Below are 144179 nucleotides of genomic sequence, written 5' to 3'. Positions count from 1 at the left end.
TGGTTTTTTCAGTGAATTTTCAAGGTTTTGTAAATGCTAATTCCTAACTATATATGGTCTATAACCTATGGTTTTTTCAGTGAATTTCAATGGTTTTTTAATAGCAAATATCATAAGCTGTCGAATGTCAAGTACGTGGTAAGTGAAAACATTTTCGTGTTTATGCACACTGATCTGCTTTGAATGGTGCCCCCCCCCCCTCATTTCTATTAGGAGTACTCTCTCTTTGCAGATAGTGAAAGGTAGTTAACGCAGGTCTTTGCCCCCATTGTAATCCGTCGTGCCTGCTTCTCTCTCCATTTGATTGATTGTTATCCAAGTATTTACTGTTTTAGAATTAGTTCTCTTTGGTTCATTCTCTATTTACAAACAAACACAGAGTCGCAATACTCTGTTCAGTCTTTGCAGATAACGAAAAATCGTGTAAAAAAAAAAGAAAAGGAATCGAGCAAAATCAGTAGGCCACTAATGGGATCTCTTTTTGACCTCGCTAAAATAGAAACATTAGGAACAACCCCTCATGACAAATACAAAACTAGTGAGATGAACTGAACTCCACACAATGATGGCTGCAAAACAACTCGGCTCCGCCACCCACCCCGCCCAAAATAACGATAAAGAACGGCTGCCATGATTGGTTGCGGAATGACCACGACGGAGCTACGAAATGGTGCTGCTCTCATGCTAACCCCAGCTTTAGTCTGAAACATCCAGAAACACTGTAGACTACCAATTCGATCAGTTCCGGTAGCGCCCCAATGTAACCCGGTAGAGAAGAACTAGCTCTCCCCTCTTTGACTGATGGTTCTTGTTGCCTGTCCCTTCTGTTGTCATTTAACAGAACTATTTAGCCTGCTGAAAGGGGTTGTGTTCCGACCGCTGGTTGGTGGAGACATTTTGACTATATTCTGTACCTGCGTTGTCGCGTAATGCGTCATATGACGCGCCGCGTTAGCGCATCCGGAAGTCATCCGGGGCGCGCAGCGCGTAACGTAAGCATAACAAGTCATGTGACTTGTTAATAAAACTTTTCATTGGTTCATTTTACTTTTCTTATTGTAATGATGAAAGGCTTGGTCATATGACCTAAAAATTACGCTTTTCATTACTTCCGAACATTATTTTTTCTTAAATATATGTTATAATGTTCCAGGCTAATGTACTTTCCCGGAAATTTTACAACTGTCCTGCAAGTAAAATATATTCTTTTTTCGAGAAAAAGAGCGTTTCTTCGTCCCATGACGGAGCCGTTGAGCAAAAGAGGGTCGACCTGCTGTCTTAGTCGCCGATACGCCTGAATATGAGATTCTTATCGATCACTTTATGTTGCAGGAATAGAAAACACAACAGCCCTTGACCATTTATCTTTACTGCGTTCCTTCGTATTATACCTTTTACCCTTCATGTAATTGGTCTGCTTTATTTCACTTGCCTTTTAATGATTCTAAAACAGTCACTATTATTAAAAACTTTACCAATGTATATACTACTACCATGTTTTCTTTTAAAAACCTTTATTGAGAAAATTTCATTATACAAATACGAGCCTATAACCACGTGGGCCTGCCACAGAGCAAACTGTAATTGTATATGATGAATAGACATTTACACTGTAGAGGAACGTAACGGGCGGGCCATTAGGTTGCAAGAACTAAGGTGTCTAACAGTTACGGAATCGGTGGACGTACATTTTATAATTAAAATACGACAGGGCCAGTTACAATAAAATTATCTAGATATACATTTGCGGGCAAGTACCATGGGTGACGTTAATTCGAACTTTCAACAGTACAGTAATCAATAACACATCAGAACTTAATATCAATAGGGATGTCGAAATATTCAATCAATTCTCGTCCCCGCCCGCCATGTGCTTCAAAACTGCATACGTATCTCGTGATTTCAAGGTTCTGCAACCAGTACACAACAAGGAGTTACGAGTCCCATTTATTCTGGCGCCATTTTGGGCGAGGACGGGCAGGTCCAGGATATAGTCAAAATGTCTCTACCAACCATCGACTATGATGATCTTCATATGCTGTATTTATTAGAGTAACACTCATCTGTCCACATGAAATTAATTTGCCACAATCTAAACATGTCATTTTAATCTTTCCAAAGTTCTTCTAAATATTTGGGACCGTTTCCCTTGCCTCTGAAGCTCTCAGTGCCACTTCTTTGATGAATGTACTAGCAGGTCAGGGGTTCTCCTCCAAATCTCTCTTTTATGCAGCACTATAATTAATTGGTGCCACCTCTCCATATGACGATGCATGGTATAGTTACCACAACTATATTTTTTTTCGGTTCCTCTGGAGAGTTCATCGTGGCAGATGAAGCGTGTAACGTACCGGGCATTTACCTTTTTTTGCATGTACAGGAAAGGAAAAAAAAATCGAGCGTCCGAGTTCTAAGGTGTCCCAGGGCCATTTTGGTGGACCAGGCCCAAATCCAAAGAACAGCCATCTCACAGGCTAATGGGGCGACCCACGCCGAGTTTCAGCATTGTAGGATGACCACACAAGTACAGCAACTTGCTAGACATCACCTCGGTGCCATCCGGATCTCGGCGCCCCACTGCAGATGAAGTGCCTCTCAACTATGAAACCACCACGGTGACATCCGGATCTTGGCGCGTTGTGCTGCCTTCGGCCTATTCGCACATCGGTCCGCTACTGACGCCATCTCACAGGCTAATGGGGCGACCCACGCCGAGTTTCAGCATTGTAGGATGACCACACCAGTACAGCAACTTGCTAGACATCACCTCGGTGCCATCCGGATCTCGGCGCCCCACTGCAGATGAAGTGCCTCTCAACTATGAAACCACCACGGTGACATCCGGATCTTGGCGCGTTGTGCTGCCTTCGGCCTATTCGCACATCGGTCCGCTACTGACGCCATCTCACAGGCTAATGGGGCGACCCACGCCGAGTTTCAGCATTGTAGGATGACCACACCAGTACAGCAACTTGCTAGACATCACCTCAGTGCCATCCGAATCTTGGCATCTCAACGCCTAGTGGTATCTTCCATACAAAAAATATTGTTACGCTGCCTTTGGCCCCATTCGCACATCAGTCCGCAACTTAGACACCACCTCGGTGCCATCCGGATCTTGGAATGTCAGCACCTTTTGGTGTCTTCTCGTCAGAAAATATTGTTGCGCTGCCTTTGGCCCCATTCGCACATCAGTCCGCTACTGACGCCATCTCACAGGCTAATGGGGCGCCCCACGCCGACTTTCAGCATTGTAGAATAACCACACCAGTACAGCAACTTGCTAGACATCACCTCGGTGCCATCCGGATCTCGGCGCCCCACTGCAGATGAAGTGCCTCTCAACTATTAAACCACCACGGTGACATCCGGATCTTGGCGCGTTGTGCTGCCTTCGGCCTATTCGCACATCGGTCCGCTACTGACGCCATCTCACAGGCTAATGGGGCGACCCATGCCGAGTTTCAGCATTGTAGGATGACCACACCAACTTGCTAGACATCACCTCAGTGCCATCCGAATCTTGGCATCTCAACGCCTAGTGGTATCTTCCATACAAAAAATATTGTTACGCTGCCTTTGGCCCCATTCGCACATCAGTCCGCAACTTAGACATCACCTCGGTGCCATCCGGATCTTGGCATCTCAGCGCCTTGTGGTGTCAGTCAGAAAATATTGTTGTGCTGCCTTCGGCCTATTCGCACATCGGTCCGCTACTGACGCCATCTCACAGGCCAACGGGGCGCCCCACGCCGACTTTCAGCATTGTAGGATGGCCACACCAGTGCGGCAACTTGCTACACACCACCTCGGTGCCATCCGGATCTTGGCATCTCAGCGCCTTGTGGTGTCTTCTACTCCGGAAATATAGTAGAAAATATTGTTGCGCTGCCTTTGGCCCCATTCACACATCAGTCCGCTACTGACACCATCTCACAGGCCAACGGGGCGCCCCACGCCGACTTTCAACATTGTAGGATGGCCACAGAAGTGCGACAACTTACTAGACACCACCTCGGTGCCATCCGGATCTTGGCGCGTTGTGCTGCCTTCGGCCTATTCGCACATCGGTCCGCTACTGACGCAAACTCACAGGCCAACGGGGCGCCCCACGCCGACTTTCAGCATTGTAGGATGGCCACACCAGTGCGGCAACTTGCTACACACCACCTCGGTGCCATCCGGATCTTGGCGCGTAGTGAAGCTGCAGCAGCTGCAAATAAGCTTCAGACAGTGTTACAACCGCTGCTCAGAACTCTCAACTATGACACCACCTCGGTGCCATCCGGATCTTGGCGCGTTGTATTGCCTTCGGCCTATTCGCACATCGGTCCGCTACTGACGCCGCCTCACGTGCCAACGTATTTTCTCCGCATTTTATACCCTATGCCGCATAACAGGTCATGTGACTTGTTTATAAAACTTTTCATTGGTTCATTTTACTTTTGGTTTCCTAATGATGGAAGGCTTGATCATATGACCTAAAAACAACACTTTTCATTGGATGAAAACTTTTTTTTTCCCCCAAACGATGAAAGCCCCACCTTGTTTCTGGATGTTTCAGACTAAACTGGCGTCACCATGAGAGCACCACCATCTCGTAGCTCCGTCGTGGTCATTCCGCGAGCAATCATGGCAGCCGCTCCCCACCAGAAGCCTGCAGGAGTCGGGGCCCCCAAAACTTTTGATGAATTCTCAAGGCGGAGGGGACGCTTTCGAGAATGGGGTCCAAGACCTAGCAGACAAGCGTCCGATTTCCAAGGTGTCCCAGGGCCATTTCAGTGGACCACGCCCAAAAAGGAAAGAGCCTGCCGCCATTTTGAGAGTCCTGTGGCAGCCGCCTATCGCTGCACCGCAAGAGTGGGCGCAACTCAGCTGAATGGCGGATTTTGACACAGTGGACCAAAAGCGGACGGAATGGCAACTGAAACGGTAAAGGGGCGCCCCACTAAAACAGATGAGACTCCACCTGGAGAGGCCCGTTCACGCCGCCTCCCCCGGGGCGCTCCACGCCGTTATTCGGAGCAGCATTGTAGGATACCAAAACCAGTGCGGCAACTTACTGGACATCACCTTGGTGCCATCGTTCTGCTGCCTTGGAACTATTCGCACAACAGTTTGCTACTGATGACCCACCCCCCGCGACGCCCCACGCCGTTATTTGCTGGGTGGCAACTTACTAGACATCACTTTCGTGTCATCTAGATTTCGGCGCGTTCTGCTGCCTTGGAACTATTCGCACAACAGTTTGCTACTGATGACCCACCCCCCGCGACGCCCCACGCCGGAAATCTGGACGTTGTGCTGCGTTGGGACTATTCGCACAGCCGACCGCTACTTCGTTGTTTTTCTCTAAAAATGTTTATATGTTATTACTATTTTTGTTTTCTTGTATATATTTATAAATTATTAAAGTTTTATAATCTTACTACTTTGTCGGAGTGCTATATATTTTTAATGTGACACATAATTGTAAAAACTTTGATGTACAAAGAGTCATCCCTGGAATCTTCCGCTTCACGCTCGGTCCCCTCCCCAATCACAATACAGGATGGTTTTCAGATAATAGCAACGCTTCTGCTGTGACGGATCTCATCGAGTGTGGGCCTTGATCTACTATAACTCCTTTGAAGAGGGGTGATTCTTTACAGCTGTGGCCATAAACTACATCTGCAGGGCTAGCTGATAGCCTAGGACCGGCCTGGACAATCGGACACAGAGGAAAAGGAGTGTCAGAGGGTGCGGTAGTGAATAGGGCGAAAGGGAGGTGTCGGGCGGGCACAGGGTGTGATTCTCAGGGAAGAGCAGCGCAGATGGGGGGAGGTTTATTACCCATGCATAAGACAGAGAGCGGGGGTGACCACTGCCTGGGTGAGATGCTTGCGAGGGTGGGGAGCCATGCTAAGGATCGACAGCGTGCACAGAGTGGGTCTGGTCAAGGCATCTAAAATGGCTGCCGTGCACGACAAAAGTGTGGCATTTGAAAAAAGACAAGATGGCGCACACAATGTTTTTCAACAATTCCTGATTTCCTTCGAATCGAACGTTAACAGACGTTGGGGCATATTACCAAAGTTAAGCGATATTTATCCCTAACGATGCATTGCAAAGATTTTTTTACCGTCAGAAATTATCGCAGATAAACCTTGCTATTATCAAGGTTTATCGCAAATACGATAAAAAACGAGCGCAATGCATTAATATCGCTGAAAACTCCGCGATATTCATGCATTACCGAGCTAATGCTCTTAGCCATGTTATCCACCTCCCATTGGATAACATGGCTAAGAACTGCTCAGGGCAGCTGTTACTTTTTGGAGATATTCGCGCTTATCTCGAATATTTCCAAAAGTTGATAATAGGAGATAGCGATGTTAGCGACTGTTTCCAGTCGCTAACATCTTGGCATGCCCACTTTGCATGTCATTAGTGATAAATATCACTCACATGCAAAGTGGGACCCAAGATGGTCGCTATCTCCTACTAGCCGTCGCTAACTGGTGTTAGCAACACCTAGGTAATACAGATATAATTTTATCTCCGCGAAGCGGAGCGCTGTTACAGATATATATCTTGTTTTTGAACGTTAATTTCTCAAAATGCACTGAAGCACATATATTGAGACATAGCAAAGGCACATCGGGCTACCAGTCCCTAATATTTTACCAAGTTTCGTGCAAATCCATTCAGCCGTTCGATTATTATTATTATTTTTTTTTTTTGCCCCGCGGGGCCCTTTTAAAACCTCCACATCAAACCTAGGGGGTCAGCGAGGATCTACTATGCCCCCTTATGGTCATTTGCCCCTTCGCTTTGGCCTCCTCTTGTCTCTCGATCCTACCGAGAGACAAGATGGCGGCCGCTACGTACTGTTTGGAATGTTTACAGACACCGGAGAGCCAATCAGCTTCGCTTCGCAAAGCTCCGTAACGCGAAAAGTACGCGAAGCGGTGCGCTGTTACAGATATATATCTTTTTTTGAACGTTAATTTCTCAAAATCCACTGAAGCACATATATTGAGACCTAGCAAAGGCACATCGGGCTACCAGTCCCTACAATTTTGCCAAGTTTCGTGCAAATCCATTCAGCCGTTCGATTATTATTATTATTATTTTATTTTGCCCCGCGGGGCCCTTTTAAAACCTCCACATCAAACCTAGGGGGTCAGCGAGGATCTACTATGCCCCCTTATGGTCATTTGCCCCTTCGCTTTGGCCTCCTCTTGTCTCTCGATCCTACCGAGAGACAAGATGGCGGCTGCTACGGACTGTTTCGAATGTTGACAGACGCCGGAGAACCAATCAGCTTCGCTTCACAAAGCTCCGTTGCGCGAAAAGTCCGCGAACCAGACCGCTGCCTGGTCCGCGCTTACAGATATATATCTTTTTTTAAACGTTAATTTCTCAAAATCCACTGGAGCACATATATTGAGACCTACAAAAGGCACATCGGGCTACCAGTCCCTACAATTTTGCCAAGTTTCGTGCAAATCCATTCAGCCGTTCGGGCTAAAAGTGAGGCCAACCGCCCTATGGAAATTAACATGGGAAAAACGCGTTTTGGGACCCCCCTTTTTCTCGGCCCCCCCTTGACGAACCCCCCCCAAATTTTCAAAGGCTGCTCAGAAACAAAATGTGCCATTTTCCTGAAAATTTCAGCCAATTCCGTCCACAAACGCCAAAGTTATTAGACATAGAATTTTCAAAAATCCCATAGAGAAAAAATCCTAACTATATATACCTACTGGCGACCGCCAGTAGGTAATATATATATATATATATATTCACTGAAAAAACCATAGGTTTCACATTTGTTATAGTTAGGAATTAGCATTTAAAAAACCTTTGAAAATCACTGAAAAAAACATAGGTTTCACACCAGTTATAGTTAGCTGAACATTTTACTCATAAAAAACCATTGAAATTCCCACGTTATAGTTAGTTGGACTCACTATAACTCGCGCGCCCGCAATCCACTGCTGATGATGTCACATATTACATCATTCATGACATGGTCAGTGACATCACTGATGACATCACTGATGACATCTCAAATGACATCACTGATGACATCATTCATGTGACAATACGATGCACCTCCTCACACTCTAATCTAACCTTTGATACATCCAGTGTTAAATACAGACTACCATTCCAGAAACCATTGACACACCAATACCAGTTACTACATACGCACTCACAGATTCCTAAGTCTACACACATATCCACTCATTCACACATACAATCACTCATACATACAGTCAGTCATCAATACATTACTATTATATGGACTCATACACCTATACAGACACTCACACACTGTCACTCATTCATAGAGTTACTCACACACCTAGTCAGTCATGCAAAGAATCAATCACACTCCCATTTCCTCATCTATACAGTTATACACTCTAAACCTTACTTATTCAAACATAGATTAACACATACTTACTCTCTTTTACAATCACTGATAGAACTACACATTAATCCATACAGTCACTTACGCAATCACAGGCTTTCATGTAAAGTCATTTATATATGCCAACTCTCACATGCACTGTGTTTTATAGATGTACTTACTTGGACATGTAGCACTGAGAAATCCATTCACTCACCAACACACCCATGCACACAGTCAACCGCCCATACAGCTCTTTCCACATGCACTCTTGAACCCATATACCAAGTGAATCAACTGCTCACACATTTATGCACAGAGTCACACACCTCCCAGGCACCCACACACACACTCAGGCTCACATACAAATACTTGGGCAACCAATCAATAACCCATATAGCCACTCATATAGCTACTGATCAACACATGCAGCAGCTTACACAACAACAGACATAATGATAAACACATTCAGACAGTTTAGTGACTAACCCATGCATTCAGTAAGACACATTTAATCTCCCACTCATACAGTCAGTCACACACCTACTAAATCCATTATCCAGACACTCATACATACACTCATTCTTCAATATGTTAAACACATTTTAACTTTACAGCAACACACAGACACTGGATGATGTCATCAGTGATGTCATCAGTGATGTCATTTGAGATGTCATCAGTGATGTCATCAGTGATGTCACTGACCATGTCATGAATGATGTAATATGTGACATCATCAGCAGTGGATTGCGGGCGCGTGAGTTATAGTGAGTCCAACTAACTATAACGTGGGAATTTCAATGGTTTTGTATGAGTAAAATGTTCAGCTAACTATAACTGGTGTGAAACCTATGGTTTTTTCAGTGAATTTCAAAGGTTTTTTAAATGATAATTCCTAAGTATAACAAATGTGAAACTTCTGGTTTTTTCAGTGAATTTCAAAGGTTTTTTAAAAGCTAATTCCTTTGTATATCGAGTTTGTAACCTACGATTTTTTGTGTTTTTTTTTATTAGCTGTTTTGTATAAGTATTAATTATCATTAATTTATTTAAAAAAAATATTTTTTCAATGTATTTTTCTTTTTTTTGTATAATTTTTTCCTGGTGCGCTCAGGGTGCGCGCACCGGTAAGCTTACCCGTATCATTTTGACTTGGAGCACTCAGGGTGCGTGCACCGGTAAGCTCTACCGAGAGCGCAGCGAGAGCGCTATTTCTGCGTTCATAAAAAAAATATGTATGAAAAGTAAATAATAATGCAAGACATTCAGTGCCATGCTTATAAAAGTAGTATTTTTGATTTTCCGAATGAAAATGATTTTGGATTTCCGTAAAGCTACTAAAACGTCACTCAGGCGCGCCGCGTAAGCGCCCCCGGAAGCGCCTACGTTTGCGCCACGTAAGTTCCCCCGGAAGCGCTCCGGTGCGTGCAGCGTAAGCGCGTCAAGTCATGTGACCTTAAATTAACACTTTTCATTGGTTGTTAACAGTTTTTTTTACAAAGAATGAAAACCTCACCCATTTCCTTCACTTCTTCTTTCACTTTTGTGACTGAAAGACCTGTTTTTTGCTGCTCAACCTTTTTGAGAATATAAGGGCTGCTAGACCCACCAGTAGCAGTGAGGACTCAGATGGGTTCATAGAGAAAGAGGCTCCTCAGCCTAGAGTAAAGGCCCACTTCATTTGGAAGTTTTTCACAATACCAGCAGATAAAAAAAAGTGAATGCTCCAAAGGTGGAGTGCCGAATTTGTCATACTGTCCTTTCACAGGGTAACCCTACCAGGAAATACTCTTTTGGAAATTCGACCATGATTCGGCACGTTCAGAGGAGGCACCCCCAGAACTATGCCCGGGAGAATGTCAGAGCTCTGGCACGAGATGCTCCAAGGGATGGTGCTTCTACTTCGACTGGAGGAGCAACTGTATCATCTGTGAGGGGGCGACCAGAACAGCTGATTCCAAAAATTCAGCCTGTTTTTCATGGCATCACAAACAACTGTAAAGATTGTGGTGAACTACTTTGTTATGGTGAACAAAGTATTATGAACATTGTCCGAACCAGATAAAATCACGGCTGCCGCCCCCAGCCCTAATTTTGATTCTTTTTTTTTGCTCCTGTTGAGCAGTTTCACATTCCCTGTTTATGTTTTTGTTGAGAAAAAAAACGAAAAAAGAAGATAAAAAAAGTTCTTTTCAGAACTACCTCCAATTCTCAAAAAAGAGCTGTATTCTTAAAAAAATCAAAAAGAGTAACTGAAGTGGAGTGCAGTGAGAGAGGAGAGGAAAATGAGTGAGACATCAAAGAAAGGGACGAGAGGGGAAGGGAAGTGAAGTAGGGGGACTGAAATAAGGTGAGTGTGGGAGGTGAGTGAGGAGAAGGAGAGTGAACATGGGGAATGAGGATAAGTGAAGAAAATGTAGTAAAGGAACGGGGTTGTGGAAGGGTAAGAAAAGAGCAGTGATGTTGAGGAAAGAGTGGAGATACAGACTGGATAAAGGCAAGTGAGTGTGAGACAAGGTGAGTAAGGGAGTGAAGAGATAGAGAAAGTAAAAGAAAAAGTGAGAGTAGAAGACTGAGCGAGGGAGGAAAGAAACATAAGTGAGGGAGTGTGGCTGTGTTATAGGGAGTGAGCGTGATATAAAAAAGGAGTGAGAGACTAAGAGGACGGAGAGAATGTGGGTAACAGAGAGAGAGTGAGAAAAGGGTAGTGAGTAAGTTAGAGGACAGAGGGATTGAGAGAAGGAGTTACTGAAGTGGAGTAAGGGGAGTAAGGAAAGGGAAAAGAGTCAAGGAGCGAAGGATAGGAAGAGAGAAGAAGGGAAGTAAAGGTTAAGGTCTGAAAGAAGGTGAGTGTGGGAGTATGGCTGAGTTATAGGGAGTGAGCGTGACAGAAGAGGAGTGAGAGACTAAGAGGACGGAGAGAATGGGGGTAACAGAGAGAGAGTGGGAGAAGGGGAGTGAGTAAGTTAGAGGACAGAGGGATTGAGAGGAGTTACTGAAGTGGACTAAGGGGAGTAAGGGAAGGGAAAAGAGTGAAGGAGCGAAGGATGGGAAGAGAGAGGAAGGAAAGTAAAGGAGAAGGTCTGAAAGAACGTGAGTGTGGGAGTATGGTTTAGTTATAGGGAGTGTGCGTGTCAGAAGAGGCGTGAGAGACTAAGTGGATGGAGAGAGTGAGGCTAAGAGAGAGAGAGTAAGAGAAGGGGAGTGTAGAACTAAGAAGACAGAGGGAGTAAAACAAGGAGTTAGCAAAGTGGATTAAGAAGAGTAAGGGAAGGGAAAAAAGAGAAGGAGTGAAAGAAGGGAAGAGAGGGGAAGAAAAGTAAAGGAGAAAGTCTAAAAGAAGGTGAGTGTGGCAGTGTGGCTGAGTTATAGGGTGTGAGTGTGACAGAAGAGTAGTGAGAGACTAAGGGGACAGAGAGAATGAGGCTAACAGAAAGAGATTGAGGGAAGGGGAGTGTAGAAGTAAGAGGACAGAGGGAGTAAGAGAAGGAAGTAGTGAAGTAGAGTAAGGAGAGTAAGGGAAGGGAAAACAGTGAAGGAGTAAAGGAAGGGAAGTGAGAGGAAAGAAAGTAAAGGAGAAGGTCTGAAAGAAGGTGAGTGTGGGAGTATGGTTCAGTTATAGGGAGTGAGCGTGATAGAAGAGGAGTGAAAGACTAAGAGGACGGAGAGAATAGGGGTAACAGAGAGAGAGTGAGAGAAGGGGAGTGAGTAAGTTAGAGGACAGAGGGATTGAGAGAAGGAGTTACTGAAGTGGAGTAAGGGGAGTAAGGGAAGGTAAAAGAGTGAAGGAGCGAAGGATGGGAAGAGAGAGGAAGGAAACTAAAGGAGAAAGTCTAAAAGAAGGTGAGTGTGGCAGTGTGGCTGAGTTATAGCGTGTGAGTGTGACAGAAGAGGAGTGAGACACTGAGGGACAGAGAGAATGAGGCTAACAGAAAGAGATTGAGGGAAGGGGAGTGTAGAACTGAGAGGACAGAGGAAGAAAGAGAAGGAGTTAGTGAAGTGGAGTAAGGAGAGTAAGGGAAGAGAAAAGAGTAAAGCAATGAAGTAAGAGAAAAGAGAGGAAAGAAAGTAAAGAAGAAGGTCTGAAAGAAGGTGAGAGTAAGAGAGGAGTGTGGAAAAGGGGAGTAAACGTGGGGATTCAGAATAAGTAAGGTAATCGCAATACGGGAACAGAGGTGTGGGAGCATCAGAGAAGAGTAGTGAGGTTAAGGAAAAGAGTATAGGGAAAGTACATTTTGTACATCAAACTTACCTTATAAGTAATGTAAACTTAATTTCATATTTCCATTAAAATTTATATCTGTGAAAGACAAAAAAAGTTAGAATATTTATAATATATATTTTACAATACAAGACACAAAGTAGGACATTAAAAGTCATAAAAGATTAGTAAGAGATGAAGTAGAAGTGAAGGACTCAGAAAGAAAAACAAAGGAATGGTGAAAGTTAGAAAGAATTAAAAAGAAATAGAGAGAGCAAATTGCTAAAAGGATAATGACATAGATACATTCAGTGAAAGTGAACAAGAGCAGGAGAGAGAAATAAACTGAAGGTGAGTAAGATCCTAAAGGAATATAAATTACGAAAACTAAAGGCAGAAAAGGGAGTAAAGAAAGGGGAGTGAGTGACAGAGAAGCAGGAGTGAATAACAGTGGATTAATGACAATGAGGCATGGAATTTGAGTGAGGGTGAATGTAGGCTTGTAAGACAGTGAGGAGATAATGGGAGTGAAGGTAACAGAGAGGGAGTGAGGGAAGACAAGTGAGAATATGAGAGAATAGAGGGAGTAAGAGAAAGAGTGAGTAAAGGGCAGTAAGGTAATTAAGGGAAGGAGAATGACTGAGAGAGCAAAGGAAGGGAAGAAAGGGAAGAAAAGTGAAGCAAAGAGACTGGGAAAAGGTGAGTATGTGACAAAAGAAAGATGAAGGGTAGTTAAAGATGATGATTGTGGATAACTGAAGGAACTGAAGTAAGGGAACAAGGGTGAGGGAGGGGGAGTGAAGGAGAGTGAGGTTGATAAAAAAGGGAAAATAAAAAGAGGATAAAAGCAAATGAGCTTGAGACAAAGGAAGTGAAAGAGTGAGAACATAGAGGTAGTGAAGGAAAGAGTGGCAGAAAGAAACTGAGTAAGAGAGCAAAGAAAGATAAGTAAGGGAGTGTGGGTGAGTTTTAGGGAGTAAGCATGACAGAAGAGGAGTGAGAGAGTGAGAGGATCGAGAGACTGAAACTAAGAGACAGGGAGTGAGGATATGAGAGGACAGAGGAAGTGAGAGATGGAGTGAGTGAAGTGTAATACGGTGAGTGACAGAAGGGGAATTTTTGAGGGAACAAAGAAAGGAAACAAGGGGAAGGGAAGTGAAGTAGAGTGACTGGCAGCTGGAAAGTAGTGGATGGGAGAGAGGGAAAGGGCAGTGAAAGAGTGGTAAATGAGAATAAGTGAGGAAAGTAGAATAAGGGAAGGGAGGTGAGGGATAGTGAAAAAAGGCCAGTGAGGGTGAGTTAAGAGGAGTGATACAGGTTGCAAATAGGTAAGTGAGCATAAGACAATGGGAAAATATTATACATTTAATAATAGAAAATACAAAATAATTTCAACAACATATTATATGGTTTATTTTTGCTGTACTCAGAATATATTGAATTTCACTTAAAACAGTGACTTCAATAGTACTCATCATATAACAGCGGGCAAAAAAAAACACAATCAAAATTATTGTGTTTAAAAAACCCATAAAATCTTTTCTTAAATAATGTAAAATTTTGAAAAAAACATATCTAAACTCACTTTTGATCCATCCACTTTTCCACAAGGCCAAATAGTATATGGAAAGTCCTTTTCTTTGGAAATTAGTCCAGAGTATTCTTAATTTCTCATTTACCCAAATTTCTGAAAGAAAAGCTCCAACATCTTTTACATTATGAAACAAGAGTTTTATTTCCACCTCTAGATTACTTTTTATAAATAATTTGTATAATACTAACAGCACACACTATATGATATACATATACTATCTCTATGACAACTACATGTTTTTTATTATCTTCATCACTCTCATTCAGAAAGTAATTTTGAACAGCAAACTAAGTTATATAACTGCTGCAATCTTCATAGGCCAATTACCTTCCCTAAAATCTCGGTTGTAAGAACACTAGGTAAGAATTTAGTAAGTCAGAAGGCAAACGTTGTTTGAAAGTCAATTGAGTATCATTACAGTGTTTCCAGCCTTTTTGACATTTTAAATAAGCTGTGTAATGTCCTGATGTTGTTGAAGGACCATCATGGTAAATAATTGCTGCAGTTGTAAAGGTTCTTCCTGAAATTGATAATTGAAAAGCCACAAAAATTTTAATTAATGTTGTCAATTTAGTTCCATCAGGTCTACATCGTTGGAACATTACAATAACATACTCTCCATATCTTCGTAAAAATAAAGTTGATAGCATTGCAGATTTACATTGAGTACAGACCATGTTTTGATTTGCTTTTCTAACTAGATTATTAAAAGACACTGATTTGCAGTCTGGTAAAGTCATATATATAAATCTTTCAGTGTCTACTGTAGTACTACTTGAAAAGGAGCAATTGTCGCAGTCATGCTGCCATTTATAAGAAAGGCCAAAAAGATTTTCTACATCTACACCTTCATCTTGCAATACAACAAGCATATACATTAGAAATTCCTGACAATCTTGCTGAATATTCTGTGAAAATTGATTTAGACCACAACATATGTCTAAAACCTTTTGAATTTCAGAAACACTTTGTATTTTTGTTCTATCACTGCTACATTTCTCTAATACAGAATTTAATAAACAACAAAATGTTTGATCATGATTTTCAGCAATCTGTTCTTGTACAGTTTGGAGAAAGAAAACAACATTAACCACTTCATTACATAGCAGTTGACACCAGAACTATTTTCAAACTGAAATCCAACCACATCTTTAACTGAATCCATTTCGTTTCTGCTTACAATTACTGGTTCATCTACCTTTTTTCTTTTTGCTACAACTTCACTACAATTTTCACATTTCTTCTTTTTCGGCCTACCACACGCTTTTCAAATAGAGGATATTGAGGTAAATTTGGGGCATACTCTCTTCTTAACCTATTATATTATTTTACACAATTTAGATCTTCATTAATCTTTGTCTCATCAAATTCAATCAAGTACAATCCTGATAAAGTTCTGACTCGAGATAAAGCAACATATGCCATACCCTCCTTGAACACAGAATTTCCAATATTCAGCAAAGCACTATCAACACTTAAACCTTGAGATTTATGAATAGTTACTGCATATGCCAAAGAAACAGGAAACTGTTTTCTGCGGATATATAAATCTTTCACAAGCAAAAAACGGGCAGAACAACTACAGATTTGTTGTACTTCTTGAATACCATCAAATTTAATTTTTATAATTTAAATTCCATCTCTATTTCGGTAATTCACAAAATCCACAACATGACCCATTGCTGCATTTACTAAACCTCTTTCCACATCTAAATTACGTCGTAAAATTATACGACAATTTAAAGATACATACAGAGTCTTTTCCGTACCAGCAGTTTTAGATATTGTCTTCTCTAAAGAATCCAATTTTGATTTCAACTTTTCTGACAAAATAATAGTTGCTCCTTCATGTTCAATTTTATCAATAGCTTCCAGTTTCACAATCTCTTGATTTTCCAACTTTAACATTTTGTTGCTGAAGATTGAACATTCTTGCAGAGTTGGCATCAAGCATATGACAGATTTGTTTTCAGGAATTTTCTTAAAAATATTCTCTGGGAGAATATTTTCATTTGGAAACAAATTTGAAATTAATTGTCCATGTAAAGCTCCTTTGCCATGCTCAGTTAGTTTTCCAATTCTTACATCTTGTAGAATATTTTTATAATCTTCATCCTTTGCCTGTCGCATATTTTGAAGCAGTTCTTCATATTTGAAATTTAACCATATATTAACATTTTCAATGCTTCCGAAGCACTTCCTGGTATATTCATGCGTAAGCATTTTAAACACTGGATGTCCTTTCACTGGAGTTAGTTGCAGTAAATCTCCAAACACAATGATGTGTTTGCCTCCAAATAACACTTCATAGTCTGTTTTAAGAATTTCTTGCATTCTTAAATGCACAAAAGCAAGCATTATATTTGATACCATGCTTACTTCATCAATGATAAGAAGTTTCATTTTCTTTAGGACTCTTGAATATTCACAACAAGCTTCTCCAGATAGCTTGTGGTATTCTAACTTGTTATCATGCTCCACTGGCAGCATCAATAAGCGATGTAAAGTAATCCCTTTAATGTTGTGTGCTGCCAACCCAGTTGGAGCAGTGACAACACAAGAGAGCGATGACTCCGTTGTTTTTTGCAGATAAGTTGCAATTGCTTTAATCAGGAAACTTTTTCCTTCTCCACTCTCATATAGTCGGACAGGTACAAATGATGTACATGAGCACTCTTTTTTCTCATGAGATAAACCATGCTCATTGTGTTTTGTGACTTCGTCATATATTTGTCTCTGCTCAACGTTTAGTTCTTTTTCCAAATCTTCTAAGTGAACTCCATCCTCCTGAGCTTGTTCCATGGCTCTTTCAACTTCATCCATGGCAGTGGCAGCTTCATTTTGTATAATTGGTCCTCCTAGTGGATCCTGAATCAATGAAGCAGAACTCTGACTATCTTGAGAACTGTCTCTAGCAATCTCTGCTGCAATTGTAGCTTCTTGCTGTATTTCCTCGTTCAACATTTGCAGATAATTTGAAAAAACAGGACATTCTATCGTATCCTTGGTTGCATTGAACGAATCTTCATAAGTAAGAAAATCTCCAAGTAGTTCCTCTTCTGTAGGCCAAGGCTTAAAGAGTTGCAAAAGAGATAAGTAATGAAATTCCCTTTTGTCTGGAGAATCACAACTCAATTTTCGATGATTAATCAAATGGCCTTTTCTTTGTTTCACTAGACAGCCTTCACAACCAATTACCGCATATACACCTTTATTGATGTCTTCTGTGACGTTCTTTTTAAAAATATAGGTTTGTAGAACTTCATAAAGACAAACGTTCTAAAGATGAGTACTTCTATTCAGATAGTATGTATCCAACTTGTTTGTCTTCAGAATATCTGTACTGTCTGGTTCTTTCTCCGCCAAATACTCTATTTCGTGTACAGATTTCAAAACTCGGTTTCGTGTTGCAGCAAGACCTAGACTCATCCAAATGATGGTTCTAGATTTGGCATATAGACCTGCTGATGATAACCGATCAGAACATTCATATGCTCCAATTTCTCGATGCGACAACATCTTCAAACTGTAACTGTATAATTTCTTGCTTAGACTCTTTTCATGTGAAATTTCCTCCCACATTTCCTTCGGTTCTGTCTTTTCTGATTTTGTGATGTAAGACATCACATATCGAGCCACAGCAAAAGAGTTGTAAGCCACATATTGAATATCCATGTTAGCATTACACATGGACAAAATGACTGGGTTGTAGTCATTCATGAATTTGGATTCCTCATTTCTTCTTAGGTTGTTTGTATTTTTGGGTGATTTTCTTGTCACAGTATGTCGCAGAGAAGACATAACATTGTTGACTCTTCCTTTCAATGTTACTGGTCGTGGAAATGCAAAACGACATTTCGTGTAGAACTTTTCCTTGGATTTGTATTTTCCACGACAGTATTTCCCACAAGGATGGGTTTGAAAGCGTAAAACTTGATGTCTTAAATTGTTTTCTTCTGTACTTTTCGGAACAGCACATGTAGAATACTGTTCAATGAAACTCATCACTTTCTCATCTGAATCTGTTCCAAATGTTGGTGCATCTTTAATCCATAGCAGCATATGTATAAGAGGAGCACCTCTTGCTTGATACTCCTTTCTCCAAAAGAAATCCAACACCTCTCCAAGCGGAGGATTTTTTTTTTTGTAATAAAAGACATCATAGCTTCAAACCTATGATTGAAATACCTGCATACATTAACTGGATCCAAAGAGCACAGTTCTCCAGGTGTCTTGTATTCAATATTTTCAATGTTTTTATTTGCCTCTCGTAGAAATTCAAGTAAGTCTTCCCAAGCATGCTCAGCACAGCTAAGAGTGAGAAACCATGTAGGAGTTCCTAAGTTTCTTAGCATACAATTCAATTCCCCATGACAATGGTACCAATACTCGTTAGTACCACGCTGATATGCCATGAGATTAATTAGCTGAGATTCCAAAACACTGTCTTGCAGTTTCACTTTATCCATAAAATCCCTTGCCGAAACATTTTGTAGATGTGCTCCACTTTTCAGTATATGGTTTACTGCATAGGAAAGTCCAGACAAGTCACTCTCAAACAGTAGATGGAACAAATATGGAATGCATTGACGAAATCTTGGATCTTCTGCATATAATCTTGAAGTCCGGTATTCAGATGCAGGAATTTCAACAGGTCGGTCGTCATATCGTCCACCTTCACCTGTTGGAAATACCTGTGGAAAACAACGAGCTTCCAAACTTTCTTCCCATAAACTAATGGGACTTCCTTCGGCTTTTTTCATCTGAAACAAGTCAATAGCATTCCCCATTACTTCTTTGGAATGCAATGGATGAACACTATAATGTACATACATTTCTTCACTTCTAGAGACATCAACTTTTTCTATTTGCCCAGCAGAGACATCAGTGTCATCTTGTACAGTTGTTTCCTCTTCTTCCACATACACATTTTTATAGTACTGATTATTTTTTATCAGATACAACGTTGCCTTCTTGACTTTCCTAACATCCACTAATTCTTGCCAGATTTTCTTACTCTTTGTTGGAACACCATTAACTAGAATAACCAAAGGTTCCTCTTCTACTTTTTCAACACCAATTGTATCAATATTTTTCTTAAAATCCAGAGGCAAATAAACATCTCTTCCCTTTAATCTTCTCTGTAAATCTGAGGGAGGCAATTTCCCTGTCTTAGGCTCCATGCGAACAATAGCCTGAAAAGGATGTACACATTGAATCAGAATAGACTCATAGATATTTAAATCCATCAAATCAGAAGGAATGTCTACCAACTCCAGATTATTATGAACAGCTCTAGCAGGCATTCTGTTTTCATTTAATTTATTATAGCAATATTTACAAATACGTTGATCAGAGCCCAAATCAAAACAATTTTCAACCAACAAATAAGTTGCAAAATCCTTCCACTCATTATTATTTATCTTTTCGCTTTTTACATATAAATCAACTAATTTAGTCTGATGCTTATAATGAGTTCGCCGACAACAAACACAAGAAAAATTAGGCCTTGCACTTGAATTGACCTTAAACTTTGTAATTTCATTTTCAAAATGTTCTGTACTTAAAATCTCTACATTCTCTTCTACATTACCTTCTATTACTGTATCAATTTCTGCACTGACCTCTTTTTCACCAAAGTAACAAAACTCAATTTCATCACAAATGTTTTGACATCTAATTCAGTTCCATGCAAAAGAGCACTGTTTAACTGTTTTAGTTTAAGTGCTGGACTTTTTGCATAATACAACCTTCTCACTAATTTCCTCACTTTATTATGATGCACTGCTAACATCCTAAAATGGTCAAACACACTCTGACATACTTTTCCTGAAAGACAAGCCAGTGAATGCCCTTGCAAACCTGTTTTTTCTCTCACTCTACAAGGATCTAACTCTTGTAAAAATTTCATTTTTTGTTTCACACTTTTCTTAGTATATGCCCATAAGAAAGTGCGAAACAAATCAATTGATTCCTGTCGGACACTACAAATACTACTACAATTCCATGTATACACTGGAGCCTTAGGACATCTCCCTAAAACTTCATCAGCTAACACCTCTTCTGTATTACTTGGCACAATCTCTTCTTTTTCAACCGGACAACCGTCCTTCACCTCATGTGCTCGACCACTGGTGTCAACTGCATGCACCAAATCATTATCCTGAAAGTAACTTTCTACATTAAAAAATGGCTCACAACTTGAACTCTGCTTCCATTCTCCAGAAAAAACATCACAGAAATTAGTCTGATTAATTACTCTCCTCCACTTACATTTTGATTTGAACACATTGATTACCTTATCAAGTGTACGAATTCTATTGATTACTAAACTAAACAATTTATTTTTCACTTTAAATGCTTAATCCACAATCTTAATTATGTTTTTTTTCTTGTAAAAAGTGGTCTTTTTTTGATACCTCTTTACATTTTTTAATAAATTTGATACTATTCCGTTGTAAAACATTCGTCTACGAATTTCAGTAAATTGGTTGCTCCTTCTTTTGTTATACAAAATATCATCTCCTTGTACAGGTCTAACATTTTTAGAAGGACATCCTGTCTTCTTTCTAGTTACAGGTGTTTCATTCTTGTTTGCAAAAAAAGTTTTTTTCTTGACATTTCAATACGTTCCTGAGAAAATTTTTAGTTTACTTACCAGGAGCATTTTTTTTTTCTCTGAAGATTTTATTTTGCTTGGTTCTTGATTTTCTTTTTCCTTGGACCTTACTCTTCTTTTATAAACTTTTTCACGTCTTTCTTTCGAAGGCATTTTTTTCTTTAATCTGTGGTAAACAAAAAATAACATATTATAGACCACTACAAACATATTACATAGCAATTACAATAAGTAAACAATATAAACACTAGTATACAACAAAAGGCTGATTTACATTACATCTGCTTTGCTTTGTGTCAAAAACGATTTAGTAATTAATGTTATGTCTTGCTTATATATAGGAGGCCTGTTTTTGGCCTGTAGATACAGTGAAATAATATGAGCAGAGACACACATACTGCTTGCAGACACAGAGATGATAGATTACATGTAATATTGTGGACATGTGCCTAAGATCACACTGATGGGTGAATTAAGCTTCACTCACAGTGTGATCTTAGGCAGATTAGCAGGATGTTGCATGTAATGAGAAATTAATGTTATGTGTTGCCTATATATAGGTGGCCTGTTTTTGGTCTGTAGAGACAGTGAAATAATATGAGCAGAGACACACATACTGTTTGCAGAGACAGACATGGTACATTATATCTAACATTCTGATCATGTGCCTAAGATCACACTGTGACTGAAGCTTGATTCACCCATCACTGTGATCTTAGGCAGAGTCACACATACTGTTGGCAGAGACAGACATGGTACATTATATCTAACATTCTGATCATGTGCCTAAGATCACAGTGTGACTTAAGCTTGATTCACCCATCACTCTGATCTTAGACAGAGTCACACATACTGTTGGCAGAGACAGACATGGTACATTATATCTAACATTCTGATCATGTGCCTAAGATCACACTGTGACTGAAGCTTGATTCACCCATCACTCTGATCTTAGGCAGAGTCACACATACTGTTGGCAGAGACAGACATGATACATTATATCTAACATTCTGATCATGTGCCTAAGATCACACTGTGACTGAAGCTTGATTCACCCATCACTCTGATCTTAGGCAGAGACACACATACTGTTGGCAGAGACAGACATGGTACATTATATCTAACATTCTGATCGAGTGCCTAAGATCACACTGTGACTGAAGCTTGATTCACCCATCACTGTGATCTTAAGCAGAGTCACACATTATGTTGGCAGAGACAGACATGGTACATTATATCTAACATTGTGACCATGTGCCTAAGATCACACTGTGACTGAAGCTTGATTCACCCAACACTCTGATCTTAGGCAGAGTCACACATACTGTTGGCAGAGACAGACATGGTACATTATATCTAACATTGTGATCATGTGCCTAAGATCACACTGTGACTGAAGCTTGATTCACCCATCACTCTGATCTTAGGCAGAGTCACACATACTGTTGGCAGAGACAGACATGGTACATTTTATGTAACATTCTGATCATGTGCCTAAGATCACACTGTGACTGAAGCTTGATTCACCCATCACTGTGATCTTAGGCAGAGTCACACATACTGTTGGCAGAGACAGACATGGTACATTATATCTAACATTCTGATCATGTGCCTAAGATCACACTGTGACTGAAGCTTGATTCACCCATCAGTGTGATCTTAGGCAGAGTCACACATACTGTTGGCAGAGACAGACATGGTACATTATATGTAACATTCTGATATGTGCCTAAGATCACACTGTGACTGAAGCTTGATTCACCCATCAGTCTGATCTTAGGCAGAGTCACACATACTGTTGGCAGAGACAGACATGGTACATTATATCTAACATTCTGATCATGTGCCTAAGATCACACTGTGACTGAAGCTTGATTCACCCATCACTGTGATCTTACGCAGAGTCACACATACTGTTGGCAGAGACAGACATTGTACATTATATCTAACATTCTGATCATGTGCCTAAGATCACACTGTGACTGAAGCTTGATTCACCCATCACTGTGATCTTAGGCAGAGTCACACATACTGTTGGCAGAGACAGACATGGTACATTATATCTGACATTCTGATCATGTGCCTAATATCACACTGTGACTGAAGCTTGATTCACCCATCACTCTGATCTTAGGCAGAGTCACACATACTGTTGGCAGAGACAGACATGATCCATTATATGTAACATTCTGATCATGTGCCTAAGATCAAACTGTGACTGAAGCTTGATTCACCCATCACTGTGATCTTACGCAGAGTCACACATACTGTTGGCAGAGACAGACATGGTACATTATATCTAACATTCTGATCATGTGCCTAAGATCACACTGTGATTGAAGCTTGATTCACCCATCAGTGTGATCTTAGACAGAGTCACACATACATTGCACAAGGGGCTTGTAAATATGCCAATGAAACCATTACACTATCTGTATACCAGCATTAATGTCAAACATTGCGCAAGGGGCGTGTAAATATGCCAATGAAACCATTACACTATCTCTATACCAGCATTAATGTCAACTATTGCGCAAGGGGTTTGTAGATAAGCCAATGAAACCATTACACTATCTGTATACCAGCATTAATGTCAAACATTGTGCAAGGGGCTTGTAAATATGCCAATGAAACCATTACACTATCTCTATAGCAGCATTGATGTCAAACATTGCGCAAGGGGCTTGTAAATATGCCAATGAAACCATTACACTATCTCTATACCAGCATTAATGTCAAACATTGCGCAAGGGGCTTGTAAATATGCCAATGAAACCATTACACCATCTCTATAGCAGCCTTAATGTCAAACATTGCGCAAGGGGCCTGTAAATATGCCAATGAAACCATTACAGTATCTCAATACCAGCAATAATGTCAAACATTGTGCAAGGGGCTTGTAAATATGACAATGAAACTATTACACTATCTCTATACCAGCATTAATGTCAAACATTGCGCAAGGGGTTTGTAAATATGCCAATGAAACCTTTACACTATCTCTATACCAGCATTAATGTCATAATGTTGGCAGAGACAGACATGGTACATTATATCTAACATTCTGATCATGTGCCTAAGATCACACTGTGACTGAAGCTTGATTCACCCATCAGTGTGATCTTAGACAGAGTCACACATACATTGCACAAGGGGCTTGTAAATATGCCAATGAAACCATTACACTATCTCTATACCAGCATTAATGTCAAACATTGCGCAAGGGGCTTGTAAATATGCCAATGAAACCATTACATTATCGCTATACCAGCATTATTGTCAAACATTGCGCAAGGAGCTTGTAAATATGCCTCTCTTTTTTTGTATATTCTATCTCAATTCGTGCCATTAGAAAAACCCTTTAACCATCTCTCACGGCATTTCATATTCTTGTCTGGGTGCCAATTTTATTACTATGCATGCATTTTATGCTTGCACCCATGTCAAACATTGTGCAGGGGGCTTGTAAATATGCCCCTCTTTATCTTATATTCCATCTCAATTGATGCCATTACTGAAATACTTTATGCATCTCCCACACCATTTTATATGGTTTTCTATCTGCTATTCCTATCCCTCTCCATACATTCACTGCTTCCACCCATGTTAAAGGTTGTACAAGGCGCTTCTAAAAAAAGGGCATATTTACAAGTCCAATGAAACCATTACACTATCTCTATACCAGCATTGAATCCAAGCATAAAAAACAATTTAAAAAGAAGTCTACCTTATAAACTAAAAAATACAAACTGTAAGCACACACAGCTAACATTATGGAAAAAGGTAAAAATATAATTCCTTAATTCACACAGACACTCACTGTGATACTTGTCAAAAATCTTTAAGCTCTCTATCTTTTTTAAAAGAATCATTACTCACCTTTAAAAATGCTTTGGAAGATGTAAAACACTGTCAGTCACACTCAACAGATTTTGTTAAGCAGAATCTCTGAATAATGCTTCTTTCACTTGAGCCTCAGAATAATGGCACAGATTCTTTCCCATTTCAGACCCATATTCTTGTACCTAACCAATCAAATTTGTTCCCACACAAATTCAAAACCAAAATGCACATTTTAATTGGTTGTACATTTCAAGACTTTGAAACTCACATAACATTCACCCATCCCCCCAGTGCTCATTTACCCTGTAACCATGGTAACTCCCTCCTAACCCAGCACACAGTTCACAAGTTCATCATACTATATTGCAAAAGAATCCATCAAGGGTGTTAGACCTCTCAATCTACTAGCTAATCAACTGCAATGTTTGTTTAAATGACTTTTTCTCAACCATTGAAATGACTTTTTACAACAAAAAAAAACATGTACCCTAATTTTCAGTGGCGATTTTTAAAAAAGCACCAATCATTTCTGGTTTTTCAAATGCACTAATTCTCAACCCCTTTTTTTCATACTCAAACTGCCATTTCATTTCCACAACTCATCTGACTAGAAGCACATCTACCTTCAAAATGTCAAAAGTCTGGTTTGTCGGTCATAGCTATGTTCACTGGAGTTAACAATACGCAGCTAACAGAGGTATTTACAACCTTGATTTACCAAATGTGGATTGGACAAAGAGGATTGAGAAGTCACCAATTGATACCATTGGTAAAATCCGTTATGCATTTACCACACCCTGACCTTATAATTGTGCACTGTGGTGGCAATGACTTGGGCACGTTGACTGGGGTAGATCTGGAAATGCTTTTAAAGGACATCTTTGGGCAATTGATGTCACTTTTTCCAAAAACTGCCTTGGTATTTTCTAATATATGCCAAAGGCAAAAATGGAACTGGTCCAAACCAATTTGTCCACAGATTGAGAAAGCAAGGAAACATGTGAATAAATCTGTTTCTGCTTTCCTCGGAGACAATGGTATGGGTTCCATTTACCACAACAACTTGCATTACAACATGCAAGGCATGTATAGGAGAGATGGTGTGCATTTTACAGATGAGGGGAATAGAGTTTTCCTCTTGAATATAAGACTCTGCATTGGTACCTACTTGTAGGTACAAAAAACACCCACATAATACAACAGCTCTTTTCAGAGCTACCCTACCTCTAAGCACTTTAAATTATATGTTTACTCTATTTTCTTGCACTATTTTTCCCCGTGGTGCGCTCAGGGTGCGCGTACCGGAGAGCGTACCCGGGAACGCACCCAGTGCTTACCCCGCGAAAATTAAAAAAAAAAATAGCTTTTTGGCCCTTCAGGGTCCTTCTAAGCCTCCTTCTAGGATGGCGGACTGTTAAGAATGTTGACAGACATCATACAGCCAATCAGCTTTCCGCTCGCGCACTCCCGTAGCACGCCGGGTGCGTTCCCCGGTACGCTTACCGGTAAGCGCTCGAAGCGCGCCTATTGATATATATGTATTTTTTGAAGTTGCCTTTCATAAAAGCCACTGGAGCAATTTCAAAGAAATATAGAAAAGGCCCTACTACATACCAGTACCTATCATTTTGCCAGCTTTGGTGTAATTCCATTCATCCATTCAGGCTGTAGCCATGTCTAAATGTCCTATGGAAAATTGCATGGGGAAAACACATTTGAAAGTAATGAAATTTAGAACCAATCAAAATATTACTTTAGTTTGGTATTTGTGTGTGATGAAGTTTGATTGGTTATGTATATATTTTAAATGAGAGGAAAACACGGCCATTTTGTGATACCCCAGTCTGAGGTACTTTTGAGAGAACATTTAGGTGCACAATTGCTGGACTTAGAATAACACAGTACTAACTCTTCTACATTCAAAAAGGTGAGTTGTTAATTTGTAAGGGGAACTATGTTGTACACTTTATGATAATTTGGAAAATGTTTTCCATTAGTTATTTACAGTCCTTCTGTTATAATTATTGTTTAAGATTGGCTTCATCACATGCAGTGCTTTATATTTCTAGTTCCTGTCTGATACTATACACTGCCCAATTAATTTTAAAGAACTAAATACTTCATTAAACTACTTTTATGTTATGTATTACTAAAAACGATAATTGAAAGTGATTACTTTTTTCTGCAATTTACAGCAAGAAATTTGAAATTAAAATGGAGGACAGCAAGGAAATTTCTTTTGAAATTACAACAACATATCTTGAAAATGAAAATGTCATGGATATTGAAACCACCATTTCATCACAAAGAGAAGATGACTTAAAAGATGTTTTGAATCAATCTCTAGATGAAGAATTAATTGAATGTTTGGATGAAATAGAATGCCAACAAACATCAATGAACAATTTTCATGAGGAGATTAAATATATGAATGAAGATGAAATACCAGATGAGGACATGCTTCAAGTTTTATTAAATTATGAGAAATCTGAACAATAAATTATTATTTACAAATTAAAAATTAGTTGACATATTATTCATTTTTATTTCTAATTTATGAGGTAAAAGTGAAGTGATTGTAGTATAATGAAATACTTATACTATAGAGTGCAAAATGTTTATGTTACATAGTAAGTTTACTCATATTTACTGCCCTTTTCACACTGTATTTTTACCAATGTATATTTGACATCTCTTCTTCATCTCCTGCCTCCTTCCTCTCACTATCTGTCTCTGATACACCCTATCGCTGCCATTTTGCGTAGTTTCAGAAAAGAGTGAAATGTAATACTTCAAAACTTGAAAAGAGAGCAGGGTAGAGTGCCTCTCACCCCAATTCTTTTTTAAAACTATTTTCTTTCACTGTTTTACCCTGTGGTGCGCACAGGGTGCGCCTACCGGAGAGCGTACATGAGAACGCACCCAGCGCTTACCCCGCGAAATTTTTAAAAAAAAATAGTTTTTTTGCCCTTCAGGGTCCTTCTAGGGCCCCCTCAGAAAACCTAGGGGTCAGGGGGTGTCTACTCTGCCCCCTTTTAATGATTTCCTCCTTTCTTTTTCACCTCTTGTGTCTCGATTCTACCGAGACACAAGATGGCGGACTCTCCGGACTGTTTAGAATGTTGACAGATACCCGAGAGCCAATCAGCTTTCCAGCTCGCGCATCCCGTAGCGTGCCGGGTGCGCTTCCCGGTACGCGTACCGGTGAGCGCTCGGAGCGCGCCTATAGATATATATGTGTTTTTGAAGTTAATTTTCGAAAAAAACACTGGAGCAATTTTCACCAAATATAGCAAAGGCACATCTGCGTACCAGTCCCTACAATTTTGCCAAGTTTGGCGTAATTCCATTCAGCGGTTCGGACAGTAGACTTGTCAGACCGTCCTATGGAAATTAACATGGGGAAAACACGTTTTGGGACCCCCCTTTTTTCTCAGCCCCCACTTCACGAATCCCCCCGAAACTTACAGGGAAGGAGCGGAGCGGAGCTGGCCAAAATTCTGGAAAATTACACACAAATCCTCAACTGGCGTCAGAGTTATTCCCAATAGAATGTTGCGGATTTCCTATGGTAGCTAGGTCCTAACTATAACTACTAAGCATGGGCGTAAAATCCCTTCCGCTCGCGGAATTTGCAGATTTTTGGTAAATTCGCGATCACGAATTCTCGCGAATTTGCCGAAAATTTGTAAATTCGCACGCAGCGGATTTTTTTGCTTGGTCGCGCTTGACAAATACAATATTGCGGCGTGCGGCGTTCACTTACCGTCATTCAGCGTTTGAAGAGTTGCTTTTCTCCATGTTTGCGTGTGCTGCGCCATTTTGGATCTTGCTGCGTGATCCCGCGGGAGTTTGTCGACCGCGATTACATCATCGCGCCCGCCACCTTGCACAGCGAGAGTTTGTCAACGCGAGTATGTCATAAAGGCTCGCGATCACGCATCGCGGGAGTAAACAATTGCGAACACGTAGATGCGGCGGGCAGCAACAATCTCGCACTCGCGAAATTTGCAATTCTGCACAAGAAATCCACCGGCAAGCAGCATAAACCTTCTGAAAATGATGATTTTATCAGAATAACTCCTAAGGTTGACATTTGCCTGCACTTTTTTTTGCAAGGAGTCCATTTTGGGGGGGGGTGGGAGGAAGGAAGTGCCCCACAGTCTCCAACTTCCTGTTCCCGTCCAGCAGGCTCCTCCCAGTGCTTTCTTCATGTGCTGGTCACTTTCATTTGGATCTTGACCTGGAAGGATTACTTTTTGTGGATGCTGCTGGATATTTGGATTTGAGGCCTTTTTGACTTTCTGTGGATCACTTTTGGATTAGAAATCAACTTTCACAAGTAAGTTTGTTTGGGGCATTACAGTTGCTGCAACTACAATTTTGGAACTTTTTCAGAACATTAAATAAAATATATTGTGGGTAGCCACAGTATCCAGTAGGACCAGGGTTAGTTATGGGTGCATGATACAACTGTTTTGTTGAATTTAAACATCATTGAGGGCATGGATGGCATTGGATTGTGCTGAATTTTGTGTTTTTTTCTATTTTTTGGGCTGCTTTGAGCCTTTTGCCCAGGGGTAGTGAGTGGTGCATGGACTGAGTCTGCCTGTGGGGTCTCTTTAATGTAAACATCATGGATGGCATTGGATTGTGGTGATTTTTGTGTGTTTTTCGTTTTTGGGGGTGTACTGTTGATGGGGACTGGCCATATGGGTGGGGGCCATTTTGAGTACTGGTACAGGCAGGCCCTGGCCATGTGCCTGGGGTGCAAGGGGCCATTTTGAAGACAGGCAGTGTTCTGAGGCCTGCACCCATTTTGCCTAGCTTTCATCCATTATGCCCAGGGGTAGTGAGTGGTGCATGGGCCTAGTCTTTCTGTGGGGTGTCTTCTTGAATTTAAACATCATTGAGGGCATGGGATTGTGCTGAATTTTGTGGTTTTTATTTAGATTTTTTGGGCTGCTGTTGAAGCCTTTTGCCCAGGGGTAGTGAGTGGTGCATGGACTGAGTCTGTCTGTGGGGTCTCTTTAATGTAAACATCATGGATGGCATTGGATTGTGGTGATTTTTGTGTGTTTTTAGTTTTTTTGGGGTGTACTGTTGATGGGGACTGGCCATGTGGGTGGGGGCCATTTTGAGTGCTGGTACAGGCAGGCCCTGGCCATGTGCTTGGGGTGCAAGGGGCCATTTTGAAGACAAGCAGTGTTCTGAGGCCTGCACCCATTTTGCCTAGCTTTCATCCATTATGCCCAGGGGTAGTGAGTGGTGCATGGGCCTAGTCTTTCTCTGTGGTGTCTTCTTGAATTTAAACATCATTGAGGGCATGGATGGCATGGGATTGTGCTGATTTGTATGTGTTTTTCGACATTTTGGGGTGTATAACTGATGTTCCTCTGTCTTCCATTGCTTTTAGGTGCACAAGAGAACCACCAGTGCCAGGAAGAAGTCCTGCAGCGGTGTGTGTGCAGCATAACGTCACGCGACGTCACATGTGGCCACAGACAAGACAACTCTGCAACTCGTGCAACTGCGGCCTGCTGTTCTGACCTCTGAAGAAGATGGCCCCCAAAAAAGTTCCCCGTAGCTCCTCTAGCAAGAAAGTTGCCAGTAAGGAGCAGAAGAAGCAAGTGGCGCCACTTACCAAAGACACTGGTGTGCCGACCGCCACATTTTTTGGGAAAAAAATAAGTACGCCTGCAGCAGCAGCGGGGTCTACTGGGGACCAAGCTGCCGGGAGCAGCACCCCCGCTCCATTGGGCTCAGTGCCACCACTACCACGCCAACTTAGGTCCAAGCCCTTGAGTGCTTTAGAGGCCGCCAGTATAGTTGTTCAATCACCATCGACCAGTGATGTTGGCTCATTGCAAGAAAGTAGCAGCAATGTCCCTCAATCAACACAGGTTGTTGTAACTCATCTGACGAGTGTTCAACAACCACATCCGCAACAACAACCACATGTGCAAGTACAAGCCCAAGTACATGTGGAAGGAGAGGCGCAAGCAGAGGTGCATGGAGCGGCACAAGTGCCCACAATAGTTGTTCCTCCCGAAGTAGGGGCATATCAGGAAATCGACATTCAAGCCGAGGTATCACATGAGGAAGCCACTCCTCCTGATGATTCATTGTCTTCCAGATACCCAACAAGGAAAAGATCAAGGATGGTGTCTACTTCTTCTTCAAGCCCCCTTCTTTCTGATGATATGGATGAAAATTGGGAACCTTCAGTGCTGCCTGAGAGTGAGGCACACCATGATCTGACAAAGGTAGCTAAGCGTAAAAGAAAGGTCCCCGAAAGTCTCAGAGTTATGGAGTGTGATGATGACGCTGAAGAAGAAGTGGCGTATACTCCTGCTGATGAAGACTCTCACCACGACGACGCAGTCATCATACACGTCACTCCAGCCTCAGCGGGCATGCAGCAAACAGACATTTTGACCCTAGCCCGAAAAGCTGCTGAGCATCATGTTGTCGACGAGGAGGCAATGGGAGGAACACCATCATTGGAGTTAACTAGTACACCACCACCTACCGCTTCTATATTTTTTTCTCGCCAGAAGGGACCTCCATCCACCTCCACCTCAATTAGTGGTGGTGCAAGTGCACAACGTAGTAAAGTTAGGCAACACACATCCTCCACTTCATCTGCCAATAGCAGCATGACCAGCAGTATCGCCTCCTCCGCCCCCACAAAAATTTGAAGTCCGCAGTTTGGGACTTCTTTAGTGTTTGCCCAAAAAGGGAAAACATAGCCATTTGTAGCATTTGTAAGCTTGCAGTTAGTCGTGGTAAGCTTGGTACCAACTATGGTACCGGAGGCCAGAGAGGTCATCTCAAGAGACAGCACACTGTCCAATGGCTTGCGCACCTAAAGGAGATCAAGGAAGCCCGAATTGGAAATCAACAAACTGTTACCATTGATGTTTCATCTGATGATGACGAGGAGGAAGAAGCGTCAAACATTTCTTCACCTACACCCAGTACCCCTGTCAGCAGCACACCCCCTGTGCGCCACACTAAGAGTGTGGGAGAGAGTGAGACACCAATGCGAAAAACTTCATCACCGAGCGTAACTGGGTCGAAGGAGTCATCATCTGCCCGTAAAAAAATGGTCCAGCCCACCATTAGAAGCATGTTGTTTTCAGATGCGCCATTTGAACGCAACCACCCAATGGTGCGTCTGTATAACACTAAGCTGGCTAAAATGCTAGCGCTGGACCTTCTCCCTTTTTCTTTTGTGGAAGGGTTTGGTTTTCTTGAATTAGTGGCAACGCTCTGCCCTAAATGGAAGGTTCCTAGCCGGAACTATTTTGCCAGAGTTGCGGTTCCAGCACTACATGCAGATGTGCTGGAGGCGATTGGGGCAGCTTTGAAGAAGAGTGCTGTTCACACTATACATCTGACAACAGACATGTGGACCAGTGGCGCAGGCACTGATTACATGTGCATCACTGGACACTGGGTCTCTTTTTCAGGAGTTACAGCAAAGCTAAGGGCAGGTGTTGACACGGACAACGTTTTAAAGCTGCTCGGAAACATGCAACACTAGCCATGTTTGGCATGGAGACAAGTGATATAACACAAAACATTTTCCAGGAGTTTAACACAAAGGTCTTTAAATGGCTGTCCCCCAAAAAACACATGATTGGTTATGTTTCCATGGATAATGGCGCCAATGTAGTTAAGGCCATGGATAAGGGTAACTATTTTAGAGTGCCATGTTTGGCGCACTGTATAAACCTGGTTGTTAAAAAATTCTTGAGTGAAGAAAGTCCAGCGTGCGAGTTACTGACCACCTGCCGAAGAATGTGCACATATTTCAGCCATTCTTTTAAGGCCCGGAAGCTAAGGGGCCTGCTACATGAACGTCGACTGCCAGTGAAATCACTCATCCAGGAGGTGGCAACACGTTGGAACTCAACCTTCTACATGCTTGAGCGTCTGTATGAGCAGTTTACGGTACTCGATCAGTATTTCCTTACACTGGGTACAGCTGTGAAGGACCTGAGGTTACATGCGGAGCAATGGGAGCTATGGGAGCTAGTTAAAAGCCTGTATTTAAAACAGTTACACATGAAGACACCAGAAATTGCCTGGGAAGCATTGGAAATGTTAATGTTTGTTCATATTTAGAATTTTCAGAACTCATTACAAATATGCGACAGGCAAAGGACGCTGATTATAAAAGTATTCTTGAAGATATAAGAATTGGAAAAGTGAGTGAACACGGCAAAGAAGCTTTACAGGCACGATTACTTACAAATGTGTTTCCATACGAAAATATTCTCCCAGAGAATATATATAGAAAAATTGCAGAAAAGAAATCAGTGATATGCTTGATGCCAACTCTGCAAGAATGTTCAATATTCAATGAAAAAATGCAAAAGTTAGAAAATTAAGAAATTATAAAACTGGAAGCTATTGATAGAATAGAGCATAAGGATCTACTATTATTTTGTCAGAAAAGTTGAAGTCAAAATTGGATTCTTTAGAAAAATCAATATCTAAAACTGCTGGTTTAGAAAAGAATCTATATGCATGTATAAATTGTCGGATAATTTTACGACGTAATTTACATGTGGAAAGAGGTTTAGTAAATGGAGCAATGGGTAATGTTGTTGATTTTGCGAATTACCCAAATAGAGATGACATTGAATATTTGAAAATAAAATTTGATGAAATTGAGTCATTGTTCAGCTCGATTTTTGCTTGTAAAAGATTTATATGTCCGCCGAAAACAGTTTCCTGTTTGTTTGGCAAATGCGGTAACTATTCATAAATCTCAAGGTTTAAGTGTAGATAGTGCTTTGGTGAATATTGGAAGTACTGTGTTTAAAGAGGGTCTGGCATATGTTAGTTTATCTTGAGTCAGAACTTTACCTTGATTATACCTGATTGATTTTGATGACACAAAGATTAGTGCAGATGTAAATTGTGTAAGAGAGTATAATAGGTTAAGAAGAGAACATGCTCCCAATTTACCTCAATATCCAGTATTTGAAAAGCGTGTGGTAAGTCGAAAAAGAAGATATGAGAAAAATTGTAGCGAGGTTGCAGAGAAAAGACAAAAACTATATGAACCAGTGATAGTAAGCAAAAAGAAAAAGGATTCTATTGAAGAGGTTGTTGGTTTTCAGTTTGAAAACAGTTCTGGTGTCAACTGCTATGCTAATGTAGTGGTTAATGTTGTTTTTTTCTTGAAACTTTACTACAACAAATTGTTGAAAATCGGGACAAAAGATTTTGTTGTTTGTTGAATTCTGTGTTTGAGAAATGTAGTAGTGATAAAACTAAAATAGAAAGTGTTTCTGATATTCAAAATGTTTTAGACATATGTTCTGGTTTAAATCAATTTTCACAGAATATTCAGCAAGATTGTCAGGAATTTCTAATGTATATGCTTGTTGTATTGCAAGATGAAGGTATAGAAATTGAAAATCTTTTTGGCCTTTCTTATGAATGGCATCATGACTGTGACAATTGTTCGTTTTCAAGTAGTATGTGAAAAGACACTGAAAGATTTATATATTTGACTTTACCAGACTGCAAATCAGTGTCTTTTAATAATCTAGTTAGAGAAGCAAATCAAAACATGGTCTGTACCCAATGTAACTCTCAAATGTTATCAACATTATTTATACAAAGATATGGACAGAATGTAATTTTAATGCTGCAACGATGCAGACCTGATAGAAGAAAACTGACAAATTTAATAAAAAATGTTGTAGCTTCTCAGCTATCAATATCAGGAAAAACTTTTTTAACTGTAGCAATTATTTTCCATGATGGTCATCAGGACATTACATAGCTTATTTAAAATGTACGAAAGGCTAGACTCATTGTAATGATACTCAATTGATTTTTAAACAACGTTTGCCTTATGACTTACCAAATTCTTACTTAGTGTTTTTACAACCCAAATTTTAGGGAAAATAATTGGCCTGGGAAAATTACTGCTGTTAAGAAAGGGTAGTCTGGTGTTGAAATGTACTTTGAGAGTGAGGATGATGAGGTTCAAAAAATTCTTGTAGTTGACGTAGAGGTAGTGTAAGTGTATCAGTGTATCAGATAGTGGGTGATGTGGCTATCACAGGAGATGTTGATCATAAGTGAGGCAGAGGTGTTTTAGATTTGTTGTAGTTGTTGGAAATGTTGCTTACATTTTTCATTCCCTTGTAGAGGTTTCTTTTAATGGTATACAGCTCCTTGGTAAGATAAAGGATGAGCAGAGTATGATCGGTATACCAGATGATGTTGAGGTTCTGATAGCATGCTAGTTGTTTAAAGTTCTATGTACATGACAAATATCATCAGGTGGAGGTATAATCATTGTTAGATGGTCCAAAAGATGTTGGTTCTTTTTATTTCAGAAGGTTGGGAAACGGACGCTTACGAGTACTATTAAGTAACTTCCAAACTAAGGATTTCACACATACTATTTGGCCATGAGGAATGATATGTGAAACAAAAAATGACTATTTCGGGTAAATGTTGTTAGCATATGTTTGTACATTACTTTATTTAGAGTGTATAAGAAAGAAGTAATAATGTTTTGTTACTTTGTGATTGTTGGTAATATCCCTTACGTACGTAAAAAATTGCTGTTCGAAAAAGACATTTAAGATATGTTTTGTTCTAATTGTTACATTCTTAATGAAAATGTTGAATGGGTTTTTTAAAGATAATCTTATTGATTGTCTTTTTTTTTGCCCGCTGTTATATGATGAGTACTATTAAACTCAATTTATTCTGAGAACAGCAAAATAAAATACAAAACATATTGTACATAATATTTTGTATTGTGAAATATATATTATAACTCAATTTTTTCTTCTCTTCCACAGATACTATATTTATTAAAAATAGATTATTATATTTTCATTACTTATAAGGTGAGTATGAGAAACAGAAAATACTTTCTCATCACTCTCTTACTTCTCTTAACCTTTTTCAATTTCTGCACTTTGTCTCTTACTCCACTTCCTTTGCTCATGTTACTCTCTTTCCCTCACTCTCTTTACTCCCCTTAATTCACCATTACACTCCTTCTCTCACCATCAGTACCCTTTCCCTTACCCTCACTTACCTTCTCCTGCTCCCTCCTTCCTCTCTGTGACACTCACTTCTCTTTTCTTTCTTCCTCCTTCACTACCCTTCTTTTGCTTTATCCCTCACTCTTTTCTCTCTCCCCCTCACTCTCTTTCCTTCACACCATCCCTCACTCACTTTCAGTCACTCCCCTTATCGTATTCCCTCACTTCCTTTTGCTCACTCCCCTTCCTTTATTCCCTCCCTCACTCCCCTTTCCTCCATCCATCTCTAAGTCTCTTCCTTTGTCTCAGTCACTATAACTGCCTCATTCTCTCACAGTCCCTCACTCTCCCTCTCTTTCTCTCTCTCGCTGTCTCCCTCTCTCTCCACCAATCTTCCTTTTCTTTCCTCTCTCTTTCCATAAATCCTTCTCTCTCACTCACTACATTTTCCTCTATCTTAATATGCTTCTTTTTCCCTCCCTGTCACTACCCTTCACACAATCTCACTCATCTTCTCCTACTTCATATTTTCCTCTCTGTGCATCACACCTATTCTCTTTCACCTGCGTCCATTCTCTCACTCCCCCTTACTCTCTTTCCCTCACTCCATCCGTAAATCCTCTTCCCTTACTTCCCTTTCCTCATTCACTTTTGCTATCTCTTATTCATTTAGTCCCCCACTCCCCTTCACTCCATTTCTCTCTCCCTCTCTACCTCTGTCTCACTCAGTCTAACCGCCTCATTCCCTCTCACTCACTTGCTGTCCCTCTCTTTCTCTCTCACTCTCTCTCTCTCCCTCGCCTTTACTGTCTTTCTATTTCTGTTCCCTTCACTCCTACTTTATCCCTCAGTCCCCTTTCCTCTCTTTTAATCTCCTTCCTTCTCTCTCATTCCCCTTTCGTCACCCTCATATCCCTTCTCTCACTGTTACTGCCTTTCACTCACCCTCAGTACTTTTACCTCACTCACCTTCCCTCACTCCCCTTCTTTCACTTCTCTTTCCTCACTGCCTCACTCCATCTCACTTACTCCCCTTCGCATATTCCTTCCCTCACTTATTTTCATCCATTTTTCTCGCCCTGTCTCCCTCTGTGTCACTCACTCTCACTGGCTCACTCCTTCTCAGTTCCTTGCTGTCCCTCACTCTTACTCTGTCCCTCTCTCTCCATTACCCTTAAACTCCTTTTCTCTCTCTTTCTATCACTCCTCCTCTCTTCCTCACTCACTTTCCCTCTCTCTTGATTTTCTTCCTTCTCCCTCATTCATCTTCCTTCTTCCTCATACTCCTTCTTTAACTGTCACTGCCCTTCACTCACCGTCACTCCCTTTCCCCCTCTGCACTTCATCCTATCTGTATTTTTCACCCCTTCACTTTCCCGCTCCCTTTTCCTCACTCCCCCTCACTCTGCTTCTCTCACTCCCCTTCCCTCACTCTCCTTCCTTTACTCCTCTTTCATCACTCCCTCACTCCATCTCACTTACTCCCCTTCGTTCACTCCCTCACTCACTTTTTTATCCATGTTTCTCTCCCTGTCTCCCTCTGTCTCACTCACTCTAACTGTCTCACTCCTTCTTAGTTCTCCCTCTCTTTCCTTTACCCTTAATTTTCTCTCCTCTCTCTTTCTATCACTCCTCCTCTCTTCCTCACTCACTTTCCCTCTCTCTCACCCTCACCTTTACTGTCTTTCTATTTCTGTTCCCTTCACTCCCACGTTATTGTTAGGAATTAGCTTTTAAAAAACGTTGCAAATTCACTGAAAAAAACATAGGTTTCACAGATGTTATAGTTAGCTGGACATTTCACTCATACAAAACCTTTGAAATTCCCCTGTTATAGTTAGTTCAGCTAACTATAACTCGCGCGGCCGAAATGCACTGCTGATGATGTCACATATTACATCACTCATGACATGGTCAGTGACATTACTCATGACATCACTGATGACATGTCAAATGACATCACTGATAACATCATTTGCATTGAGAAAATAAAGCCTCTTTCCGATATGTTCTCCTCCGGGCTTCTGCTTCTTCTTTGGAGGGAGGTTCCTGTTGATATATATATATATATATTCACTGAAAAAACCATAGGTTATAGACCATATATAGTTAGGAATTAGCATTTACAAAACCTTGAAAATTCACTGAAAAAACCATAGGTTATAGACCATATATAGTTAGGAATTAGCATTTAAAAAACCTTATTTTACTCACACAAAACCATTGAAATTCCATATATAGTTAGTTGCACTAACTATATATCGCGCACCCGCAATCCACTGCTGATCATGTCACATATTACATCATTCATGACATGGTCAGTGACATCACTGATGACAACATCCAGTGATTATGTGTTTCTGTAAAGTTTAAATATGTTTTACATATTGAAGAATGAGTGGATGTATAAGTGTCTGAATAAAGGTTTTAGTAGGTGCGTGATTGACTGTATGAGTGAGTGATTAAATGCGTCTTACTGAATGCACGGGTTAGTGACTAAACTGTCTAAAAGTGTGCATCAGTATGTCTGTTGTTGTGCAAGCTGCTGCACGTGTTAATCAGTAGCTATATAACTAGCTATATGGGTTATTGATTGGTTGCACAAGTATTTGTATGGGAGACTGAGTGTGTGTATGGCTGGCTGGGAGGTGTGTGACTCTGTGCAGATCAATGTGTACTTGTATCAGTGATTCTATAAGAGAGTAACTATGTGTTAGTATATGTTTCAAAAATGTAAGGTGTTCTGTGTTTAACTGTATAGATGAGAAAATGGAAGTGTGATTGATTCTTTTCAGGACTGACTAGGTGTGTGAGTAACTCCATGGATGAGTGGCAGAGTGTGAGTGTCTGTATAGGTGTATGAGTGCATATGATAGTGTTGTAAAGATGAGTGATTGTATGTATGAATGATTGTATGAGTGAATGTGTGTGTAGACATAGGAATCAGTGAGTGCGTATGTAGTAACTAGTATTGGTGTGTCAATGGTTTCAAAAATGATACTCTCTATTTAACACTGGGTGTAACGGAGGTTATATTAGAGTGTGAGGAGATGCATTGTATTATCACATGAATGATATCATCAGTGATGTGATCATTGATGTCAAGTGAGATGTCATCAGTGATGTCATTTGAGATGTCATCAGTGATGTCACTGACCATGTCATGAATGATGTAATATGTGACATGATCAGCAGTGGATTGCGGGTGCGCGATATATAGTTAGTGCAACTAACTATATATGGAATTTCAATGGTTTTGTGTGAGTAAAATAAGGTTTTTTAAATGCTAATTCCTAACTATATATGGTCTATAACCTATGGTTTTTTCAGTGAATTTTCAAGGTTTTGTAAATGCTAATTCCTAACTATATATGGTCTATAACCTATGGTTTTTTCAGTGAATTTCAATGGTTTTTTAATAGCAAATATCATAAGCTGTCGAATGTCAAGTACGTGGTAAGTGAAAACATTTTCGTGTTTATGCACACTGATCTGCTTTGAATGGTGCCCCCCCCCCCTCATTTCTATTAGGAGTACTCTCTCTTTGCAGATAGTGAAAGGTAGTTAACGCAGGTCTTTGCCCCCATTGTAATCCGTCGTGCCTGCTTCTCTCTCCATTTGATTCATTGTTATCCAAGTATTTACTGTTTTAGAATTAGTTCTCTTTGGTTCATTCTCTATTTACAAACAAACACAGAGTCGCAATACTCTGTTTAGTCTTTGCAGATAACGAAAAATCGTGTAAAAAAAAAGAAAAGGAATCGAGCAAAATCAGTAGGCCACTAATGCGATCTCTTTTTGACCTCGCTAAAATAGAAACATTAGGAACAACCCCTCATGACAAATACAAAACTAGTGAGATGAACTGAACTCCACACAATGATGGCTGCAAAACAGCTCGGCTCCGCCACCCACCCCGCCCAAAATAACGATAAAGAACGGCTGCCATGATTGGTTGCGGAATGACCACGACGGAGCTACGAAATGGTGCTGCTCTCATGCTAACCCCAGCTTCAGTCTGAAACATCCAGAAACACTGTAGACTACCAATTCGATCAGTTCCGGTAGCGCCCCAATGTAACCCGGTAGAGAAGAACTAGCCCTCCCCTCTTTGACTGATGGTTCTTGTTGCCTGTCCCTTCTGTTGTCATTTAACAGAACTATTTAACCTGCTGAAAGGGGTTGTGTTCCGACCGCTGGTTGGTGGAGACATTTTGACTATATTCTGTACCTGCGTTGTCGCGTAATGCGTCATATGACGCGCCGCGTTAGCGCATCCGGAAGTCATCCGGGGCGCGCAGCGCGTAACGTAAGCATAACAAGTCATGTGACTTGTTAATAAAACTTTTCATTGGTTCATTTTACTTTTCTTATTGTAATGATGAAAGGCTTGGTCATATGACCTAAAAATTACGCTTTTCATTACTTCCGAACATTATTTTTTCTTAAATATATGTTATAATGTTCCAGGCTAATGTACTTTCCCGGAAATTTTACAACTGTCCTGCAAGTAAAATATATTCTTTTTTCGAGAAAAAGAGCGTTTCTTCGTCCCATGACGGAGCCGTTGAGCAAAAGAGGGTCGACCTGCTGTCTTAGTCGCCGATACGCCTGAATATGAGATTCTTATCGATCACTTTGTTGCAGGAATAGAAAACACAACAGCCCTTGACCATTTATCTTTACTGCGTTCCTTCGTATTATACCTTTTACCCTTCATGTAATTGGTCTGCTTTATTTCACTTGCCTTTTAATGATTCTAAAACAGTGACTATTATTAAAAACTTTACCAATGTATATACTACTACCATGTTTTCTTTTAAAAACCTTTATTGTGAAAATTTCATTATACAAATACGAGCCTATAACCACGTGGGCCGGCCACGGAGCAAACTGTAATCGTATATGATAAATAGACATTTACACTGTAGAGGAACGTAACGGGCGGGCCATTAGGTTGCAAGAACTAAGGTGTCTAACAGTTACGGAATCGGTGGACGTACATTTTATAATTAAAATACGACAGGGCCAGTTACAATAAAATTATCTAGATATACATTTGCGGGCAAGTACCATGGGTGACGTTAATTCGAACTTTCAACAGTACAGTAATCAATAACACATCAGAACTTAATATCAATAGGGATGTCGAAATATTCAATCAATTCTCGTCCCCGCCCGCCATGTGCTTCAAAACTGCATACGTATCTCGTGATTTCAAGGTTCTGCAACCAGTACACAACAAGGAGTTACGAGTCCCATTTATTCTGGCGCCATTTTGGGCGAGGACGGGCAGGTCCAGGATATAGTCAAAATGTCTCTACCAACCATCGACTATGATGATGTTCATATGCTGTATTTATTAGAGTAACACTCAGATGTCCACATGAAATAAATTTGCCACAATCTAAACATGTCATTTTAATCTTTCCAAAGTTCTTCTAAATATTTGGGACCGTTTCCCTTGCCTCTGAAGCTCTCAGTGCCACTTCTTTGATGAATGTACTAGCAGGTCAGGGGTTCTCCTCCAAATCTCTCTTTTATGCAGCACTATAATTAATTGGTGCCACCTCTCCATATGACAATGCATGGTATAGTTACCACAACTATATTTTTTTTCGGTTCCTCTAGAGAGTTCATCGTGGCAGATGAAGCGTGTAACGTACCGGGCATTTACCTTTTTTTGCATGTACAGGAAAGGAAAAAAAAATCGAGCGTCCGAGTTCTAAGGTGTCCCAGGCCCATTTTAGTGGACCAGGCCCAAATCCAAAGAACAGGCCGCCATTTTGAGAGTCCTGTTGCAGCCGCCTGTCGCTGTAGCATCAAGAGCAGCCGAAACTCAGCTGAATGGCAACTGAAACGGTAAAGGGGCGCCCCACTACAGCAGACGAGCCAGGCCCAAATCCAAAGAACTGCTATCTCACAGGCTAATGGGGCGACCCACGCCGAGTTTCAGCATTGTAGGATGACCACACAAGTACAGCAACTTGCTAGACATCACCTCGGTGCCATCCGGATCTCGGCGCCCCACTGCAGATGAAGTGCCTCTCAACTATGAAACCACCACGGTGACATCCGGATCTTGGCGCGTTGTGCTGCCTTCGGCCTATTCGCACATCGGTCCGCTACTGACGCCATCTCACAGGCTAATGGGGCGACCCACGCCGAGTTTCAGCATTGTAGGATGACCACACCAGTACAGCAACTTGCTAGACATCACCTCGGTGCCATCCGGATCTCGGCGCCCCACTGCAGATGAAGTGCCTCTCAACTATGAAACCACCACGGTGACATCCGGATCTTGGCGCGTTGTGCTGCCTTCGGCCTATTCGCACATCGGTCCGCTACTGACGCCATCTCACAGGCTAATGGGGCGACCCACGCCGAGTTTCAGCATTGTAGGATGACCACACCAGTACAGCAACTTGCTAGACATCACCTCGGTGCCATCCGGATCTCGGCGCCCCACTGCAGATGAAGTGCCTCTCAACTATGAAACCACCACGGTGACATCCGGATCTTGGCGCGTTGTGCTGCCTTCGGCCTATTCGCACATCGGTCCGCTACTGACGCCATCTCACAGGCTAATGGGGCGACCCACGCCGAGTTTCAGCATTGTAGGATGACCACACCAGTACAGCAACTTGCTAGACATCACCTCGGTGCCATCCGGATCTCGGCGCCCCACTGCAGATGAAGTGCCTCTCAACTATGAAACCACCACGGTGACATCCGGATCTTGGCGCGTTGTGCTGCCTTCGGCCTATTCGCACATCGGTCCGCTACTGACGCCATCTCACAGGCTAATGGGGTGACCCACGCCGAGTTTCAGCATTGTAGGATGACCACACCAACTTGCTAGACATCACCTCAGTGCCATCCGAATCTTGGCATCTCAACGCCTAGTGGTATCTTCCATACAAAAAATATTGTTACGCTGCCTTTGGCCCCATTCGCACATCAGTCCGCAACTTAGACATCACCTCGGTGCCATCCGGATCTTGGCATCTCAGCGCCTTGTGGTGTCTTCTATTCAGAAAATATTGTTGCGCTGCCTTTGGCCCCATTCGCACATCGGTCCGCTACTGACGCCATCTCACAGGCCAACGGGGCGCCCCACGCCGACTTTCAGCATTGTAGGATGGCCACACCAGTACCACAACTTGCAAGACACCACCTCGGTGCCATCCGGATCTTGGCATCTCAGCGCCTTGTGGTCTCTTCTACACCGGAAATATAGTAGAAAATATTGTTGCGCTGCCTTTGGCCCCATTCACACATCAGTCCGCTACTGACACCATCTCACAGGCCAACGGGGCGCCCCACGCCGACTTTCAACATTGTAGGATGGCCACAGAAGTGCGACAACTTACTAGACACCACCTCGGTGCCATCCGGATCTTGGCGCGTTGTGCTGCCTTCGGCCTATTCGCACATCGGTCCGCTACTGACGCAAACTCACAGGCCAACGGGGCGCCCCACGCCGACTTTCAGCATTGTAGGATGGCCACACCAGTGCGGCAACTTCCTACACACCACCTCGGTGCCATCCGGATCTTGGCGCGTAGTGAAGCTGCAGCAGCTGCAAATAAGCTTCAGACAGTGTTACAACCGCTGCTCAGAACTCTCAACTATGACACCACCTCGATGCCATCCGGATCTTGGCGCGTTGTATTGCCTTCGGCCTATTCGCACATCGGTCCGCTACTGACGACGCCTCACGTGCCAACGTATTTTCTCCGCATTTTATACCCTATGCCGCATAACAGGTCATGTGACTTGTTTATAAAACTTTTCATTGGTTCATTTTACTTTTGGTTTCCTAATGATGGAAGGCTTGATCATATGACCTAAAAACAACACTTTTCATTGGATGAAAACTTTTTTTTTCCCCCAAACGATGAAAGCCCCACCTTGTTTCTGGATGTTTCAGACTGAAGCTGGCGTCACCATGAGAGCACCACCATCTCGTAGCTCCGTCGTGGTCATTCCGCGAGCAATCATGGCAGCCGCTCCCCACCAGAAGCCTGCAGGAGTCGGGGCCCCCAAAACTTTTGATGAATTCTCAAGGCGGAGGGGACGCTTTCGAGAATGGGGTCCAAGACCTAGCAGACAAGCGTCCGATTTCCAAGGTGTCCCAGGGCCATTTCAGTGGACCAGGCCCAAAAAGGAAACAGCCTGCCGCCATTTTGAGAGTCCTGTGGCAGCCGCCTATCGCTGCACCGCAAGAGTGGGCGCAACTCAGCTGAATGGCGGATTTTGACACAGTGGACCAAAAGCGGACGGAATGGCAACTGAAACGGTAAAGGGGCGCCCCACTACAACAGACGAGACTCCACCTGGAGAGGCCCGTTCACGCCGCCTCCCCCGGGGCGCCCCACGCCGTTATTCGGAGCAGCATTGTAGGATACCAAAACCAGTGCGGCAACTTACTGGACATCACCTTGGTGCCATCGTTCTGCTGCCTTGGAACTATTCGCACAACAGTTTGCTACTGATGACCCACCCCCCGCGACGCCCCACGCCGTTATTTGCTGGGTGGCAACTTACTAGACATCACTTTTGTGTCATCTAGATTTCGGCGCGTTCTGCTGCCTTGGAACTATTCGCACAACAGTTTGCTACTGATCACCCACCCCCCGCGACGCCCCACGCCGGAAATCTGGACGTTGTGCTGCGTTGGGACTATTCGCACAGCCGACCGCTACTTCGTTGTTTTTCTCTAAAAATGTTTATATGTTATTACTATTTTTGTTTTCTTGTATATATTTATAAATTATTAAAGTTTTATAATCTTACTACTTTGTCGGAGTGCTATATATTTTTAATGTGACACATAATTGTAAAAACTTTGATGTACAAAGAGTCATCCCTGGAATCTTCCGCTTCACGCTCGGTCCCCTCCCCAATCACAATACAGAATGGTTTTCAGATAATAGCAACGCTTCTGCTGTGACGGATCTCATCGAGTGTGGGCCTTGATCTACTATAACTCCTTTGAAGACGGGTGATTCTTTACAGCTGTGGCCATAAACTACATCTGCAGGGCTAGCTGATAGCCTAGGACCGGCCTGGACAATCGGACACAGAGGAAAAGGAGTGTCAGAGGGTGCGGTAGTGAATAGGGCGAAAGGGAGGTGTCGGGCGGGCACAGGGTGTGATTCTCAGGGAAGAACAGCGCAGATGGGGGGAGGTTTATTACCCATGCATAAAACAGAGAGCGGGGGTGACCACTGCCTGGGGGAGATGCTTGCGAGGGTGGGGAGCCATGCTAAGGATCGACAGCGTTCACAGAGTGGATCTGGTCAAGGCATCTAAAATGGCTGCCGTGCACGACAAAAGTGTGGCATTTGAAAAAAGACAAGATGGCGCACACAATGTTTTTCAACAATTCCTGATTTCCTTCGAATCGAACGTTAACAGACGTTGGGGCATATTACCAAGGTTAAGCGATATTTATCCCTAACGATGCTTAGCAACGATTTTTTTACCGTCAGAAATTATCGCAGATAAACCTTGCTATTATCAAGGTTTATCGCAAATACGATAAAAAACGAGCGCAATGCATTAATGTCGCTGAAAACTCCGCGATATTCATGCATTACCGAGCTAATGCTCTTAGCCATGTTATCCACCTCCCATTGGATAACATGGCTAAGAACTGCTCAGGGCAGCTGTTACTTTTTGGAGATATTCGCGCTTATCTCGAATATTTCCAAAAGTTGATAATAGGAGATAGCGATGTTAGCGACTGTTTCCAGTCGCTAACATCTTGGCATGCCCACTTTGCATGTCATTAGTGATAAATATCACTCACATGCAAAGTGGGACCCAAGATGGTCGCTATCTCCTACTAGCCGTCGCTAACTGGTGTTAGCAACAGCTAGGTAATACACATATAATTTTATCTCCGCGAAGCGGAGCGCTGTTACAGATATATATCTTGTTTTTGAACGTTAATTTCTCAAAATGCACTGAAGCACATATATTGAGACATAGCAAAGGCACATCGGGCTACCAGTCCCTAATATTTTACCAAGTTTCGTGCAAATCCATTCAGCCGTTCGATTATTATTATTATTATTTTTTTTTGCCCCGCGGGGCCCTTTTAAAACCTCCACATCAAACCTAGGGGGTCAGCGAGGATCTACTATGCCCCCTTATGGTCATCAGCCGTTCGATTATTATTATTATTTTTTTTTTTGCCCCGCGGGGCCCTTTTAAAACCTCCACATCAAACCTAGGGGGTCAGCGAGGATCTACTATGCCCCCTTATGGTCATTTGCCCCTTCGCTTTGGCCTCCTCTTGTCTCTCAATCCTACCGAGAGACAAGATGGCGGCCGCTACGGACTGTTTGGAATGTTGACAGACGCCGGAGAACCAATCAGCTTCGCAAAGCTCCGTAACGCGAAAAGTACGCGAAGCGGAGCGCTGTTACAGATATATATCTTTTTTTGAACGTTAATTTCTCAAAATCCACTGGAGCACATATATTGAGACCTAGCAAAGGCACATCGGGCTACCAGTCCCTAATATTTTACCAAGTTTCGTGCAAATCCATTCAGCCGTTCGATTATTATTATTATTATTTTTTTTTGCCCCGCGGGGCCCTTTTAAAACCTCCACATCAAACCTAGGGGGTCAGCGAGGATCTACTATTCCCCCTTATGGTCATTTGCCCCTTCGCTTTCGCCTCCTCTTGTCTCTCGATCCTACCGAGAGACAAGATGGCGGCCGCTACGGACTGTTTGGAATGTTGACAGACGCCGGAGAACCAATCAACTTCGCTTCACAAAGCTCCGTTGCGCGAAAAGTACGCGTCCTAGGACGCTGCCCGGTCCGCTGTTACAGATATATATCTTTTTTTAAACGTTAATTTCTCAAAATCCACTGGAGCACATATATTGAGACCTACAAAAGGCACATCGGGCTACCAGTCCCTACAATTTTGCCAAGTTTCGTGCAAATCCATTCAGCCGTTCGGGCTAAAAGTGAGGCCAACCGCCCTATGGAAAACTCAATGTTAAAAACACGTTTTGGGACCCCCCTTTTTTCTCGGCCCCCACTGGACGAACCCCCCCCAAATTTTCAAGGGCTGCTCAGAAACAAAATGTGCCATTTTCCTGAAAATTTCAGCCGATTCCGTCCACAAACGCCAAAGTTATTAGACATAGAATTTTCAAAAAACCCATAGAGAAAAAATCCTAACTATATATACCTACTGGCGACCGCCAGTAGGTAATATTACCTACTGGCGGTCGCCAGTAGGTATATATAGTTAGGATTTTTTCCCTACGGGATTTTTGAAAATTCTATGTCTAATAACTTTGGCGTTTGTGGACGGAATTGGCTGAAATTTTCAGGAAAATGGAACATTTTGTTTCTGAGCAGCCCCTGAAAATTTGGGGGGGGTTTGTCAAGGGGGGGCCGAGAAAAAAGGGGGGTCCCAAAACGTGTTTTTACAATGTTAATTTCCATAGGGCGGTTGGCCTCACTTTTAGCCCGAACGGCTGAATGGATTTGCACGAAACTTGGCAAAATTGTAGGGACTGTTAGCCCGATGTGCCTTTGCTAGGTCTCAATATATGTGCTCCAGTGGATTTTGAGAAATTAACGTTCAAAAAAAGATATATATCTGTAAGCGCGCTCTGGGCAGCGCTCCGGTTCGCGTACTTTACGCGTAACGGAACTTCGCGAAGCGAAGCTGATTGGCTCTCCGGTGTCTGTCAACATTCTAAACAGTCCGGAGCGGCCGTGATCTTGTCTCTCGGTAGGATCGAGAGACAAGAGGAGGCCAAAACAAAGGGGGAAATGACCATAAGGGGGCATAGTAGATCCTCCCTGACCCCCTAGGTTTGATGTGGAGGCTTTAAAAGGGCCCCGCAGGGGAGCGCCCGGTTCGCGAACCGGGAAGCGTTCTGGGGAGCGTACTATAAGGAAAAAAGAATGATAGACTTTTCAAATACTGTATGTTAATTGATTGTTGGTTTTGTTGATTATTTTTTAAATTCTTTATTTTTTAAGCAATTATTTATTATTGTGATTGTGTTTCAAAATTTAATAAACATTCTAACATTTCACTGTCTGAAATGTCATTATTTTCATTGAACATAGTTTGTAATCTCTGAGGGTGTAAAATGTCCTCATTTTGAAGGAGGTCATCTACTGCTTGCACACATTGCAGTAGTTCTTGGTCCCAAGTTTCATCCATAAATTCTATATAATTTGGATCAATTATTTCTTGGCTGCTCTCTTGCAGGACAATTTGAAATGAAACTTTGTGTTCGCCTTCCATTTTGCCTGAAATTTGGATTAAAAAAATATATATTAGTAGAGATAGGGCACTGTTGGGATTAATTTTAGATAGGCAGTTTTTATCAGTGAATTTATCTTTGGGCAGTGTATAGTATCAGAGTGGAAGTAGGAATATAAAAAAGTGTATGTGATTTAACGTAAGTAATTTCATAATTAAACAAGAGAAACCTAACTCCATCCATAACTATAACAGAGAAGTCTATCTAAATCTATAACTACTACAGAGGGATAGTATATAACTATCAGAAAAAGTTTACCATATTAACTTATAGTGCACAATATACTTCAGTTTTAAAAATAACAACTTACCTTTACAAAGAAGTTGAAGTGATTAGTGAAAATCCAATTGAAATGTACAACAAGAAGTAGTAGTCAAAATGGCTGTGTTTCCTTCTCTTCCTTTATATATATTCAGGTATATAACCAATCAAATGTCAGGAAAAAAAAGTAGAAAATGAAAGTAACATTTTCATTGGTTGTCAATTCCAACACTTCAGATGTGTTTTGAGAAGTAATTTACGTCACGGTATTTAGAGAGGTCTACAGGCTAAATGGCTAAATGGAATTTCAATCAAATTAGTGAAAATGATAGGGATTGGTATGTAGTATGAGCTAATCTATATTTGGTGAGAGTGTCTCCAGTCGTTTTTTTGTAAATTACTTTCCCACCTTTTTTGATGGTGCGCTTCCCGGGGAGCGCCCCGGGACGCGAACTGGCGAGCGCCCCGGTACGTGAACCTGAAGCGTTACGGGAGTCCACCATTTTGTGTTTCGGTTGACTTAAGATACAAGATGGAGGGCAAATAATGTTCAGAATGGGTAGAAGGGGGCACGGTAGACTTATCTTGACCCCCTAGGTTTTCTGAGGGTGGCTGAGGAGGCTTATATGTGCGAAAAAAACCATTTTTTTTAAAAATTTCGCGAGGTTAGCTTCCGGGTTGCGTACCGGGTAGCGCCCCGGGGAGCGTACTTTGTTGAAAATTAGTGAAAAAAGTTAGAGAAAAATAATAATTGGGAGTGATCAGATGTAGGGTAGCTCTGAGAAGAGCTTTTGGGTTTATGGTACATTTAGGTACTTATAAGTAGGTGCCAATGCACAGTCTTGAATTCAGAATGAAAATTCTGTTGCCCTCATCTGAGAAGTGAACTCCATCTCCTCTGTAGATATCTTGCATGTAGTAACGCAAGTTATTGTTGTACATGGAGCCCATTCCATGGTCTCTCATGTAAGCTGAAACAGATTTGTTTACATGCTTCCTCGACTTCTCAATTTGTGGACAAAATTGGTTTGACCACCTCCATTTCTGTCTTTGGCATATATTTGAATATACCAAGGCAGTTTGAGGAAAAAGTGCCATCAATTGCTCAAAGGTGTCCTTTAAAAGCATTTCCAGACCTACCCCAGTCAAAGTGCCCAAATCATTACCTCCACAGTGCACAATTAACAGGTCAGGTTTTGGCAAATGCATAAAGGTTTTCACCAATGGTATCAATTGGTGACATTTTAATCCTCTGTGGCCAAACCACTTAATTTCCACATCTTGTAAATTGAGGTTAGGTAAATTTCTGTTCTCAGCATACCTCTGAGCCTAATAGATGTAACTATGTCCAACAATCCAGACAGAAAACATGGTGAGAGAAAGTTCTGCTGCAGTCAGATGAAGTGTGGCAATGAAATGGCAGTTGAAAAAATAAGAGTTTAAAATGAAAAAAACTGTGGAGTTTCTGTGTTAATGAAGCAGTAACAGTGATTGGTGGATTTTGATTGCTGAAAACAGAAAGTTAGGGTGCATGGATGAGTTCTTTGAAAGATGTATTTTGAGTGGTCAAGAAAAAATCATTAAATGAAAGAATGGACTGGATATGCAGGTGCACTGAGAGTTCAGAGTTCAATTGAAACATTGTTGTGTGAACTTGCAAACACCAGAGGTCTTCCAAGAGATGGTTGCTATGCAAAAAAGGCAGAGAGGGCAGAGGGGGGGAAGGGTTTTGATTTGAAAAAAGTGAGGGAAGAGTTTTGATTGGGTGACATGAGAGATATGTGTGAATAATTACAGCATTTCTGTGCTTTTGATAGCTGCAGACTCTGGAGTGCATACCTTTTGCTCTGCTGAAGACAAATTGGTGTGTTTTTGAGACTGTTTTGAAACTCATAAAGTATTTGCTAAGGTGAGAAAAGATTTCTTTAATTTAGATAGAGAATAGTGTGCTTTAAGGAGAAAATTATGAAGAAAGTTGTGTTTTTCAAATGTTGCTTTGTCTCAAGTGTTTTACAAATAGATTTTGTTTCTTTGAGAAATTGTAATTGGAGAAAATGTGAAGTATTAGTACTGACAGGGTGTTTTTGTGCATAGGAGCTGTGGAGTGTTTTCAAATTATGACTTGAAAATCGTTTTTGAGGAAAAGGAATGGTTTTAAAATTTATGACAAGGACATAATGGTGTATGCTTCTTTATAAGGCAATTGAGTGTCTCTGATGTTATTTTTCCCATTTTAATGTAAGACCTTTCCCTGTGGAGCAAATTGCTTGTAAATATGCTCCCACCTGTGCATGGCAAATTTAGATTTTGAATGTTTGCGTTACATAGCCATGTTAAAAGTGACCCAAACATGCTGCAAAGGCAATCAAAAAACGCTTTCATGTGTCTTAAGGACATTTTAAGTCATTTCCCCATGTGGAGTGTTTTCAAATTATGATTTGAAAATCGTTTTTGGGGAAAAGGAATGGTTTTATAATTTATGACAATGACATAATGGTGTATGCTTCTTTATAAGGTATTTCAGTGTCTCTGATGTTATTTTTCCCATATTAAATTAAAAGACCTTTCCCCGTGGAGCAAATTCCTTGTAAATATGCTCCCACCTGTGCATGGTAAATTTAGATTTTGACTGTTTGAGTTACATAGCCATGTTAAAAGTGACCCAAAAAAGTTGCAAAGGCTTTAAAAAAACACGTTCATGTGTCTTAAGGACATTTTAAGTCATTTCCCTGTGGGCAGTGTTTTCAAATTATGACTTGAAAATCGTTTTTGAGGTAAAGGAATGTTTTAAAAATTTATGTGCGCCATATGCCCCCAAATTTCTTTTTCAGGGGTGCAGCAGGGTGTTCTTGAGACACCCCTGCACCCTTGGAAAAATTCCTAATTTGCGATGAGCTAATTGCTAATCGCAAATTGCACCTTCATTCCTATGGGCCTCCTGGCCCATGGAAATGAATGGGTAATTTGCAATTAGCAATTTGCTCATCGCAAATTAGGAATGGTAAAGAATCGCTATTTATTCCTTAAAATTCGCTATTTAGGAAATGCAAAATAGTTTGATGATACATATGGCGGTTCATCTCTAACAAGATAAGAAGCTTAGGGATAGATTTATGATGACTGGCGCAATGAAGTGGACATCACTTACTTCATTGGTAGGCCTTTACATGTATTATCTCCTCTGTATTCTTCAACAAGCGTAACTTTGATCTGCAATCCTGAGTAGGCCTCACCTTAAACAAACCTCTGGATAGGCCACACCTTATCGTCATCCTGAATTAATCATTTAAAATGCTAGGGACAGATTTATGATAGGTGTATGCCTCTTTTGCGCCACTGTGCGTCACTTTTGTGATGCAGCGGCGGTGCAAAAGATTTGCTATGAGGCGACAAAATTACAAATTGATGCATTTAGGCAGATGTGTCATGCTGTAAAAAAACCGTGCCACATGAAACCGATGCAGCAGTGATGCAAAAGATGCACCATGTTGCAAGACAGGCCTCACTTGGGGCCATATGTATCAAGATAATTAGCATTCGCAAAGGCCGAAATTCTGCGAATTTCGGCCTTTGCGAATGCTAATTAGACAAATGGTATGTATCAAACAAGTTTGATGCAAAATAAGGAATAGCAAAATTTGCTATTCCTTATTTTGCGATTGCACTTAAGGATTTGCAAATTTTGCGATTCCTTAAATGCAATGTATCAAACAAAAAATATGCAAAAAATGCCATTAAGGATTTGCAAATTACCACCAACTTCTAGTTGGTGGTAATTTGCGAATTCTTTTCAAAAAGCTTTTTTTCCAAAAAACAGAAGGTGCCATATGACGCCCATACATGCCCTTAGGGCATGTATGTGCGCCATATGCCCCCAAATTTCTTTTTCAGGGGTGCAGCAGGGTGTTCTTGAGACACCCCTGCACCCTTGGAAAAATTCTTAATTTGCGATGAGCTAATTGCTAATCGCAAATTGCACCTTCATTGCTATGGGCCTCCTGGCCCATGGAAATGAATGGGTAATTTGCAATTAGCAATTTGCTCATCGCAAATTAGGAATGGTAAAGAATCGCTATTTATTCCTTAAAATTCGCTATTTAGGAAATGCAAAATAGTTTGATGATACATATGGCGGTTCATCTCTAACAAGATAAGAAGCTTAGGGATAGATTTATGATGACTGGCGCAATGAGGTGGACATCACTTACTTCATTGGTAGGCCTTTACATGTATTATCTCCTCTGTATTCTTTAACATGCGTAACTTTGATCTGCAACCCTGAGTAGGCCTCACCTTAAACAAACCTCTGGATAGGCCACAGCTTATCGTCATCCTGAATTAATCATTTAAAATGCTAGGGACAGATTTATGATAGGTGTATGCCTCTTTTGCGTCACTGTGCGTCACTTTTGTGATGCAGCGGCGGTGCAAAAGATTTGCTATGAGGCGACAAAATTACAAATTGATGCATTTAGGCAGATGTGTCATGCTGTAAAAAAACCGTGCCACATGAAACCGATGCAGCAGTGATGCAAAAGATGCACCATGTTGCAAGACAGGCCTCACTTGGGGCCATATGTATCAAGCTAATTAGCATTCGCAAAGGCTGAAATTCTGCGAATTTCGGCCTTTGCAAATGCTAATTAGACAAATGGAATTTATCAAACAAGTTTGATGCAAAATAAGGAATAGCAAAATTTGCTATTCCTTATTTTGCGATTGCACTTAAGGATTTGCAAATTTTGCGATTCCTTAAATGCAATGTATCAAACAAAAAATATGCAAAAAATGCCATTAAGGATTTGCAAATTACCACCAACTTCTAGTTGGTGGTAATTTGGGAATTCTTTTCAAAAAGCTTTTTTTCCAAAAAACAAAAGGTGCCATATGACGCCCATACATGCCCTTTGGGCATGTATGTGCGCCATATGCCCCCAAATTTCTTTTTCAGGGGTGCAGCAGGGTGTTCTTGAGACACCCCTGCACCCTTGGAAAAATTCCTAATTTGCGATGAGCTAATTGCTAATCGCAAATTGCACCTTCATTGCTATGGGCCTCCTGGCCCATGGAAATGAATGGGTAATTTGCAATTAGCAATTTGCTCATCGCAAATTAGGAATGGTAAAGAATCGCTATTTATTCCTTAAAATTCGCTATTTAGGAAATGCAAAATAGTTTGATGATACATATGGCGGTTCATCTCTAACAAGATAAGAAGCTTAGGGATAGATTTATGATGACTGGCGCAATGAGGTGGACATCACTTAATTCATTGGTAGGCCTTTACATGTATTATCTCCTCTGTATTCTTCAACAAGCGTAACTTTGATCTGCAACCCTGAGTAGGCCTCACCTTAAACAAACCTCTGGATAGGCCACAGCTTATCGTCATCCTGAATTAATCATTTAAAATGCTAGGGACAGATTTATGATAGGTGTATGCCTCTTTTGCGCCACTGTGCGTCACTTTTGTGATGCAGCGGCGGTGCAAAAGATTTGCTATGAGGCGACAAAATTACAAATTGATGCATTTAGGCAGATGTGTCATGCTGTAAAAAAACCGTGCCACATGAAACCGATGCAGCAGTGATGCAAAAGATGCACCATGTTGCAAGACAGGCCTCACCTGGGGCCATATGTATCAAGCTAATTAGCATTCGCAAAGGTCGAAATTCTGCGAATTTCGGCCTTTGCGAATGCTAATTAGACAAATGGTATGTATCAAACAAGTTTGATGCAAAATAAGGAATAGCAAAATTTGCTATTCCTTATTTTGCGATTGCACTTAAGGATTTGCAAATTTTGCGATTCCTTAAATGCAATGTATCAAACAAAAAATATACAAAAAATGCCATTAAGGATTTGCAAATTACCACCAACTTCTAGTTGGTGGTAATTTGCAAATTCTTTTCAAAAAGCTTTTTTTCCAAAAAACAAAAGGTGCCATATGACGCCCATACATGCCCTTAGGGCATGTATGTGCGCCATATGCCCCCAAATTTCTTTTTCAGGGGTGCAGCAGGGTCTTCTTGAGACACCCCTGCACCCTTGGAAAAATTCCTAATTTGCGATTAGCTAATTGCTAATCGCAAATTGCACCTTCATTCCTATGGGCCTTCTGGCCCATGGAAATGAATGGGTAATTTGCAATTAGCAATTTGCTCATCGCAAATTAGGAATGGTAAAGAATCGCTATTTATTCCTTAAAATTCGCTATTTAGGAAATGCAAAATAGTTTGATGATACATATGGCGGTTCATCTCTAACAAGATAAGAAGCTTAGGGATAGATTTATGATGACTGGCGCATCACCAGGGATGTGCCAGTCATCCTGTGCCGCTGTTCCGCCACCCATGGTGTGCTGCATTTACAATGCGGCACACCATGGGGCAAAAACGGCACAGATGCGTGACGCATCTGTGCCGTAAAGGTGGCGCATTGCTGGAGTTGTATTGCAAGTGCGATGCAGCTCCAGCAAGGCTCAGGGGTGCCCCATCTCCACAATGCTGCGTCAAGACCTAAGCCTGCTTCAAGCAGGCGCAGGGTTTTGACGCAGCTTTGTCCTATCTGATTGTAAATGCGGCACACCATGGGTGGCAGAGCAGCGGTGCACGTTAACTGGTGCATCCCTGGGGATGTGCCAGTTAACATAAATCTGCCCCTTTACATTTAAGTATGTGCAGGGGACACAGAGTCGGTGAGGCTTATCCAAGGTTAAGAAGAGATGAGTCCTGTTCACTGAAAAATTGGACATAGGCTTCACCTCCTCAGCATCGCTGGACATGGCTAAATAATAGCTGCAAAATGTTACTCTTGTTAAACAATTTTACTATTATAATCTCTGAGATTTGTCTCTTACTCTGCAACATCTCATTGTTGTTATCTTTCTTTAAAGATAAAGACAACATCAACATGAGCGACAATCAGCAATCAGTTGATTTCGACCTCATCATTGAACTCGTAATTGAAACATCAGTGGATGTTGATCCCTTGGATGATTTAAATCCTGAGGATGAAGAAGAACGTGATGAGGATGCAGATTTGTCAGAATTGTATGACATAGGATGGGAAGCTGAAGTGCTTGAGCCTATGGAACTATAAACATTTATTTAAAAAATGTATAATAAATAAAAAGTAAAAATGAAAACCGTTTAATTTAAAAATAAAGACACCTTCAAAAACAGGTTATGTGTAGTGTCTTCAATAAAATATTAAAATATGCTCATAAAATTAGATCAGATTCACATATAAAACAGCACAGGTAAAATGAATATAAATTCCATTTCTTTTCTGCTATTTCTGTATTCTAAATTTGCGAAGCACTAAAAAATCTTCTATGTAAAAATGTCAGGTAGTGTGTTAAGTTTTTGATGACTGTTATTGATTTACTGTTGGGTAATAGTGGTTAATAACATTTTGTATTATATTTTACCACAGATTCAACTGCAGATCATTTCAAGATTTCAGCATGCCAACCAAAGAAAGACTGAGAAAGGCTGCAAAACGTCAAAGACAGCAGGTCAATGAAAAAAAGCAGCAGTCCTCTAACAAAAAGATTTGTCAAGTCACCAAGAAAGCACCGGGTAAGAGTACAAAAACATTCATAAGAAATATCTGTAGTAAAAAAAATATCACTACAGAAAATGTTTCAGTCCAGAAAAAGAGAAGCAATTCAAACGGAAAGGAAAGGCCAATGAAAAATGTTACTGCTAGAGCAAGAGATAACTCTGTGCATGATAGTAGAAGGAAACAACAGTTTAGGGACATTCGTAAACGAATGTTCCGCAACAGGATAATTGGCAATTTGTTAAAAAATATTAAGAAAGGTCAACAGAAAGTGGTTTTTTATAAGAGAAAAAAAATAGTTGAGAAAGTTATTGATCAGGCATTTGAAATTAAACGTAAGTTATTTATTTTGATAATCAATAGAATTAGGAAGCTAAACAAGGCAATTTATGATTTCAAAAGAAATAGTAGATGGAAGAGGATAGTTAATCGTAGTAATTTTTGTGAAGTTTTTTCTGGAGAATGGATGCATAGTTCAAGCTGTGAGGCATTTTTTAATGAGGAGAGGTATTTCCAGGATAATGATTTGGTGCATGCAGTTGACACCAGTGGTCGAGCTTATGAAGTGAAAGATGGTTGTCCAGTTGAAAAAGAAAAACTTGTGACAACAGAGATAGAAGAGGTGTTAGGTAATGAGGTTTTAGGAAGACGTCCTAAGGGTCCTGTGTACACCTGGAAGTGTAGTAGTATTTGCAGTGTTCGACAGGATTCCATCAATTTGCTTTGTGATTTTGTACGGTCATTTAATAAGAAAAGTTTGAAGCAGAAAATGAAGTTGTTGCAAGAATTAGATCCTTGCAGAGTGAGAGAAGTGACAGGTTTGCATGGTCATTCACTGGCTTGTCTTTCCAGGAGAGTATGCCAGAGTGTTTTTCATCATTTCAGGATGCTAGCAGTGCATCATAATAAAGTGAGGAAATTAGTTAGAATGTTGTATTATGCTAAGAGTCCAGCAATTATGCTTAAACAATTATGCGCTGCTCTTTTGCATGGTTCTGAAATAGATGTGAAGAATATATGTGAAGAAATTGAGTTTTGTTACTTTGGAAGTAAAGAGGAGAATGTTGAAATTGACCAAGAAGAAGAGGGTAATGTGGAAGATAGTGTACAGGTTTCCAGTACAGATAATTTCCAGAGGGAAATTGCGACGTTTGAGGTGAAATCAAGTGAGAGGCCAAATTTCACTTGTGTGTGTTGTCGACGCACTTATTATAAGAATCAGACTAAGTTAGTGGATTTATATGCAAAAAGTGAAAGGGAAAATAATAGTGAATGGAAGGATTTCACAACATACTTGATGGTAGAAAATTGTTTTGATTTGGGATTGGATCAACGTGTGTGTACTTATTGTTGTAACAAATTAAATCAAAACCAGATGCCTGCTAGAGCAGTTCATAATAATCTGGAATTGGTTGAGATTCCTTCTGAATTGAAGGATTTAAATACTTATGAATCTATTTTGATTCAAAGTATCCATCCCTTTCAGGCTATTGTAAGAATGGAGCCAAAGACAGGGAAATTGCCTCCATCAGATTTACAGAGAGGATTAAAGGGAAGAGTTGTTTATTTGCCTCTAGATTTGAAGAAAAACATTAACACAATTGGAGTAGAAAAGTGGAAGCGGAACCTCTGGTTATCTTAGTTAATGGGGTTCCGACAAAGAATAAGAAAATATGGCAAGATTTAGTGGATGTTAGGAAAGTTAAAAAGGCAACATTGTATTTGAAAAAAAATAATAAATACTATAAGAATGTATATGTTGCAGAAGAGGAAGTAAGTGAGGAAGAGGATAGCGATTTGTGTGCTGGTCAAATTGAGAAAGTAGAACCCTGTACTAGTGAAGAAATATATGAACATTATAGTGTTCATCCTTTGCATTCCAAGGAAGTCATGGGGAATGCTATTGAGTTGTTTCAAATGAAACAAGCCAAAGGGAGTCCCATTAGTGTTTGGGAGGAAAGTTTGGAAGCTCGTTGTTTCCCACAGCTTTTTCCAACAGGTCAGGGAGGAAGATATGATGAGCAACCTCATCAAATTCCTGCTTCTGAATACCGGACTTTGCGATTGTATGCAGGAGATGCTAGGTTTCGACAATGCATTCCCTATTTGTTTCATCTCCTGTTTGAAAGCGATCTGTCTGGACTGTCATATGCAGTGAACCACATCTTGAAAAGTGGTATACACATGCAAAACATCTCGGCAAGTGACTTTATGGATAAAGTCAATGTCCAAGACAGTATTTTGGATTCTCACCTGATTAATCTCATGGCGTGTCAGCGTGGTACTAATGAGTACTGGTACCGTCGTCATGGTGATTTAAAATGTATGCTGAGGAACTTAGGAACTCCCACATGGTTCCTCACTCTGAGCTGTGCCGAGTATGGCTGGGAAGACTTACTTGAATTTCTACGAGAGGCAAATGGAAACATCGAAAACATCGAATTCAAGACACCCAGAGAACTGTGCTCTTTGGATCCAGTCAATGTATGCAGGTACTTCAATCATAGATTTGAAGCTATGATGTCTTTCATCATGAATAAGAAGAATCCACCTCTTGGAGAGGTGTTGGATTTCTTCTGGAGAAAGGAGTACCAAGCAAGAGGTGCTCCTCATATACATATGCTGCTGTGGATCAAGGATGCACCTAAATTTGGAACGGATCCAGAAGACTCAGTGATGAGTTTCATACAACAGTATTCTACGTGTGCTGTTCCAAACGCAAAGGAGAAGAAAAGCCTAAGAGAAAAAGTTCTACGTTTCCAAAGCCATCGATGTGGAAAGTACTGTCGTCGTAAATTCCGAAACAAGGACAAGTTCTACACCAAATGTCGTTTCGGCTTTCCACGACCGGTGATTTCTAAAGGAAGAGTAAACAGTTTGATGTCTTCGCTGCGACATAATGTGATGAAGAAATCACCTAAAAACACATACAATTTGAAGAGGAACGAAGAGTCTAAGTACATCAACGACTACAACCCGGTGATTTTGTCCATGTGGAATGCTAACATGGATATACAGTTTGTGGCTGATAACTGTATGGCTGTGGCTCGGTATGTGACATCTTACATCACCAAAAAAGAGAAGACAGAATTGAAGGATATGTGGGAGGACATTTCCCATGAAAAGAGCCTCAGCAAGAAGTTGTACAGTTTCAGTCTGAAGATGTTGTCGCATCGAGAAATCGGAGCTTACGAATGTTCTGACCGGTTGTCTTCAGCAAGTCTCTATGCCAAGTCCAGGAGTATCGTTTGGGCGAGTCTTGGTCTTGCTGCAACGCGTAATCGAGTTCTGAAACCTGTGCGGGAAATTGAGTATTTGGCGGAAAAGGAGCCAAACAGTACCGACATTTTGAAGACCAACATGTTGGATACATATTATCCAAATCGAAGCAGTCACCTCGAGAATGTTTGTCTGTATGAGGTTCTTCAAAATTACATATTCAAGAGGAACATCAAAGAAGATACTGAGAAAGGAGTGCATGCTGTAATAGGAAGTGAGGGATGTCTGGTCAAGCAAAGAAAATGCCACTTGGTAAACCATCGAAAATTGAGTGGCGAATCTCCTGAAAAAAAGGAGTTTTTCTATTTAGCACTTTTGCAACTTTTCAAGCCTTGGCGTGCAGAAGAGGAACTGCTTGGAGATTTCCTCTGTTACGAAGACTCTTTCAATGCTGCCAAGGAGACCATAGAATGTCCTGCTTTTCCCAAATATGTAGAAATGTTGAATGCGGAAATTGAGCAGGAAGCAACGATTTCAGCCGAGATTGCCAGAGACAGTTCTCAGGACAGTCAGAGTTCTGCTTCATTGAGTCAGGATCCACTAGGAGGACCTGTTATCGAAAATGAAGCTGCCACTGCTATGAATGAAGTGGAAAGAGCCATGGCACATGCTCAGGAGGATGCGGTTAACTTAGAAGAGTTGGAAAGACAACTCAACGTTGAGCAGAGGAAAATATATGACGAAGTTACCATGCAAATTAATCATGGATTAAGTCATGACAAGAAAGAGTGCTCATGTACGTCGTTGAAGCCTGTCCGACTGTACGTGAGTGGAGAAGCGGGAACTGGAAAAAGTTTCCTTATTAAAGCAATTTCATGTTATTTGCAGGAAAGGACAGAGTCATCGCTGTCTTGTGTTGTCACCGCTCCAACTGGACTGGCAGCACATAACATTAAAGGGATTACTTTACATCGTTTACTGATGCTGCCAGTGGAGCATGACAACAAATTACAATATCACAAGCTATCTGGAGATGCTTGTTGTGAAGTTTCAAGAATCTTGAGGAAAATGAAACTTCTTATCATTGACGAAGTAAGCATGGTTTCCAATGTCATGCTTGCCTTTGTGCATTTGAGAATGCAAGAAGTTCTCAAAACAGAGTATGATGTGTTATTTGGTGGCAAACACATCATTGTTTTCGGAGATCTTCTGCAGCTGACACCAGTGAAATGGCAACCTGTGTTCAAAATGCTCACGCATGAAGATACCAGGAAGTGCCTAGGGAGCATTGGCAACGTCAATATATGGTTAAACTTCAATTATGCTGAACTGCATGAAAATTTGCGTCAGGCGAAGGATGAAGTTTACAAGACTATTCTACAAGATGTTAGAATTGGAAAAGTGACCGAGCATGGGAAAGAAGCTTTACATGCACGATTACTGTCAAATTTATATCCAGAACAAGATGTTGTGCCTGAGAATATTTTTCAGAAAATTACTGAGAAGAAATCTGGAATATGTTTGATGCCAACTCTTGCAGAATGTGCCAAATTCAACAACAAAATGTTGCATTTAGAAAAGCAAGAGATTGTGAAACTGTAAGCTATTGACAGAGTAGAGCATATGGGATCAACAAATATTTTGTCTGAGAATTTGAAAACAAAATTGGATTCATTAGAGAAGACTATATCTAAAACTGCAGGTTTTGAAAAGACTCTGAATGTGTGCTTGAACTGCCGTATAATTTTAAGAAGGAATTTACATGTTGAAAGAGGTCTGGTAAATGGATCAATGGGTAATGTTGTTGATTTTGTAAAATACAGAAATAGAGATGGAATTGAATTTTTAAAAATTAAATTTGATGGCATTGAGGAAGTACAGATAATTGGTCGTTGTTCTGCTAGATTTTTGCTTGTAAAAGACTTATATGTTCGCCGTAAGCAGTTTCCTGTTTGCTTGGCATATGCGGTGACAATCCATAAATCGCAAGGTTTAAGTGTAGACAGTGCATTGGTGAATATTGGCAGTTCTGTGTTCAAGGAGGGTATGGCATATGTGGCATTGTCACGAGTTAGAACTTTATCGGGATTGTACTTGATTGAGTGTGATGTCACAAACATTTGTGCGGATCTAGATTGTGTTAAGGAATACAATAGGTTAAGAAGAGAGTATGCGCCACATTTGCCTCAATATCCTTTGTTTGAGAAACGTGTGGTAGGCCGGAAACGAAGAAATGTGACCAATACTGGGGAGGTTGTAGCAAAAAGACGAAAAGTCGATGAACCTGAAATTATAAGCAGAAACAAAAAGGATTCTGTTGAAGATGTTGTTGGTTTTCAATTTGAAAACAGTTCTGGTGTCAACTGCTACGCTAATGTAGTGGTTAATGTTTTGTTTTCTCTAGAAAATGTAAAAGAAGAGATTGTGGTCAATTCTGATCAAAGATTTTGCAGTTTGTTAAATTCTGTGTTAGAGAAATGTAGCACTGATAGAACAAAAATAGAAAGTGTGTCTGAAATTCGAAATCTGTTAGACAGATGTTCAGGCCAAACACAATTCTCTCAAAATATTCAGCAAGATTGTCAGGAGTTTTTAATGTATATGCTTGATGTATTGCATGCTGAAGGTGTAGATGTAGATCACCTGTTTGGGCTTTCTTATCAATGGCAGCATGACTGCGAGAACTGTAGGGTATCAAGTACTACTAGTGTAGACTCAGAAAGATTTATATATTTAACTTTGCCAGACAGTAAATCAGTCTCTTTTAATAAACTAGTAAAAGCAGCTGATCACAGCATGGAGTGTAGCCAATGTAAATCTGAAAGGATGTCCACATTATTTATACGAACATATGGCCAGTATGTTATTTTAATGTTCCAACGATGTAGGCCTGATGGAACAAAATTGACAACTTTAATTTAAAATTTTGTGGCTTCACAGTTGTCAATATCAGGAAGGACTTTTGTAACTGCAGCAATTATATATCATGACGGTCCTTCAATAACATCAGGACATTACACAGCTTATTTAAAGTCTAGAAATGGCTGGTCATTCTGCAATGATTCTGTTTTAATTTTCAAAAAAAAATTGCCGTATGACCTTAAAAACTCTTACCTGGTGTTTTTAAAACCAAAATTTTAGGGAAAGAATCTCGGGATGTGCTCTGAGGAATTTCAAGAAGTTCTAATGGCTCCTACACGATTTGGCCTTGAGGATAAGTGTAGTACAGAGACATAACTTCTTACCATAACACTGGACGTCATGGAGAAATAACTGCACTTTGAATGAATTCAGAAAAACTGTTTCTTTTTATAAGCAAATTGAAGCAGCCAATCAAAACATGGAGTAGAGGGAATGTAAGTCTGCAATGCTGTCTACTGTTTTATATTGCTTTGTGATTAAAAGTGATGTAGAGAAATAAATAATTGTAGTAGTCATAGAGATAGTGTAAGTCTGCTTCATAGTAAGCAGTATCAGTGTCATAGGAAATGTAGAACATGACTGAGCAAGAAGGGGAAGATATTACTAGTCCAGGATTGTGAAAATGATCTTCAACATTTTAATTGTGAAAGTTGCGGAAATACAACATGACGGGATTGGCTTACAAGAATTCTAAGAGTTATAAATGGCTCTGACATGATTTGGCCTTGTGGAAACGTGTGGTAGAGAGCAAGAAGTCATTTATTGTATGTAACATGTTTTTCAAAACGATGGAGGTTTTCTTTCAGAAAGTGGCGGTCTGAAAGTAATAACAGCACAACAGAGTGTAAGCTGTTCATAGGACATCCTTCGACGTCATGGAAAGTAAGTTAACTTTAAGGAGTTCTGAATTCTGATTTGTTATGTTGTATGGGTTTTTTAAACACAATCATTTTGATTGTGGTTTTTTTCCCCGCTGTTATATGATGAATACCTTCAAGTCACTGTTTTTAGTGAAATTTGATACATTCTGAGAACAGCAAAAATAAACCATTTAACATGTATAATTAATTCTGTACTGTTTGCATTTATGATGTACATTTAGAACTGTGTAGGAGGCATGGAGAAGGAGAGGCTTCTGTAAGTGTCAAAGTTGTTGCATACAGTGCTCATATTCTACGTAGTCTTTCATATGATAGACTACATTTCCACAATGAGATACCTAAGCAAAGGAAACACAGGTGATATGATTGTGGAATGAGCAAAAAAAATTGCACGTTTTTCAATTATATTACCTGTGTTTCCTAACATTACACATCACATTGTGTAGATGAGGTTTAGGCCTGTTCCTGGAGACAGAGGAGGTCTGACATTTGTTCAAGAGTGAAGTGGACATGACTTACTTCATTGGTAGGCCTTCACATGTATTATCTCCTCTGTATTCTTCAACAAGCATAAATTTGATATGCAATCCTGAGTAGGCCTCACCTTAAACAAACCTCTGGAGAGGCCACCCCTTATCGTCATCCTGAATCAATCATTTCAAATGTTAGGGACAGATTTATGATAGGTGTATGCCTCTTTTGCGCCACTGTGCGTCACTTTTGTGATGCAGCGGCGGTGCAAAAGATTTGCTATGAGGCGACAAAATTACAAATTGATGCATCTAGGCAGATGTGTCATGCTGTAAAAAACCCGTGCCACATGAAACCTATGCAGCAGTGATGCAAAAGATGCACCATGTTGCAAGACAGGCCTGACTTCATCTCCAACAAGATAAGAAGCTAAGTCTTCTGTAAATGTCAAAATTGTTGTATATACTGCTCAACTTCTATGTACTCTTTGATATGCTAGACTCCATCTGCACTATGAGATTCCTAACCAAAGGCAACACAGGTGATGTGATTGTGAAATGAGGAAAAGAAACTCCACATTTTTCAATTACATCACCTGTGTTTCCTAAGTTTACGAATGACATTGTGCAGATGAAGTTTAGGTCTGTCCACGGACACAGAAGATGTCTGGCCTTTGTTCAAGAGTGAAGTGGACATGACTTACTTCATTGGTAGGCCTTCACATGTATTATGTCCTCTGTTCTCTTCAACAACTCGAAATTTCATTTGGAACCCTGAGTAGGCCTCACCTCAAACAAACCTCCGGATAGGACACATCTTATTGGCATCCTGAAACAATCATTTAAAATGTTAGTGTCTTGCGACACTTTTGTGAGACAACAGCAGTGCAAAAGATGCACCATGTTTTAAGATAGGCCTCACTTCATCTGCATCAAGATACTGTTAGTTTAAAATGTATATCTTTAGGACTGTGTAGGGGGCCTGGAGAAGCAGAAGCTTCTGTAAGTGTCAAAGTTGTTGAAAAACTGTTTGTCCTTCAATCTTTTCCCTTGTCTTTTCAAATTTTTAAATACATGTTTTAATATTTTTCAAATGTTTGTTCTCTCTTTCACAGATTGAAAGTATAAAAACAAAAAGTGAGTAAGTTAACGACAATTATAAGGTAAATGTTTTGTAATCTTTTCGTTACATTTCTATCACATTCACCTACTAGTAGTTCGACAGCTTCATTTCTTTAACCCTCAGTTTCCTGCCTTTGCTACTTCCCTCATTCCTTTCTCTATTACCTACTTACTCTACTCCTTCCACTCCTTTTCTCAGTCCCTCTCTTCTCATAGTTCCTCACTCGTGTTCACTCACTCCATCTCTATTACTCTTAGTGTCTTTGACTGATCACTCTTTCACTACTTGTTCATTATGCTTCTTCTGTGTAGTTGAAGCACACTGAGGGGCATATTATGAACACAGCCAATAAAATTATTGCTGTTTTTATTGGCAGAAAACTGTTGCAAAAGTGGTTTTAGCGGCAGTTTTCCGCCGCAAAAGCGGCTTTAGCGACACATTTCTGCCGATAAAAGCTGCACAACTTTTATTGCCTATGTTGATGATATGGCTCTATGTTATTTACATTTCTTTGCTGTTTCAATTAATCTTTTTCTGTTATTTTTTCTTTTCTGTTTTCTGTTTTTTCTCTCTGTTATTCCACATGTTTTAATCTGATTTTGAACATTCACTCACATTCTCCAAGAAACTCTTCTTTGTTATTGTTCTACTCTCTTTTTTTTCTTTCACTTCCTTATCTATTTTGTTTTTCACAATTATACCCTCTTCCATCTTTTCTTCGGTAAATAGATCTATTAAACAGTATCTCTGGTTTACTCCCTATCGCTGTCTTTCTTTTAACATTACTCTCTGTTTACTTCCCTTATACTTACTCATCTTTTTTTTTTTTTTTTTTTGGTTCGCTCCCGGTTCGCGAACCGGGAAGCGAACGGGGAAGCGAACTAAAAGAAATAGAGCTTGCCAGAGTGCTAAACATTCTAGCAATTTTTTTTTGAAAGGGGAGGTAGTTCTGAAAAGAACATTTTTTTCAATGTTTTTGTTGTTTTATATATTTTTTTTATTTTTTGAACATTTTTTGTTTTTTTTGTATTTTTTGAACAGTTTTATGTTTTTTTTTTGTTTTTGATGGAGGGGAAACAACAAAAAACAGGCATTGAAAAGGGCTCAACAGGAGCAAAAAAAAAAATTACTGTCTGGGGCGGTTAGGGCAATTGTGTTTTACATAAGCTAGGTTGATTAACGTAATGCTCATGTTACCACATGACAGCAATGCACCGCAATACATACAAGTAAATTTCATATGAGCAAAGTTCTCTTGAATGTTTGGCACAGTTTCCCGTGCCTCTGCTCCTGTCAACGATATCAGTGATGTTGACCTGGCCACAGGAGTTGTTGTTGGGTTATCTTGCATGTCACGTATCTCTGCCTGGCTGTAGTTCAATGGATGCCACCTGTTCATGTGACGATGCATTGTATAGTTACCGAAGCTATACTTTTTATCAGTGCCTCTAGATAACTGGTCTTTACAAATGAGGCAGGTGACATACCTAGCATTTACTTTCTTTTGCCCTCGAGGGAGTGAAAAAAACTGCCAAATAAAGCTGGCTTTCCGACGGGAAACCCGGGGCACCTCTTGTAAGAACTGTGGTCCTTCTGTCTCCTCTTCCTCTAGTTCATCCTCTTCCTCCTCTGTGTTGCTGATGAACTGGGGAGGTGGTCCTCTCTTCCCATGAGGAGGTGGAGGTGGTGGTGGGGGTGCACCAGCTGAAGCAACTAATGAAGCCATTGCTCAACTATCAAAAATGGTCTTCCTCTCACAAAGATGAAAGTCAGAGTGAGGAAAGAAGGAGGGGTTTTCATCATTTGGGAAAAACAATAGTTCTAAACCAATGAAAAGTGTTATTTTTAGGTCACCTGACCTAGCCTTACATCATTATGAAACCAAAAGTGAAATGAACCAATGAAAAGTTTTATTAACAAGTCACATGACCTCTTACGCTTAAGTTACGCGCTGCGGAACGCGCCCCGGATCGCTTCCGGGTCGCTGCGCTTTCGCGCCTCGGTTCGCGCTCCGGAGCACTTCCGGGTGCGCTAATGCGGCGCGTCATAAGACGCATTACGCGGCAACGCGATACGTCGCGGTTTCGCGATGCGCCGCGGATCGCTTCCGGGGAGCTGCGCTTCGCGTCTCAGTTCGCGTACCGGAGCACTTCCGGGTGCGCTAACGCGGCGCGTCATAAGACGCATTACGCGACAACGTGATACGTCGCGCTTCCGCGACGCGTCACGATGTTGATTTCTAACGCGGCAGTTGCGCTAACGGAACGTTTACCGGTTCGCGGACTGGGTCGCGGCATCAAGATGAGCTAACGGGAAGCTTCCCGGTTCGCGAACCGGGAGCGAACAAAAAAAAAGTATTAAAAAAAAAAAATTATTAATAAACATATAAAATATATTTTTGGATTTAAAGAAGAATACATTTTACAGCTACAGATATTAGCTTTTAAAAAACCAATGAAATTCACTGATAAAACCATAGGTTATAGACCATATATAGTTAGGAATTAGCATTTACAAAACCTTGAAAATTCACTGAAAAAACCATAGGTTATAGACCATATATAGTTAGGAATTAGCATTTAAGAAACCTTATTTTACTCACACAAAACCATTGAAATTCCATATATAGTTAGTTGTACTAACTATATATCGCGCACCCGCAATCCACTGCTAATGATGTCACATATTACATCATTCATGACATGGTCAGTGACATCACTGATGACATCACTGATGACATCTCAAATGACATCACTGATGACATCACTGATGACATCTCAAATGACATCACTGATGACATCTCAAATGACATCACTGATGACATCACTGATGACATCTCATTTGACATTACTGATCACATCACTGATGACATCATTCATGTGATAATACGATGAACCTCTTCAGACTCTAATATAACCTTAGATACACTCAGTGTAAACAGACACTCATAGACTGTCACTCATCCATGGAGTTACTCAGACACTTAGTCAGTCATGCAAAGAATCAATCACACCTCCATTTCCTCAACTATACAGTTATACACACCTTACTTATTCAAACATATACTAAAACATATTTACTCACTTATACAATCCTGGATACAAGTTCACAATGATCCATACAGCCACTCACACATTCACTGGCTCTTATGCACAGTTATTTATATATGTCAACTCTCACATGTACTGTATTTTACATATGTACTTACTTTAACATGTAGCACTGAGATATCCATTCACTCACCAATACACTCATGCACACAGTCAACTGCCCATACAGCTGTTTCCACATGCACTTTTGAACCCATACATCTAGTCAATCAACTGCTCACACATCTATGCAGAGAGTCATACACCTCCCAGCAACCCACACACACACTCAGTCTCCCATACAAATGCTTGGGCAACCAATCAATAACCCATATAGTTAATCATATAGCTACTGATCAACACATGCAGCAGTTTACAGAACAACAGACATAATGATGCACAAATTAAGACAGTTTAGTCACTAACCCATGCACTCAGTGAGACACATTTAATCAGTCACTCATACAGTCAGTCATGCCCCTACTAAATCCTTCATCAAAACACTTATACATCCACTCATTCTTCAATATGTAAGACATATTTTAACTTTACAGAATTATACAGTCACTGGATGTAGTCATCAGTGATGTCATCAGTGATGTCATTTGAGATGTCATCAGTGATGTCATCAGTGATGTCATTTGAGATGTCATCAGTGATGTCATCAGTGATGTCACTGACCATGTCATGAATGATGTAATATGTGACATCATCAGCAGTGGATTGCGGGTGCGCGATATATAGTTAGTACAACTAACTATATATGGAATTTCAATGGTTTTGTGTGAGTAAAATAACGTTTTTTAAATGCTAATTCCTAACTATATATGGTCTATAACCTATGGTTTTTTCAGTGAATATATATATATATATATCACAGGAATACTGCTTGCGCGATCCTCAGCCAAACAGCGCTGATGCCGTCGATGGTAGCAGTCACCATACTTTGCGTTTTTTACTATTCCCGTTCACCTCCGTGAATAGGCTCCCAGAAAAAGACGGCACACCAGGTAGGTCCAGCACAAAAGGTTTATTGTGCACTAAACAACACAAAGACTCTCTCTCTATATATATATAATTCACTGAAAAAACCATAGGTTTCAGGGGTGTTATAGTTAGCTGGACATTTTACTCATACAAAACTATTGAAATTCCTCCGTTATAGTTGTACTAAGGATAACTCTCGCGCCCGCAATCCACTGCTGATGATGTCACATATTACATCATTCATGACATGGTCAGTGACATCACTGATGACATCACTGATGACATCTTAAATGACATCACTGACATCACTGATGACATCATCCAATGAATGTGGTTTGGTTTGTTATTTATATCATTAATATTACCTACTGGCGGTCGCCAGTAGGTATATATAGTTAGGATTTTTTCCCTATGGGATTTTTGAAAATTCTATGTCTAATAACTTTGGCGTTTGTGAACGGAATTGGCTGAAATTGTCAGGAAAATGGCACATTTTGTTTCTGAGCAGCCCCTGAAAATTGGGGGGGGTTTCGTCCAGGGGGGGTCGAGAAAAAAGGGGGGTCCCAAAACGTGTTTTTAACATTGAGTTTTCGATAGGGCGGTTGGCCTCACTTTTAGCCCGAACGGCTGAATGGATTTGCACGAAACTTGGCAAAATTGTAGGGACTGGTAGCCCGATGTGCCTTTTGTAGGTCTCAATATATGTGCTCCAGTGGATTTTGAGAAATTAACGTTTAAAAAAAGATATATATCTGTAACAGCGGACCGGGCAGCGCCCCGGTTCGCGGACCTTACGCGTACCGGAACTTCGCGTAGCGAAGCTGATTGGTTCTCCGGTGTCTGTCAACATTCTAAACAGTCCGGAGCGGCCGCCATCTTGTCTCTCGGTAGGATTGAGAGACAAAAGGAGGCCAAAACAAAGGGGGAAATAACCATAAGGGGGCATAGTAGATCCTCCCTGACCCCCTAGGTTTAATGTGGAGGTTTTAAAAGGGCCCCGCGGGGCAAAAAAATATAATTTTTTTTTTGTTTTTTTTGCTTGGGTAGCGGCCGGTCCGCGAACCGGGAAGCGTTCTGGGCAGCGTACTGCAATGAAAAATGAATGATAGACTTTTTCAAATACTGTATGTTAATTGATTGTTGGTTTTGTTGATTATTTTTTATTTTTTTTATTTTTTAAGCAATTATTTATTATTGTGATTGTGTTTCAAAATTTAATAACATTTCTAACATTTCACTGTCTGAAATATCGTCATTTTCATTGAACATAGCTTGTAATCTATGAGGGTGTAAAATGTCCTCATTTTGAAGGAGGTCATCCACTGCTTGCACACATTGCAGTAGTTCTTGGTCCCAAGTTTCATCCATAAATTCTATATAATTTGGATCAATTAATTCTTGGCTGCTCTCTTGCAGGACAATTTGAAATGAAACTTTCTGTTCGCCTTCCATGTTGCCTGAAATTTGGATAAAAAAAATATATATTAGTAGAGATAGGGCACTGTTGGGATTAATTTTAGATAGGCATTTTTTATCAGTGAATTTATCTTTGGGCAGTGTATAGTATCAGAGTGGAAGTAGGAATATAAAAAAGTGTATGTGATTTAACGTAAGTAAATTCATAATTATAAAAGAGAAGCCTAACTCCATCCATAACTATAACAGAGAAGTCTATCTAAATCTATAACTACTACAGAGGGATAGTATATAACTATCAGAAAAAGTTTACCATATTAACTGATAGTGCACAATATAGTTCAGTTTTTAAAATAACAACTTACCTTTAGAAAGAAGTTGAAGTGATTAGTGAAAATCCAATTGAAATGTACACCAGGAAGGAGTAGTCAAAATGGCTGTGTTTCATTCTCTTCTTTTATATATATTCAGGTACATAACCAATCAAATGTCAGGTAAAAAAAGTAGAAAATGAAAGTAACATTTTAATTGGTTGTCAATTCCAACACTTCAGATGTGTTTTGAGAAGTAATTTACCTCAGGGTATTAAGAGAGGTCTACAGGCTAAATGGCTAAATGGAATTCCAATCAAATTTGTGAAAATGGTAGGGATTGGTATGTAGTATGAGCTAATCTATATTTGGTGAAATTGTCTCCAGTGGTTTTTCTGTAAACTACTTTCCCACCTTTTTTGATGGTGCGCTTCCCAGGGAGCGACCCGGTACGCGAACTGTTGAGCGCCCCGGTTCGCGAACCTTAAGCGTTACGGGAGTCCACCATTTTGTGTTTCGGTCGAATTAAGATACAAAATGGAGGGCAAATAATGTTCAGAATGGGTAGAAGGGGGCACGGTAGACTTATCTTGACCCCCTAGGTTTTGTGAGGGTGGCTGAGGAGGCTTATATGTGCGAAAAAAAAACATTTTTTTTAAAAATTTCGCGAGGTTAGCTCCTGGTTCGCGTACCGGGTAGCGCCCCGGGGAGCGTACTTTGTTGAAAATTAGTGAAAAAAGTTAGAGTAAAATAATAATTGTGAGTGATCAGATGTAGGGTAGCTCTGAGAAGAGCTTTTGGGTTTATGGTACATTTAGGTACTTATAAGTAGGTCCCAATGCACAGTCTTAAATTCAGAGTGAAAATTCTGTTGCCCTCATCTGAGAAGTGAACTCCATCTACTCTGTAGATATCTTGCATGTAGTAACGCAAGTTATTGTTGTACATGGAGCCCATTCCATGGTCTCTCATGTAAGCTGAAACAGATTTGTTTACATGCTTCCTCGACTTCTCAATTTGTGGACAAAATTGGTTTGACCACCTCCATTTCTGTCTTTGGCATATATTTGAATATACCAAGGCAGTCTGAGGAAAAAGTGCCATCAATTGCTCAAAGGTGCCCTTTAAAAGCATTTCCAGACCTACCCCAGTCAAAGTGCCCAAATCATTACCTCCACAGTGCACAATTAACAGGTCAGGTTTGGGCAAATGCATAAAGGTTTTCACCAATGGTATCAATTGGTGACATTTTAATCCTCTGTGGCCAAACCACTTAATTTCCACATCTTGTAAATTGAGGTTAGGTAATTTTCTGTTCTCAGCATACCTGTGAGCCCAGTGGATATAACTATGTCCAACAATCCAGACAGAAAACATGGTGAGAGAAGGTTCTGCTGCAGTCAGATGAAGTGTGGCAATGAAATGGCAGTTGAAAAAATGAGAGTTTAAAATGAAAAAAACTGTGGAGTTTCTGTGTTAATGAAGCAGTAACAGTGATTGGTGGATTTTGATTGCTGAAAACAGAAAGTAAGGGTGCATGGATGAGTTCTTTGAAAGATGTATTTTGAATGGTCAATAAATAATCATTAAATGAAAGATTGCAGTGGATACGCAGGTGCACTGAGAGTTCAGAGTTCAATTGCAACATTGTTGTGTGAACTTGCAAACACCAGAGGTCTTGCAAGAGGTGGTTGCTATGCAGAAAAGGCATGAAATGGCAGAGGGGGGAAGGGTTTTCATTTGAAAAAAAGTGAGGGAAGAGTTTTGATTGGGTGACATGAGAGATATGTGTGAAGAATTACAGCATTTCTGTGCTTTTGATAGCTGCAGACTCTGGAGTGCATACCTTTTGCTCTGCTGAAGACAAGAGAGCTTAGGGATACATTTATGATGACTGGCGCAATGAAGTGGACATTACTTACTTCATTGGTAGAGCTTTACATGTATTATGTCCTCTGTATTCTTCATCAAGCGTAACTTTAATCTGCAATCCTGAGTAGGCCTCACCTTAAACAAACCTCTGGATAGGCCACACCTTATCGTCATCATGAATTAATCATTTAAAATGCTAGGGACAGATTTATGATAGGTGTATGCCTCTTTTGCGCCACTTACAAAACACTGTCCACGGGGAAATGACTTAAAATGTGCTTAAGACACATGAATGTGTTTTTTTAAAGCGTTTGCAATTTTTTTGGGTCACTTTTAACATGGCTATGTGACTCAAACAGTCAAAATCTAAATTCACCATGCACAGGTGGGAGCATATTTACAAGGAATGTGCTCCATGGGGAAAGGTCTTATAATGTAATATGGGAAAAATGACATCAGAGACAGTGAAATGCCTTATAGAGAAGCATACACCATTATGTCCTTGTCATAAATTTGCAAACCATTCCTTTTCCCCAAAAACGATTTTCAAATCATAATTTGAAAACACTGCACATGTGGAAATGACTTAAAATGTCCTTAATTCAAAATTTGCTATTCCTTATTTTGCGATTGCACTGAAGGATTTGCAAATTTTGCGATTTCTTAAATGCAATGTATCAAACAAAAAATATGTAAAAAATGACATTAAGGATTTGGAAACTACCACCAACTTCTAGTTTGTGGTAATTTGCGAATTCTTTTCAAAAAGCATTTCTTTCCAAAAAACAAAAGGTGCCATATGACGCCAATACATGTTCTTAGGGCATGTATGTGCGCCATATGCCCCCAAATTTCTTTTTCAGGGGTGCAGCAGTGTGTTCTTGAGATACCCCTGCACCCTTGAAAAAATTCCTAATTTGCGATGAGCTAATTGCTAATCGCAAATTGCACCTTCATTCCTATGAGCCTCCTAGCCCATGGAAATGAATGGGTAATTTGCAATTAGCAATTTGCTCATTGCAAATTAGGAATGGTAAAGAATTGCTATTTATTCCTTAAAATTCGCTATTTAGGAAATGCAAAATAGTTTGATGGTACATATGGTGGTTCATCTGTAACAAGATAAGAAGCTTAGGGATACATTTATGATGACTGGCGAAATAAAGTGCACATTACTTACTTCAGTGGTAGGCCTTTACATGTATTATCTCCTCTGTATTCTTCATCAAGCGTAACTTTAATCTGCAATCCTGAGTAGGGCTCACCTTAAACAAACCTCTGGATAGGCCACACCTTATCGTCATCCTGGATTATTCATTTAAAATGCTAGGGACAGTTTTATGATAGGTGTATGCCTCTTTTGCGCCACTGTGCGTCACTTTTATGATGCAGCGGCGGTGCAAAAGATTTGCTATGAGGCGACAAAATTACAAATTGATGCATTTAGGCAGATATGTCATGGTGTAAAAAAAACGTACCACATGAAACCGATGCAGCAGTGATGCAAAAGATGCACCATGTTGCAAGACAGGCCTCACTTGGGGCCATATGTATCAAGCTAATTAGCATTCGCAAAGATCAAAATTCAGCGAATTTCGGCCTTTGCGAATGCTAATTAGACAAATGGTATGTATCAAACAAGTTTGATGCAAAATAAGGAATAGCAAAATTTGCTATTCCTTATTTTGCGATTGCACTGAAGGATTTGCAAATTTTGCGATTACTTAAATGCAATGTATCAAACAAAAAATATGTAAAAAATGACATTAAGGATTTGGAAACTACCACCTACTTCTAGTTGGTGGTAATTTGTGAATTCTTTTCAAAAAGCTTTTTTTCCAAAAAACAAAAGGTGCCACATGACGCCAATACATGCCCTTAGGGCATGTATGTGTGCCTTATGCCCCCAAATTTCTTTTTCAGGGGTGCAGCAGGGTGTTCTTGAGACAACCCTGCACCCTTGGAAAAATTCCTACTTTGCGATGAGCTAATTGCTAATCGCAAATTGCACCTTCATTCCTATGAGCCTCCTAGCCCATGGAAATGAATGGGTAATTTGCAATTAGCAATTTGCTCATTGCAAATTAGGAATGGTAAAGAATTGCTATTTATTCCTTAAAATTCGCTATTTAGGAAATGCAAAATAGTTTGATGGTACATATGGCGGTTCATCTGTAACAAGATAAGAAGGTTAGGGATACATTTATGATGACTGGCGCAATAAAGTGGACATTACTTACTTCATTGGTAGGCCTTTACATGTATTATCTCCTCTGTATTCTTTATCAAGCGTAACTTTAATCTGCAATCCTGAGTAGGCCTCACCATAAACAAACCTCTGGATAGGCCACACCTTATCGTCATCCTGGATTAATCATTTAAAATGGTAGAGACAGATTTATGATAGGTGTATGTCTCTTTTGCGCCACTGTGCGTCAGTTTTATGATGCAGTGGCGGTGCAAAAGATTTGCTATGTGGCGACATATTTACAACTTGATGCATCTAGGCAGATGTGTCATGCTGTAAAGTCCTGTGCCACATGAAACCTGCGTCAGGTTTCATATAGGTGTTTTGTTGCAGGGTGGGCATTCATTGTACTCTTTTCGTTACATTTCTATCACATTTAAATACTATTAGTTCCACTGCTTCATTTCTTTAACCCTCACTTTCCTGCCTTTGCTACTTCCTTCATTCCTTTCTCTATTACTTACTTACTCTACTCCTTCCACTCCTTTTCTCAGTCTCTCTCTTCTCATAGTTCCTCACTCTTGTTCACTCACTCCGTCTCTATTACTCTTAGTGTCTCTGACTGATCACTCTTTCACTACTTGCTCATTATGCTTTCTCTGTGTAGTTGAAGCACACTAAGGGGCATATTATGAACACAGCCAATAAAATTATTGCTGTTTTTATCGGCAGAAAACTGCTGCAAAAGCGGTTTTAGCGGCAGTTTTCTGCAGCAAAAGCGGCTTTAGCGACACATTTCTGCCGATAAAAGCTGCAAAACTTTTATTGCCTATGTTGATAATATGCCCCTATGTTATTTAGATTTCTTTGCTGTTTCAATTATTCTTTTTCTGTTACTTCTTCTTTTCTGCTTTCTGTTTTTTCTCTCTGTTATTCCCCATGTTTTAATCTTATTTTGAACATTCACTCACATTCTCCAAGAAACTCTTCTTTGTTATTGTTCTACTCTCTTTTTTTTTCTTTCACTTCGTTATCTATTTTGTTTTTCACAATTATACCCTCTTCCGTCTTTTCTTCGGTAAATAGATCTATTAAACAGTATCTCTTCTTTAGTCCCTATAGCTGTCTTTCTTTTAACATCACTCTCTGTTTACTTTCCTTATACTTACTCTATTTTTTTATTTTTTTATTTTTTGGGTTAGCTCCCGGTCCGCGTACCGGGAAGCTAACCGGGAAGCGAACCAAAAGAAATAGAGCTTGCCAGAGTGCTAAACATTCTAGCAATTTTTTAATAACGGGGAGGTAGTTCTGAAAAGAACTTTTTTTTTAATATTTTTGTTGTTTTATATGTTTTTTTTTCTTTTTTGAACATTATTTGTTTTTTTTGTATTTTTTGAACACTTATTTGTTTTTTTTGTTTTTTTTCAAAGGGAAAGAACAGAAAGAGGCATTGAAAAAGGCTCAACAGGAGCAAAAAAAAAAATTCAAACTTGCTGTGTTTGGAGCATCGGTGTTTCTCGAAAGCCAAATTAATTAATTTCAGACTCATGTTTGCGCATGAAATTAAAGTGCCACAATATAAGCATGTCAGCTTCAGATGGACAAATTTTTTTTGAATATTTGGCACTGTTTCGTTGGCCTCTCCAACTGTGAGAGAGATATCAGTAGATGTTCTTGTCACCGAAGTTGGGGGGTTCTGTTGTAGTTCACGCATCTCTGCACGACTATAGTTGATTGGATGCCACCTCTGCATATGTCGGTGCATCGTGTAATTTCCATAACTGTATTTTTTATTAGTGCCCCGGGATAACTTATCTTGGCAGATAAGGCACGTAGCATGGCGTGCATTGACTTTTTTCTCTCCTGGTGGAATGGAAAAAAATTGCCAGATAAAGCTAACTTTGCGATGAGATACCCGGGGTAACTCTTTGACAAATCGTGGTCCCTCTTCTTCCTCTCCGTCTTGTTCTTCCTCTTCCTCCTCTGTGTCTCCAATAAACTGTGCAGGTGGTCCTCTCTTCCTATGAGGAGATGGTGGTGGTGGTGGTGGGGGTGCAGAAGCTGAAGCTACTATTGAAGCCATTTTTTAATCAGAGCAAATGATCAGGTCTTCCTTTCTCAAAGTTGAAAGTCAGAGTGAGAAAAAAGGTGGGGGCTTTCATCATTTGGGAAAAAAAATAGTTCTAAACCAATGAAAAGTGTTATTTTTAGGTCACCTGACCTAGCCTTACATCATTATGAAACCAAAAGTGAAATGAACCAATGAAAAGTTTTATTAACAAGTCACATGACCTCTCACGCTCATGTTACGTGCTGCGGAACGCGCCCCGGTTAGCTTCCGGGTCGCTGCGCTTCGCGCCTCGGTCCGCGCCCCGGGGCACTTCCGGGTGCGCTAACGCGGTACGTCACAAGACGCATTACGCGGCAACGCGATACGTCGCGCTTTCGCGACGCGACGCGGATCGCTTCCGGGGAGCTGCGTTTCGCGCCTCGGTCCACGCCCTGGGGCACTTCCGGGTGCGCTAACGCGGTACGTCACAAGACGCATTACGCGGCAACGCGATACCGTCACTATGTTGATTTCTTACCGGTTCGCGGACCGGGTCGCGGCATCAATTTGAGCTAACAGAAAGCTTTCCGGTTCGCGGACCGGGAGCGAAACAAAAAAAAATATTTTAAAAAAATTATTAATAAACATATAAAATATATTTTTGGATTTAAAGAAGAATACATTTTACAGCTATAGATATTAGCTTTTAAAAAACCAATGAAATTCACTGAAAAAACCATAGGTTATAGACCATATATAGTTAGGAATTAGCATTTACAAAACCTTGAAAATTCACTGAAAAAACCATAGGTTATACACCATATATAGTTAGGAATTAGCATTTAAAAAACCTTATTTTACTCACACAAAACCAATGAAATTCCATATATAGTTAGTTGTACTAACTATATATCGCGCACCCGCAATCCACTGCTGATCATGTCACATATTACATCATTCATGACATGGTCAGTGACATCACTGATGACATCACTGATGACATCTCAAATGACATCACTGATGACATCACTGATGACATCTCAAATGACATCACTGATGACATCACTGATGACATCTCATTTGACATTACTGATCACATCACTGATGACATCATTCATGTGATAATACGATGAACCTCTTCAGACTCTATTATAACCTTAGATACACTCAGTGTAAACAGACACTCACAGACTGTCACTCATCCATGGAGTTACTTACACACCTAGTCAGTCATGCAAAGAATCAATCACACCTCCATTTTCACAACTATACAGTTATACACACCTTACTTATTCAAACATATACTAAAACATATTTACTCACTTATACAATCCTGGATACAAGTTCACAATGATCCATACAGCCACTCACACATTCACTGGCTCTTATGCACAGTTATTTATATATGTCAACTCTCACATGTACTGTATTTTACATATGTACTTACTTTGACATGTAGCACTGAGATATCCATTCACTCACCAATACACTCATGCACACAGTCAACCACCCATCCAGCTGTTTCCACATGCACTTTTGAACCCATACATCTATGCACAGAGTCATACACCTCCCAGCCACCCACACACACACTCAGTCTCCCATACAAATTCTTGGGCAACCAATCAATAACCCATATAGTTACTCATATAGCTACTGATCAACACATGCAGCAGTTTACAGAAGAACAGACATAATGATGCACAAATTAAGACAGTTTAGTCACTAACCCATGCACTCAGTGAGACACATTTAACCACTCACTCATACAGTCAGTCATGCACCTACTAAATCCTTCATCCAGACACTTATACATCCACTCATTCTTAAATATGTAAGACATATTTTAACTTTACAGAAAAATACAGTCACTGGATGTTGTCATCAGTGATGTCATCAGTGATGTCATTTGAGATGTCATCAGTGATGTCATCAGTGATGTCATTTGAGATGTCATCAGTGATGTCATCAGTGATGTCACTGACCATGTCATGAATGATGTAATATGTGACATGATCAGCAGTGGATTGTGGGTGCGCGATATATAGTTAGTACAACTAACTATATATGGAATTTCATTGGTTTTGTGTGAGTAAAATAAGGTTTTTTAAATGCTAATTCCTAACTATATATGGTGTATAACCTATGGTTTTTTCAGTGAATTTTCAAGGTTTTGTAAATGCTAATTCCTAACTATATATGGTCTATAACCTATGGTTTTTTCAGTGAATATATATATATATATAAATCTGCATTGAAGACTGAGTTGATGTACAAGTGTGTGGATGGAGGATTTACTACTACTGTGATTGACTGTGTAAGTGAATAATTTAAAGTGTCTCACTAAATATATGGGATAGTGATTTAACTGTGTGAATATTTGTTTCACTCTGTGTCTTGTTGTGTAAACTACTGCATAAGTAGGTTACTAGGTATGTAAAACTCTATATTCGTTTTTAATTATTTAAGAGAGTATTTGTATAAGAGAGTAAATGTGTGTGTAGTTGGACGGAAGGTGTGTAACTGTCTAAAGATGTGTAAATAGTTGATTAAGTCCATTTATAAGGTTAAGACTATGTGAAAAAAGTTGTTTTGGGTGAGTGAATCTCTTTATGGGTGTGTTGATGAGTATATATATTTCTCAATGATATATGTGCAACAAAGTAGAAATATAAAAGGCAATGTATGTGACAGTTGTTGTATATAAATAAGAATACATAACACTCAGTGATTGTTTGAGTGTCTGTATTGAAAACTGTATACTTGTAATAGTGATTTTATAACACACTAAGTATGAGTTATTATCTATATGAATAAATAAAGTGGTGTTTGTAGAAGTGTGTAGCTTAGTAAATGTAAGTATGATCAATTATTTGCATAAGTGGGTAGGATGACTACATAAGTGAATAGGGTGTGTGCTGGTGTGTAATGTCGATGTAGGTGTATAAGTATATTTAATAGTGTTCTATTGATCTTTGTTAGCATGTATGAGTGAATCTATAGGCAAGTGTTTAGATGTGTGTGTAGATCAAGGAATCCCTGAGTGGGTTTTTAGAAAATTGTATTGGTGTGTCAATGGATTCAAATATGGTACTCTATATTTTACAGAGATTGATGAAAGGTTATACTAGTGTATGATGAGGTGTATCTGATTGTCACGTGGATGATGTCATCAGTGATGTCATTTAAGATGTCATCAGTGATGTTGTCAGTGATGTCACTGACCATGTCATGAATGATGTAATATGTGACATCATCAGCAGTGGATTGTGGGCGCGCAAGTTATACTTAGTACAACGAACTCAATGGTTTTGTATGAGTAAAATGTCCAGCCCACCCCTGAAATCTATGGTTTTTTCAGTGAATTTCTAAGGTTTTTTTTAAATGATAATTCCTAACTATAACCTGCCTTAAAATTATGTTTTTTTAAGTGAATTTCAAAAGTTTTTTTAAAAGAAATTTCTTTGTATAACCTAATAATTGTGTGTGTATTTAACAATATATATTTCGAGTTTTGTAAAAAAATGAATCCAAAATTAGTATATTTCCACATTTATTTTACTGATAAATATGCACTCATGGCTGAAAGACTGACCGTTTTCACTCATGTAAACACTCTTAGATGATAAACTATACACAACCGTCATATTAAAATGTGCAAGTTTTCTTATACAAGGATATATATTGCTCTTCAACGCTGTTTACTAAAATTCTTTTTATAGTTTTTACCCTTTTACTTTTAGAACGACAGACCTATTGTCCTACTACTCATCATTGACAGCATTTACAAAAGCTCAAAAAAGAACGAAATTTCCGTATTTATCCACACTTTAAAATAAATACAGAGAGAAAAATACTTTTCTGTCTGTATTTATCTGTAAAATTCAATAAAAACATAAATTAAGGAGCCCTACTTATAATTTAAGAATATTTTCAACTGAATTAGCAGTAATTAACATATAAGTGTGGTAAAAGTATCACGCAGCACCTATAATACCTGACTTTCAAGAACAGCGTTCACAGTTCAATTCCAAAGTCCATCAGCATCTTAGCCCACTACTATCTCACTGTAGGTAACAACTTGCCTAATCTTCCCAATGCCCTAAATGCCCGCACACCTTTCCGGGGGTAGCTTTACGCTTTACAAATGCTGGCATTTTTTAATTAAAAAGCATAGTGATAACAAATATTAATACGTTCTTTTTTTCCTTGTATTGTAAAAAATATTTTTTTTACATCTTTGATTTAGATGTTTTTAATCATGAGAATGCAAAGGACACAGTTTACTGGGTAACACTTTTTAAACTCTCCAACATATGTAGATAATAAGGACCATATAAGTGTGACTATGAAAATTGAAACCTTTACAGCTTCATAGTTTTAACTTTTCCCAACACGTGCACAAGTAAAACAGTTAAAACGTGAGCATGTGTACACTGTAAAACGTGACAACTACATAGGCGGAGCCGAATCTTCCTTCCATAGACTACTAAACAACCAAAAACGATATAAACCACACCTATTGTGCGATTAGTTTCATTTTCGCTAGTTATTTCTGCGTCGCCAATCTGTGATGCAGGTTCCCTTTTCTAACATCGGATTTTTGTTTTGCATCAACAAACATATTCCGGAGTTGTAATTTGTTTCATTATGGCATAGTACATAGTTATAATTTGTGGCTATTTGTCAATATTTTAACATGTATATCTAGAAAAAAGTGTTATTGCATGATTTTCCCTTTATCTCTGTAATGTCAGCAGCTTGTTTTCAGAAACAGATAGATTACAACAAACCTTGCTCCTTTTCTGGCTCCTTTCAGCTTATATATTGTGACTTTATATATTATAATATTGACACTGTACTTCGCTTCAGAGGTGTTGGTGACCCGTCGGCGCAAACCCAAAACATTTACAATCAAAGACACCACCTTCCAGTTGTTAGTGTGTTTTCCCCTAGGGATTATATACTGTTAATATGTATATTATAATATTAACAGTTATGATAATCTCAGTGGAGTTCATGACCCGTTGTCACAAAGAGTAAAGATATATAAGCAACGTCACCAGCTTCTGGGTTTTAGTCTGTTCCCCCCTTTTAATCATATACTGTGAATATATATATTATAATTTTCACAGTCATGATCTCAGAGAAGTTCATGACCCGTCGCCACGAAGATTAATCTTTTTGACCTCCCGGAGAAAAGAATCTCAGAAAATAATTACAGCTCGAAAGTATTTCGTGGTGGATGTTCTGTTAAATAGATAACTTTATTTTCCTTTTCTTTTTACTGTAACAATGGTATCAATCATTATATTGTAATAGATTGTCCTATTGTTACAGAAGAGGAATAGGAGATTTTTCGGTGCCATCTGTAATACAGCTACGGAAACATTAGAACGTACTTGATCAGATATTTTTTTCAGGGAGCATATTTTAAGAAATTGCAGAATAAAAATATAGCTTTTATACATACTTTGTTGCTTTAAATATTTGATAAACCCTACATTTCTGAATGTTATTTTCTAATTTCTATTCTTCTCATTTGCGGTTCCTATTCATCTTCTCCTTAAAGAATGTATATGACCAGTTCTGTATATTATAATAGGGCTATCCTATATATTCTTAAGTTAATATGTGATTTGGTAGCGGAACAGTGTGCGACCTCTAGGCACTACGACAGAACCTTCCTGAATTCTACAGAATACAAATTTGAAAAATAATAATGCATACATTTTTTATGATGAAGTCACTTGTATTTAACTGTTTTTTATTTGTTATCCTGACTTCAGATCATTTAGTGTCGGAATGTTTGTTGTAGCACTTCTATTCTACTTTATCTAAAAGTAACTGATGCCCTTTTACATTATCAAAAATATGGGGTAACACTTTTACAAACTATAGCAGAAAAAAGGAGGGTATGGCCACGCTTAACTGATATTTTCTGAAATTGCATTTTTAATTGTCACCCCTTTCATATATACAGCGTCAGTTTCTGAAGAAAGTTTATTTGTATTTGCTAAATAAAAACTGTTTCAAACCTAGACTGAAATTTTGGCTGCGCAACCACACCTCCCCATCAGAAAAGTAAACACATTATAAGTAAATAGTGCTACTGGGAAATAATCCACCGCAAACTTGATTAAAAAAACACCGCAAGACACTGTCATATTTCCGCCGTGATTTGTACACCACACGGCAATTATATCAATGGCCCTTAAAACATAAAAACAATTTTTACCTTCATAATCCCTGTCCACCACTTTGTGACCACTGTACAAAGTTAATAGTGTTCCTAACCTCCCCTCTATTACTTTCTTTTCCCATACTCCTTTGGAAGTGTGTCACAAAATCACTGACAACAGTGAACTGTTCCCACCCAATAAGGAGCAAACTTGTTCTCGAAACACTTTAGCCAATAAAATGTCCATGTTGTTCCGCAGAGGAGGAAGGAATGATTGCCAAAACTTCTACTTTTAATGCTTCATAGCCAATGAACATGAAGCTTCGCAAGGTCCCGACGGGAACACGCTACCCAATGAACTGTCCCTAACACTATGCAAAGAGGGAAGAAATCACTGACAACACTTCTACTTTCAACAGTTTACAACAACATTAAGCTTGGAAAAGTCCTCCTTGGAGCACGTCAGCAAATCATATGTCCCTCCTACTCCGCAGAGCGGAAGTGAATGGCTGGCAAAACTTCTACTTTCAATAGTTCACAACAAACCAACATAAAGCTCAGGAAATTCCTCCTTACAACATGTAAGCCAATTAGATGTCCTTGCTACTCCCCGGAGCAGAAGTGAATTGCAGAAAACACTTCTACTTTCAATAGTTTGCACCCAATGAACATTAACCTTGTTGTTGGAACACCTTAGCCAATTAAACGTTAAATTTGTTAGATGCACACATACAGAACACGCCATCCTACTTATTAATACATTTCCTGTAACAAAGTGACTCTCTCCGTAACAAAAGTGAACACTACCTAATAAATAAACATTATTCCACATTATATTTAAAAAAGCCGCAATAGGCAGCATTGTTGTTTTCCTGATATAATTTACACAGCCTACTGCAACCCCTCCCAACATGAGTGAAGCCCCGGAACTGTGGGGGCCCCAGCGAAACCCCGCTAATATTTTAAATATATTTTCCAGTGACTTCTTCTACGACTAACGGTTCCTACGGAAAACATTTAAAACTTCAGCACAGTAACTGTTTCGATTAGCAACATAGTGTGGTGAACATCTAACCTCTGTGCTCACTTAAGTGTTCCATGAACTGTTACTATGGTAACAGGCAGTAAGCAGTTTGGGGGTAGGGTTGAAAGGTACTGGGTGTTCAGAAACCGTGCAATTTACCCAGGATCCTCTACCTGACAGAAAGGAAAGCAAAATAAGGCAGAACACTGTGTAGCAGATTTACAAGCCCCTTGAGTCACTTTTGATCACAATTAGACAGTGTTGCTTCACCATTCACAATGCACTTCGATAAATACTTCGTGCCTATTTAAATGGGATATTACAAAACTTAGTGGCATATTTACAAAGACAGAGTTAAAATTGTGGCCGCTTTAACGGCTGCAACCTACAACAAAAACGCAGAAAATGGACTTCAAAATCCTTTGTTATCTTACCGGAAGATTTTCTAAACTTTGCTGTTTGCTATGCAACAGTGAGAGCCACCCCTCTGAGCTATAAAATAAATGGTTGGAGTGGGCTCCAAGGCCCCCCCCTGCAAAATTAGAAGTGGAAGGGCCTCAATGACCCCCTCAAACCCCGGGAACCACCACCCCTGGTGCTTTGTGTATTGTGGGAGGGAGACTGCGTGGCCCTCCGCCTGGAGCCCTCAAGGGCTCTGGGGACCTCCACCCCCCAGGGCCGGCTCCTGCAGAGTCCCGGGGTGCCTACCCCCGAGACACTGCTGTTTGTTATGAGACGGCGGGAGTCTCGCAGCTCCTGCCCTCCCATAGCAAACTTGGTTTGCATTTTAAAAAACAGAGCAGTGAAATCTGTTCTCACTTCCAAAATCCAAACCAGATTGCTGTTCCACATGCAAGTTAGCATCTCCCCATGTGGAAAAGCAATGCTGGCTCCCAAAGGACGCAGGGAGCCGGCGGGACCTTGAGCGCATTTTGGCTCCCCCCACTGGCCCCAGGGAATGGGGTCCCCAGGGATACTAGAAATGACTGATAGGGGCTATTGTTTTATTATAAAATTAGAAGTCGCGCACCCAACGCTGCGCTCAGTGCGGCCCCCTGGTGTGCACGCGCTGGATGCACGACTCATAATCTGTAGGATGCGCGACTCCAGCGCCTTTGGTGCACAACTTCTACGCGTTTGGGAGCCAGCATTGCTTTTCTACATGGGGAGCTACTAACATGCAGCTCCCCATGTGAAAAAGCAATCTGATTTAGTATTTGAAAGAGAGAACAGATTTCCTTGCTATGGGAGGGCGGGATGGACAACCGGGACACTGCAGGAGCTGACCCTCCCACAATACATAAAGCCCCGGGGAGTGGTGGTCCCCAGGGCTTTGGAGACCTTGCAGCCCCCCAACCATTTTTTTGTAGCCCCGGGGGGTGACGGGCCCTCAAGTGCTCATGGAGGTGGGACACGCAGTCCCCCTCCCACAATACATAAAGCCCTGGGGGCTGTGGTCCCCTTGGACCCCTCCCCCACCATTTTTTTTTAGCCCCGAGGATTGACAATGCACGGGGTTGGGGAGGCCCCTCTGGGCCCCTCATGACATTTTATAATTTTGCCCCCGTATTTACCCCCCGGGGGCTAATTACCCCAAAAACTTTTTTATTTCATTTATTTTACGGCAGAGTCTGTGCACCCTACAAGCACCTGCCGGGGTCTTTTTGAAAAAAATAAATTGTGGGCCCTGGGGGTCCTTCCGGGACCCCCTAAGCAGGTCTAGATGGTAAAATGATTTCTACCCTGCCCCCTTTCTATGTTTTGCACACATATTCCACTGACTTCCTCAGCCTCGCTTCTACCCAGGCACAAAATGGCTGCCAAAAGTTCCTGGTTTCGAATGTTGACAACCACTTGACAGCCAATAAGCAATCAGCGCAAGATCGGAAGGGTGCGCTTATGGTATTATGGAAATGTGCGCAGACTAAGCGGATGCACCGCGCCCATAGATATATAAATGATTTTAACTGTAACTTTCTCAGGAACTACTGAACAGATTGACACCATTTAAGCAATAGGTACAAATCTGAACGGAGGGCTACCTCTTTGCCAAATTTGGTGTCATTCCGTTCGGCAGTTCAAGCTATAGCTGTAGCTAAAGGTCCTATGGGAAATTGCAGGGGGAAAACACGTTGAAGGACCCCCCTTTTTTCTCGGCCCCCACTTGACAAATCACTGTGAAACTTTCAGGATAGGAGCAGACCAGAGCTACCCAAAAAGTTTGGAAAAGTTCACAAAGATTCATCAATCCTACTGGCAGCTCTGGTCCGCTCCTATCCTGAAAGTCTCGGGTAGATTTGTGAAGGGGGGCCGAGAAAAAAAGGGGTCCCAAAACGTGTTTACCCCCTGTAATTTTCCATAGAAACCGTTCATCGCAGCTACAGCCCAAACTGCTGAATGGAATTACACTAAATTTGGCAAAGAGGTAGTCCTTAGTTCAGACTTGTGTCTTTTGCTTAAATGGTGTAAATCCGTTGAGTAGTTCCTGAGAAAATGACATTTAAAAGTACATATATATCAATGGCCGCGGTGGATCCGTGCATCCTGAGCGCACCCTAAGCGCCCCGCCCCGATCGTGTGCTGATTGCTAATTGGCTGTCAAGTGGTTGTCAACATTCGAAAGCAGGAAGTGTCGGCAGCCATCTTGTGCCTCGGTAGATGCGAGGCTGAAGAAGTTACTGTAATAAGTGTGCAAAATGTATAAAGGGGGAAGGGTAGATATACCCTGAGCCTCTAGACCTGCTTAGGGAGTTCTACAGGGTGCGCGGATCCTGCAGTAAAAATAAATATATATATAATGGAGTTTCTTTCATAATAAGTCCTGGGGAGCCAAATCCTGGGGGCAAATTATTAAAATGTATGGGGAACCCCGGGGCCCGCCACCACCCGGGGATACAAAACAAATAGTTGGGGGGCTCCAAGGCCCCCCAGCAAAATTTGAGGTTGGGGGCTCAAGGGCCCCCCTAAGCCCCGGGGACCACCACCCCCGGGGCTTTGTCTATTGTTGGAGGGGGGCCATGAGGCCCCCCTCCTGGAGCCTTGTTGTGGCCCTGGGAACCGCCAACCCCCCTAGCGCCTGCTCCTGCAAGGTCTCGGGATGCCCACCCCGGGACACTGCTGTTTGCTTTGGGGAAGCCGAGGTTTCTGCCTTCCCTTAGCAAACTTGGTTTAGATTTTGAAAGAGAGAGCAGGGAAACCTGCTCTTATTTTCAAAATCCAAACCATATTGCTTTTTAACCTGGGGAGCTGCATGTTAGCAGCTCCCCATGTGGAAAAGCAATGCCGGCTTCTGAAGGATGCGGGGAGCCGGCTGGGACTGTGGGGGCATTGGGGCTCCCCCCAGAGTCCCCAACATTTTATGTAAGCCCCTGCAGGATGGGGGTCCCCAGGGATAGTAGAAATTAGTGGCAAGGGCTACTTTTTTTTACGGTAAAATTTGGAGTCGCGCATGCAGCACGGCACTCAGTGCAGCCCCCTGTGTGCACGCATTGGATACACAACTCCTAACATGTAGGGTGCGAGACTACAACACGTTTGGTGCACGACTTCTACGCGCTGGGTGCATGACTCTGACATGTTGGGTGCGTGACTCCAAGCAAAAAATATATATATATTTTTCATATATACATCAAGCTTTTGTGTTTAGCTCTTGGGTGGCTCTAAAAAGAGCCCTCTTGTTTATTGAGAGATGTTGTAGTGTAGTTCCTATCATCCCAATAGGCTCTGCGCATTGGAATAATACCTACAGCAGTAAAGGCCTAGGCCAGACGTTAACTAGGTCTACTACTGTCGATACTAGACTTAAAGTTTTGGGTTTGCCAGCTTAGCTCAGAGTTCACTAGAAACTTTCTCGAATGTTCAAGGAGGACTTAACTTCCCTGATTAGACAAGAAGGGATTTAGTTTCTGACAACCATAGAACATGACAACTTTGCTCTCCCCTAATCAAGAGTAAATCTCGAGAGTCGTGTGAACAAAAGGCAATTTATTTTACTCAGTCAGTACGTGCATTCTTAGTCTCATCAGAATGTAGAGAAAAGGAAGAGACGGGCGTGTTCAATAAAAAGGTGTTATTTATTGATCAGTCTCTTTTCTCATACAAGAGAAATGGATCGATATTATTGCAATACTTATAGCTAAGTAAAGTGCATACATTAAAAGCAATAGTATAAAATAATACTGTAAAAACATTGATATGGTTTCTAAGCCATAAGATGTTTTAAAATGAATAAAATATATTACATACACATATACATTTGACTAAACGTACTCAACTGGTGTTTCTAGATACGCCTACCCCGTGTACCTGACCTAAGCCTAATACGTGGGCGGGAATAGAAAGTTACAGTTTAAGTTAAGTTTGTTTTTGCCAAGTGAATAACTAAAGAATTCTCTGTGAGGGGTTATTCAGTTCTGTACCTGGAAGTTAGGATGAATGAGGAATGGTATCTCTTTCTCTGGTCTCGATATTCCAGGCTGCCTGCGAGGGCTACCCAGAAACGCCGGTGCTGGATTCTCGGCAGGAGAAAGCAGCGCGTCTCTCAGCGCGTCAGGAAGGCGGGGCTGCTGCCAGCGGGGTCTGCTCTGCTCTTGGCTTCGGCAAGTATGGCTGCTCCGTCTCGTCACCACGCGTGTGTTTGCATAGGGCAAGATCGGTAATATTTATACCTTTAAGGTGCCGAGATTGACGTAAGGATGGACATAGATACGTCAATAAGGATGTCATACGACTTGCTCGTTAGCACATTCTTTTACTGAAGTTCTCGGTGAAATCAAAACAATGGCCGCAGGGTTTTGCCCAGGTTGTCATAGGTTTGATTTGTTATGAGAACTCCGTATGCCTTATCAGGGGCTGGAGGAATATCGCTTGTCTAATTAGATCGCAAGCGTTATGACCTAATCAGATAACACGTTCCTGTGCCGTAGTGTGACTGCGTCAGATAACGGTATCTGCATCATGGGGGTTTTCTGCCTCATGGGCTGACTGCTAGTTAACTTGTTGGTTTGTTTAACTAGAATAGGGTCAGGAATTGGGGGATCGATTCAGAACCTATAGGAATACATGATACCCACTCCACGCTAACTATGGACATATTTACTAATCTAGGCATAGTATAACATAGTACAACATACTATAGAGTAGTGTGTATACCTTACCACCCCAAAATACATAAATGCATTTTGAAATTCTTCAAATATACGGAAAAATTTGCAGACATATATATTGTATGCACTCAAGCTATGGAATAATGCTAAAGTTAGCACGCATTTGTATACATAATTGCTTATTTGGTATATGAGAATTACACATGAAATGGTTTCTTAAATACAGAAATTTTTTTCGAGACCATTCCATCACAGAATAAAATATTCGTGAACATACCAGCGGGCAGCTAAAGTCTATAAAGTATCTAAAAATAGAAATCTTAGTTCTTTAGGAATAGTTTCTTACTTTAAGCAGAAGATAAGTGTCCCGAAAAACCGAAAAAATGAATTGGGGCTTCTGAAAGAGTTGCTGTCCGTGAACTGGAGTGAAAAATAGTTCATGTGACTTTATTATTTAAAGTTGAAGGCCGAATTCAGGGAACGCCGTGTGCGAGCTTGCTCAAAAGTCTCTATTTCTGTTCGGGTGAGAACATCATATCATTTAGGCTTTCGAAAAAACTGTCAACAGCTTCCTGGGAAAGTTCTACTAACTCGGAAATAGGTGTAATCATGCATTCTTGTGCATGATTGTCTCCATTGACATTCTGATTCGCATTGCTGACAGAAGGTCGTACCTGTTCGATGCTGCTTTCATCTTGAACTTCACTACCCATCAATCGCAGTGGTGAAGCTTCCACGAATGCCGTCATCAGGATTGGTAGCCTTTGAGGGCAGCACAAAGCATGAACCTTGATCGGGCTCAACAATGTTTCTGCATCCATTGGCGCATCCGATTGTAGCGTCAGACAGGTGTCTAACACGCATTCTTCTCCGCATAGCAGACACCTTAATACAGGTAAAACACATCTTTGCCACATTGGTCGAAATGATAGAAACCAAGTCATGTTCAGGTCTCTAAGCCGGGAGAGTCCCAGGATTTTTGATATCCGGTCCCGGTATCCAATGGCTAGGATTGTTTCTTCTTTTGTCGCCAGAGTTTTGTCTGTGACATGGGTTGCCATAACGAAAAATAAGGACTAAGAATAGGATTCCTGCAATTAGTCCCAAGATCAGGGGAAGTCCGCCAAAAATCGAATGGACGAAATCTGGAAAAATACCCAGTATGGCTTTGAATGGTGTTAATGCCATTGAAAATACTGTCTTAAATACCTTTGAGACCCCATTGGTATCAGAAATATTTAAGATTTCATTCAGGATTTCCGCGAAATGTACGGGGGAATTAGTTGATAATAATGTATGTATCTCTGCAGTCGTCCTTGCGACTTGTAGATCATACGTTTCTTTTGATGACGAGAGCCTGGTAGGCGTCTGAAGAAGCACTGTTTTCATTCTGCTTAAAGTATCTATTCGAATAGAAGTAATTTTCAAATCGGGCCATGCCCTTGCCTCCCTGTCTGGGAAGGAGCTGGGGAACAACGAGCGTCCACAGCACTTGACCTTCGCAGTGGTAGTTACTAGATAAGGAGTCCCGGGCATAAGACTACAACATCTGCGGTCTACAATAAGAATGTAACTCCCATTATAGAGTCTTTGAAAGAATGGTTCTATTTCCGTTGCAGGTGCGCCTTGCTGGTTACATGAAAGGTTGTATGAATTCCCTTCACAGGCTCCATGCAAACTAATTCCGTTACACAGAAGTGTGCCACTTAGTGACATCGCACAATTGTTGCCACTAAGAAACACTTTCTGTCCTTTATTACTGACACATGCATGTGAATAGGGCAGGTTCCATGTTGTTTTAAGGTACCCCTTTCCCAATTTCTCGTACATGCCAGCCTGTATATATTTTTGGCAGTATTGAAACCTGAAGGTTGAGATTGGAATATTTATTATCCCATGTATTATCCATTCACTGACAGGTCGTTCTGACATTGTCACTGGTAATCTTTCGAGTTTTTCAATGCTCAAGATTGTATAATCAGCACCCCTTTGCGCCATACTGATTTGTCTATCAGTAAGGTTAAAGATTTGGAATAGTGACGTTGTATTGATTAAACGCCAAGGCACATAGCCTGAACGCAGATTTTGTAACGTCCAGCCAAGCTGTACAATAGAACGCAATTGTGACTGACCGTGTTGTAATAACAGTAAGTCTTGCGATAATATATCGATTGCTGAAGACACAATGCTGTCCAAAGAAAAAATTCTGGAGGACAGAGTCATTAACCCATTGTCCACTACAGAAAGTGATTTTTCCAAATTAATACGGTCAATTTCCCGTATTCTCTCTGCTGTTTCAATTTGAGTAACCTTCCAGGCCTCATTGTATGCTGCATATACAGAGGCTGCTATGAAACGCTTTTGACGCTGTTTGCGTGGTCCCATAGTGAAATCACGCAAGTCAGCACCATCAGTAAGTAAAGTTAGGTGTTGCTTAATTTCTGCCAGTGTGGAAGTTTGTAGCCATTGAAGGCATAATTTGCCCACACTGTAGGTGGTTATTATCCCTGGGTGATGTCTTTGAGGATATCTAGGGTCTGGCCTGGTCATTTTGAACCCCTGCGTTTTGTTCAGGAATCTGTCTTGACAGTTATTAGTATCTGTGGGCCAGATCAACCACTGTTTCCAATCAGGATGTGTTCTGTTTTGGTTTAATATATGGTTTACGTCTATCTCTTCATCTGTATCAGAGTTATTGCTAAACATTGTTGGCTTTGGAATAGACGGTTTATTTAAGTCTTTGATTTTGGCTAAGCCAAGACAGGTGGTCTGTTGAACAGTGTCATTTAAAAATATCATTTGTTCTGCGATCATGCAGGCTCTAAACAAAGCTTCTATACCCTGTACTTGCCAATCTTTTGTACCCCAAACACTTTTCAATTCAACATTTTTGTCCCAATAATCAAAACCAAAAGTATTCATTTGTTCAAAGAATGAGTCTGAATATAACAATTTTGTGTTGGTTATCATGGTCTTTGTCCCTGTCTTGTTTGACAATTTAAAATAGAATGCTTCAGCATTACTTGTGTTAAAACCTGAAAAATATGAATATTTGTCGTAAACGGTTCTTGAGCTCCCTTTTGGAGGTGTTGCACAATGTTCCCATTGATTATAATTTAAAACATTTCTAGGTTGTGCAGATCTATGTAAAAAATGGTTACCATAGTGGTTATAACAGTACATACTATCATAATTGGTAGAACCCTGCAAATAATCATGTTTGGTACATTTAGCAGACATTACTAAATCAGACATCATATTATTAATGCTTTCGAAGTCCCAATCATCAGCAAATGAGTTTGGTTTTACAAAGTCACTCAAGGAGATCTTAATTTGGTGTGGATATTTCAGGATCTCGACCGGACCATAAATTTCATAGTCAGTGTTGTCCCAGGCTACCCCACCAGGTATCGGATTGGCTGTAAAGTTGGCTGAAGAAAGTTCTCTTTTCTCGACGTGTGAAGATGTGTGTGGTTTGAGGATCAAGTTGATTTTCTGACTTGCTGTGTCCATTTTTGCATATTTTCCCTCAATGAAGCGTCCCAAAGTAAGTACCATGATGAGCCAAAGTATGAGGATAAATGCACCAAAACCCACCCAAAATTCAATCCATGGGGAAATCAGATATGTTTCTTTCAGTTGTTTCAAAAGTTCTTTGGCTTTATCTTTAAAGGTTTTTGATGATGGCTGTGTCTTTGATTCACTGAAGCCTTCAGAGGAATCATCGAAGTTTATGAAGTAGCCAGATGCTGTTCTGTCAATTGTTCCAATTGCTTCAGGTTTACTGTTTCTTGCATTTTCACTTGGTACTTCATTATAGATTGGTGTGTCTCTGCTAAATGTTTTTATTTGGGTTTTCAGAGGTCTGAGTTCTATTGCATTGTTGCATAGTCCTTGTTGTTCTTCTGTAGGCGTTTCGAATGTGATGAGCCTCTTCGTTAGGACCTCTGTACTGGTAGCAAACCTTGGTGTTCTGCTACTCATTGGGAGTCCACTTGGCCTACTGTTTGTTATCGGCCACATGTTGTGGTTTTACCAGGTCGATGGATACAACTCGGTTCTCCTTTTTACCAGCAAGTGGCGGTAGTACAACTGATCTTGTCCCGTTGACAGACAAGACAGGAACTGCTTTTCTGTAAGAAGGCCCAAATTCCTTCTTTACCGCGATCTTCTCCCTGACTAGATCCCCGACTTTAGGAATCCAGACAGGTCTTGCTGGGACAGGTGGTGGTTCTTCAGTGGTTGTTGGCTGTTGTTTCAACTTTATGTTACTCAGGTCTTTTCTTGTTTTGTTTAAGTCCTGCAAAATAGCCAAACGGTCTTTGATATTAAAGCTTTTTTCTTTCACCACTGAAGTCTGACTGTCAAGGTCAGAGATAATCATCCTAGTTCCGAATAATAATTCGTACGGACTGAATCCCTTCAGAGAATTTCTGGGCAAGTTATTGAGACTACGTTGGACACTTATTAGATGTTTGACCCACCCTGCTCCCGTACCTAATATCCTTTCCGTTATAGATTGCTTTATGCCTTGGTTTTTTCTTTACACCATCCCGTACCCTCAGGAAGGAAGTGAGAAGATTCCCGCTGGGCTATGCTCATTTGGCCATGTTTCCCCCCATGCTTGAGGGCTAGAGTGGAGACAATGGTCAAACATAGCATGCTCTTAGCGTATATGCCATTTAGACTCGCAAATCTTTGTATAACAGTCCGGACGTCAGCCGAGTGCTGGTGATCTACATTATAAGTGGAACTAGCCTGTATATGTTAATCGCAACCCTTCCTTTTTACTCCTGATTTTTTCTGGAGTAGAACGACGAGGTATTAAACTGTTTCTCTCTCCACTGCGATCTCTGTTGCAGTTTGGGCAGTTTTTTACAAACATGGTGTGACGCAGGCTCATGCCTGGCCACCAGTACCTTGATTGTAATTCTTCCAGAGAATCTTTTAGTTTGAGGTGTCTGAGACCCTCGCCCATAAGTGCGTCTGCGATTAACAAGTTTCTCCTGTCCATGTTTGGAATCACTCTATCCCCCACTCCAGGGATTCGAGCAAAAGGGACGGAGTTTGCATCGATTATGTATGTATAATTGAGTGGATAGTTGATCGGTAACGCTGAGCAGTCGCCTTTTGATGACGTTTTTACTGCCAGCACTGTTTCACCGTCAATGTATTTTAATGTACGCTTTTTTCGATCTACGGGAGCCGATTTAGTGGCTGCCGCTGTGGCTGGCTCAGCCAATGAATTCCCTGCAACGTGAACGCCATCACGCTGATGACTCAGTGAGTGTGTCACGTGAGTCTTTGGTAGTTCTTTTTGTAAAAGAGCTATTTGTTCCCAGAGCAGTTTCTGCTTTATTGGTGCATCTGTGTCATCTTTGTAACCGTTTTGAATCCATGTCTGCAAATCCTTGTTATATGATTTGACGCAGTAATCTGAATCTGACACTATAAGTGTCGGGAATTCGCGATCCGCATTATCTAGCGCCATTTTCAATGCTATTATTTCTGTTTGTTGTTCAGAATTAGTTTCTTCTGAGTGTGTTTTTGTTAATAGAGGTTTTAGTTTACCTCCGCGCCACACTTCTTTTGTAATCCCACATGTGGGGTTGTATGCTTGTTCTCCCCAAACGGAAGGTTGAGCATGTCCGTCTGTATAAATTACACAGGCGTAATGTCGTAAAGGCAGAATGTCGATTGGCAGAGGATATGTTTCTTCATATTCTAGATTTTTTAATTCTTCTAGTTCTGGATCAAAGTAATAGTATACTTTGTCCGTTGTGATTGAATTCACCCATTGTATCCACTTTGGATTCAATGTTGTTGTTGGTAAATTACACGGTGTTGTTAGTGCCTCAAAGGCTGATTCTGCTGTTCTGACTGTGATATGTCTACCGTCAGCTTGATCTTTTTCTCTAGCTATTGCGGTTTGAACTGCATGAACAATTTTTTCTTTGTTGCTGAATTTCTGTTCAGCTTCTGTGTACAAGTGTGATTTGAATGCAATCGGTAGCTTTTCTCCCTCATTAGAGGTCAGGTATGTGAATCCGCATCTTCCTGGGATGACTCGAATCACAAGATTGCGTGTGTTATCACGTGTTTCTAATTTTGTTTTAATTAGCATGTCTGTTTGTAGGGATCTCAAAATTTCTGTGTGTATTTGAATCCAATTGGATCTTTTAAAATCTGGTTTTATCAGATCATAAAGGGGTTTGACCCTTTCTGCGTAATTTGCAATGTATGTTCTTCCAAAATTTAGGAAGCCTAGAATCGACTGTAGGTTTTTTAGTGTTCTAGGTGCTTGGATTACGGCACATTTCTCTAGGAAATTGTCAGCCAGGCTTTTGCCTTCACTTGATAATTCATATCCTAAGAATAGGACTGTCAGATGGGCAATTCTGGATTTTTTAAAGTTAAATTTGTAACCCTCTGCTGCGAATCCAAGTATTATGGTGTTCACTCTCTTCAAGTGAGTCTCCAAGTCATCATCTGTTAAGTAAATGTCATCGACATAAGATAATGCTTCATCATCATATAGTTGTAGTAATTCTGTTACTCTCGCTGAGAATACCCCCGGGCTGTTCTTGTACCCCTGGGCTAACCGACAGAATTGTTTTTGAGTGCCATTTATTGAGAATGCAGTTAAATATCTGCTCTCTGGTGCTATGTTTTGACAAAAGAATCCATTAGAGATGTCCAAGGTTGTTTTGTATTTTTTGCGCACTATGTTATTCATTAGTGCAGCACTGTGTGAGTTTTGCACTGCAAAAGTTTTGCAACATGTGTTAAGGTGTCGGTAATCCAAAACTAGACGATATGAATTGTCTGGTTTGAAGACCGGAAACAAAGGGTTGTTCATTTGTGAGGTGCAAGTTTCAATCACCCCCTGGTATTCTAGCTGATCTAGTATTTCATTTACCTGTTTTTTAGCTTCTTGCTTAATTGGGTACTGCCTTTGTGCAGTTGGTTGTGATTTTAACTGGATTTTGTGAGGAGGAGAATCCTCATCCCATCCTACATGATTTTTATATAAGGCAGGAGCTAGAGCCACTGCCCACTTTCTAGCAAGTGTGTATTTTTTATGAATTGGAATTTGATTTGAGAAGGCAGGCATAATTACTTCTTCGCCATGAGGGCACTCCCTGACAAACTCTGGTGGCCAGTCTTTTTCAGCTAGAAGGATATCATAGCCCTTGGAGAGATTATCCCAAAATAGTCCCCTTATTTTCCTAGTCTTATCCCCCTCTATACGCAATGTTATCTCGTATATCTTGTGAGGTTTGCTAACTCTGGTGTCCGCAGTTTCCACTTGAAGATATTCATTCGTGTCCACTATCTCCAGATGATTCATAAGGACTTTGCGAGCTATGCTCACTTCTGCTGCACTGTCTAGCATTGTCTGAGCCCACTCTCCGTTTTTCAGTTGTGTCCTCAGTATTCTCGGCATTGTTAACTACCTTGATACTGGCTACCTTCTTTTTTGGAAATTGTAATTTCTTTTTTAGCTGAGCAGGTTCCTTGTCTTTGGACTTGGCGTGCTCTTCTCTTTGTTCTGATCGTCCTCTTCTTTCCGATTTCTGCGAGGAAGTCTGAAAAGATTGAGAGGGACGTGTATCAATGTCTTGATATCTATCAGGCTTTTTTATATTATCCCTATTTCTAAGGTTATATCTTTTCCCAGAGGGGTCACTCTGGGGTGACCTGTGTCTTTGGTTCGGAGATTTCTCTCTTCGCCTAGGAGACCTTCCTCTGGACTGGAATTTCTTTTCTTTAGGATTGGATTGTTTGTTTCCATCCCAGTTCTTTTTTGGTGAATTATTATTAAAAAATATTTTTTCTGGACTTTCAGTCAGTTGTGGTTTTACTGGTATTCCACCTAAACTATCTCTACCTAGTTCCTCATAGGATTTTTCTATGATTCTGGCAATTTCAGCTGGTTGGTCTGCTATATCTGTTTCTTTTAACCTCTGGCGGATCGCCACGTTTGCTGCTTCTCCCTTTATGTTGGCTAATAATATAGCCGAGACCTGCTTGAAGTCTTTTAGTAATTTCATACCAAGAGTTAAAGCGGGTTCAGGTCCATATTCATCTTGAATTTGTTTTAGCACATCTGGTATTACCGAAATGGGTGGAACACCGTGCGTTTTTGTGTAGATGGAAGCAAAGACTGTACCCCAAGTGTCACAGTCCTCAATGTGTGGTGCGATTCCCATTGGAAGGCAGATAGTCAGAATCCTGTGCTTTTCTAGCGGGGTGGTGTCAGGAAACACCGCCTCTATTTGGGTGATTTTTTGCGCTAGCCAGAATGGTATTTGTTCCCGTTTAGCCGGTACTTTACCTAGGCAGGATTGGATGTTCTGTGGTGTAATTTTATTTGTGTTCCCCTGGTGAGGGGTCAGCTGTGGAAGTTTAATCACTGGCTGAATTGTTGATGTCCGCATCACATACTGAACTAATTGTCTATGAATTTTTATTAATTGTTTTAGCTGTGTTAACAGCTCTGCTGCAGACATCCCATTGATGTCTGGATGTGGTGTGTATCCGGCTAGGACCGGCCACGTTGCTCCTGGTCTACCTAAAGGACCGAGCCTGGTGATGTGATTGTTATGTTTTAGGGCGCCATCAAATAAGAGCAAATGCTCTTGAAATTTGAGTGGTACTTCCACCTCCTCGAAAGGAGTGTACTCATTAGGAGGTTCCTCTATTTTGTAATAGTGGAAGTACTTTGTTACAGCATTTGCTGCTGGAAAATGTATCCATGAATAGTATACCTCTGTCTGCCGATATTCGTGTGCCTCAATTACGAATATGACTGTGCCACCTCTAGGTGTCAGTCCATTTTCTATAAGTTTCAGGGTTATAGATCTCCTTTTGATGACCGGGATGAGTATTATATCCCCGTCCGCATCTAGTGCTGCAGCATCAGCCGCTGCGAGTTCAGCTGCTAATCTAACTGCCTCTCTTTCTTTTTCATTGTCTGACATTTTACTGTCCTGAAGGTTATTTCTTTTGTTTGCAGATCAGGTTTCTTATGGAAACAAAGATTAGATGCACAATATTTTGGAACAGTGTATCCTTCAACGTTGACTTGTACCAAGAACCATACATAGGAGTTCCCTCCTGCGAGGTCTGGCGGATATAACCTTTCACCCACTCCAGACGTCTTTGGAGTATTTGGGAAAAGGGGTCTGAGTGAGAAAGCACGACTGAGTTACTCTAAATGTCTTACGTTAGTTTTATCGCCCTTTCCAAACGCGTTGGGCGCCATGTAGTGTAGTTCCTATCATCCCAATAGGCTCTGCGCATTGGAATAATACCTACAGCAGTAAAGGCCTAGGCCAGACGTTAACTAGGTCTACTACTGTCGATACTAGACTTAAAGTTTTGGGTTTGCCAGCTTAGCTCAGAGTTCACTAGAAACTCTCTCGAATGTTCAAGGAGGACTTAACTTCCCTGATTAGACAAGAAGGGATTTAGTTTCTGACAACCATAGAACATGACAACTTTGCTCTCCCCTAATCAAGAGTAAATCTCGAGAGTCGTGTGAACAAAAGGCAATTTATTTTACTCAGTCAGTACGTGCATTCTTAGTCTCATCAGAATGTAGAGAAAAGGAAGAGACGGGCGTGTTCAATAAAAAGGTGTTATTTATTGATCAGTCTCTTTTCTCATACAAGAGAAATGGATCGATATTATTGCAATACTTATAGCTAAGTAAAGTGCATACATTAAAAGCAATAGTATAAAATAATACTGTAAAAACATTGATATGGTTTCTAAGCCATAAGATGTTTTAAAATGAATAAAATATATTACATACACATATACATTTGACTAAACGTACTCAACTGGTGTTTCTAGATACGCCTACCCCGTGTACCTGACCTAAGCCTAATACGTGGGCGGGAATAGAAAGTTACAGTTTAAGTTAAGTTTGTTTTTGCCAAGTGAATAACTAAAGAATTCTCTGTGAGGGGTTATTCAGTTCTGTACCTGGAAGTTAGGATGAATGAGGAATGGTATCTCTTTCTCTGGTCTCGATATTCCAGGCTGCCTGCGAGGGCTACCCAGAAACGCCGGTGCTGGATTCTCGGCAGGAGAAAGCAGCGCGTCTCTCAGCGCGTCAGGAAGGCGGGGCTGCTGCCAGCGGGGTCTGCTCTGCTCTTGGCTTCGGCAAGTATGGCTGCTCCGTCTCGTCACCACGCGTGTGTTTGCATAGGGCAAGATCGGTAATATTTATACCTTTAAGGTGCCGAGATTGACGTAAGGATGGACATAGATACGTCAATAAGGATGTCATACGACTTGTTCGTTAGCACATTCTTTTACTGAAGTTCTCGGTGAAATCAAAACAATGGCCGCAGGGTTTTGCCCAGGTTGTCATAGGTTTGATTTGTTATGAGAACTCCGTATGCCTTATCAGGGGCTGGAGGAATATCGCTTGTCTAATTAGATCGCAAGCGTTATGACCTAATCAGATAACACGTTCCTGTGCCGTAGTGTGACTGCGTCAGATAACGGTATCTGCATCATGGGGGTTTTCTGCCTCATGGGCTGACTGCTAGTTAACTTGTTGGTTTGTTTAACTAGAATAGGGTCAGGAATAGGGGGATCGATTCAGAACCTATAGGAATACATGACAATGTTGGTACCTACAAGTAAGTACCTATGCAGAGTCTAAAGTTCAAGAGGAAGGCTCTGTTACCCTCATCTGTAAAATGTACACCATCTCTCCTATAGATGCCATCCATATTGAAACGCAGATTGTTGTGGTAAATGAACCCCATCTTATAATCTTGGAGAAAGCAGAAACAGATTTATTGACATGTTGCCTAGCTTTCTCAATCTGTGGACAAAATTGGTTGGACCAGTTCTATTTCTGCCTTTGGCATATGTTAGAATAGACAAAGGCAGTTTGGGGGAAAAGTGACATCAATTCTGTAAAGGTGTCCTTTATAAGCATTTCCAGACCTACCCCAGTCAAAGTGCCTAGGTCATTGCCACCACAGTGCACAATTATGAGGTCATGGTGTTGGAGATGCAAAAAGGATTTAACCAATGTCATCAGTTGGTGCCACTTTAACCCTCTCTGTCCAATCCATTTAATGTCTACATTGGCAAAGCTAGGTCTTTGTACATGCCTCTGTTTTCTGCATACCTTTGGCGCCAGAAAATATAGCTGTTTCCCACAATCCACACTCTAAGCATCTTGAAGGGAGGTCTGGATGCACTCAGATGGTCTCTGTATGTGAAATTGCAGTTTGCGAAGTGAGATTTCTCTAAAATGGTGAATAAGATGTAGTTTTGAAATAAGAAAAGAAATCATTGGCTGTTTGAGATCATTCTAGTCTGAAAAGTGGGTTGCATGTTTTTGTTTTTTAAAAGCATGTTTCTTATTGGTTAAGAAAAAGTATTTGAAAGGAACATTAGATAGGATAAGCTGATATTTTGAAAGGTCAAGAACACTTGCTGTTTGGATTAGCAACATTGTGTGCTGAACTTGTGACCTATGATTTTAGTTGAGTGTTCCATGAACTGTTTCTATGCTAACAGGCAGTGAGCAGATTGGAGGTAGGGTTCACATTTATATAATCTTGAAAGGGCTGAAATGTGTAACCAATAGAAATGTGTGTTAGCTTTTGAATTAATGTGGGAAGCAGTGTGATTTGATATTTACATGTATATCTGTGCAGAATGAGAGGGGAAGCTTGCCATTTTTTGGTTTTGCTAAGAGCTGCACAGTACAGAGATTATGTATAAGAAAATCTGGTGTGTTACTGACATACTTCCTTATCTACAACTCAATTTGAAAGGTAACTTATTCTTTTGTGAGAGGTTGTATGTGGAGTGTTTGTTTTTAATAAGATGAATGTGTTTCTTTTGGTAAAGTCCAGGGAGTAGTGTTGCTTGTCTAGATTCACTTTGTGAGACTGTGTTCTAAAATATGTGGAATGTGGGCAGTCATGTCACCTGTTCCAGAATAGTAAATGTTGTATGCTAAAGTGCAAGGGATACTGGTATTTGTCTGGAATCACACTGTGAGTCAGTGTGCATTTGAGAAAATTGTGAGAGAAGCATTTGGTTGCTTGATGTGTTTGCAGACACAAAAGTAGCGGAAAAAAGGTAAACATCCTTTACAACGCAACTTTTACCACGCAGTGCCTTTACGACACAACTTTTACAACGCAAACCATTACAACGCATTGCGCTGGGGGGCGCTCTAGGATAGGGAATAGGTTTAATGTACTATCCAACACCTTCCCTACTATCCCCGGGGACTGGAGTTGGAATAGTAAATTAAACTATTCGCTATCCAGCGCCTAAAAGCACTATGCGTTGTAATGGTATGCGTTGTAAAACTTGCGATGTAAAGGTAGGCATTGTAAAAGTATGCGTTGTAACGTCATACATCCGCTGAAAAACCTTTCTTATTGTTAAGTTTTGGTAGAATTAGAAAATAGACATTGCTTATGTATTTGGAAAATGAGTTAGGCTTTAACACTAAAATGTAGCAATAAAACATGTGGAATGTGTGCTGTCACCTTAGTTTTTGTAGATCAGTCAATGTGTTTTGATGAAGTCCAAGGGATAGTCTTGGTTGTCTAGAATCATACTGTGAGTCTGTGTACATTTGGGAACTGTTGTGAGAGAAACATGTGGGTACTTCATGTGCTTGCAGATATATAACTGGTTAGAAAACGTATCATGTTGCCAAGTTTTGGTAGAATTTGAAAGCAGTCATTGCTTTTGTATTTACAAAATGAGTAAGGCTTCCCAAGTACAGTGCATATCTAAAATATGTGGAATGTGTGCAGTCATCTTACCTCTTAAAGACTTTAAGATTCTTAGAGTACTGTAATCATTCAGTCAGTATGCCTGTACTCATGCAGTGAACCAGGATTTAGGGCACGGAGTGCTTCAAACTCCGATGCACTATGCATGTATTAGTCTAACTACCTTCACACTTGTGTTTCAGGCCTACAATTTCCCAGTCAGTATCCATACACTCAAGCAAACACCCTGTGACTGCTCCTGCAATCCTAAAGTGACTCTTTCAGTACAATGTACTAATCCATTTACTAAAGTAAAACTCAACCAATTATGAATTCATCCAGTGTATCTCTTTATAGTACTGTAATCATTCAGTCAGTATAAATGTACTCATGCAGTTAGCCAGGCTTTAGGACACAGATTGTTTCAAACTCTTACGCACTATGCATGTAGTGGTGTAACCACCTTCACACTTGTGTTTCAGGCCTACAATTCCCCAGTTAGTATCCTTACACTCCAGCAAACACCCTGTGAGTGTTCTTGCAATCCCATAGTGACTCTTTCAGTACCATGTACTTATCCTTTCACTAAATTAAAACTCAATCAATTATGCTTTCATCCACTGTCTCTCCTTATAGTACTGTAATCATTCAGTCTGTATGCATGTACTCATGCAGTGAGCCAGGATTTAGGGCACGGAGTGCTCCAAACTCCTATGTACTATACATGTAGTTGTCTAACCACCTTCACACTTGTGTTTCAGGCCTACAATTCCCCAGTTAGTACCCATACACTCCAGCAAACACCATGTGACTGTTCTTGCAATACTAAAGTGACTCTTTCAGTACCAGGTACTAATCCATTCACTAAAGTAAAACTTAATCAATTATGAATTCACAGTGTATCTCCTTATAGTACTGTAATCATCAGTCAGTATGCATGTATTCATGCAGTGAGCCAGGATTTAGGGCACAGAGTGCTTCAAACTCTTACGCACTTGGCATGTAGTGGTGTAACCACCTACACACTTGTGTTTCAGGCCTACAATTCCCCAGTCAGTATCCAAATACTCCAGCAAACACCCTTTGACTGCTCTTGCTATCCTAAAGTGATTCTTTCAGTACCATGTACTATTCCATTCACTAAAGTAAAACTCAACCAATTATGAATTCATTCAGTGTATCTCTTTATAGTACTGTAATCATTCAGTCAGTATACATGTACTAATGCAGTGAGCCACATTTTAGGATAGGGAGTGCTTCAAACCCATATGCACTATGCATGTAGTGGTGTAACCACCTTCACACTTGTGTTTAAGGCCTACAATTCCCTAGCCAGTATCCATACACTCCAGCAAACACCCTGTGAGTGCTCTTGCAATCCATAGTGACTCTTTCAGTACCATATACTAATCTTTTCACTAAAGTAAAACTCAATCAATTATGAATTAACCCACTGTCTCTCCTTATAGTACTGTAATCATTCAGTCAGTATGCATGTACTCATGCAGTGAGCCAGGATTTAGGGCACGGAGTGCTTCAAACTCCTATGCACTATGCATGTAGTAGTCTAACCACCTTCACACTTGTGTTTCAGGCCTAGAATTCCCCAGTTAGTATCCATACACTCCAGCAAACACCCTGTGACTGCTATAGCTATCCCAAAGTGATTCATTCAGTACCATGTACTAATCCATTCATTAAAGTAAAACGCAACCAATTATGAATTCATCCAGTGTATCTCTTTATAGTACTGTAATCATTCAGTCAGTATACATGTACTAATGCAGTGAGCCAGACTTTAGGATAGGGAGTGCTTCAAACCCATATGCACTATGCATGTAGTGGTGTAACCACCTTCACACGTGTGTTTCAGGCCTATAATTCCCCAGTCAGTATCCATACATTCCAACAAACACCCTGTGAGTGCTCTTGCAATCCATAGTGTCTCTCTCAGTACCATGTACTAATCTTTCACTAAAGTAAAACTCAATCAATTATGCATTCCTCCACTGTCTCTCCTTATATTACTGTAATCATTCAGTCAGTATAAATGTACTAATGCAGCGAGCCAGACTTTAGGACACAGAGCGCTTCAAACTCCTATGCACTATGCATGTAGTGGTGTAACCACCTTCACACTTGTGTTTCAGGCCTGCAATTCCCCAGTCAGTATCTATGTAGAATGTGTTTGTATAGTAATAAAAAAGTATAATTTATAAAGTTATTATTAAACATGTATTTATGTTTAGTTTTTACAGATATTGTTTATCATTATTAAAATAAAGTTATCATGCCTGAGAAAATCAGAAAGAAAAAAAGAGAGCTAAAGGACAGGTACCTGAAGAAAGTGGACAAGCTGGAACAGGAAAAAGTTTCTTAATTAACCCCTTCCAAGGGTCGCACGTTCAGCGGACGTCGAGTGCACTACTTCGGTAGTGCTGCGCACGTCTGCTGAATGTTCCGGCCCGCCCGCGCAATAGAACGTTCTGCACCAGCGTGGAACGTTCGGCGCAGCGGAGGGGTTAAAGTAATCACCAGTTATCTACAGAAAACAACTGAGTCACATTTGTCTTGTGTTGTAACTGCTCCAACTGGGTTGGCAGCACACAACAATAAAGGAATTACATTACATTGTTTACTAATGCTACCTGTGGAGCATGAAAACAAATAGGAATATCACAAGCTATCTGGAGAAGCTTGTTGTGAAGGTAAGCATAAGCATGGTCTCAAACTTAATGCTTGCTTTTGTGCATTTAAGAATGCAGCAAATTCTTAAGACAGACCATGACGTGTTATTTGGAGGAAAACATGTCATGATTTTCGGAGATCTATTGCAACTTACTCCTGTAAAAGGACAACCAGTATTTAACATACTTGCGCATGAAGACACCAGAAAGTCTCTGGGTAGTGTTGGAAATGTTTACATTTGGTCATATTTTGAATACAAAGAACTCATTACAAATATGCGACAGGTGAATTATGTTGATTATGGAAGTATTATTCGAGATATAAGAAATGGAGGACTGACAGAACATAGCAAACAAGCTTTGCAGAGTTGGTTACTTTCCAATTTGTTTCCAAATGAAAATATAGTTCCTGAGAAGATGTACATGAAAATTGCAGAAAACTAATCTGTAATCTGCTTAATGCCAACATTGCATGAGTGTTCTATATTCAACAAACAACATTTGGATCTGGAAAATGAAGAAATAATAAAAATGAAAGCCATCGATAAAATAGAGCATGAAGGAATCACTATTATTTTGACAGAAAAATTGAAGACAAAATTAGATTCTTTAGAGAAATCGATATCTAAAACTGCTGGTTTAGAAAAGAATCTGTATGCATGAAGAAACTGTTGGGTAATTTTAAGGCGTAATTTTGATGTAGAAAAAGGTTTCGTTAATGGAGCAATGGGCAAAGTTGTGGATTTTGTCAATCATCAGAATAAAGATCGTATTGAATTTTTTTTAATTAAATTTGATCAGATTGAAGAAGTGAAACAAATTTGTTGTTGTTCAGTTCGTTTTTTGCTGGTTAAAGATTTCTATGTCCGTACAAAACAGTTTCCAATTTCTCTGCCATATGCATTGACTATTCATAAATCTCAAGTTTTAAGTGTAGACAGTGTTTTGGTGAACATTGGAAGTACTGTGTTTAAAGAGGGTATGGCATATGTTGCTTTGTCGTGAGTCAGAACTTTTTCTGGTTTGTTTTTGATTGATTTTGATGACACAAAGGTTACTGCAGATGGAAACTGTGTAAAAGAGTATAATAGGTTAAGAAGAACCGATGCTCTCAATTTAGGTCAATGTCCTGTATTTGAAAAGCGTGTAGTAGGTTGAAAAAGAAGATATGAGAATATCTGTAGTAAAGGTATGGAGGAGAACAAAAACAAGATAACATTGTCATTGCAAGCAAAAAGAAAAAGGACACTGTTGAAGAGATTGTTGGTTATCAGTTTGAAAATAGTTCAGGTGTCAACTGCCATGCTAATGTAATGGTTAATGTTGTTTTTTTTCTTGAAGGTTTGTAACAGCAAATAATAGAGAATCGGGAAAAAAGATTTTGTTCTTTGTTGCATTCCATTGATGAAAAATTGAGAATACAAAGCGTTTGTGATGTTCGTAATGTTTTGTATGTATGTTCTGGGTCTACACAATTTACACAGAATATCCAACAAGATGGTCAGGAATTTCTAATGCATATGCTTATCGTATTGGAAAATGAAGGCGTAGAAATTGAAAATATTTTTGGCCTTTGTTATAAATGGGAACATCATTGTGGAAATTGTATGTATACATGTAGCACTAACATAGACAGTGAAAGATTTCTATATTTGACATTGCCAGACTGTAAATCGGTGTCTTTCAGTAAATTAGTTAAAGCAGCAAATCAAAACATGGAGTATAGCCAATGCAAATCAGAAATGTTATCAACATTATTTATACAAAGATATGGACAATTTATAAGTTTAATGATGCAACATTGAACAACTGATGGGAGAAAATTGGACACTTTAATAAAACATTTTGTAGCAACTGAACTATGAATATCAGGAAGGACTTTTGTAGCAGTACCAATAATGATGGTCCTTCCACAACATCTGGACTTTATACTGCCTATCTAAAATGTGAAAAAGGCTGAACACTTTGTAATGATACTCATTTAGTTTTCAAACAACGTTTGACCAGCAAATTACCAAATTCCTACCTAATATTTTTAAAGTAAAAGTTTCAGGAAGATAATTCAGCCTCTGCGGAATTTATTACTAAGATTTAATAGGATTACTATTGAACAATTTAAATAAACAAGATTGCAATAAAACCATTGTCCTCAAGGAAAGGTATATGTTTAATTACGGACTTTTTCTTGCATATTGTCTCGGCGTATAGTTTTAAGCGACAACATTTACAGATTATAAAATTAAGTTATACAATTTTCTTAGCAGTAAGCATTTTATATATGGGTGATTTGTATTATATGGTATTTTATTGAGGATGGATTCTTGTTTTTTTTTAAACAATCTTATTGATTGTTTTTTTTGCCCGCGGTTATGTGATGAGTACGATTGAAATCACTGTTTCTAGTGAAATTCAATATATTCTGAGAACAGCAAAAAAGGCAAAGAAAATAGTTTGTAAAATGTTAAAATTATGCTGTGCTGTTAAAATATATTATTATATATTATAACTATTTTTTTTTCTTTCACAGATCCTAATTCTGAAATATGCAATTTACCACAATTTAGATTATAAAAAACAACTGAATAAAATGTGTAGCCTTTTTTAGGTGTATTACTGTTGTGGTAAGTTTACGTAAGTATTAAAATGCACAATGTTGTGTGTTTGCACACAATTGAAAAAAAAAGAAGATGGATGGAGTAGAAATGTGCCAGATGATTCCATTGCAGACAGGTATCAAATAGGACACAGCTTCACAGCACCTGTCTGCAACACACATGGTATGGTATTCAATAGAGAGATATGGTGGACTAGTAGGGCCCAGGGAATTTCAAGATTAAAAGAGATTCAATTCCTTATTTAAAACTATAAACATGTCCTATAAGTGTGCCAAAATGTAAGTACTTATAAATTTATCTTGTTCTCTATTTGCAGTAGTGAAATTTTTCTACTTATTAGTCATATAATAAGATTTGGCCTAGCCATTAACCCTAATAAAAATTATTTTCTTTATATACTATGCATGTACATCATACTTATAGCGCAAGACACTGTTTCATATTTACAAAGAGAGTAAAAGGCAGTGTGTGTACCTTTTTTCTTCTCCATGTAAATACAACCTTATTAATCATACCACTTTGCATTACAAGGGCATTTTATGGGTGCTGCTGTGCGTGTTTCCACAGAACACATATAGAACAAGACACATCTTCAGACTTATCAGAAATCATAATCATTTCTCCTCATTTTTTCTCTTTGAATGTATGCTAAAATGTACAGTATACATTGAAGGAGAAAAGTGCCTTCACACATTGTTTTTGTGCAGAAAGGTGTGTCTTTTTGCACAAAAACAAACTCCACACGACACAGATATCCCTGCACCATGGTACAAGAGTGCTTGTGTCACCACATGGCTGCAGTTTAAGCAGCAGTGCAGAGGGAAGTACAGACTTGCAACATAGTTATGTACATATGTTAAATCCCTGTGCTTCAGAAGTACCACAGCACGCTGTAGCTATAGACTTTAAAGTGTCATGCTGCAGCACTTCCTTATAGTTCTGCACTTATACATTCACCACGCACCACAAATGCATTCTTTCAGTCAATTATCCACTAGACATAAATTCATGTAAACTTTCACATACTAGCATAATAATGTAGCTCTTTTTTTTAACCAGAGTAGTTAGTTCTGAAAATAACTTTTTTTTTCTTTTTGTAGTTTTATTGGGTTTTTTCCATTTTTTAACCATTTTTTTTTTTAACAGGAAGAAAAAGTCAAAAACTTTGAGGCAAAAAAAATAGCATCGATGGTTATCGATGGTGCGACAAACAAGGTCCACTGACTGCTCCCCGTAACAAATTAAATGATTGCATTGCACGCAATGCATTTTCCCTTTCCCAAATTGGGGACGTATCTCTGGTGCCGATGTTGATGGTGATGCCCCAGAGGTGCTCGGTATTGCCGGTGGTGCAGGAACATTTCCACGCAGTCTTCTGCATTCCTCGTGTGCATAGCGCTTGCAGGTGTTTCCTCATGCTAGCAGTGCAACATGAGTATTTCTTGTATGGAGCCCCTCTGGAGAGCACTGCTTTGCAAATCGTGCATGTCACCTTTGTGGCATTTACTTTTTTTTTGCCCCTCCGGGAAAGTAAAAAATGTCCAAACAATGGAGGTATATCTTTCAGGAGGGGGAGGCTCTGGAAGAAATTCTTCTGCCCCAGAATGATCAGACTCAGAAGATTCTACCACTGGTGTAGCCATGTTTGTCTACAAGAACCAAATTAAGGTCTACAATAAAAAAAATGTAATGTTCTTCCCAAGACAGGTCTTCTCTCAAAGAAGGTCTAAAAAGAGTGATTGAAATGGGTGGGGTTCTTCAATAGTTAGAATAGGAAGTGTTATGTACCTATCAAAACTCTTTTTTTCTCATCAAATGGGGTCCGCGTAGGGTGTGCGCACGCAGCTCGCACCCAGCGCGACTTCGTGAAATTGCATTTAAAAGTAATTTAAATTTATTAAAAGTAAAAGAATATTATTTTTATGATGAGCTCTGATAATGTCTTGCTTTAATATTTATATTAAATACATATATATATCTTTTTATACATAATTTTTTTTCACTGGAATCGCACACCCACTGCGTCCAACATGCATATGACGTCACGTGCAACCGTACGACCGCCACGTAGCGTAATTCATATATGTCGTGTATGCGCCACAAGTCGCGTACCAGTCGCATAGCAATCGCGTAGGAAAACTCTTACCCATCGCACACTCTAAATGGATCCTACTCAACAATCCTAAAATGGCGGCTAGGTTCTGCGCAGTGATCGAAAAAGGTGCGCTTTGGGTGCGTGACTCCACAAAAAATATTGAAAAAAAACAAACAAAAAAGAAAATAATATAAATATATTTAAAAGAATTTAACATAATAAAAAATATATATATAAATATGTTTTTTAAATATATAATTTTATTAAATATGTGTAATGTAATTAAAAAAATAAGATATCTACAAAAATAGTTTAAAAAAATGTAGTAAAAGAATATGAAAAAAAATATAGCAATAAATACATTTGAAAATTAATATTGAAATAAACCTTTGAAATTCACTTAAAAAACATAAGTTTGAGACCTGTTATAGTTAGGAATTATCATTTTAAAAAAAACCTTCGAAATTAACTGAAAAAACCATAGATTCTAGGGGTGTTATAGTTAGCTGGACATTTCACTCGACAAAGCCATTGAAATTCCTCCGTTATAGTAATTTGTACTAACTATAACTTGCGCGCCCGCAATCCACTGCTGATGATGTCACATATTACATCATTCATGACATGGTCAGTGACATCACTGATGACATCACTGATGACATCTCAAATGACTTTAAGTAAAGAACTTCCTAGGCAACTGATCAAAGGAAACAAGTCAGAAAGGGAACGGGCAGGAAACAGAATATATAAAAAACATTCATTTTAATGACATAAATTTAAAAATATCTGTAAAAATTAGTGGTGTGACACAATACATACAATTGTACATTTAAAAAAAAGAAAATCACATATAAAATTTGTTTTAAAAACAAGGAGAGAATCAATACAATTGGTGGCACAAATCAAATCGACGCACGTTTCGGCGTACACAACGCCTTCTTCAGGAGGAGCCACACATTTACCTGTAGATAATAATAAATATACATTCAAAAATTACATTTTTATCATTTATACTTTTTACATCTCATCATTATTTTCTTGAATATTATTCTTGCATAAAACATTAGTACATTAGTTACATGAAATATCTTTCTATTAAAAAAAGTCAATCATAATCCGTATTCCATACTATTCCCTTCATACTAAATCAAGTTTCCATTACAGAAAATTCTGATATCTGAGAACTCATATCATATGATGGCTGTATTAAGGTGGCTTAGAATAGAGGCTACTCTTAGGGTCAAAATGATAAGTGTCAAGTGTTCATGAGTAGCTCTCTCTGAATCCAAATCATCAGATCCAAGAATATCATAATGAAAAGAAACCGAACATCCACTAAGATAACATGCTGCTCATCAAAGCCTGTGGTCTAATTTTTTCACAGATTACGGATATACTAATTCATAAAATGGACATCTAAATATTGTGAATCCAATATGTAGAAAAGATCTGAAAATTCTATCCCAACAACTGTCCGCCAGGGAGATCTCAATGGTGGATAGGGTGTAAACATATCTATAGATACAGCAGATATCTAGACATAACAGACATCTACCTGTTGATAATATCTATGTGAGGGAAACTTACATTCAATTTTCAGGTAGTCTAAAGCTCTAAAAAAGACCTGGATATGGAGATCTTGTGATTGAAGTACGATAGGTAGTATGATCCTTGGAAGGGGTGACAAAAACATAATCATAGGATATATATATTGCCTCTTCAACTAGTGTCCAATCTATTAATCTCTGAAGTATTCATTACTTGTTTAGTGTCCTATTATCTGAATATTATATAGGTTAAATGAATGCTTTATAAAAAAATACTCCAAAAGGAATCCATGTCTTAAAAGAGGTTCGCATCCGACAGAGATACTAGAGTGACGGAGGGGTATTCAATGAAAGTAAACTGCGGAGACAAAGAGAAGAAAGAAGCAACATAGGTGTTTCCTTCTTGGGCTCTAGTATGGCGATGTCATCTATTGACTTACGAATACTTCAAATAGTACCTGATTAAATACAAAGTCAGGTTCAAGAGGACGATATTCCCACGGTGCACTGGTGCGACTGGGGCAGCCGCTCTAAACTAGGTAGTTTATAATCTCAAAGCTACCAACAGATCAAGAAAAAAACATCAAATTAATCATGTAGATCTAACCTACATTACAGAAACATGAATGATGTGAGAATTGGTAAAAACCCCAACCGTTACCTGGGCAAAACGATAATCCCACGGTACCCTTAATGTAGCAAGGACGACAAGCACAGAGTCGATGGTCTGGATAACGAAGACTAGAAAAGAACAATGACACTATATGGTGAATGTTTCCTACAGGAAAGTGTGCCATATTGCATGTGAATAATGCAAAGGACCACGCATTACCTGAATAATTGATTGAAAAGGCAGAGTTCCAGATGAGCTGATAATGTTTAAAAACCTCATGAACCGATGTTTTAGAGGTATGTTAATCTGAAAAAGGAAAAATATATATATGCCAGTATAAGGGGGTAAAAACCTAGCTCATCTCCTGTGTTGAAACTATATCTCTTTATCAAGGAAAAGCATTTACCTCATGATGTAGTTAGATCTGTCACGGTAGTGAGATGAGTGATGGCCGCCGGCGTGTGACGTCCTGTGGGAGGCGATATCATTCTCCTTCCGGTTTCATGACCCTTAAGTAATTCTCTAGCGGGTCACGTGTTAAATGCCGTTACGAATACCGAGAAACTAAATATATTAAATACAATATATGTGGTGGTAGCTAAAATAAAAGTTCAAGTGTCTATATGACCCACAAGAAAGTGTATCCTCTAAGTGTATTTCCCATTAGTAAACTTCACTCAAAAAAAATGAAAAAGGTGTCTGTGTTTACAATGTGTAGCCGGGGAACTGACATAGAAATAGGACAAATGTGTTCATTCCCTGGTGTTCGGCAGAATCTTTTTTTCTCAACCAAACTTTATTAGTCTAGTCTGGGCAAATATCCAGTCTAAATATGTAAGTAAGAACAACTTGAATACTGTTAAAATTATAGCTCTATATTAGAGTCGGGTCCAAATAAGTCACCAAATTTACAGGAGCTAATATTATAAGGAAATACATTCTGAATAGAATTTACATGTCACTCTAATATCTGGGATATTATTCTAATGTTAATGATCACCCTAAGTATTAATCTAGTCAGTTAATAACAAAGGGGTTAAAAGCAGTTGAACATGATTGGTCGATTATATATCTAGTCCTCCTGATCGCTATATTTGTGTTCATTAAATTATTGCATTTTCCCATGGAATCTCGCTGTTTAACCCATTCTGAAAAGTATCCAAAGAGAAAATCCAATAAACTTTTTGTTGTTTGCATACCTTGTGTCCTCCTTTATTGTCTGCTATTCTAATTCTCTCTAAAATTCTCCACTTAAAGTCTTCTGGTTTATGGTTTTTCTCAATAAAATGTTTCACCAAGGGTGCTTTAATCTTGCCTGTTCTAATGGCCGAACGATTTTCAGTCATCCTGTTTGAATCGCTTGTGATGTTTCACCCACATAAACTAATGAGCAGGGGCACAAAATAAAATATATGGTGTTTTGTGTTTTGCAATTCCACATATGGGTTGCTCTAGTGGTAAAACCATTGTGAGTAAAGGATTCTCCTTAAATGATCATGTTACAGGATTTACACAAGGAGCATCTCACTGTTCCTTTGATAGGCAAAGAGCCATCAATTGATTTCTGAACTAACATTGAATTGGCAGAGGTTTTCTCAAACCTGGAGTGAACAATTAAGTCTTTTATGTTTTTGTTCCCCCGATGTGCAAATAAAGGTTTTGGTAACTTGTGTATTTGTGTTGGATTACTATTTAAAATATGCCAGTTGGCATTAATGATCTGTTTAATTTGTGTGTCTATAGTAGAATGTTTCGTGATACAAACAAGTTGTGTGTTCTCTTTAACAGGCTTGGATTTCAAAAGATGATCTTGGTCAAAGAACCTTGCTCTTTTATAGGAATCCCCCACCAGCCAGTGAGGGTATCCTCTGTCTAAGAATTTTTTTCTCATTATTGAGGCTTGTCTATCATATTCTATTAAATTTGTGCAGTTCCTTCTCACTCTCAAAAATTGAGAGAAAGGAATACTCTGTCTCTGATTTCCAGGATGAAAACTTTGAAAGTGTAGCAAAGTATTCCTCGCGGTGGGTTTTACAAACAGGTCCACCTCCAATTTATTCTGTTCATGTTTGATCAGGATGTCTAGGAATTAAACTTTCTCTTTACTTTGGTGGGCTGTAAACCTAAGGTTACAGTCAGTCAGATGAAGCCAAATTTTGGATAACGAGTCCTCCCCATTGGTCCAAATGAAGAAGATGTCATCTATATATCTGGACCAATGGGAGATGGACGCAAAAAAAGGGGCAATCTCATTATAAATGAACTTCTTTTCAAAGGCAGCCATATAAATATTTGCTATGGACGGTGCAACTGACGCGCCCATACTAACACCTCTAACTTAACGATATATGGTATTTCCAAATTCAAAGATATTTTCAGTTAACACTATGTTAAGACATTCAAGAATGACATTTTTAGGGCATGATATATTATCTTCATCAATAAACGAAGCTGTTGCTTCTATTGAAACTTTCAGAGGGATATTGCTGTATAGGGACTCAATATCTAGGGTCACTAACGTGTCATTGTGAGGGTCAAAGTTCATGTGTTCCACTTTGTTGATCATCTCACAAGTATCTTTTATATAAGAGGTGATCTTGGGAATATGTGGACATAGATGATGATCAATAAACTTCAACAATGGCTCAGTTATAGTGCCAATTGTGGAAACAATGGGCCTGTAGGCAGGATTATTAATGTTTTTGTGTATTTTGGGCATACCATATCATATTCCTTGGTTGTGATTAGCCCTGATCTCAATGCCTGGTGTGTCAGAAGTTGAATTTTCTTTGAAGTTGTACTCGATGGATTAGATGTCATTTTAGAGTAAAATTTACAATCATTAAGCATTGTTGTCATACTCTGTTCATAATCGTTTGTATTGATGACAACTATGCCTCCAACTTTGTCACAACTTTTTATTACTAGATCTTTGCCACTATCAAACAGAAGTCGATGAATTGGAAGAAAAAATTAAACAAGCCAATAGTGTTAAGGAAGCTCTCAAGAAGCTAGAAGAGTCTAATAAAGAATCAGAATCTTTTGCTAATTATTTAAACAAATGTAAAATCGACAAACTTACCAAAGATAGGAGATTTTATACTATTGAAAATACTTATCCATATTTAGGACAATAGTTTTACCAACAAAACCATTATGTAGATGAAAACAGACCCACACCGCAGACTCAGAAGGTGATAATGCCAACACTTATTATGAGCCTGAAGGGGGGTTTAATCCATATCAAGCGAAACGTCAACAACAACAACCCTCTTTTTTAGCCAATCGATGGCCACACAGAGGACGTCCCAGAGTTCGCTTTCAGAGCCAGAACAGAGCGAACTATCAGTCCATGCACCATCAACATCAACAACAGGATCCCCAATTTATGCTAGAGACACGCAACAGACAATATTGGAAACAAGGGATGTAATCCCAATTTTCAATATGTCTTCCTCCTATTTAGACATATATAGTATAGACCATGTATCCAAAGGTCTATCCTATGTTCCTCATGCACATGTAAATACTTTTGAACTACAGCAGGATATTATCTCACTCTTTCGTAAGATTAGATTAAAAAAGTTTTTTGACCATACTGACGATTCAGATAATCATATGAATACTCATCGACAATTATCACTACCTTCCACATTCAGTCCTGCTTTAGAACAATTAGGACCTGAAGTGGCTGCTTTTGAATTGGTAGTATTACAGAGAATAAAGCAAGCCCTTCATTTCATACCTAAACCTCTGTATAATCTTAACAGAGATGAATTTGTAGCTTTTAAACTCTCTCATTCAGAACACGGATCTAGTAATAAAAAGTTGTGACAAAGGTGGAGGCATAGTTGTCATCAATAAAAACGATTATGAACAGAATATGACAACAATGCTTAATGATGGTAAATTTTACTCTAAAATAACATCTAATCCATCGAGTAAAATTTCAAAGAAAATTCAACTTCTGACACACCAGGCATTGATATCAGGGCTAATCACAACCAAGGAATATGACTTCCTCAATTATAATAAAGGCAAGACAGCATGCATATATGGTATGCCCAAAATACATAAAAACATTAATAATCCTCCCTACAGGCCCATTGTTTCCACAATTGGCACTATAACTGAGCAATTGTCGAAGTGTATTGATCATCATCTATGTCCACGTATTGCCAAGGTCACCTCTTATATAAAAGATACTTGTGAGATGATCAACAAAGTGGAACACATGAACTTTGACCCTCACAATGGCACGTTAGTGACCCTAGATATAGAGTCCCTATACAGCAATATCCCTCTGAAAGAAGAAATAGAAGCAACAGCTTGGTTTATTGATGAATATAATATATCATGCCCTAAAAATTTCATTCTTGAATGTCTTAACATAGTGTTAACTGAAAATATCTTTGAATTTGGAAATACCATATATCGTCAAGTTAGAGGTGTTAGTATGGGCGCGTCAGTTGCACCGTCCATAGCAAATATTTATATGGCTGCCTTTGAAAAGAAGTTCATTTATAATGAGATTGCCCCTTTGTTCGAGTCCATCTCCCTTTGGTCCAGATATATAGATGACATCTTATTTATCTGGACCAATGGGGAGGACTTGTTACCCAAATTTTTGAGTTGGCTTAATCTGACTGACTGTAACCTTAGGTTTACTGCCCACCAAAGTAAAGAGAAAGTTGAATTCCTAAATATCCTGATCAAACATGAACAGAATAAACTGGAGGTGAACCTGTTTGTAAAACCCTCTGCGAGGAATACTTTGCTACACTTTCAAAGTTTTCACCCTACAAAATCAGAGACAGAGTATTCCTTTCTCTCAATTTTTGAGAGTGAGAAGGAACTGCACAAATTTAATAGATTATGATAGACAAGCCTCAATAATGAGAAACAAATTCTTAGACAGAGGATAACTTCACCGGCTGGTGAGGGATTGCTATAAAAAAGCAAGGTTCTTTGACCGAGATCATCTTTTGAAATCCAAGTCTGTTAAAGAGAACACACAACTTGTTTGTATCACGAAACATTCTAGTATAGACTCAAAAATTAAACAGATCATTACTGTCAACTGGCATATTTTAAATAGTAATCCAACACAAATACACAAATTACCAAAACCTTTATTCGCACATCGGCGGAACAAAAACATAAAAGACTTGATTGTTCACTCCAGGTTTGAGAAAACCTCTGCCAATTCAATGTCGGTTCAGAAATCAATCGATGGCACTTTGCCTATCAAAGGAACAGTGAGATGCTCCGCATGTAAATCCTGTAATATGATCATTGAAGGAGAATCTTTTACTCACAATGGTTTTACCATTAGAGCAACCCATATGTGAAATTGCAAAACACAAACACCATATATTTTATTTTGTGCCCCTGCTCGTTGGGTTATGTGGGTAAAACATCACGACCGATTCAAACCAGGATGACTGAACATCGTTCAGCTATTAGAACAGGCAAGATACAAGCACCCTTGGTGAAACATTTTATTGAGAAAAACCATAAACCAGAAGACTTTAAGTGGAGAATTTTAGAGAGAATTAGAATAGCAGGCAATAAAGGAGGACACAAGATACGCCAAAAACGAGAAGTTTATTGGATTTTCTATTTGGATACTTTTCAGAATGGGTTAAACAGCGAAATTCCATGGGAAAATTCAATAATTTAATCAACACAAATATAGCGATCTGGAGGACTAGACATATCATCGACCAATCATGTCCAACTGCTTTTAACCCCTTTGTTATTAACTGACTAGAATAATACTTAGGGTGATCGTTAACATTAGGATAATATCCCCGATATTAGGGTGACATGTAAATTCTATTCAGAAATTCTTTCCTCATAATATTAGCTCCTGTAAATTTGGTGACTTATTTGGACCCGACTCTAATATAGAGCTATAATTTTAACAGTAATCAAGTTGTTCTTACTTACATATTTAGACTGGATATTTGCCCAGACTAGACTAATAAAGTTTGGTTGAGAAAAAAAGATTCTGCCGAACACCAGGGAATGAACACATTTGTCCTATTTCTATATCAGTTCCCTGGCTACACATTGTAAACACAGACACCTTTTTCATTTTTTTCGTGTGAAGTTTACTAATGGGAAATACACTTAGAGGATACACTTTCTCGTGGATCATATCGACACTTGAACTTGTGTTTTAGCTAGCACCACATATATTTTATTTAATATATTTAGATTCTCGGTATTCGTAATGGCATTTAACACGTGACCCGCTAGAGAATTACTTAAGGGTCATGAAACCGGAAGTAGAATGATATCTCCTCCCACAGGATGTCACACGCCGGCGGCCATCACTCATCTTGCTACCGTGATGGATCTAACTACATCATGAGGTAAATGCTTTTCCTTGATAAAGAGATTTAGTTTCAACACAGGAGATGAGTTAGGTTTTTACCCCCTTATACTGGCATATATATATTTTTTCCTTTTTCAGATTAACATACCTCGAACACATCGGTTCATGAGGTTTTTAAACATTATCAGCTCATCTGGAACTCTGCCTTTTCCATCAATTATTCAGGTAATGCGTGGCCCTTTGCATTATTCACATGCAATATGGCACACTTTCCTGTAGGAAACATTCACCATATAGTGTGATTGTTCTTTTCTAGTCTTGGTTATCCAGACCATCGACTCTGTGCTTGTCGTCCTTTCTACATTAAGGGTACCGTGGGATTATCTTTTTGCCCATGTAACGGTTGGGGTTTTTACCAATTCTCACATCATTCATGTTTCTGTAATGTAGGTTAGATCTACATGATTAATTTGTTGTTTTTTTCTAGATCTGTTGGTAGCTTTGAGATTATAAACTACCTAGTTTAGAGCTGCTGCCCCAGTCGCACCAGTGCACCGTGGGAATATCGTTCTTTTGGAACTGACTTTGTATTTAATCAGGTACTATTTGAAGTATTCGTAAGTCAATAGATGACATCGCCATACTAGAGCCCAAGAAGGAAACACCTATATTGCTTCTTTCTTCTCTTTGTCTCCGCAGTTTACTTTCATTGAATACCCCTCCGTCACTCTAGTATCACTGTCGGATGCGAACCTCTATTAAGACATGGATTCCTTTTGAGGTATTTTTTTATAAAGGCCTTCATTTCACCTATATAATATTCAGATAATAGGACACTAAACAAGTAATGAATACTTCAGAGATTAATAGATTGGACACTAGTTGAAGAGGCAATATATATATCCTATGATTATGTTTTTGCCACCCCTTCCAAGGATCATACTACCTATCGTACTTCGATCACAAGATCTCCACGTCTTTTTTAGAGCTATCGACTACCTGAAAATTGAATGTAAGTTTCCCTCACATAGATATTATCAACAGGTATATGTCTGTTATGTCTAGATATCTGCTGTATCTGTAGAAATGTTTACACCCTATCCACCATTGAGATCTCCCTGGCGGACAGTTGTTGGGATAGAATTTTCAGATCTTTTCTACATATTGGATTTGCAATATTTAGATGTCCATTTTATGCATTAGTATATACGTAATCTGAGAGTAAATGAGACTATAGGCTTTGATGAGCACCATGTAATCTTAGTGGATGTTCAGTTTCTTTTCATTATGATATTCTTGGATCTGATGATTTGGATTCAGAGAGAGCTACTCATGAACACTTGAAACTTATCATTCTGACCCTAAGAGTAGCCTCTATTCTAAGCCACCTTAATACAGCCATCAGATATCAGAATTTTCTGTAATGGAAACTTGATTTAGTATGAAGGGAATAGTATGGAATACGGATTATGAATGACTTTTTTTATAAAAAGATATTTCATGTAACTAATGTACTAATGTTTTATGCAAGAATAATATTCAAGAAAATAATGATGAGATGTAAAAAGTATATATGATAAAAATTTAATTTTTGAATGTATATTTATTATTATCTACAGGTAAATGTGTGGCTCCTCCTGAAGAAGGCGTTGTGTATGCCGAAACGTGCGTCGATTTGATTTGTGCCACCAATTGTATTGATTCTCTCCTTGTTTTTATTAAATAAATTTCATATGTGATTTTTTTTTTTATTGTACAATTGTATGTATTGTGTCACAACACTAATTTTTACATATATTTTTGAATTGATGTCATTAAAGTGAATGTTTTTTATATATTCTGTTTCCTGCCCGTTCCCTTTCTGGCTTGTTTCCTTTGATCAATTGCCTAGGAAGTTCTTTAACTAAATTGATTGTCCCTGTCCTAGGAATTAAACACATTACTGTTCTTCTTCCTATCTGCAGCCTGAGTATCGAGGCACTTTACCTGCTTGTACAGCGGCTGGGCTTGGTGGCGCATAAAGCACCGGCAGGGGCCGAGTCCCCCATTCTTCTTCCTATCTGCTTGTACAGCGGCCGGGCTTGGCTCCGCCACATCGTCCTTCACATCGACCGGCCGGGCTTGGCTCCGCCGGTCGAACTCCATCTCTCAGCAGACTCCAGGGGAGGCGCCGACGACTGCAAACAGCGCGCCAGGTGGCGCACAAAGCACCGGTAGGTCCCGCGAGGACGCGCGCGGGACACGCCGGACGAAGCCCGGACTAAGGGCGGACAGTCTAAGACAGTCCGAGACTGGCAGAGACTGGGCTGGGCCAGTTACTCTGTCCGTATTGTCAAGGTGAGACTTCCCTATTGCTTGAGGCCCAACTTGGTTACTACCGCTTACAGACATTGCTGTACTGTGGCTACGCCGCTCTGAGGGATTGTGATACACGGTGTCAACGTATTCACACAGGGTATTTGGAAAGGGTATTGTTCATTGGTGCGTTATGTCCAATAAAAAGCAATCTCCGGTTAAAAATACAATGGACAACTACCTAGTTCAGGTAGTTGCTAAAATCAACAGCGAAAGGAGATCCTCACTTGGGTTGGGTGTATCTCCTAAATCATCTACACCCACTCTATCGGCACCAGACCTGACCCAATCCCCTGAGTTAGATAACAATAGTAGTACTGCTGTAATATCTGACCATGTTGACAATGTGATTACGGCTCAGATAAACTGTGTAGCGGAAGACAGTGAAAACGTGGACGAGGTTGAACCACATCTAACTGAGAAAAAAGCCCCTACCCCAATGCCTGCACCGCGTTCTACCAGAGGTGTTAAAAAGGGACCGCCCAAACGTGGAGGGCTTCGATCAAGCCGGAAAAAGCCTGTTTTCCCCCTAGTAACATTGTGGTCGAGGAAGATGGATTAACTGATGGAGATCCTATGTCTTTAACTAATGAGCAATTTAAGAAATTGATGGGTATGATAGACACTAAGGTTAAGGGCATTGTAAAGCCGTTGGTAGGCATGATAGAGAAGCTCACTAGCGAGGTCAACCGACTAGGGGATCTATTGAATAAAGCATTAGCTGAGGTAGAAAAGTTGCCTGATGAAGTCACTAATAGGGTTGGGCTAAGGAAGGGCACCTCTATATCTGGGGGCGGGGGAGGAGCCTTTCCTTTGCTCAATCAACTGGCTGCTCCTCAGGTAGCCACATTGGATGGTGTGCAGGGGGAAGCTGTCCCCCCAGTTGTATCTACTGCTCCGGAACCTGTGAAAGGCTCGGTTGAGCTTATAGTTGAGGCTTCTCCTCTAGTCCTGGTACTAGCCAACATCCCCACACTGGCTCCAGGACAGGATGAAACTACTTCATCCTTGTTGTCTAAGGCCCAACACTGGCTGACAGACAATATGGTGATAACTCCCTGGGGTAAGCAACAGTTGGCAAAAGAACTAGTTATGGCCAGGAGGGTGGAGTGGATTGGAAACAGTCCAAAAAGATTCAGGGGTGACTGTGTTGTTTTGAATTTCTCAGATCCTGATGTTTTAACCAACATATTGCCCAACCTCCTACCGCCGCAGCGAAGATCCACCGAGATTATTCCACTCACCTTAGACTTTTTTTTACTATTGAAGTGGGAGGGCTCCTAACCTGTGTACGCTAAGGACAAAGTGGAATGTGGTTTCGACTAAGGGGAGGCGGGTTTCCCAATCCACTGAGTGGGGACTAAATCTAGAGAATAGGTATTCAGCTCTTTCTAATCTGAACGATTGTGATTAACTTCCTGGGGGTAAAAGTTTAGCATCATTAACTACAACTGATCAGAGTTTATGCAGCTTGCCTGTTCAGAATGATAATTGTTGCAGAAATAGGATGAGGACTAAACCGGGGGCCGTGTTCGGCAAGAAGGATCCTCAAACAGTTACGGCCTTATCCCCTGTACATTACAATCTCGTAGTTGGTTCTCAGGGGGCTGGTAATAGTGATGCTACAAGTAATACAGCCCAGTCAAGTCCATTAGTAATAGGAGCAGGTGAGTCTAGAATACTGAACGTTACTCCTGAAGTGCTAGCTGGTTGTTACACAGGGGGGGGCGAATCTAATCTCTTGGAACCTGGCTGGTCTGTCCTCTAAATTAGACTGTGGAGACTGGTTTGGCTTTGTTAGTCTATTCGATGTGTGTATATTTCAAGATACCTGGGCATGTGAACCTGTTTTCGTGTTAGGATATCTAAATTTTTCTGTGCCAGCAATAAAGGGTCCAAAAGGGAGACCAATGGGGGGTCTCACAATTTGGGTCCGACAGTCCCTTAAATTTACAACCAAAAGTATAGGGACTAGCCACAATGACATCCAGTTGATCAGGATAACTAATGGTATTCTAGGGTCACTCAACATTTATAATATATATGCTAGAAGTGTTAAGGGTGGCCGATCTGAAGTTTTAACTGCCCTGGATAACTTTCTTGATACACATTCCCATGACAATAATATTGTTATAGCAGGAGACCTTAATCGGACGTTTGAGCCTCTGGTCGCGGGTGAGGCCCACTTTGGAGCAGAAGAGGACTCCCATTGGGGTATCCCTGAGCTACAAGTGAAGCCAGTCACACGTTGGACCGAGGACATAATAGCTCTAAATGCCATGTGTCTCGAAAAAGGCCCGAGAGCTCTGAATGGTCGAACTGCAGGGGATAAAAATGGCTCTATGACTTTTGATAATGGGAGACATAAAAGTCGAATAGACTACATAATCTGCAGCACGACTCTGTGGCCATTTGTCTGCGACATGGTGGTTGTCGTGAGACCCGAGAACGACCGCAACCCCCTATGCGTGGAGCATAAATGGTGGACCGCTAGGACTAACTCAACCTGTTCGAACGCTCTTACGCCACCTTTGATCATCCCTGAAAATAACATGCGCAGGCTTAGATGGGCTAGTGTAGTGACCAACCAACAGGCCATTGATACTATCAACCATGAAACTGACCAAGCTATGTTAGCTATGGAATCAATTAGTGTTTCTTCTTCTGGCTTGGGGGATGTGGTCAACATTCATGATACCCTCTTTGGCAAAATCAAGAAACACTTTCTAAAACCTGCTAAGCGAAATGGGGCAATAGCTTGTAAAGGAGCAAGATGGTATAATGCTGAATGTAGAGCAGCACAACTTGCTCTGGGTCAAGCCATCAAGAGGAAGGAGCCCGTGTCCATCTGCCTAGCCAGAAAGGGTTATAAAGCCTGCATAGCGAAAGCCAAGAGAGCTTGGGATGAGCAACATTGGTGTAAATTGAAAAAAGCCAGTGATAGGAAGGACTGCAGATTGTTTTGGAACATCGTTAAATGGGGTAGTGAGAGAGCAGAGGAACCCCCTAATAACAACGTGCCACAAGAGGACTGGGTAGAATTTTTTAGCTCACAATATGCTCTTAATACTCAGACTATAGGTGAGGACAGTCTTATTATGTCCTTTTCCAAAGGTAATCTTTTTACTTATAAAGAGATCATGTTAGCCATTAATGCAGTGAATAGAGGGCGTGCTCCTGGCTTAGATGGCGTCCCTGCTGATATTTTCTTAAATGATAAAGAGCGATGGAGTAAATATATTCATTTACTTATTAACTTCATCGCTAAGGGAGCTGAGGTCCCGGCTTCATGGAGAGGAGCTGTGATCATCCCTGTGTTTAAAAAGGGTGACCGTGCACAGCCAGGTAATTATAGGCCAATAAGCCTCATAGATACTGTGCAAAAAATAGTTGGTCGTGTGGTTGTAAATAGGCTCTTTGATTGGGCTGAGGACAACAATATACCATCACCATATCAAGCGGGATTTCGAAGGGCAACAAGCACGGTGGACCAAGTGTTCTGGTTTCCATTGCTGCAATGGAAGACAGTGGTGTTGGGCGGAGGCAGCCTATATGCGGCTTTTGTCGATTTAAGGGCTGCCTTCGACCTGGTGCCACGGGCCAAATTGTGGCAAGTTTTACAGAGTCTGGGGGTCCCTGAGGAATTACTGACCTTGATAATGCGCCTCCATGAGCTTACTTTTGCCAAAATTCAGTGGGGCGGACATGGGATGGTCACAGATGACTTTCCTGTCGAGCGAGGGGTTCGACAAGGGTGCTCAATGGCCCCAACCTTGTTTACCTTGTTCATAAATGGTGTTGTCTCTCGTATGGTACCAGTTTCAGTAGATGCTCCCTCTCTTTCAGGACTAAAAATCCCTATATTAATGTTTGTGGATGACACGCTTATTTTATCTAAAACCCCTAGTGGTTTGCAGCGTGCTCTGTCAATTTTTGAAAATTTATGTGGGGAACATGGATTAGAGGTGAATGCAACTAAAACTAAACTCATGATCTTTAAGCCGCACCGCAGTTTTAAGTCCAAAATTGTTATGAGTGGACGGCCTCTAGAGGTAGTAAACTTGTTTACATATCTGGGTATCCATATTGCAGACAACAATAGGTGGAGTAAGCATATAAACATTGCTACACTGAGACACAAGCAACTAGCGGGTGCCATTAATTCAGAACACAGGAAGTCCTTGACAAAACCCGTCAAGCCAGCTTTGCTGGTTTACGAAGCAAAGGCAATTGGGTCCGCACTCTATGGCGCGGAGATGTGGGGCTTTGAAAATTTGAATTCCTTGCAGACCTCAGAGAACAAATTTTTACGGCTACTCACTCAAACACCGAAAAGTACTCCGCTGTTGCCTTTAAGATACGACCTTGGCAGGAAACAAATTAAGGATCTGGCCAGCTTACGACCCATCTTATATTGGCGAAGGCTCTGGACTACTTCTGAGCTTTCGCACTATGCTGAAGGTTTTATTGATGTCATAAAAGCGGATAGCTTTCACAAAATTAGTTGGCTCAATTCACTGAAAGCAATACTGTTTGAGCTTGGGTTAAGTTCTATATGGCTTGATCCAGCAGGTGCATTGTTTCCCACCAAGTCTGCCCTAAAAAATATATTTTGGGAAAATGTTGCTAACAGGAGCCTGAGCAGATCTGGTAATGGGTCTATGACTGTGGGTTTCCTTGAGGTTAAATTGTATCCCGCTTTGGAGCAGTATTGGGACATAATCTCAAAGCCAGGTGACAGAAAGCTCCTATTCCAACTGAGAGCTGGAGCCCTCCCAATAAGGTCACTGACTGCTAAATGGGGTACAGGGGAGAATGACACCTGCCCAGCCTGTGGTACATGGAAGGAAACCCTTGGTCACTTCCTGTTTTCCTGTAAAGCTTATTGTGCTCCAAGGCGTGTTTGGTTAGCACCTATGTGCAGGAATCTTGGGACCACCTGTAGTTCTGTTGCCCTCCGTATTATATGTTCTAGCTCACTTACATGGATATTAATAGCCACAGCAAAATATACTGGTTGGGCTTGGGCGATCAGACAGAGACTGCTAGTTAATTAACTATTCTCTGTCTGTAAAATCTGTCTCTATGAATTTGTTACCACTGCTTTTAAACTATTAATGTTTCTGTATTTAGATAGAGACTGCTAGTTATTTAACTATTCTCTGTCTGTAACATTTGTCTCAATGAATTTCCCATCACTGCTTTTTAGAATGTCAATGTTTTTTTAACCTTGAAATTTTTTTAATGTAGTAATCTCTTTTTTAAATATTTAACAAGCATTGTGAGAAATTTTACAATTGTGTGTACTCTATGAAGTCAATAGTGCAATGTCACTGTGACTGACTGTAATTTAATTCCATTTTAATATTCTGTGTGTATTTTGCTTTTATGAGTAATTACTCGAATAAAGCACTATTTGAATTTGAATTTGACATTACTGTTCAGGGGGTCCTTGTTTTTCACATTTGACATCTCAAATGACATCACAGATGACATCACTGATGACATCATCCACGTGACAATGAGATACACCTCATCATACACTAGTATAACCGTTCATCACTCACTATAAAATATAAAGTACCATTTTTGAAACCTTTTACACACCAAAACGAGCTTCTAAAAACACACTTGCTGACTTGTACATCTACACACACATGTAAACACTTACCTATACATTCTCTCATACATGCTGACAAAGATCAATAGAACAATATTGAATATACTTATACACCTATATCAACATTACACAGCAGCAGATATCCTACTCACTTATGCAGTCATCCTACTCACTTATGCAAACAATTGGTCATACATACATTTACTCAGCTACACACTTATACAAACATAACTTTATTTATTGCTATACAAACTAACTCATACTTTGTGTGCTGTAAAATCACTATAAGTAAACAGTTTTCCATACAGTTATTTAGACAACCACTGATTCTTATATATACTTATTTATATACACCAACTGTCACATACAGTGCCTTTTATATTTCAACATTGTTGGATGTGTATCCTTGAGAAATATATTTACTCATCAACACACCCATAAAGAGCTTCACTCACTCTAAAAACTGTTTCCACATGCAGTCTTAACATCATATACCTACTAAAACAACTATTTACACATCTTTGGACAGTCTCACACCTCCCTCAACCACACACACATTTACTGTCCCATACAAATACCCACTTAACTAATTAAAAACTAATATAGAGTTTCACAAAGGTAGTAACCAACTTATACAGTAGTTTACACAAGAGACAAAGTGATATAGATATTCAGACTGTGTAATCACTATCCCATATGTTCAAATTAGGCACTCACACAGACAATCACATTGCTACTAAATTCTCCATCTACACACTTATACATCCACCGAGTCTTCAATACAGATTCCTATATATATATAATACTTATTTAAATATCAAACCAAACCACATTCACTGGATGATGTCATCATTGATGTCATTTGAGATGTCATTAGTGATGTCATCAGTGATGTCCTCAGTGATGTCACTGACCATGTCATGAATGATGTAATATGTGACATCATCGGCAGTGGATTGCGGGTGCGCGAGTTATAGTTAGTACAACTAACTATATCGGAGAAATATCAATGATTTTGTATGAGTGAAATGTCCAGCTAACTATAAAACCCCATCATCAATGGAGTACTGGATACCGCTATTAAAAAGGTATTTGGGTTTTTGAGTCATTCCTTATATTGGGAGATGTAGTTCCATTGAGGTGTAGCCACATTATTAATACAGTGACTTTGGCTGTTGTGATCACCTTTTAGCCTATGTCTTTGTTCATTTGCTCCAGAAAACACAGCTACACCGGTGAGCCTGAGTATTTGGTGAGGATTGGAATCATTTCACTTATTATTGTGATGTGTTGGGTTAGGTGGTTCTTTTTGGTTAGTGTGTGGCACTTGATATATATAGCGGCTTTGCTTCTTCACTGGTTCCACTTCGGTGTTTTCTTCTCCTGGGTACAGGAACAAGCACAGTCCACCTCCAGAACTCGGAATGAACAGGAGCGGTGTAGGTGTCATTTGACATCACGCTGGGCGAGGTAATGATGTAGCCTTGTCCCCGCTTTATTTTCCTGAGTAAAGGAGGTTGTTGCGGTTGGGGACTCGAGGGGGCACCTGACGTTGGGACGGCTGGACATTGGGGCTCAATGCAAAAATTGCTCCACCCAACGCATTTCCTGCCAGCATAGTAAGGTGCATGCTGGGACCTGTAGGCGCTGTACATTATGTGTCCACATGGAGGTCAAGGCGTTTTGGTATTTTGCCTATGGGGGCGGAGCAATTTCTTCAGAAGCAGGAAGGGGCAGGACATATAAACTCTGGAAAACTCACCTGCATTTTGAAAGCAACACCCACGGCGCTGAAGAAGGCAGATAACGCCGAAATGCATTCGCCACAGCGGGTGTACCTGGACTCCATTTTGCCATCTGTTTCCTGATTAAAGGTGTCTCCAAACGTCTCCCCTGAAGTTGGTCTTTTCTTTTCTTTTCGGAGGAAAGTGGATGTACATTTACAACGCGATTTCCAGTGACGCGTTTCAAAAGACCCCCGCATCGCAAGCGGCTTTGCTTCTTCACTGGTTCCACTTCGGTGTTTTCTTCTCCTGGGTACAGGAACAAGCACAGTCCACCTCCAGAACTCAGAATGAACAGGAGCGGTGTAGGTGTCATTTGACATCACGCTGGGCGAGGTAATGATGTAGCCTTGTCCCCGCTTTATTTTCCTGAGTAAAGGAGGTTGTTGCGGTTGGGGACTCGAGGGGGCACCTGACGTTGGGACGGCTGGACATTGGGGCTCAATGCAAAAATTGCTCCACCCAACGCATTTCCTGCCAGCATAGTAAGGTGCATGCTCGGACCTGTAGGCGCTGTACATTATGTGTCCACATGGAGGTCAAGGCGTTTTGGTATTTTGCCTATGGGGGCGGAGCAATTTCTTCAGAAGCAGGAAGGGGCAGGACATATAAACTCTGGAAAACTCACCTGCATTTTGAAAGCAACACCCACGGCGCTGAAGAAGGCAGATAACGCCGAAATGCATTCGCCACAGCGGGTGTACCTGGACTCCATTTTGCCATCTGTTTCCTGATTAAAGGTGTCTCCAAACGTCTCCCCTGAAGTTGGTCTTTTCTTTTCATTTCGGAGGAAAGTGGATGTACATTTACAACGCGATTTCCAGTGACGCGTTTCAAAAGACCCCCGCATCGCAAGCGGCTTTGCTTCTTCACTGGTTCCACTTCGGTGTTTTCTTCTCCTGGATACAGGAACAAGCACAGTCCACCTCCAGAGCTCGGAATGAACAGGAGCGGTGTAGGTGTCATTTGACATCACGCTGGGCGAGGTAATGATGTAGCCTTGTCCCCGCTTTATTTTCCTGAGTAAAGGAGGTTGTTGCGGTTGGGGACTCGAGGGGGCACCTGACGTTGGGACGGCTGGACATTGGGGCTCAATGCAAAAATTGCTCCACCCAACGCATTTCCTGCCAGCATAGTAAGGTGCATGCTGTCACCTGTAGGCGCTGTACATTATGTGTCCACATGGAGGTCAAGGCGTTTTGGTATATTGCCTATGGGGGCGGAGCAATTTCTTCAGAAGCAGGAAGGGGCAGACATATAAACTCTGGAAAACTCACCTGCATTTTGAAAGCAACACCCACGGCGCTGAAGAAGGCAGATAACGCCGAAATGCATTCGCCACAGCGGGTGTACCTGGACTCCATTTTGCCATCTGTTTCCTGATTAAAGGTGTCTCCAAACGTCTCCCCTGAAGTTGGTCTTTTCTTTTCTTTTCGGAGGAAAGTGGATGTACATTTACAACGCGATTTCCAGTGACACGTTTCAAAAGACCCCCGCATCGCAAGCGGCTTTGCTTCTTCACTGGTTCCACTTCGGTGTTTTCTTCTCCTGGGTACAGGAACAAGCACAGTCCACCTCCAGAACTCGGAATGAACAGGAGCGGTGTAGGTGTCATTTGACATCACGCTGGGCGAGGTAATGATGTAGCCTTGTCTCCGCTTTATTTTCCTGAGTAAAGGAGGTTGTTGCGGTTGGGGACTCGAGGGGGCACCTGACGTTGGGACGGCTGGACATTGGGGCTCAATGCAAAAATTGCTCCACCCAACGCATTTCCTGCCAGCATAGTAAGGTGCATGCTGGGACCTGTAGGCGCTGTACATTATGTGTCCACATGGAGGTCAAGGCGTTTTGGTATTTTGCCTATGGGGGCGGAGCAATTTCTTCAGAAGCAGGAAGGGGCAGGACATATAAACTCTGGAAAACTCACCTGCATTTTGAAAGCAACACCCACGGCGCTGAAGAAGGCAGATAACGCCGAAATGCATTCGCCACAGCGGGTGTACCTGGACTCCATTTTGCCATCTGTTTCCTGATTAAAGGTGTCTCCAAACGTCTCCCCTGAAGTTGGTCTTTTCTTTTCTTTTCGGAGGAAAGTGGATGTACATTTACAACACGATTTCCAGTGACGCGTTTCAAAAGACCCCCGCATCGCAAGCGGCTTTGCTTCTTCACTGGTTCCACTTCGGTGTTTTCTTCTCCTGGGTACAGGAACAAGCACAGTCCACCTCCAGAACTCGGAATGAACAGGAGCGGTGTAGGTGTCATTTGACATCACGCTGGGCGAGGTAATGATGTAGCCTTGTCCCCGCTTTATTTTCCTGAGTAAAGGAGGTTGTTGCGGTTGGGGACTCGAGGGGGCACCTGACGTTGGGACGGCTGGACATTGGGGCTCAATGCAAAAATTGCTCCACCCAACGCATTTCCTGCCAGCATAGTAAGGTGCATGCTGGGACCTGTAGGCGCTGTACATTATGTGTCCACATGGAGGTCAAGGCGTTTTGGTATTTTGCCTATGGGGGCGGAGCAATTTCTTCAGAAGCAGGAAGGGGCAGGACATATAAACTCTGGAAAACTCACCTGCATTTTGAAAGCAACACCCAGGATGCTGAAGAAGGCAGATAACGCCGAAATGCATTTGCCACAGCGGGTGTACCTGGACTCCATTTTGCCATCTGTTTCCTGATTAAAGGTGTCTCCAAACGTCTCCCCTGAAGTTGGTCTTTTCTTTTCTTTTCGGAGGAAAGTGGATGTACATTTACAACGCGATTTCCAGTGACGCGTTTCAAAAGACCCCCGCATCGCAAGCGGCTTTGCTTCTTCACTGGTTCCACTTCGGTGTTTTCTTCTCCTGGGTACAGGAACAAGCACAGTCCACCTCCAGAACTCGGAATGAACAGGAGCGGTGTAGGTGTCATTTGACATCACGCTGGGCGAGGTAATGATGTAGCCTTGTCCCCGCTTTATTTTCCTGAGTAAAGGAGGTTGTTGCGGTTGGGGACTCGAGGGGGCACCTGACGTTGGGACGGCTGGACATTGGGGCTCAATGCAAAAATTGCTCCACCCAACGCATTTCCTGCCAGCATAGTAAGGTGCATGCTGGGACCTGTAGCCCTGTACATTATGTGTCCACATGGAGGTCAAGGCGTTTTGGTATTTTGCCTATGGGGGCGGAGCAATTTCTTCAGAAGCAGGAAGGGGCAGGACATATAAACTCTGGAAAACTCACCTGCATTTTGAAAGCAACACCCACGGCGCTGAAGAAGGCAGATAACGCCGAAATGCATTCGCCACAGCGGGTGTACCTGGACTCCATTTTGCCATCTGTTTCCTGATTAAAGGTGTCTCCAAACGTCTCCCCTGAAGTTGGTCTTTTCTTTTCATTTCGGAGGAAAGTGGATGTACATTTACAACGCGATTTCCAGTGACGCGTTTCAAAAGACCCCCGCATCGCAAGCGGCTTTGCTTCTTCACTGGTTCCACTTCGGTGTTTTCTTCTCCTGGATACAGGAACAAGCACAGTCCACCTCCAGAACTCGGAATGAACAGGAGCGGTGTAGGTGTCATTTGACATCACGCTGGGCGAGGTAATGATGTAGCCTTGTCCCCGCTTTATTTTCCTGAGTAAAGGAGGTTGTTGCGGTTGGGGACTCGAGGGGGCACCTGACGTTGGGACGGCTGGACATTGGGGCTCAATGCAAAAATTGCTCCGCCCAACGCATTTCCTGCCAGCATAGTAAGGTGCATGCTGTCACCTGTAGGCGCTGTACATTATGTGTCCACATGGAGGTCAAGGCGTTTTGGTATATTGCCTATGGGGGCGGAGCAATTTCTTCAGAAGCAGGAAGGGGCAGACATATAAACTCTGGAAAACTCACCTGCATTTTGAAAGCAACACCCACGGCGCTGAAGAAGGCAGATAACGCCGAAATGCATTCGCCACAGCGGGTGTACCTGGACTCCATTTTGCCATCTGTTTCCTGATTAAAGGTGTCTCCAAACGTCTCCCCTGAAGTTGGTCTTTTCTTTTCTTTTCGGAGGAAAGTGGATGTACATTTACAACGCGATTTCCAGTGACGCGTTTCAAAAGACCCCCGCATCGCAAGCGGCTTTGCTTCTTCACTGGTTCCACTTCGGTGTTTTCTTCTCCTGGGTACAGGAACAAGCACAGTCCACCTCCAGAACTCGGAATGAACAGGAGCGGTGTAGGTGTCATTTGACATCACGCTGGGCGAGGTAATGATGTAGCCTTGTCCCCGCTTTATTTTCCTGAGTAAAGGAGGTTGTTGCGGTTGGGGACTCGAGGGGGCACCTGACGTTGGGACGGCTGGACATTGGGGCTCAATGCAAAAATTGCTCCACCCAACGCATTTCCTGCCAGCATAGTAAGGTGCATGCTGGGACCTGTAGGCGCTGTACATTATGTGTCCACATGGAGGTCAAGGCGTTTTGGTATTTTGCCTATGGGGGCGGAGCAATTTCTTCAGAAGCAGGAAGGGGCAGGACATATAAACTCTGGAAAACTCACCTGCATTTTGAAAGCAACACCCAGGATGCTGAAGAAGGCAGATAACGCCGAAATGCATTTGCCACAGCGGGTGTACCTGGACTCCATTTTGCCATCTGTTTCCTGATTAAAGGTGTCTCCAAACGTCTCCCCTGAAGTTGGTCTTTTCTTTTCTTTTCGGAGGAAAGTGGATGTACATTTACAACGCGATTTCCAGTGACGCGTTTCAAAAGACCCCCGCATCGCAAGCGGCTTTGCTTCTTCACTGGTTCCACTTCGGTGTTTTCTTCTCCTGGGTACAGGAACAAGCACAGTCCACCTCCAGAACTCGGAATGAACAGGAGCGGTGTAGGTGTCATTTGACATCACGCTGGGCGAGGTAATGATGTAGCCTTGTCCCCGCTTTATTTTCCTGAGTAAAGGAGGTTGTTGCGGTTGGGGACTCGAGGGGGCACCTGACATTGGGACGGCTGGACATTGGGGCTCAATGCAAAAATTGCTCCACCCAACGCATTTCCTGCCAGCATAGTAAGGTGCATGCTGGGACCTGTAGGCGCTGTACATTATGTGTCCACATGGAGGTCAAGGCGTTTTGGTATTTTGCCTATGGGGGCGGAGCAATTTCTTCAGAAGCAGGAAGGGGCAGGACATATAAACTCTGGAAAACTCACCTGCATTTTGAAAGCAACACCCACGGCGCTGAAGAAGGCAGATAACGCCGAAATGCATTCGCCACAGCGGGTGTACCTGGACTCCATTTTGCCATCTGTTTCCTGATTAATGGTGTCTCCAAAAAAAAAAAAAAGTCAAAAAGTTTATTATGTTTTGGCTCTCGATGAGGGCCACATAAAAAAATAAACACACAGTTATACAACGAAAATTACAATTAAGTCACAAACAAGACAGAAGGAAACACTTCTTATCTACCGGTCAAGCAATCATCAAACATCTCCCTGTATATCATTAATAAATATCTAAAAACCCTTTAAAAAACGTAAAAATTCTGAAACAAAACATTTCATTTGGGGGACAGTAAAGTGCATGGAAAAAGGTTTTTACATTTAAAATTCCTAGTTGGAGACAAATTGGTTTTAACCATGTATAGCGCAAAGGGCGCAGTGCAGGACAAATGAACAAGACATGATTACGATCCTGTACAGCATTATTACAGAGATTACATATTGGCGATACACCATACCACTTTGCTAAGAGGAGATTTAGTGGAAGCAAATCATGCCTTAAAAGGTACCATAACCTACGGACTCTATGAGGAATATTCCAAATAAGGTATTGTTGGGCCAGCTTTGGTATATAAGTATTTAACAGTAATTTCCTTTCTTGTTGTCTTGGTTGGGCAAGCATATCCAATTTATAACAGAGTTCCCAAGATGCACATTTTAATTTAGACTTTAGCTCGAGGGGAGTAAGTAAGAATAAAGTGCTTTCATCTAATTCTAACAGAAATACTGCTTTTCTAAAGTTTTTTACTAGCAAAGAAAACTCGTTAAAGTTGCCCAAAAGTTCCCTTTTTATGGCTTCCCGGAAGGAACCCGATTTACCTCTGGCCAGACAGGCTACCCATCTTACGAGGGATACCAACCCCTGTACCCAACAACTTCGGAGTCCGAATTCCAGCCTGCATGAAGATACAGAGCACGCTGTATTAAGGGAAGAAATTTTTCTTAGTACCTTTCCTTCCATTTTTTGCAAGAATCCCCATTGTTTTAACTCCACTAATTCAATTCCATATAGTAGAGTTGCAGGTATCTTTGCTCTAAATACATCCAAAAATAGTGAAAAGTGTCTCTTCCCTGTAGCATTGTACAGGGAGCATAACCCCATGCCATGGGCCAATGCTTTGCGTGAGTTATGTTCAATGTGGGGCTTCTCACTTAGGTTTGCTGAAATAATTTTACCTAAGAAGGTGTAGGTTTTGACCACCTCTAGTTTCTGTCCACCTATGGCCCAGCTATAACTTCCAGACCTACATTTTTTCTTTCCAAAAATGCACATGATTTTACTTTTCGATATATTAATTTTCATATGATGTGCTTCTGCAAATTGATCCAATGCATGCAGGCGATTGGACAGACCTTTCGGGGTTAAATCTAAAACAAGTATGTCGTCCGCATACATTAAAACCGATATAGATGACCCTCCAATTATCGGGGCTAAACCCCCACAAACTGCAATGGAAGCTGGTAGGTCTGCCGTATATAGTGAAAACAATATAGGGGCCAGTATACACCCTTGTTTTAACCCGTTCTGAGAAGGGATAGATTGAGAAAGACCCCTTTCTCCGCCTTGTAGCACCTTACACCACGTGTTCGAGTGAAGAGACTTTACCAATTCAAGTAAATACACTGGCATACCCAATACAGCCAGCTTTCTCCACAGCGTTGGACGGTCCACCTTGTCAAACGCCGTGGAGAAATCTATAAATGCTGCGTATATGCCACCACCTCGAACACATACATATTTGTCCACAATCACCTGTAATAATGTCAAATTATCTAAAGTTCCATGCTCTTTGCGAAATCCCGTTTGTTCCATGGGTAAAATACCATTTAGTTCTACCCATTCAATTATTAGCATTAAAAGACATTTGGCGAATATTTTTCCTATTGAATCCAATAGGGCTATTAGACGATAATTCATAGGCTTATCACGCTCTCCCTTTTTAAATATGGGGATTAATATACTTCCCCTCCAGGAATTGGGGACTGATCTAGATATAAAACATGTACGAAACACTGGGAGAAGAATCCTACTCCAAGAGGTGACATCTTGCTTAATTATTGACATGGGCAATTCGTCCGGACCCATTGCTCCGGAGGAGCGCATACTCTTTATCACTGAGGCTATGGATTTCTCGGTCGGGAGTTCTATGTTAAGCTCTCTGCTTGGGGCTGGCTCCCAGTTGTCCCCCTCTGCACCATTAGATGCATATAAACTAGATATGAATAATATCCAGACATCTTCTGCAATAGAGATAGGAATGGGAGTTGTTAATGCTCCACATCCCTTCCCTATTATGGACCAGAATTCTCTAGATTTGTTAAAGGCCGAAGCCTCTCTTAACCCAATCCAGAGAGAATCTTCTTTTTCTCTTTTTAACTTAGCCCTCAGTCTGACCCTCCTTCTTTTTAATAAGGCTAACTTATGCTCATTTTCCCTAAATCTATTCAAGTATTGTTGCCTCACGATTTTGTTTATCTCCTTATTTAACATTAATAGTGTACTAGGAGAAAAGTGCATCTTTTTAGGATTTCTAATTTTCTTCGCTGTCTTGGTAAGCTTCTTCATAAAATTTTCGAGATGAAAGAATTCCATACCCTGCCATTTATCTAATTCTAGTAAAGTTTGGGCAAGAATATTTTGTACATCCTTCATAGAGTTAGAGTCCCAGAAACATCTTCCAGACTTACAGTTAATAGAAACTCCTTTATTCACTAGGGACCAAGAGTTAGTTTCTGGAGGATTTATTGAGATAGTTATGTTGATCATATTGTGATCACTCAGGGAAGAGTGAGAGATCGCTATATCTCGAATGAAAGAGAACGTGTCATAGTCCGTAATTGCATAATCCAAGATGGATTCACCCCTGAATGACCCATGTGTAAAATTAGCAGGAGTATCAGAAGGCATCCTACCATTTACGATAAGCCCCTCTAGGTAGCTAAGTTCCTCAAGCAACATCTTTCCTCTTTTGTTAGTTTTTATTTTGGTAGGGAAGATTGCTTGGGGTATATTATATGCTTCTTCCTTAGGTTTGTTTCTAAACATGTTTAAACTTAGGTTAGACACTTTGCTATTTAAGTCACCCACGAGTAAGATATAGGGGGGCTGATCAAGCTCTAATAATTGTTTTACATAAGAAAACATTCGCTTTAAAACAGTATTAAAAATATCCTCAGGTGGAATATAAGCATTTATAATTGTAAATGAAGACCGTCTACCCACTGATGCTAGATTATTGATAGTAATTGATTGGAAAAGATTACTAGTGTCCGTATAATGGGAAAATTGCCATTGTAAAGAATTAGTTAACAGACAGGCAATTCCTCCTTTTGCATGGCCTTTTTTAGACGGTGTAGCTGGGGCCTCCAAAGCAAAATAATCTTTCCCCCCATATAGGAGATTTTTACACCATGTTTCCTGAATACATAGCACATCTGCGTTCAAAGAGAGTAAAAAATCAAGTTTCTCTGGGCAATTATATAGGCCAGCAGCATTCCAAGAGACAATTTTTAATTGTCTGTTAAAGATGTTGAAATAGTCGTGAGTTGTTCGATGTGTTATTCGATAAAACTCCTGGTAACCAGTTCCACATCTGATTGTCTTCTGTTAGAGGAGTATCTATATTCTCAGGAAGAGGGAGTACCTGAGAGACCATGCGTTTACCTCTAGAGACCCAGATTTTTAGATCTTTATTACACTTAGACGGGTCTTCCTGCCTAAAACCCAACTTTGTATTTCTTTCCCTAGAGGAAGTACACTGTCCATTATTAAAAACAGGTAACACATCAATCCCTCTACATTGAAATACTTCCGCTTGTTGGAATACCAGGTTAGCAATTATTTTAGAGTAAAACTTTACCCTTGCTCGTTGCCCCTTTTCAGATCTTATTGGTGAGACCAAATCAATATCATTTGACAAAATAAGTTTTAGGCTTTCAATTTCTTTAAAGCAGTTAAGCAACCAAGATCTATTCAATTTTAAATCTAAGTCGAATAAGGGAAGAAAATCCAATGTCAAAGTATCCACACATGTGACAGGAGCTTTCAATGGGTGGGTAGTTGGACTCTTAGCCACTTCAGATTGGAGCCTAAAGATAGGTGCAGATGGATTAAGTACCCATGTTATTATAGGCATATTTCTTATGTCCTCATCAACTGATGTTTGGGGTTCTAATACATTTACCTCAGAGCATGGAATTATCCCTTTCATAGTGCCTTCAGCAGGTGTACCTTCCACTACATTGTTAGTGATACAACCCACTACCTCTTTCTCGGGAGTATCCAATATTAAACTATCTGCTCTTTCTATAACATCAGGCACTTCGGTTATTATGTGTTTTTGGAAAATAATTTGCCTCTGTCTTTTCTTCTTATACTTACGACCCGGCTTCCTATTTTTTCCTTTACTTTTTACTTTTACTGTTTTATTAGTCTCCATAGTTCCTTGAGGTTCTTTTTTCTCCTGATTAAAGATGGGGAAGAGTTCATTTCCGGCAGTTTGATTAGCCTCTACCATGCTCTCTTCCTTCAGGGTAGGTTCAAATTCTTTCCTCTGTTCTAAGGAAGATGGGGTAGGGGTCTTGGAGGGCTCATGAATGTCAACCTTTAAAGTCATCCCCGGCGGAGCATTTTTCCTCAATGAGTTAGTGTTATCTACGACTTTTTGAATAACAGATTCAGTAGAAGGAATAGTCACATTCTCTGCGTTTTTAACCAGCAATGCTTTCAATATCTCAGTAACTGAGGCCAATATGCAATCAGAACTCACTGCAAATTTGCCTAGTAAAAGTAATATAGAAGACAGTAATTGTTCGAGTGCTATCAGAGAATCAGAAATCGGTTTTTCATTTTTTGGAAAGCCGGATGCAGTAAAAGGGCAGATCCCCGATAGGTTAAGTTGTGGAGATTTCAAATCGCTCTGCATTGAGGGGATGCCATTAGATTTAATAGAAGGAGTGCTACTATATAGCAGTAATCCAGATGGCGTTGCTCCATTAGGAGTTTTACTAAGCTCAGGCTGATTCAAAATTCTCTTGTCCATGTAGCGACCACAGAGTTCGAGATCGATACTGGACGAAATAGATATTTCTCCTATGTCTTCCTCCGCATTTTCTAATCCCTTAAGAATATTGTGCTGAAGTACTTTCAAATTTGTTAACATGAGATCAGAGTCAGCTCCGTTTGATGAACATGCTGGGAGAAGTACATCATCAGACTGAGTCAGAGGAGGCTTATTTATTTCCGTCATTAGATCAAGATTAAGATCTTTCACCACAGCGGACTGCAATTTCGACGGTGGTATCATCTCAACATCGGTTGTTGTTGGAGCTTCCGTGGGTTTATTCGCAGATTTTTCCCAGATTTGCAGTAACTGCAATTGCCCTTTAAGTTGTACGCTATTTTCATATTTGTTCCTCAGGGGGTTAGATCTTGTTTTGACACATGACCTCCCCCCTAGGACTCTCCCAGAAAGTAATTTCTTTGCAGTCATGATATCTAGAAGAAATCTAGCACAGCAGCAGGCTTATAAAACCAGAAAGTATAAACAAACAGTCAATAGAATATGACTCCACAGGGAGAGAAGGTAAATGCTCGTACAGGCGACAGATTTATTTCCTCGCAGATTACAAGTCTGCAAATATTATACAAACTTTCTTAGAGTACAAAAGAAATGGAAAATTAAAAAATTAAAAATACCGGAGCCCGGCCCGGCCTACCTCGGCCACTGAGGGCCCGCCCTTTGCCCGGGCTTAGCTCCGGGCGTCCCGCTCGCGTCCCGCGAGACGGAGATGTCGTTGTATTTGTGCGCCTCCTGGCGCTTCGTTTGCACGTAGACCCCAGCAGGGGCTCTGGGTGTTGTAGTCCCCTCGCCGGTCTCCGCTCGGCGGCTCCCGCTATAGATGGTGAAAAGCGGTGGAGCGGTGGGAGACTGGCGGGGGGGTCCGCGGAGGGCTGGGCGAGGCAGCAGTAAGCACTTCAACCTGACAGGAACACAGCAAGGCTTCAAAGCCTTCGAATTCAGTGCCCGGTAGTTCAATGGCCGGCGTGAGTAATCCGGAGCCTCTGCCCGGGCTCCGTAGCGCTGTCAGAAACCGCAACCACAGCCTTGTAGCCGCAGTCACACACGGGCACGAGCGACTTCAGGCGTGGCTGCACACAGGAAGATGGAGGACAGGGTGTCCGGATGCCTCAATGCAGGGTTTGCAGGCTTTGGGCTTCACAGGAATTTACCGGATTAATACAGCCGGGTTTTACAGCCGCTAACCCTCAATCCTGGCAGGCCGGCAGACCTCAGCTCCAGCTCCCGTCCACCCGTCCTGCTCCGATGGTTAGCTTGGTTTTGCTTGGTATTGCTTGCTCCGCTGGTAAGCTTATGCAAGGACCCGTCAAACTCAATAGTCGCCTGGCCCTCCTGGTCCACGTAGATCGTGTAAACGTTGACCGACAGACAGAGCTGTTCTGATGTCGGTGTAGTCCCGGCAACCTCGTCCTCTGCTACAGCGGCGGCAATGTCATCGCCGCGCTATGTCGTGCTGAAGATTTCCTGAAGTTTCCAGTGTTTTTGAAGTATTTTATCTGGCCACTGACCGCCCGTATTGTAGTGACCGTACCACAGCATACGGCAGCTCACAGCAATTCACAGCAGCCCACCAGAGCCGCGGCAGCCGCTGTGTCGATCCGGGCAGAATGGCGTTCTGGCGTTCTCCGCAGCGTCTCTCGTGGCTCTCTAGCGCACTCTCTTTGGTGTCTCCAAACGTCTCCCCTGAAGTTGGTCTTTTCTTTTCTTTTCGGAGGAAAGTGGATGTACATTTACAACGCGATTTCCAGTGACGCGTTTTTAAAGACCCCCGCATCGCAAACGGCTTTGCTTCTTCACTGGTTCCACTTCGGTGTTTTCTTCTCCTGGGTACAGGAACAAGCACAGTCCACCTCCAGAACTCGGAATGAACAGGAGCGGTGTAGGTGTCATTTGACATCACGCTGGGCGAGGTAATGATGTAGCCTTGTCCCCGCTTTATTTTCCTGAGTAAAGGAGGTTGTTGCGGTTGGGGACTCGAGGGGGCACCTGACGTTGGGACGGCTGGACATTGGGGCTCAATGCAAAAATTGCTCCACCCAACGCATTTCCTGCCAGCATAGTAAGGTGCATGCTGGGACCTGTAGGCGCTGTACATTATGTGTCCACATGGAGGTCAAGGCGTTTTGGTATTTTGCCTATGGGGGCGGAGCAATTTCTTCAGAAGCAGGAAGGGGCAGGACATATAAACTCTGGAAAACTCACCTGCATTTTGAAAGCAACACCCACGGCGCTGAAGAAGGCAGATAACGCCGAAATGCATTCGCCACAGCGGGTGTACCTGGACTCCATTTTGCCATCTGTTTCCTGATTAAAGGTGTCTCCAAACGTCTCCCCTGAAGTTGGTCTTTTCTTTTCTTTTCGGAGGAAAGTGGATGTACATTTACAACGCGATTTCCAGTGACACGTTTCAAAAGACCCCCGCATCGCAAGCGGCTTTGCTTCTTCACTGGTTCCACTTCGGTGTTTTCTTCTCCTGGGTACAGGAACAAGCACAGTCCACCTCCAGAACTCGGAATGAACAGGAGCGGTGTAGGTGTCATTTGACATCACGCTGGGCGAGGTAATGATGTAGCCTTGTCTCCGCTTTATTTTCCTGAGTAAAGGAGGTTGTTGCGGTTGGGGACTCGAGGGGGCACCTGACGTTGGGACGGCTGGACATTGGGGCTCAATGCAAAAATTGCTCCACCCAACGCATTTCCTGCCAGCATAGTAAGGTGCATGCTGGGACCTGTAGGCGCTGTACATTATGTGTCCACATGGAGGTCAAGGCGTTTTGGTATTTTGCCTATGGGGGCGGAGCAATTTCTTCAGAAGCAGGAAGGGGCAGGACATATAAACTCTGGAAAACTCACCTGCATTTTGAAAGCAACACCCACGGCGCTGAAGAAGGCAGATAACGCCGAAATGCATTCGCCACAGCGGGTGTACCTGGACTCCATTTTGCCATCTGTTTCCTGATTAAAGGTGTCTCCAAACGTCTCCCCTGAAGTTGGTCTTTTCTTTTCTTTTCGTAGGAAAGTGGATGTACATTTACAACGCGATTTCCAGTGACGCGTTTCAAAAGACCCCCGCATCGCAAGCGGCTTTGCTTCTTCACTGGTTCCACTTCGGTGTTTTCTTCTCCTGGGTACAGGAACAAGCACAGTCCACCTCCAGAACTCGGAATGAACAGGAGCGGTGTAGGTGTCATTTGACATCACGCTGGGCGAGGTAATGATGTAGCCTTGTCCCCGCTTTATTTTCCTGAGTAAAGGAGGATGTTGCGGTTGGGGACTCGAGGGGGCACCTGACGTTGGGACGGCTGGACATTGGGGCTCAATGCAAAAATTGCTCCACCCAACGCATTTCCTGCCAGCATAGTAAGGTGCATGCTGGGACCTGTAGGCGCTGTACATTATGTGTCCACATGGAGGTCAAGGCGTTTTGGTATTTTGCCTATGGGGGCGGAGCAATTTCTTCAGAAGCAGGAAGGGGCAGGACATATAAACTCTGGAAAACTCACCTGCATTTTGAAAGCAACACCCAGGGCGCTGAAGAAGGCAGATAACGCCGAAATGCATTCGCCACAGCGGGTGTACCTGGACTCCATTTTGCCATCTGTTTCCTGATTAAAGGTGTCTCCAAACGTCTCCCCTGAAGTTGGTCTTTTCTTTTCTTTTCAGAGGAAAGTGGATGTACATTTACAACGCGATTTCCAGTGACGCGTTTCAAAAGACCCCCGCATCGCAAGCGGCTTTGCTTCTTCACTGGTTCCACTTCGGTGTTTTCTTCTCCTGGGTACAGGAACAAGCACAGTCCACCTCCAGAACTCGGAATGAACAGGAGCGGTGTAGGTGTCATTTGACATCACGCTGGGCGAGGTAATGATGTAGCCTTGTCCCCGCTTTATTTTCCTGAGTAAAGGAGGTTGTTGCGGTTGGGTACTCGAGGGGGCACCTGACGTTGGGACGGCTGGACATTGGGGCTCAATGCAAAAATTGCTCCACCCAACGCATTTCCTGCCAGCATAGTAAGGTGCATGCTGGGACCTGTAGGCGCTGTACATTATGTGTCCACATGGAGGTCAAGGCGTTTTGGTATTTTGCCTATGGGGGCGGAGCAATTTCTTCAGAAGCAGGAAGGGGCAGGACATATAAACTCTGGAAAACTCACCTGCATTTTGAAAGCAACACCCACGGCGCTGAAGAAGGCAGATAACGCCGAAATGCATTCGCCACAGCGGGTGTACCTGGACTCCATTTTGCCATCTGTTTCCTGATTAAAGGTGTCTCCAAACGTCTCCCCTGAAGTTGGTCTTTTCTTTTCTTTTCGGAGGAAAGTGGATGTACATTTACAACGCGATTTCCAGTGACGCGTTTCAAAAGACCCCCGCATTGCAAGCGGCTTTGCTTCTTCACTGGTTCCACTTCGGTGTTTTCTTCTCCTGCGTACAGGAACAAGCACAGTCCACCTCCAGAACTCGGAATGAACAGGAGCGGTGTAGGTGTCATTTGACATCACGCTGGGCGAGGTAATGATGTAGCCTTGTCCCTGCTTTATTTTCCTGAGTAAAGGAGGTTGTTGCGGTTGGGGACTCGAGGGGGCACCTGACGTTGGGACGGCTGGACATTGGGGCTCAATGCAAAAATTGCTCCACCCAACGCATTTCCTGCCAGCATAGTAAGGTGCATGCTGGGACCTGTAGGCGCTGTACATTATGTGTCCACATGGAGGTCAAGGCGTTTTGGTATTTTGCCTATGGGGGCGGAGCAATTTCTTCAGAAGCAGGAAGGGGCAGGACATATAAACTCTGGAAAACTCACCTGCATTTTGAAAGCAACACCCACGGCGCTGAAGAAGGCAGATAACGCCGAAATGCATTCGCCACAGCGGGTGTACCTGGACTCCATTTTGCCATCTGTTTCCTGATTAAAGGTGTCTCCAAACGTCTCCCCTGAAGTTGGTCTTTTCTTTTCTTTTCGTAGGAAAGTGGATGTACATTTACAACGCGATTTCCAGTGACGCGTTTCAAAAGACCCCCGCATCGCAAGCGGCTTTGCTTCTTCACTGGTTCCACTTCGGTGTTTTCTTCTCCTGGGTACAGGAACAAGCACAGTCCACCTCCAGAACTCGGAATGAACAGGAGCGGTGTAGGTGTCATTTGACATCACGCTGGGCGAGGTAATGATGTAGCCTTGTCCCCGCTTTATTTTCCTGAGTAAAGGAGGATGTTGCGGTTGGGGACTCGAGGGGGCACCTGACGTTGGGACGGCTGGACATTGGGGCTCAATGCAAAAATTGCTCCACCCAACGCATTTCCTGCCAGCATAGTAAGGTGCATGCTGGGACCTGTAGGCGCTGTACATTATGTGTCCACATGGAGGTCAAGGCGTTTTGGTATTTTGCCTATGGGGGCAGAGCAATTTCTTCAGAAGCAGGAAGGGGCAGGACATATAAACTCTGGAAAACTCACCTGCATTTTGAAAGCAACACCCAGGGCGCTGAAGAAGGCAGATAACGCCGAAATGCATTCGCCACAGCGGGTGTACCTGGACTCCATTTTGCCATCTGTTTCCTGATTAAAGGTGTCTCCAAACGTCTCCCCTGAAGTTGGTCTTTTCTTTTCTTTTCAGAGGAAAGTGGATGTACATTTACAACGCGATTTCCAGTGACGCGTTTCAAAAGACCCCCGCATCGCAAGCGGCTTTGCTTCTTCACTGGTTCCACTTCGGTGTTTTCTTCTCCTGGGTACAGGAACAAGCACAGTCCACCTCCAGAACTCGGAATGAACAGGAGCGGTGTAGGTGTCATTTGACAGCACGCTGGGCGAGGTAATGATGTAGCCTTGTCCCCGCTTTATTTTCCTGAGTAAAGGAGGTTGTTGTGGTTGGGGACTCGAGGGGGCACCTGACGTTGGGACGGCTGGACATTGGGGCTCAATGCAAAAATTGCTCCACCCAACGCATTTCCTGCCAGCATAGTAAGGTGCATGCTGGGACCTGTAGGCGCTGTACATTATGTGTCCACATGGAGGTCAAGGCGTTTTGGTATTTTGCCTATGGGGGCGGAGCAATTTCTTCAGAAGCAGGAAGGGGCAGGACATATAAACTCTGGAAAACTCACCTGCATTTTGAAAGCAACACCCACGGCGCTGAAGAAGGCAGATAACGCCGAAATGCATTCGCCACAGCGGGTGTACCTGGACTCCATTTTGCCATCTGTTTCCTGATTAAAGGTGTCTCCAAACGTCTCCCCTGAAGTTGGTCTTTTCTTTTCTTTTCGGAGGAAAGTGGATGTACATTTACAACGCGATTTCCAGTGACGCGTTTCAAAAGACCCCCGCATCGCAAGCGGCTTTGCTTCTTCACTGGTTCCACTTCGGTGTTTTCTTCTCCTGGGTACAGGAACAAGCACAGTCCACCTCCAGAACTCGGAATGAACAGGAGCGGTGTAGGTGTCATTTGACATCACGCTGGGCGAGGTAATGATGTAGCCTTGTCCCCGCTTTATTTTCCTGAGTAAAGGAGGTTGTTGCGGTTGGGGACTCGAGGGGGCACCTGACGTTGGGACGGCTGGACATTGGGGCTCAATGCAAAAATTGCTCCACCCAACGCATTTCCTGCCAGCATAGTAAGGTGCATGCTGGGACCTGTAGGCGCTGTACATTATGTGTCCACATGGAGGTCAAGGCGTTTTGGTATTTTGCCTATGGGGGCGGAGCAATTTCTTCAGAAGCAGGGACGGGCAGGACATATAAACTCTGGAAAACTCA

This window comes from Lissotriton helveticus, chromosome 10 (genome assembly GCF_964261635.1).
Source record: "Lissotriton helveticus chromosome 10, aLisHel1.1, whole genome shotgun sequence".
NCBI lineage: Eukaryota > Metazoa > Chordata > Amphibia > Caudata > Salamandridae > Lissotriton > Lissotriton helveticus.
The sequence above is the reverse complement of the archived record's forward strand: the minus strand, read 5'-3'. Positions refer to the sequence as shown.